The 144,179-nt window shown below is 41.0% G+C and overlaps 2 protein-coding genes across 2 annotated transcripts in view; both read left to right on the top strand.

Annotated features, from left to right (window-relative positions):
- Positions 1-18,170: 18,170 nt before the first annotated feature.
- Positions 18,171-91,970, top strand: LOC134623877 (uncharacterized). Its single transcript, XM_063468885.1, has 4 exons — positions 18,171-18,186; positions 18,268-18,627; positions 89,747-90,106; positions 90,345-91,970. Exons 1-4 carry the CDS (start codon positions 18,171-18,173, stop codon positions 90,512-90,514), a joined length of 906 nt encoding a protein of 301 aa, XP_063324955.1. The 3' UTR covers positions 90,515-91,970.
- Positions 91,971-106,440: 14,470 nt separating this feature from the next.
- Positions 106,441-144,179, top strand: part of LOC134624733 (cell surface A33 antigen-like) — a 48,822-nt gene continuing 11,083 nt past the window's right edge. The window contains exons 1-2 of the mRNA XM_063469752.1: positions 106,441-106,694; positions 107,627-107,986. Of these exons, the coding sequence (XP_063325822.1) occupies positions 106,625-106,694; positions 107,627-107,986 (430 nt within the window). The 5' untranslated portion in view covers positions 106,441-106,624. The remainder of the gene's footprint in view (positions 106,695-107,626; positions 107,987-144,179) is intronic.

Consider the following 144,179-nt stretch of genomic DNA (forward strand, 5'->3'; position numbering starts at 1 on the left):
AGACAACTGCTGGCAGCAATCTTCTCATCAGTGTTTGTTGTTAGAACTTTAGCTGCAGGAGTATGGTTTTGTTGTGGCTTGGCCCTTTCTCCATCGCACTGTTTCAAGGCATGGAGTGAAGTCACAGGATTGCATGCGATCCTGGCTTCCCTTATGAGAAACTGCACAAACTGGCTGAAGCTTGGAAATCTGCCAGTCTCCTCTTCTATCGTCAGGACTTTCCTATTCCACCTTGATGTCAACCAGTCGGGGAGCTTGGAGAGGATTTTTTGATTCTCATTGCAATCATTAAGAACCTCTAGACCTTTAATCTGGCTTTCCGCAGCTTCACAGCTCCGTAGAAAGTCCACAAATTCCTGAAGTTCCAAACTGTCCTTGGAGCCAATTCTGGGCCATACACTGAGTTTGTCTCTGAAGGCTTTGGCAATAAGAAAGGAGTTTCCAAATCTCTCGTCTAAGACTTCCCATGCTGCCTTATAAGCAGCCTCGGTGCGTAACAGAAAATAGTTTTCAACAGCCTTCTTAGCTGGTCCACTAACATACTTGCACAAATAGTAGATTTTCTCAGAGGCTGGTATGTTTTTTCTTTCGATTAAAGTTTGAAAGGCAGCCTTCCAGTTCTTATACTTTAGCGGGTCACCACTAAATGTTGTCGGCTCTGGCGAAGACGACTGGCACTAATAGAATCTGCTAATACCATGGCAAGTGCTGCGATGCCACCATCATGCTGTGGATGTATAACAGCTTGTTGTGGTAAGTGTAACTCTGGTGAGTTACGTATGTGACTTGTGTGCTGAAATCGGTCACCTTCCCTTTGGCTTTCAGTTTTACATTCATGCAGTAACTGCTTTCATTTCATTTCATTTATTCATTTATAAAGCACATTTAATAACAACAGGGCGTTGACCAAAGTGCTGTACAACATGACAATTAAACAGTGACATTAACAACAACAACAGATATAATTTAAAAGCAGATTAGGATAAAAGAATTGGTAACTCTCCTACAGTTTCGAAAGCCAGAGTAAAAAAATATGTTTTAAGATGCGATTTAAAAAGCGTAACAGTTGGGGCCTTTCTAATGTGGAGAGGTAGATCGTTCCACATTTTCGGTGCCACAACCGCAAATGCCCGATCTCCTCTATGAACCATCCTAGACTTATGTAAAGTAAGGAGTAAGTGATCACTTGATCGAAGGGCTCTAGAGGGCGTATACAGCTGCACAAGGTCAGACAAATAGTCCGGTGCCTGGCCATTTAGCACTTTATAAGTTAAAAGTAAGATTTTGAATTTAATTCTAAAACGCACTGGAAGCCAATGAAGGGAAGCAAGCACCGGAGTAATATGTTGGTGTTTCTTCACACGAGTCAAAAGGCGAGCTGCAGCATTCTGTACAAGTTGGAGCCGGGCTAAGCTGGACTGACTAACACCCACATAAAGTGAATTGCAGTAGTCCAGTTGAGATAAAACAAACGCATGAATTGCTCGTTCCAAGTTTCTAAAGGATAGAAAAGATCTCACTTTGGATAGGAGCCTTAATTTAAAAAAGGACCGCTGGACAACTGAATTAATTTGTTTCTCAAATGTAAGTTTGCTATCCAAGAAAACCCCCAGGTTTTTTACATGCGTTTTAACAGCACATGTTAGGTTACATAAGTCCAAATCTGGGGCATTGAAATTACAGCTTGGTCCAAAAATAATTACCTCTGTTTTATCCTCGTTGAAGGTAAGAAAATTTGAGGCCATCCAGGTTTTAACTTCGTCGAGACATTTGACTAGCGATTCCAAGGGCGTAGAGGTGTTTCTATTAAGCCGAAGATAAATCTGGGTGTCATCGGCGTATGAGTGAAAGCAGATGTTATGCTTCCTAAAAATTAGGCCTAGGGGCAACATATAGATTGAAAAGAGAATTGGGCCTAGTACGGAGCCCTGCGGGACACCACAAGTAAAAGGGGCTGGGGAGGAAATACAATCATCAAGGCTCACAGAGAAAGTCCTCTTGGAGAGGTATGACCTAAACCATTCCAAGGGGATGCCTTTGATGCCACATTGCTCCAATCGGGAGATCAAAATGCTGTGGTCGACAGTATCAAAGGCTGCAGTTAAGTCTAGGAGCAGGAGCACAGCTGGGTCTCCTGAGTCAGTGATTAATAAAATATCATTAAGTATTTTTAAAAGGGCAGTTTCTGTGCTGTGGTGGGTTTTGAAGCCTGACTGGAACTTCTCAAAAATATTATGACTGTTTAGAAAGGATTGTAGCTGCTCAAATACAATCCTTTCTAGGATTTTTGACAGAAACGGCAGCTTGGAGACAGGTCTAAAATTAGCAAGAACAGAAGAATCAAGATTCGGTTTTTTAAGTACTGGCTGCACTACAGCGTGCTTGTATCCAGTTGGTACTACTCCAGAGCTGAGACTGCTATTAAAAATAGTTAAGATGTCAGAACCGACTACCTTAATAATCTTTTTTAGAAAATGCTTAATGCTTAATTTCTTCTTCTGAATCTTCATCTTGCTCTTGCTCATACACTTGCATGGTTGCCTTAGCCACCCTTAACTGTTTGAGTGCTTCCAATCGTTCCAGTTCCTTGCGTTTGTCTTCCAAAACCTTTCGCCTGGCAGCGTTTTCAATCTCAAGTTTTGCTTGTAACTGTGCTTCTTCTTCCTCCATTCTTAAACGTCGTCTACAGGCTTCAGCTGTTTGTTCTGCAATCAGTCTTTTATCTTCTGCTTCCAGCTGCAGAAGCTCTACTTGCTGACACTGTTGTTCATGTAGAATTTCCAGTGTTGCTTGGGCTGCAGCAATTTTAGCAGCAGCTTCTTGTCTGCTCACGGATGACGCACTGGAGGACTTAGAAGCGACTCTTGATGCCGTGCGTGACTGTTTGTATTGACTGGAAACCTGTGAGTGCTTACTGACGCCATATGATTTCTCAGACATTAAAACAGATTCATTTACATTAAACTGTGGTTTGACTGGTGCCTTTCCTCTCAAACGTCTTTGTGCAGTAATAACAGTTCTTGTTACCTCCTCGCAAGTATCAATTCTGCGGCGTGCATTGTTATCAGGAATGTCCACCTGAGGCCAGTTTTCATATGCTGTGTGCTGTGTGTTCGCTGAAAGCAGTGTTAATGTTGTTCATTATTGCTTGCAGCTCTTCATCTGAACAATTGTCAGAAATTGAATGGTTTGCATCCTTTGCTAGAACCTTCCACTTTTCATACTTGATCTTAAAACTTTGCTCCAACTCCTTAATCCTTTGGTTTAACATTCCTCTTCCCTTTTCAGTTAAGGTTCTTGACCTCTGGCTTTTACGAGGTGGGGTTTGAATTTTTTGTTGTGGACACTTACTTGTTGATGGATGAACATCTGATGTTACTTGAACTTCTTGTGGACCATCTGTATTTTGCAGAGGAGAACTGCACAGTGGAGGGTTTTGCTGAGGCCTGGTGACAGTCTCTGCCTCAGGATTGTCACTCAGTTTAGAGAGATTTGTGACTGACATGTTAGGCTAAGTAAGGGAACAGTGCCAACAGGTATCTGATAACATAAAATAACACTGCCTTATAGCTTGTAACAAACTTGGTTACTTCTTTCAAATATAACCTTGCGTAAAATCCAGGACTGCTTTAGTAGCTTATTCTTATAACCCTTAAACACATGTGTGCAATCACTAACAACCCTTAAAGACACAAATATTTTAAATTATTTGATCAATTGTAAACTTGAACCTTCTTGCTTGCGGCTACAATGAAGCCACTGTAGGACACCCTTATTAACACTTTAAAGCATCCAAACTTGCAAATGGTCTTCAGGTTAATTTTCTGCAGCACACTTGAGAAGATCAATATGTCCTTTCTTTGAATTGTTAGGATGAGCAAACCCGTTCGTGGCTTGTGGCAGGGGCCTGGGGACCCTTGTAGAGACGCTGGAGATGACTTATGTTCTCTTCTTTCTCGCCCACTCACAAGGAGCAGATGAGTTCTCACTGTAGCTCCCGTCAGCCACCACGCGGACAAGTTCTTGTTTACAGATGATTTATTCAATGTTCGGCGACAAGATCACTCAGCGTCGTCATCATCATCATCGTGAGAACTACCCAAACAAAACAATTACAATAAGCAACATGTTTACAATAACTCTCTTATCACAGTAAAAACAAACAAACAAAGGTATAGACACATAAATGCCTTTTTATGGCACTTTCACTGCACTTTCATTGAAACTCAAATTAACAAAGGCACCCTGAACACACCTCATTGCCTGCTGTAGCCAAACGGGAGAAAGTCCGTTCTTCGCTCGAGCCGCTACTCCTCTCCACGGTAAGTCCACAGTTGGGTTTAATTTAACTCAACTTATGTGTTCTTTAAAACTTAGTCCAGTTTAAAGAAGTAGGACGATGTAGCAGAACTCACAGAGCGCCATGCTTCTCTGCTCTTGTGTCACCACAAACTCAGTTCGTGCTGCACGTTACTTCCGCTACCGGCAATTACATAACAAAGTTCCACGATTAAAGGAAACTTACAAATATAAATGCAAGGAAAAACATTGGCATTCTTCACTGTTAGTTACAGTAAAGGCTGATAAGCACTCCTATTTTTCTCATCTTATTGCTGCCAGCTCACATAACCCTCGTGTTCTATATAACACTATAAATTCTGTACTTAATCCAGAAGGCTATATTCTTTTGCACTCTTCTGCGGTTATGTGCAATAAGTTTCTTAATTATTTTGTGGACAAGGTTGCTAGTTTGAGACCTCCGACTCTACCTATTGCTGACCCAGCCATGCATGGTTCTTCCTCAAGTTTGTTCTCTGCCTTTCTACCAATTGTTTTATCTGATTTAGAGAAACTTGTGTTGAATGCTAAACCGTGTGGCTTTCCAAATGACGTTGTTCCTCCCCGTTTTCTTAAAAAAGTATTTCCTATCATCGGACCACACATTCTGAACATTATTAATACTAGTCTTTTGTCTGGTCAAGTACCTAGGGAATTTAAGCATGCTGTCATACATCCTTTACTTAAGAAACCGGGCTTAGACAGTTCAGTCATATCAAATTTTAGACCCATCTCTAAGCTTCCGTTTCTTAGTAAGATTCTGGAAAGGATTGTTTATACTCAGTTGATGGACTACTTGAGTGACGCTAATTTGTCAGAAATCTTTCAGTCCGGCTTTAAGCCATTTCACAGTACGGAGACAGCCCTCGTAAAAGTTATGAATGACATCCTGATAGCAACAGACCGTGGTAAATATGCAGTGCTGGTCTTGTTAGACATGACCGCTGCATTTGACACAGTGGATCACGATTTGTTGATCACTCGCTTACAGCACTGTGTGGGAATTTCTGGTTCGGCACTTTTGTGGTTAAAGTCCTATCTCTTAAATAGGACCTTTTGTGTTAAGTTGGGGTCGGCTTCATCCTCTGCTTTGGGGTGTGCCACAGGGATCTATTCTTGGGCCGTTATTGTTTTCACTGTACATTTTGCCTCTTGGCGCGATTTTCCGAAAACATAAAGTGCCATTCCATCTATATGCAGATGACTGCCAGCTCTATTTACATTTTAGTCATTCTGATAGTCTCCCAAGTTGACCTCTGCTTGACTGCCTTACTGATGTCAAAGCATAGATGGTAAAAAATCTTTTAAAGTTTAATGATCGGAAGATGGAAGCGATTTTATTTTGGCCTGTTTTTCTCATACTCCAGATGTTGATCTTTCAGCTTTGACTTCCCAACGAAAGAGTTCGATCACAAATCTCAGAGTTAAAATTGATTCTGCACTTACCTTTGATGACCATGTAAACGAGGTGGTAAAATCAGCATTCTATCACCTCAGACAATTATCAAAGGTTAAGCCCTTTCTTTCCAAGCATGACTTGGAAAGTGTTATTCATGCCTTTATTACCTCATGTTTAAATTATTGTAATTCTCTTTTAATAGGGGTTGGACAGGGCACTTTGTCATGCTTGCAATTAGTGCAAAATGCTGCGGCACGATTTTTAACTGGCAGAAGGAAATTTGATCAATTCACTCCAACTTTGGCCTGTCTACACTGGCTTCCAATTGAATTTAGGACACGTTTTAAAGTCCTTTTATTGGTTTTAAAATCTCTAAATGGTCTGGCACCTGTTTATTTGTCTGACTTGTTGAAGCCCAACGTCCCCACTCGTTCCCTTCGGTCAGCTGTGCAGTTGCTGCTTTCGGTCCCAAAGTCACGGCTGAAACTTAGAGGAGACCGAGCGCTCTTTGTTGCAGCGCCGATGCTTTGGAATAACCTTCCTCTTCATATTAGACAGGCTACATCAGTGCCAGTTTTTAAGTCGTTATTAAAAACCTGTTTTTATTCCCTGGCTTTTAACTCTTTGGGTAACTGATTTTTTTTCTTTCTTCTTTTTCTTTTATTGCTATGTCTGGTTTTATTACTATGTGCATATTAGTATTGTACAGCACTTTGGTCTGGTGTATTTTTAAAGTGCTATATAAATAAATGTTGATGCTGATGATGATGATGAAGGACCTCCAGCCAGCAGGCCACCTGACCTTCTGGGTGTTTGAAGTTCAGGAGCCAACTTAGAGATGCATAGTCAGTGCGCAGGAGGAACCGGCAGCTGTGCAGGTTGTTAGGATGCCTGGGTCCTTGACCCAGAGGTTTGAGTTTATTATATTATTTATCTTTTCTAATCTTTGGTTTCTTTGTTAGAGTTCTTTCTTATGGGTTATGTCTCTGTGTTATCCTTAGTTGTTATATCCCCCGCGATCTACCGTTTATTATGCTGTGTGTTTTGTCTGCTTGCCTGAGTTTATGTTTAAAGTCTCAGTTCTGGTACCTTTTTTGGCATGACCCTGAACTGCCACAGCCCCTGTCTAATGGTGAATGCAGTCTTAGGCCTTGCTTTGGGGGCTAGCTCCACCTGCCAGTAACCGCTGCGTAGGTCAAGGGAGCTGAACCAGCTGGAGCCAGTACTGTAATCCAGGGCCATGTCGATCCGTGGAAGCGGATATGAGTCCTTCTCGGCGACTGCATTGAGACGTCGAAAATCCACGCAGAACCTCGGGTTACCATCTTTCTTTCCCACCGGGACCACGAGCGCCACCGATGGGCTGTTAGATGGCTCAATCACCCCAGCCACAGCCATCTCACGGATCTTTTCCTCCACAACCTGCCGTTTCGAGAGGGGCAGACGGATGGGTTGAGCAGAGCCAGTGTCGATGGTGTGCTGGACCAGCCCCCAGTCTTTGTCACTGGTGGCAAAGATGTCCACGTTCTCGTCCAGGAGGGACCTCAACCGCTGGCGCTGGTCTTGGTTGAGGGAGGTTTGTCGGGCTTAGAGGCTGGGGCTGAGGTGAGTAGAGATGACCCAGAGCCACCGTTGCCTGAGTGGCAGCTGCCTGAAGCCTGGCTTATCTGTCTCTGGGCTGCTGCTGGGAACCCCGGGTAGCCACGATGTGCATATAGCAACACATTAGCTGCAATGTGCCCAGGCTCTCCCCTGGCTGAGGGCTCCAGTTGGTCAGCTGCTCCCTGCTCTAATCAGTGGAGTGCTGCTGCCCAAATCGCCTCTCAAGTGCCATGGTGAGGTCCTGAAGCTCATGCTGCTCTGCCGGGGCTAGGTCAAAGAGTACCTGTAGTGCATCTCCTTCCAATGCTAGCGCTAGTTGCGTAGCAGGCTCTTCGTCACTTCAGCCACTATGCCTCGCGGCTAGCTGGACTTGTGAGAGGTAGGGCTCTAGTGGGGTTAGCCCGTTGTATTTCGGTATCTTAGCTGGCGTTGTAGGCATCACTGCTCGCTGGGACGGGCTCGGTGTGTCGTTCAACAGAGGCAGCCCACGAAGCATTGTCCTAGCGTCTGTTGCGACGGCCCACTGCCGCGTGCGCTCGCATCTTCGGGACCCATCGGGGGACTTGCATGGCCGCTTGCTTCCTCTGTCTTCAATCGCCAGCTTCCCAAGCAGCGAATGCTCTCCTTGATGGCTTGCTCCAGCCTCTGAATGTCTCTCTCCATTCCGGCGAGGGTGAGCTATCCCACTTCTGACACCAATGTGGCGAGCTCAGACAAGGAGGAGACAAAGGTGACATTTGATCTTGCTTCCCGCAGAGTTAGCCAGGGAGCAGGGGCGGATCTAGAGAAATTTTCTTAGGGTGGCATGAGGGTGGCAAAGAAATCAAATGGGGTGGCAAAATCTAAGCCCCCCCCCCCCCCAAACACATATGCAGGTGGTTACATATGGTTAAAATGATTCAAATGCAGTGAGTATACACGTTTTTCATATAAATATAGTCTATAACTTAATTATTGTCTGTAGTCCACATAATTACACACTTTAGCTACATAAAACATGTGAGTTCTGATGTTATGTACTGTATAACCTGTATAATAAATAAATATGTAGCCCAATAAGTATAAAATCCAAAAAGCTACACAACATTGGGCGGTTCATTTACAAACACAAGTCTAACTTAAGTTTCACACTGTTTTTTGTTAGAAAACAATCACATTGTTACATGCTTAAATTACACAAAATGTCAGAAATCTGCACTGTCATGAACAAAATTTTAAACCAAATTTTTCATGATTTTTTTGGATTAACCCACTGAGGTCTGAAATACAACCGGCCATTTTTGACTCCTTTTGAGTTTACGTTTGTATTTCATCCTCAAATTGTTTCATTTTATTTTTCCCCTTGCCTTGTTTGGTATCTTTCTTTTCAGCTCAACTGAATTTAGTTGTTTTTTTCACTGACATACTGCATTAGTACTACTATTACTATTAATAGTACTATTGCTGATCTGAAATCACACAAAGAACTTAAAATCCTAGTAGTATTTTTTACTGTAAAAAAAACCACAGACACGTTGAGTAAATTTTTATAACTTGAAATGCAAATATAAATTGTACATTTTGTAAACATATACAACTATTTATCTAAAAATGCAGCCAATACACCTGCTGTTTTTTTCATTCTCTACAACCATTTAAAAATATTACTAAAACTAAAGTGAGAGAACAATCAGGTGTCGCAATAAGATGCCCCACAAATGATGTGTGCCAATAAAAGAAAAAAGTTTGTCCACCAAAACACAGAGGAGAACAGCACAGGGATAAACCTGCAGGCCTGACAACAGCAGGTGTATCACTCCGCTGGTTTTCTACTTAGTGACAGCGTTTACGTTGCAAATGTGCCTTAGTGACATTCATTAGTGCCCTCACTGACACACAAAACGACTACACAACAGAACAGCTACACAAGACAACACAATACACTAAGTATAAACTCCACACTAAACGTCACAAATCTCCCACATCTAAAAACGCTCTCTCTCTCTCTCTCTATCTCTATCTCACTCGCTCGCTCTGTCTCGCTGCCGTTACCCTCACTCCCAAAACTTTTCCCTCTTCCTAAACAACCAAATCCCACATGTTGACTTTTATTTTTAATTGGTCGACATGGTGCATTTTTCCACCGATAGGAAAGATGAGGCTTTTTTTCCTTTCTTTACTGTTTTCGCGCTGTCCTTAGAAAACGCTTAAAACACACACACACACACACAAACGTGACGACAGTATTTAGAAAAAAGCATGGCTTATATATATTATCATAACTCTGGATTTACTGGCCTGTAATTTTTTTTTTTTTTTTTTTTTTTATAAACCTGTCCCGTTTGGTTCTTTTGCCATCAGAATTGTTGTCTAAAGGCGAAGAAAGATGCCCAACGGATTTACTTTACCAAATGGACCATCCCAGCCTTGCCGTAATGGTCCATTTGATTTACCTTTTATTGTTTATTTTATTTTATTTTATTATTTTTTTTTTTTACTTGCTAGATACGGGACAGGGGAAAAGAAAAGGGAGAAAGAAAGAGGGGGGAAAAAAGCAAAACAAAACAAAACAAAAAAAAAAAAACAGCGGAGAAGAGGGACGGGGATAAAGGGCAAAAAACAAAAACCAACAAAATAAGCAGACAAAAAATACATATATCGATCACCTGGATCACCTGTTGAGAAAGAAAAAAGAAAACAAGCAGAAGAAAACGAGAGTAATAGAATAAACAACATCACAATGATATATGGGAATATAACACTAAATGCTTAATATTAAACATTATTGTGCAGCACGTAAGATCGACAGCGCACAGTGTGCTTTGAGGTAGGAGCCAAAAAGGGTGTAGTTTGTGTGTGTGATCACCTGTGTGTACACCTGTGAGCATGAGCGCGCTTGTATTTAAAAGGTTCCTTAATGTAATGATCTGCTAGAGGGTGTGGGGGGCCACAGTCCCATCCTCCAGGGCATGAAGCAGGTATGGAGGAGATCAAAACTCCAGACATCCAGAGGCCCCCAGAACACAAGAGACCAAGGAAGACCAACAGAGGGGCAGCCGCGCCACTGTCCCAGAAAGAGCTGAGGAGAGTCCCAGATGAGGGGTCACCCAGCAGCCGCGGAGCAGAAGCCAGGGGGGGTTGCAGTGACGTGCCCGTGAGCTCCGCCGGCAGCCAGCTGTGCCTGAGTGACCGAGCCCCAGGCCGAGAGGCCGAGGGCACCCCACCTCCGAAGTGGCCCGAGCGAGCCCCAGGTTCCAGGCCCGGATAAGCAGCCACCAAGGAGTGAGCCGGTGTGTACCCGGACGCCCACCCCCGGACACAAAGAACCACCAACGCATCGATGTCTGAGGGCGTCTGCCACCGGCAGGGGAAGTGGTGGGGGGAGATAGGCCTCCAAACCTTGGAGGGCCTGAGATGTCCCCAGAGAGGTGGCGTCTGATACCCAACCTGACATATAGACACAGACATACAGGCACACTCAAATACAAACATCCATTCCCACCCTCATGTTCTCATAGGCAATTACTCCACACTCAACCAACGTGGAGACAGACATAAAGAGACGCTGTACACACAATCACACTCCCCAAGCGTACTCTAAGAACCGGGTCTAGGTACCCTTGCCCCTGGAGGGGGAAACTGCACCCAGACCCAGGTGGTGTTACCCTTTTCCCTGCAGTGGGGAGAAGCAGACTGCCCCGACTCCGCAGCAGCAGGGAGGCCCCACACACCAGACCCCAGTCGGACGGCCAACTCCTCCTCCTAGCCCCCCCGCTCCAGCAGGCCGCAGAGACCGGGGGTGTGAGAAGACTCCAAACCTCCCTCTACCCGCTCATATGTAGTGTTGATGTATATGTGTTCTAAGGTGCAATTAAAACCCAGGAGGGCATGGAGCTACCTGCCAGAGAGCAGCAGGTAAGGGCATAGCCCCTCCTGATAGCCCTCAATGTCTACGTGTATTTAAAATTGAGAGGTGGGCAACTACGCCAGGGGTGCGGTGTACACCCTGATGGTAATTTGGAGTCCGTGTTGTGAGCCCACCCCCAAGATCCTATATGTACAGTGGCTTGCAAAAGTATTCGGCCCCCTTGAACTTTTCCACATTTTGTCACATTACAGCCACAAACATGAATCAATTTTATTGGAATTCCACGTGAAAGACCAATACAAAGTGGTGTACACGTGAGAAGTGGAACGAAAATCATACATGATTCCAAACATTTTTTACAAATAAATAACTGAAAAGTGGGGTGTGCGTAATTATTCAGCCCCCTGAGTCAATACTTTGTAGAACCACCTTTTGCTGCATTTACAGCTGCCAGTCTTTTAGGGTATGTCTCTACCAGCTTTGCACATCTACAGACTGAAATCCTTGCCCATTCTTCTTTGCAAAACAGCTCCACAGCTGCCCTGTGACGGCCTTTGAGGTTGTCTAAGAGAATATTGGGAGCAACAACACCATGAAGTCCAAAGAACACACCAGACAGGTCAGGGATAAAGTTATTGAGAAATTTAAAGCAGGCTTAGGCTACAAAAAGATTTCCCAAGCCTTGAACATCCCACGGATCACTGTTCAAGCGATCATTCAGAAATGGAAGGAGTATGGCACAACTGTAAACCTACCAAGACAAGGCCGTCCACCTAAACTCACAGGCCGAACAAGGAGAGCGCTGATCAGAAATGCAGCCAAGAGGCCCATGGTGACTCTGGACGAGCTGCAGAGATCTACAGCTCAGGTGGGGGAATCTGTCCATAGGACAACTATTAGTCGTGCACTGCACAAAGTTGGCCTTTATGGAAGAGCGGCAAGAAGAAAGCCATTGTTAACAGAAAACCATAAGAAGTCCCGTTTGCAGTTTGCCACAAGCCATGTGGGGGACACAGCAAACATGTGGAAGAAGGTGCTCTGGTCAGATGAGACCAAAATGGAACTTTTTGGCCAAAATGCAAAACGCTATGTGTGGCGGAAAAGTAACACTGCACATCACTCTGAACACACCATCCCTACTGTCAAATATGCTGGTGGCAGCATCATGCTCTGGGGGTGCTTCTCTTCACCAGGGACAGGGAAGCTGGTCAGAGTTGATGGGAAGATGGATGGAGCCAAATACAGGGCAATCTTGGAAGAAAACGTCTTGGAGTCTGCAAAAGACTTGAGACTGGGGCGGAGGTTCACCTTCCAGCAGGACAACGACCCTAAACATAAAGCCAGGGCAACAATGGAATGGTTTAAATCAAAACATATCCATGTGTTAGAATGGCCCAGTCAAAGTCCAGATCTAAATCCAATCGAGAATCTGTGGCAAGATCTGAAAACTGCTGTTCACAAACGCTGTCCATCTAATCTGACTGAGCTGGAGCTGTTTTGCAAAGAAGAATGGGCAAGGATTTCAGTCTGTAGATGTGCAAAGCTGGTAGAGACATACCCTAAAAGACTGGCAGCTGTAATTGCAGCAAAAGGTGGTTCTACAAAGTTTTGACTCAGGGGGCTGAATAATTACGCACACCCCACTTTTCAGTTATTTATTTGTGAAAAATGTTTGGAATCATGTATGATTTTCGTTCCACTTCTCATGTGTACACCACTTTGTATTGGTCTTTCACGTGGAATTCCAATAAAATTGATTCATGTTTGTGGCTGTAATGTGACAAAATGTGGAAAAGTTCAAGGGGGCCGAATACTTTTGCAAGCCACTGTATGTGTTATGAGAGTGTGAGTAATGTGAATGTCTAAGTTGTGAGATAAAATTGAGGCAGAGGCAGCCAGAAGGGGACAGAGGGGGGGGGATGCCTCCTCTGCACCCTGGTGACACACCCCTACCCCAAGGCCTTGCATGTGTGGGTGATTGTGGTGGAGCGGGAAGAGGGAGGCAGCTGGAGATGGGGAGGGAAGAAAGGGAGGGGCAAGTGACCCCTCCCTGGGGCCAGCTCCCCCGCTGACCCCAGTAGGCACCCCCATGCTCTGCAACCCGTACTGGCCTGTAATTAAAATTTAAAAACTTTGAAGTCCGAACTTTCAATGTGGGCTGAAATAAAGACTCAGCGTGGCTGCAGCTTGTTGCTATATCAGCTTAAAATAGTCATGTGATTTGGAGGTGCAGCGTGTCCGTGGACCACAGAGGGTTAATAACACTCACCTTCCTTCCATTTCCAGAGTGTAACGTCCAACCACCTGTGTAAAATCCGAAATTCCCATGGTGTTGTTCAAAATGTGCTCTGGCACAATCATAAGCATCGCTTGCTACTGAAAACAAGAAGAAAGCCGCTCTTGCTATGGACTGAACCATTTGTTAATGGTGGTGGGGGGGCACTATCCAATATATTCAGTTTTAGCATTTATATTCACTGTTGACTGTAACTATGCTCAAACTGTTAATGCTATCTTATTTTAATAAACAACACTGTCATATGCAAAACTGGGGTGGCACTTGGGGTGGCAAGGGATCATTTTAGGGTGGCGCTTGCCACCCCATGCCACCCTTCTAGATCCGCCCCTGCCAGGGAGCACAGCCATTTATTAGCATTCAACAGGAAAACACCGCTGCTAACCCAACCGCATAACAACAACAACAACAAAAAAAGGTGCTCTCTCTCATCAGAAAAACACACAGTCACAGAGAGAGTGCGTCACCTCTACGTTACCAAGGCTATATGGCTCAGTAAAAAGTCAACCATATTTGTAATGCCATAAACCCAGGATCTACTCTGCAGTTACTCAGATAAGTACAAATCCAGTTTCAGGCTTCATCAACTGTTAATTGTTAGCTTCTCTTTATCACTCCATGAGTGTTTCAACTATGTGTCATACCCAAATGCAAAATGTTTGATGGAACTGATTTAAAATGTAGACTCTCTGTGGGCCCTATTGTTAATGTTTTTTTTATTACTATTTATTTACTTTACTTTATTATTCGTATCATTGTCTAGTGTATGTTATGCTGGATAAAAGAGTGTTACCCCCTGTCTGTTCCAGGGGATTGGTGAAAGATAAGAAAGCAGAGAAATGCAAGAAAAAAGGGGGTATGTGTAAAATTTAAGTAAACAAGCATTCTATGTCTCCAACTGCTGCTTCTCTAACAAAGCAAACTCAAATGATACACAGCACAAGAAAGACTAAATAGAGGTGCATACACAAGCCAATATACAATTTTGGTGTGTGTGTGAGACAAAGAAAGCCAAACCTGGCAGAGCCCCTAACACATAAGAGGCTTGAGCTATGCCGCACCACAACCTTCAAGGGAGTAGGTCAGCAAACCGTAATACTCAGTATAACCACTAGACGGGAGACTTGAAATGTGAGACTATTTCCTGCTTTGCTCAGTGCTGGTTTATGAGATTGAGATTGAAGTCTGCATCATATGTTCATGAGGTTGTGGTTCAAGAAACTAAAAATCTTTAACCCCCTGTTCACATGGTAAAATGCTTATTGCGATGCTATAAATTTTTTGCAAAATTTTATGGTTTGTACAAGTACATTAAAAGAAAGATCACCTGAAAAAATCTACTGACAGCACCACATTTACTTTCCTCTGCATCTCAACATTTAAAAAAAAAAAAAAATAAATAAATCTGGAAAATATCTGTGATTATTTTCTGGTGATCAAGCTAACATACTGAAATGGCTTTTTATTATTCTGACCAACAGACAAACCTGAAATATTAATTTTGAAAAGATATACTAATATGTTTACTCATATCAGCGTCTTTAAACACTGGCAGCACTTTAGATGTGTGTGTGTGTGTGTGTGTGTGTGTGTGTGTGTGTGTGTGTGTGTGTGTGTGTGTGTGTGTGTGTGTGTGTGGGGTGGGGGTGGGGGGGTTAAGCCATGATTTTTCTTAGTAAGTTTAACTAATTTTATTTTACACTGTGTCTGATGAATGAAACATGCAACTTACTTTTGTGCTATCTACTGTACAATATAAAGCGCCTTGAGGCGACTTTTGTTGTGATTTGGCGCTATATAAATAAAATTGAATTGAATTGAACTTTCACAGGAGCAACTGTAATAGTAGTGTACACTTTAGGGTTATTTTTTTTCACTGCTTACCACCTCTGTTGTGAACAAACAGTTGACCAGAATGAACCCGTGGGTGTTTGATAAAAAACCTGGACGACCACAGCGCTTTTATCTTGTATTAATGCAAACTGAAGCACTTCACCACAAAGCACAAAGCAAACATGTTCTCATAGCATGAAATCTATTATTAACCAAAATAGAACACACTGTAGTGAAGTTGCTGCTTTGGTTTTACATTCATGACTCTAGAAAAGACAAAATTAAACATCAAAACATAACATTTGATATGTTCAGTCTCCTTTTTATCCACCTTATTTTAACTCATCTTGCTAATAAAAGGGAACACCAAAAGAAAATGGGCCTAATCTGAATCAGTTTGAAACTTGTTTCTCATTTATGACACAGGTTTGACCACACATTACAGAATTTTGCATTACAGAACATTGCATTACATTACAAAATGAGAAAAAATGTCAAACATTAATGTTGAAACTACAGGACATTTCTCACATTGTAACTACATTAAACGTCTTGATGCATTCTCAATCATCCATCATTAAACACTTCATTAAATGATAATTTACACAATGTCACCTGCTGCTGGTCGGGTTCTGAGTGTCCAAGGACATAAAGTGTTTCAGTCTCAAACAGACACATCCTGCACTGAAGCTCTGCTGTGCAGTTCACAGTATTAAATGAGAGCTTTGTTTCCTGTATCGTGCTTGTTTCCTGCAGTGAAGAGAGATGTGCATCAGTTAGCCACAAGTAAACAAGTTAGTTTTCATGTGACATCTCAGTGAAACCCACAAAACCAGGCAACAAACGAGTCACAACAAAAAAAATGTTTTATTTGGGTATTTTTTCTTTTTTAATAATGCAAAGATATCAAATAATATTAAAGATATTGGTGTCATAAAATATACTAACATTTGTGTATAACCTATTACATTTTAATATAAAAAATGTGATGTGTGTTTTTTTTTTTATTGTTTGAGTATAATTTGATTAGAAAACGATATGAAATATATATAAAAATAGTTTCAACATGTGGACGTCTTTATTTTTTGTTTTCTTCAGTTAAGAGTGGGGGGAAACTCCCACTAGGTTTAAATCTGGGACTCTCCACCACTGATCCTTAGAACTGAAGAAGCTTCTCGGATGAGAGGTGAAGCATCTTTAAGCAACTCATAGAAGTCCAGATGCTTTTCTTTCCAAGCTCTTTAGACCAGTCTGTGTTATGTTTCCTGTTTTACTTTGAAAGTCCAGTGTCTGGTTTTGCTTCCTTTGTCTCGTTAGGCTTGATTTGCCCGAGCTGTGCTTCCCTCCTGTTGCCCATTCCCTGATTGCTCCCTCTGTGTATTTAAGCCCTGTGTTTCAGTTCATTGGTGTTGTGATCTACCCTTATAAGTTTACCTTGGAGTCTTAGTTTTGTTACTTTTTGGAGTTCAGCATTAAAGCTGTATTTAAGTTCACCTTTTGTCTCCAACTGTCTGCACTTTGGGTCCTATTCCTGCCTGCACACAGCTGTCACATAAAACATTGGCTGTCTCTGACCCTTTACCCATCCCTTGCTTGTCATGTGTTTCTTTGGTGTATTAAGAGTTTTTTCATGTGCTATGTGCAGAGGTGTTTTTTTTTTCTGTTCTCAAACTGATCTCCCTGTTGGAGCTCAGTCTGGGGGGAGTTATTTTTTTTCTCCTTATCTTTCCTCATGTTATGCTTTTTCCATGTGTTTTCTTCCCTATCAGCCTACCTCTCTGACATGTCTTCCCAATGTGTTGCTTGTGTAAGTTTGGTTCTTCACTCTTTCTTTGTGAATGTAGGTGAAATTTAACTGTTAGAAAGCAAACAGTGTTTATCTCTAAAAAAGAAAATTAGCCTTGATTACACGTTGATATCACCCAAAGTAATCATGACTACCTTTACTGCCTTACTTATGACGTACCTATTTGTCATTGTCCTACAGTCTATTTACGTCACTCTGATGCGACTTCCTTAAGAGACAATTGAAAGCGTGGAGTTTTAACCAGTGGCTGAAAAACAAATGTTTCAGCTTCATTTAAACCTCAGATATAACCTCATGTAGTCAGTTTTAAGTCAGGTTCAACTATTTACTGAAAATACCAACAAACTCAGACCTTTAAAACAATCTAAGAGTCAGATCAGCAGAAATAAAAACAAGGAAATGTCCGCTGTAACTGCGTCACTCTGCTCGACTTTGCTGTTTGTCGGTGTCTTCGTGGTTGTCTCTGCAGGTGAGGTTTATAAAGAGGATGAGATAAAGAGGAATAAACATCAGTCTGGTTTACATGTTACTTCCCAAACATGTAGTTTCATATTGAATCAGACAATCATATTGTCTGTTTGTTTGTGATGGCATCACGAGGTTTGGTGGTGTCTGTGGATTTACCCGCTTGTTCAGCAGTGCAGTTTCCAGCACAGAGACAAAGAAGTGTAATGTGTGTGTCAGTGTGATGTGTTGTAGTGTCAGGAGTCAGTATACAGCTACAAAGCTTTTTGTTCAGTGTATACAAACAGCTGTAGCTCCATAAAGGCAGCATGCAGAGACTCACAGTGTCTTATAATGAGAGGCTGCTTTCTCTCACACATTATGTTCACTTATTATCAGCACATGTTTCTGTTCCGTGAAGCTGCAGGAAATGTGGAGTCTTTCCAGAAAGATTTAATGCTTAAAGCATTTCTGAGAACTCCAGTGCACCAAACACTTATTACAACAGTCTCTTGTTAAAATTAGCTCCTTATTTATTGTAGGTAAGTAACAAAGAGAAAAACTCTTCCATTAGAACATACTTGTAAAGCACTTTCATTGAAAAATGAGGTTTGACACAAGTGAACTTCACTCCGATTGGCTGCTTTAGAGCTGAGTTGTTGTATTTTTATCTTTAACCTCTCTGTTCTTTATTCTTTCAGATCAGAAAATCATCACAGCTGAGTCTGGACAGGACGTCACTTTGCCATGTCGAGCTCCAAACAGCAACATCATTATTGTTCTAGAGTGGAGCAGAGCTGACCTGGGAGAGAAATATGTTCTTCTGTTCCAGGATGAGCGTTTCTATCCAGATCAACAGCATCCATCTTTTAGGAACCGGGTGGATCTGCAGGACAGACAGATGAAGGATGGAGACGTGTCTTTGATTCTGAAGAAAGTGACGATTAATGATACTGGAACATATGAGTGTCGTGTCTTTATGAGAGAAAGACACCACAGGAAGAGAGGTCATCTGAAGACCGACCCCATCAGCATCATTGACCTGAGTGTTGTTCCTCCAGGTGAGTGAGTAGAGTTGAGTGTGTGTGTGATCAGAGGTGAAGCTGCTTCCTGGTTGTTGATGTTTGTTTCTAAAGATGTTGTTGATGAGACTTTGTAGAAAGCAGCTGGTCTGAGTGATGTGATCAGAGTGCAGTAGATAATGTCTGACAGCAGTTTGAAGAGGAAATGGATTCTGTTCTGTTCTTCACTCTTTCTTTGTGAATGTAGGTGAAATTTAACTGTTAGAAAGCAAACAGTGTTTATCTCTAAAAAAGAAAATTAGCCTTGATTACACGTTGATATCGCCCAAAGTAATCATTACTACCTTTACCACCCTAATAATGACATATTTATTTGTCATAGTCCTACAGTTTATTTACATCACTCTTATGCGACTTCCTTAAGAGACATCAAAAGTGTGGAGTTTTAACCAGTGGCTGAAAAACAAATGTTTCAGCTTTATTTGAACCTTAAACATAACTTCATGTAGTCAAGTTTTAAGTCAGGTTCAACTGTTTACTGAAAATATCAACAGACTCAGACATTTAGAACAATCACTCATCACCTACCTGACAGCTGACACCTCACACCTGTTTCTCACCTGCAGGTCGACCAGAGGATGGATCTGTTGGACTGATTGTTCGTCTGTCAGTTTCTGCTGTGCTTCTTGTTGCTGCTGTTGTTGGTTTTTTGATCTACAGAAAACATAAACAGCAGACTCAGGGTTCATACTAGCCTCCTGAGTAACTGCAGCATATTTGAAATGTCTTTAGTGTTTTTGATGATGATGATGTTTGGTAAGAGAAGCCTGCATCACTATGGTAAAATGCAAAATGGAGTTCAATTGCCCAATATCCAAATAAAAAAGTAGCAGGTTCAGAACCAGGACCTGCTGATCTGTCAGCCTGAGACTAAACTGTAAGTGATGACTTCTAACTTTTTTTGTTTTTTTAATTCAGTAGGTCAATAACATAAGATGATATATATCATATGTTTAAAGTGTTAAAGCCTACACTCTTTTACTAAGTTTGTGAATATATTTGGCCTTCGGTATTTTGTAAATAATAATACTTGAGAGTCTATATTTGGTGTCATCAAAGCAAATCCATGACTAATACTTGTCAACTGCATGTTTTCATGTCCTGGTATGATTTTACTGTCCCGGCAGTGTTATTGGGATCACTGTCATGCTGAAAAATGTATCTGCTGCCCATCAGACTCTTTCTAGATGGTATTACACAGGGGATCAAAATCCATTGATACTTTTCTGTGTTCATATCTACATCAGCTCTAACAAGTTCTCCAACACCATTGAAATGCAACTTCAAACCATGACAAAGCCTCGACTGCAGCCCTTAATGAGATACGTTTTTAGCTGATACCTTATTTACAATCACATTGTTGTTGCAAAAATATGTATGTTAAAGTATGTTATGCACTGGCAAAGTGTGTCAGTTGTCTAAGTTGTCTGTAGGCACAGAACTGGTTCATCCCTTGAGTAAGAATTGGGGTTTTTTTATATTATTTTTTTATGGTTAAATATTTCATCAGTCAATGTTAAGTGTCCTAAAGATCACAAACAAGATTCCCTGTGTAAACTGGACTGGACTGAAAGTTATTAGAAACCTTTCATAACAAACAAACCAATGCAGAGATCCACAGTTACAGATAATTACAGACACTCAACCAAGTACAGAAACACTGTGTCATAATCTGGCTGTTAATAATCTGCCTGATAATGTTCAGGATCCGTTTAGCAGCTATTTCTGAGTAAACTTTGTGGTAGATATTATGAAACCAAAGAGAAATCTTTTCCAAGTAGCTACAGAGGGAGATCTGTCCTCTCTCTGATCTGTGAAGCTTTGACGTTTCCTTCCATTTACGAAACTCTTACGTCTGTTACTTCAGTTTAAACATTGCAAGACTTGTTCATATATTGCTGTTTATGTATTTTTTAAATTTCTGTTTATTTGTTTATTGTTAATAAAACTTTGCAAACATTGGTAATAGTTTTGTTTATTAAATGCTTATGTTGCTGTGAAATATGTTCTGACTTGTTGAACTCATGTTTGCACATTTTATGAGCCGGAATTAGTCCTGGGAAACACACACACACAATCTGCTTCGAAGCTGTGAATAAACTGAAGTGATGAACCTCCTCTTGTAAAATTTCACTCTGAACTAGAGGTGAGTTCAAACTTCTTTAACATGGTGGAACCAAAAGAAAGTCAATATTAATAAATAATAATATAAATAATTATTACTCATGTTTGTGTTCAGACTTTAAACCAGAGCCAGACATGGTCTACTCTTCACTGAAGTAGTCCACCAGTCCAACCACTGACGTCGCTGCTTGTCTCTAACTGGTCCTCCCAGCACCTCAGACAAGAGGACATCCCCATGTTCAAAATATTTTTTATATATTTTATTTCTTGTTCTCACCCATTTAGAGTCATATTATTAAAAACATAATCATTTGATTCTTACTGACTTGTGCTGACATGGTTATGCCAGATTAATAAAGTTTTGTTCTCATTTCTTCTCCTCGTGTGGTTCTGTGGGTTTCACAGAGGTGCAGATGGAAAATTGGACTTCTTTTGGTTTGGTGGTGGATAACTGAAACATGCCTCACTTTACTCAGAAAACAAAGAATAAGCATCAAACACAACAAAAGCAAAATTCAGTGAATATAAAGTGCACGGAAAAGTTTTAGTGCTGAGAGTGAATTCTGAGCTCACCTATAAAAAGACCAGCAACATTCATGGAAAAGTGGTATATTTTATTTATTATTCTTTCAGTTACTGCTTTAAATCCAGTAGTTCGATATGAGAACAGAGAGCTGAAGAGTTTCAGTGTCTGATAAACTAAAAACTCATTAACATATGACTGGTTCATATCTTGTGAACCAGTACAGAGTCCCACCTTTTGAGTTAAATTGCTTTCAAGCTTGAAACAACAATGTAACATAAGTCAAATCTGATGCCACCTACTGGTAAAACTGAGTGTTGCAGCCGAGCAGCTGTTCATAAATGACACTTGCTTAACCTCTAAAGCTACACTAGCTGACGATCAAACCGACATGGGGTAGAAGTTGATATTACTGATAAAAAATGTACAAATGAAAACCAAGTAATATTTTGAATATAATAATGAATAATCTGTTTTGCGCAGGAATAAATAACTAGTTAATGTTCCAACTCAGTGGAGGGTATCTTCCTCTCTCTTGTGCTCACATTTCACAAAAAAATATTAACATAAATTTATTACCTACATAGAGGGGACCACTGGCATTTCTTTCTCTCTTTTCTTTCTCCTCGCTGTGTTTTTCGCTTACAGTTTCACAGTTTTTAGCCAAAAAGTGAAATTCTGTAGAGCTGATACCTGAGCTGAAACCTGTCTGATTACTAATAACAGATGGTTTGAAAAGTGATGCACATAATTAAGACAATGTTTGTGATTCCAGTGAGTTTGCAACTCCCTCGCATTTACAAAGGAAGGCCAGTTTTCATGCTCTCCCCATGTTTCCGTGAGTTCTCTATGGGTACTCTGGTTTCCCCCTTCACCCAAATACATGTGGTTAGTAGGGTTAGGTTAACTGGTGGTTCTAAATTAAATGTGAATGGTTGTCTGTCTCTGTGTTAGCTCTTTGACAGACTGGTTAGCTATCCAGGGTGTAACTACCCCTCTCCAGGTAACTGTGATAAGGATAAGTGGAAGAGAATGGAGGAATGGCTTGAAAACTGAACATGATGAATCTAATCCTAGGATTTCCTTACTGGGATAATTGTGCATACATCAAGACATTCAGTTCCTGGTTTTGCTGCTCACGTTAAAACTCAATTGTTTTAATGTCCACTTCCAAATCTATCTTCTTGCTCCCCCACACAAACAATAGCTGTGTCTCCTTTAAGGATATCTGAACCCTGCACATAGTTTCTCAAGGCCTCCCTTCAATTATCACATGCAATGACTAGATTTATCTAAATCTTCCCTTCTTCACACAATTGTTCTGGACAGGCCTTCCAGGCTGAAATGTGGTTCTGGCAACATATCCTTGCCATTTCAAATGTCATCATGATGATCAACCGTTGATGGCATTTAGCTCCAGACCCATCTGCTAGTCTGCTAGTTAATCATGGTGGAAGGTGGTTCTCCTCTAATCAGTCTTCCAAATTAACCCAGTTCCTCAAAACTGCTTAACTTCACCTAAGTTAATTTCTCAGATTTACACACTAGTTATTGCTACCTTACTCAAGTGAAATAAACTAACCAGCCAGAAAATTCCCATTTCTATCTTCTACTTCAAGATAAACATACCCTTGAGACCTTTTAATTTAACCATTAGACCCCGGGTCGCAGGGGCAGCAGCCTAAGTAGAGAAGCCCAGTCCTCCCTCTCCCCAGCCACCTCCTCTAGCTTGTCCAGGGTAACACCAAGGCATTCCCAGGCCAGCCGAGAGATTAATAACAAGTATGATTCAATGCAGAGAGGTCTATTAACACATAGTGAGTGAGAAAGGTGACTGAAGAAGAAACACAGGAAATCCCCCAGCAGCCTACACCTATTGCAGCATAATTAAGGGAGGATTCAGGGTCACCTGGTCCAGCCCTAATTATATGCTTTAGCAAAAAGCAAAGTTTGAAGCCTAATCTTAAAAGTAGAGAGAATTGCAACTGCAAGCTGGTTCCACAGAAGACGGGGCTGTTCTTTTTTTCCAGTGTACTGTCATGCCTCTGGGTTTGGGGGGTGGGGGGTTGTCTGTGTGTCGCATTGATTTACCCTTCCATTTGTTTTGTATCTTTCCACCAGCCATAGTAAACTGGTCCACTATTCTCTACTCCGTACGGTTGCCAGCACAGACTGTGATGTGTATGGTTCAATGCAGAGATGTCTATCAACACATAGTGAGTGAGAAAGGAGACTGAACTCCACAGTCACAGAGTCCACAGACTATTTCATGATGACGCTGACCACATATTTGATTAAAGATCATCTGTATCTTTTCTTTTTTATTGTTTTTTTTTTATATTTTATTTTTGCTTTTACAAATGAACACAACATGCTTATACAAATTCAATTGTATATATATTGGAAGGTATAAGATTAAGATCAATTAATTTTCAAGAATTTTAGATATGGCTGCCAAATCATGCAAAAACGTGCCATTTTTCCTTTCCTGTCAAATCTTATCCGTTAAGCCACCTCTTAAAACATGGGGCCGAAGGGGATGCCACTCCAAAGGAATGAGTTTCTTTACAGCAAGTATACCCAGTGTAATTATCTGTTTTTGTGAACAGCAGAAGGATTCGATTGAGGCAGTATAGCCAGTGTACAATCAAGTGGTACTTTTTTTTCCTAAATTAGTTTGAAAACCATGCAAAAATCTGGCGCCATAAAAGCATTTAAGACTGGGCAGTGCCAAAATAGACGAGCAAGGGAACCTTCATCAGCGTTACATCTATCATATAGGGGTACAGAGTTATAAATCCGGTTAAGTTTGAGTTTAAAAAAATGTAGTCTGTGAATGACTTTAAACTGGATTTGTTTGTATCTGGCATTTATTGAGCCCTCCTGAATGCTGGACAAGCAGTTTAACCATTGTTATTGGCATTCTTACTGAGAGAATGAGAGGGATTTCCTGATTTGACTTAATAACTTTAGAGAGTGTTTAACAAAAAATTACAACTGATCCATTTGTTAGAAGAGTTGGTGTTAGAAAACAATAATGAGGTTTTAGATACTGTTGCTGACTCTACCTGAAGCCACAGTGGGAGATTATCTTATCGGTGGTCGGTAGACCCCAATGCCAGTGTAATAGAGCTCTTGAGTTTGCAGTCCAGTAATAATGTCTAAACACAGGGAGACCCAACCCCCCAATGGAAGAACTTTTTTGAAGATGAGCTTTGGATATCTGAGGGGATTTTCTTGCCCAGATAAATGAATTAATGAGTCAAGCTGCTTAAAAAATTTAAGTGGCAAGTAAATAGGGAGGTTTTGAAAAAGGTATAGAAATCGTGGCAGAGACACCATTCTAACTGCATTTATTTCTGGTGTATAATTTTTGAAATGTGTTTGTTTAATCTTGTAGCTAAGACTCTGGTTATAATTTTATGATCACATTTTAATAGAGCTATAATTTGCTGGGTCACCTTCCTTCTTTATAGTTTTATGAAGCAATTAGATATTTGCATCATAAAGTGAAGTTGGTAACCTTTTATTTTTAACGGAGTCATTTACCATCCTAAGCATGAGAGGACTAATTTTGTTTTCAAAGGTTTTATAGAATTCATTACCTTTTTTTTTTACCTTTTATTGTTTATTTTATTTTTTCTTTTCACTTGCTAGATACGGGAAAGACTTGACTGGGGAAAAGAAAGAGGGAAAAAAACAGCGGAGAATAGGGACGGGGATAAAGGGCAAAAACCAAAAAACAACAAAATAAGCAGAAAAAAAAATACATATATCAATCACCTGGATCACCTGTTGAGAAAGAAAGAAGAAAAAAGAGCAATAGAATAAACAACATCATTACGATGATCTATGGGAATATAACAGTAAATGCTAAATGTTAAACATTATTGTGCAGCACGTAAGATCGACAGCGCACAGTGTGCTTTAAGGTAGGAGCCAAAAAGGGTGTAGTTTGTGTGTGTGAGCACCCGTGTGTACACCTGTGAGCATGAGCACGCTTGTTTTTAAAAGGTTCCTTCATGTAATGATCTGCTAGAGGGTGTGGGGAGCCACAGCCCCGTCCACCAGGGCATGAAGCAGGTATGGAGGAGATCAAAACTCCAGACATGCCTCAAGACCTGTGGTGAACAGCTGGCTCCCATCTTTACGCGCATCTTCAACAGATCCCTGGAGCTGTGTGAAGTTCCATTCTGCTTCAAACACTCCACCATCATCCCTGTTCCCAGGAAACCCACCAGCACAGGACTGAATGACTACAGACCTGTCGCCTTGACGTCTGTGGTCATGAAATCCTTCGAACGACTGGTGTTAGCCCATCTGAAGGACATTACAGGCCACCAGCTGGACCCTCTGCAGTTTGCCTACCGGGCAAACAGGTCTGTGGATGATGCAGTGAATATGGGGCTGCATTACATCCTGCAACACCTCGACCGCCCGGGAACTTATGCCAGGATCCTGTTTGTGGACTTTAGTTCAGCTTTTAATACCATTGTGCCTGAACTTCTCTCTTCCAAACTCTCCCAGCTCAGCATGTCACCAGCTACCTGTCAGTGGATCACCAGCTTCCTGACAGACAGAAAGCAACAAGTGAGGCTGGGGGAGATCACCTCTGAAACTCGGTCCCTCAGTATTGGTGCCCCTCAAGGATGTGTCCTCTCACCACTACTGTTCTCCCTCTACACTAATGACTGCACCTCCAAGAACTCGGCTGTTAAACTCCTAAAGTTTGCAGATGACACCACTGTCATTGGCCTCATTCAGGATGGTGATGAGTCTGTATACCGGCAGGAAGTTGAGCGGCTGGTACTCTGGTGCAGTCAGCACAATCTGGAGCTGAACACTCTTAAAACCGTAGAGATGACAGTGGACTTCAGGAGACATCCCTCAACACTGCTCCCCCTTACCATATCAGACAGCCCTGTATCCACTGTGAAGATCTTCAAGTTCCTGGGTACCACCATCTCCCAGGTCCTCAAAAAGACCCAGCAGAGGATGTACTTCCTGAGACAACTGGGGACGTTCAGTCTTCCACAGGAGCTGCTAATCCAGTTCTACACTGCGGTCATTGAGTCTGTCCTGTGCTCCTCCATCACAGTCTGGTATGGTGCAGCCATTAAAAAGGACAGGAGCAGACTGCTGCGGACTGTACGGGCAGCAGAAAGGATCATCGGCACCCTCTGCCCTCCATCCAGGATCTGTACCTCTCAAGAACCAGGAGACGGGCAGGGAAAATCATTATAGACCCCTCACACCCTGGACACAGACTTTTTGATCTGCTGCCCTCTGGCAGACGGTACAGAAGCCTGCAGTCCAGGACCACCCGACACAGGAACAGTTTCTTTCCCCTCGCCATCTCCCTTCTAAACAGTTGAACTGTCATACTGCTCCCACTGCCAGACTGCAACTGCACCTTATGTACATTCTGTAGTATTCATTCCACCTCATTTCATTTCTGTATTTTTATGCATATAAGTTTAGATTAGTTATTTATAGTTGGTTTACACAGCTTTGTGTATGTATGTGTATGCATGTGTAATGTATATATAGACACGTGTGTGTGTGTGTGTGTGTGTGTGTGTGTGTGATTTACATTGCTGTGCTTGAGAGCCACCATCTTTTTTTTTTTTTTTTTTTTTTTTTTTAAACCTGTCCTGTTTGGTTCTTTTGCCATCAGAATTATTGTCTAAAGGCGAAGAAAGATGCCCAACGGATTTACTTTACCAAATGGACCATCCCAGCCTTGCCGTAATGGTCCATTTGATTTACCTTTTATTGTTTATTTTATTTTATTTTATTATTTTTTTTTTTTACTTGCTAGATACGGGACAGGGGAAAAGAAAAGGGAGAAAGAAAGAGGGGGGAAAAAACAAAACAAACAAAAAAAAAAACAGCGGAGAAGAGGGACGGGGATAAAGGGCAAAAAACAAAAACCAACAAAATAAGCAGACAAAAAATACATATATCGATCACCTGGATCACCTGTTGAGAAAGAAAAAAGAAAACAAGCAGAAGAAAACGAGAGTAATAGAATAAACAGGCCCCAGGCCGAGAGGCCGAGGGCACCCCACCCCCGAAGTGGCCCGAGCGAGCCCCAGGTTCCAGGCCCCGATAAGCAGCCACCAAGGAGTGAGCCGGTGTGTACCCGGACGCCCACCCCCGGACACAAAGAACCACCAACGCATCGATGTCTGAGGGCGTCTGCCACCGGCAGGGGAAGTGGTGGGGGGAGATAGGCCTCCAAACCTTGGAGGGCCTGAGATGTCCCCAGAGAGGTGGCGTCTGATACCCAACCTGACATATAGACACAGACATACAGGCACACTCAAATACAAACATCCATTCCCACCCTCATGTTCTCATAGGCAATTACTCCACACTCAACCAACGTGGAGACAGACATAAAGAGACGCTGTACACACAATCACACTCCCCAAGCGTACTCTAAGAACCGGGTCTAGGTACCCTTGCCCCTGGAGGGGGAAACTGTACCCAGACCCAGGTGGTGTTACCCTTTTCCCTGCAGTGGGGAGAAGCAGACTGCCCCGACTCCGCAGCAGCAGGGAGGCCCCACACCCCAGACCCCAGTCGGACGGCCAACTCCTCCTCCTAGCCCCCCCGCTCCAGCAGGCCGCAGAGACCGGGGGTGTGAGAAGACTCCAAACCTCCCTCTACCCGCTCATATGTAGTGTTGATGTATATGTGTTCTAAGGTGCAATTAAAACCCAGGAGGGCATGGAGCTACCTGCCAGGGAGCAGCAGGTAAGCGCATAGCCCCTCCTGATAGCCCTCAATGTCTACGTGTATTTAAAATTGAGAGGTGGGCAACGACGCCAGGGGTGAGGTGTACACCCTGATGGTAATTTGGAGTCCGTGTTGTGAGCCCACCCCCAAGATCCTATATGTATGTGTTATGAGAGTGTGAGTAATGTGAATGTCTAAGTTGTGAGATAAAATTGAGGCAGAGGCAACCAGAAGGGGACAGAGGGGGGGGATGCCTCCTCTGCACCCTGGTGACACACCCCTACCCCAAGGCCCTGTATGTGTGGGTGATTGTGGTGGAGCGGGAAGAGGGAGGCAGCTGGAGATGGGGAGGGAAGAAAGGGAGGGGCAAGTGACCCCTCCCTGGGGCCAGCTCCCCCGCTGACCCCAGTAGGCACCCCCATGCTCTGCAACCCGCCAGGGAAAGGGGGCCCAGGCCCATCCGGACCAGGGCCCAGTGCAGCAGCGCCGCCCGGCCCCACAGAGCCCGGGACAGCCCACCCGACCCCACTGCAGAGAAAACTGCACCCACCCCATCATCCACTCATCTTCCAGACTACACAAGACAATAGACGCCCAGGCTGAGATCTTCCTCCACCTCTCCTATATCTCCCCCTCCTGCAGAGAGAATTCCTGAGGAGAGGAAAGCTCCTGCAAGATGTGACAACCTCCCCCACCAGTTGAAGAGTCCCCCAGGTGGCTCGATGCACTGGCGGCGCCCTGCGCCAGGACTGGGCCCCCATATACCCACCCGCCCACAACCCCAGCAACACACCAACCAGGACCCGAGCCCCCGAGGCCCGGCCAGGGCCCCAGCCCAGAGACGGAGCGCCCCCAGAACCTCACGCCCGTCCCGGACCCACCCAGGGGCAGCCAGGCTACCAGGTCAGTAACCCACGTCCGTCAGCACAGACCCTCCCCTAGCCCCGCTGCACGCAGCCACGAGGAAACCGTCACCTAAGAGCCAACAGAGCCCTTAATTGGCCATGACCGCTACCCCGGGTTGAGCCCCCCAAGGAAGATGCTCCTGGGGAACCCCCCGACGCCCTAAGCCTGTCCCTACCCCCACACCAATCACAACAGTAAAGGCGGACCAAACTATGACCCCCCACCCCCACTAGGTGATGGAGCTGATCAAAGGAGCCCAGAGCAATTGATCTGATGTGGTGGCAGAGGCTGTATCAAGACTAATGTAATCTAATAGATAATTTCTATACTGGTTAGAATTAAGATTATTTTTATTTTTCCAGTTCATGAGGACTGTTTTCTTGGCTATGCATAGGGCAGTGAAAACCATGTGGGCTATATTCTTTTCTGAAGTGACATTATCTAAGCTGCCCAACAAACACACTAAAGGAGAAGTTGGAATGTTACATTTCAGACACTTCGATAAGTCTTCACATATCTCACGCCAAAACTTCTGAACTGGTGGACAGAACCAAAGAGCGTGGATATAATTGTCCAGTGAATTGGTTTGGCAGTGTGAGCAGTTGTTGGTAGACGTAAAGCCCATCTTGAACATCCGATGACCTGTATAGTGCACTCTATGTAGTATTTTGTATTGAATTAATTGAAGACTGGGATTTCTAATTAGATGAAAGGTTTTTAAGCAAATCTGAGACCAGAAGTTTTGGTCTAAGTTAACTGATAAATCCGCTTCCCATTTTGCAATAGGAAGTGATATTGATTCATCTATTTTAGAAAGCATTCTGTATATTTTGGATAGTAATTTGGGGGTTTTAAGAGTAAGAAATTGAACCACACTTGGTGGTGTTTGTAGTTCAACTTGACCCGGTTTAAATTTCTTTTTTACTATGGATTTAATTTGTTGATATTCTAAAAATCTTTTCTTGTTGATCCCATATTGTGTAACTAGTCTGTCAAATGAAATAAATTCTGTTCCTTCTAGTATATGTTCTAAATATTTGATTCCTTTACCACTCCAATCTGAAAAGTTTATCATATTATTGTTTTGTAATATGTCAGGGTTGTTCCAGATAGGTGTACGTTTGCATGGGATTAATGAAGACTCTGTCAACTTCAGAAACTCCCACCATGCTGTCAGAGAGGAGCTAATGTTGACGCTTTTGAAGCATTCATGTCGTTGAATGTTTGAGCTGATAAATGGTAGATCTGAAATCTCTAGATTATTGCAAAGTGCTTGTTCTACATCTAGCCAAGGTTCATCTAAGAGGGTATGTTTTAGCCATCCTGAGATAAATTGGAGCCTGTTGGCTAAGAAGTAGTGCTGAAAGTTAGGTAGTTCTAATCCTCCTTTATCCTTGGTCTTTTGTAGTGTTTTTAAGCTTATACGTGGGGGCTTATTTTTCCAAAGGAATTTGGACATATATGAATCTAGAGATCTGAACCAATCTTGTGGCGGTTTAGTTGGGATCATTGAGAATAAATAATTTATTTTTGGTAAGACCATCATTTTTATGGCGGCAACCCTTCCCATGAGTGATATGGGTAGACATTTCCACCTAGCCAGATCGCCTTCTACTTTCTTTAAAAGTGGGATATAGTTTAATTTAGTTAGATCTGCAAGCTTGGGAGAAACATTAATACCTAAATATTTTATATTTCCCGATTGCAGTGGAGTAGAAGAGGAATTATGGAAGGAGCAATTAATCGGAAGGACTGTAGATTTTGACCAGTTAATTGAGTAATCTGATATTCTTGCAAAAGAGTTTATCAATTCAATCACCCCAGAGATATTGGTTTGTGAATTTTGGAGAAAGAGTAGCACATCATCCGCATAAAGGCTGATTTTATGTTCCACGTTCTTGCATTTTATGCCCTTAATTACTGAATTCTGTCTAATTGCTGCTGCTAGTGGTTCAATAAAAATTGCAAACAGTGAAGGGGAGAGTGGGCATCCCTGCCTGGTGCCCCTCAGGAGACAGAAGCTGGAGGATGTCTGGTCATTTGTTCTGACACAAGCTGTTGGGGAATTATATAATATTTTTAACCAGCTGATGAAAGAAGATCCAAAACCAAATTTGTGTAAAGTTGCAAATAGAAATTTCCAGTTAACTCTGTCAAACGCTTTTTCTGCATCTAAAGAAAATATTGTAGTTTCGATGTTTTTACTGTATGAGTAGTCTATCAAATTAATTAATATAATTAATTAATTATATCTATGTGTATTTGTTGATGAGTGCCTACCTTTTATGAAACCAGTTTGGTCAGGATGAATTAAGAGGGGGGTTATTTTCTCTAGTCTCTTTGAGAGAGCTTTGCAGATTATTTTAAGGTCTACTTTTATAAGGGACATAGCTGGAATGGCCATCGGGCATACCGGGCATTTGCCCGGTGGGCCGCTGGCGATTTTTTGTTTTTATGGGCCGATGGATGTTTTTTTTTTATTTTTAGGAAGGGTATATATAATGAAAGGTGTTGGATTGGCCAATTGGTCATGATCGACTCTGGGCTGGACCAATTACAGCCGAGGAGGCCGGATGCACCCTCCCCCTTGTTTAGCAATCTTATAGACGAACTAAAGAAAATGGAGAACAAAAAAAGGAAAGGTGTTTATGAAAATATCACTAAATCTGTCATTTATTAATTTTAATATTAATTAATGATCATGTCTCACCTCTAGTGTTCTTGGTCTTAATTTAAGGTTTTTCCTATAGTGATTGACAGATCACGTGACTCTCGCGCATTGCATGCCGGGAACTCGAGGCAAAACAATCCAAGTACCGCATCAAATGCAAGCATTTGCAGCACCGCAAAACGTTCATTCTCCGGTTCCAATACCTTCTTGGTTTTTCTTTGCCGCACAAAAAAGGAATGTACAAAACGAAGGAGAACAATGCCGGTCCGTACAAAGACAGACTCGACGAAAAGGCAAAGAAAAGATACGAGGAAAAAATCAAAGGAGTGAAAGGGTCAGACCCTTACGAGCACACAGAGTGGACAAAAGACGTTAGCGTGCTGCCCAACTGTCACCATGCTCAGATTTATAATTATACAGTTCTTGGAGTGAGTGCATACACTCATGAAGTTTTTAGTAACTTCAGGTCACTGCAACAAGCCCAGGTACAGTTTACCGACGGATGGGTACAGGACCTTGAAATGCACCGTGTAGAACGAAAGACCATCGTAAAAACAAAGGTAAGTTTACCAGTCTCACAATTCGTCGTCATAAATACACATTCGTTAACCGTTTATTAATATAACCTTTAAACTCAACGGTAATTAATTAGTAGTGGAAATAATTTCTGGTACGCATTACAGAAATGTAGCAGTGACAATAATATTGTATGTTGTAATCGTACTGGGCAATTAGTGATACAAAACAACTGTTTTATCCTGTGAATAAAAGTATATGTTTTTGTCAATGTACCATGGTAATAACAGAAGCAAAACGCAATATTGTGTCAGGACAATTCACTATTTATGCACAATAAATAAAGGAGCATAGCACGACAATTTCTGTTCAGCGCCAGACTTGCTTGTAACCTATATCACCAATTATGTTAAGAAAACTGACGTATTAACTACTACAAAACACTGACCTTTGTGGGAATGCTTGGAGCAGACTAACATGTCAGCTGGAGTGTTCTGGGACGTTATATTTGGTATATCCAGACCATCCGTCGGCTCTTACTTCGGAAACATGGCTTAAAAAATTTCTCTTCAACGACATAATCCGATAAAAAAAAAAAAAAACGATCTCTTTGCCCGTCGGCTTCCCGTGGCTGTCATGCGACCGGCTATTGCAGTTAATAATACAACAGCTTCTTGCCATTTTTTGTGTTTCTTTTTATCGCTGTGTAACTGAGTTCAATTGAAAGCCTGCGTGCGCTAGTACCTCTTGCCTCAAGTTCCCATAATCCTTTGCGGTTTTACCCCTGAATGACGTCACATTTTCAATCTCTATCCTGGTGGGCCGGTCTCTAGTCAAAATGCCCGGGCCGATTTTTTGTCCCAGTCCAGCCCTGATAAGGGATATTGGACGATAGCTTGAGGGATATACAGGGTCTTTGCCTGGTTTTAGCAGGAGATTAATGTTTGCAGAATTCATATTTGATGGAAGTCTGCCCTTTTCTTTGATTACCGTTCTGTAAAAAACTGGTGCTAGAATCGTCCAGAATTCTTTGTAGAATTCTGCAGGAAAGCCGTCTGGAGTGGGAGCTTTATTATTGGGCGTACTTATCAGCGCTTCCTGGAGTTCACCTGATGTCAGTGGCGAATCCAGTGCCATTGCTTGAGTGTCTAATAATTTTGGAAGAGTTAGTCTAAAACTGATCAATTTCCTTTTTAGATGGGTTTATTTGTGGTGAATACAACATTTTATAGAAATCCCTGAAAATGTTGTTTATTTGTTTCGGTTCACATACTGTGTTCCCAGATGAATCTTGAACAGCACATAGAGTTGTTTTTTCTTTATTTATTTTTAGCAGGTTTGCTAGAAATTGACCGGATTTATTACCATGTTCATAATTTTGTAAGCGTAGTCTTTGTACTAAGAATTTTGTTTTTTTACCAATGATCTCATTTAATTCCAGTTGTGTTTTGCGTATTTTGTTCAATGTTTCTTGATCTTGGTGGGACGCGTAGGCTTCTTCTAGTGATTTGGTGGTTTTTTCTAATTCCTGAATATTTTTGTTTTCTTTTTTCTTTTTATGTGATGAGAAAGAGATTATTTTACCTCTCATCACAGCTTTCCCTGCTTCCCATAAAACAGAAGCTGATGTTCCGGGAGTGTCATCATAGTCTAAATATGAAGTCCACTCTTTTTTAAAATATTTTATAAAGTCTTCATCTTTAAGCAGCGATGTATTAAATCTCCAGTTTTTACTTGGCGTAGTATTATTCTTGTGCATTAGTGTTAAAGATACAGGAGCATGATCGCTGAAAGCTGCAGGGTGAATCTCAGTGTCTGAAGTGTCCCACAGCAGTGAGCTACTGACCAAAAAATAATCCAGGAGGAATGATAAACATGTGAAAAAAAAGTATATTCCTTACTGCTGGGGTGAAGGGAGCGCCATGCATCGCAAAGGCCAAAGTCGCTCATATACTGTTTGATTATATTTATGGATTGCCAATTACGCTGAGTTCCTGCTGTATTGAGCCTATCTATAAAAGACACATCTCCTGGATGCACTGGCACGCATCTTCAGTGATGTATCCTGGGGTCATCAGGTGTTTCGGGTCTCACAACATCATACACCCTCACCCAGGCGACCCAGCCGGGGGTGATCAGGCCCCGACTTGCGTACCAGTAGCTACCTACGGATCAGCCCTCTTGATCCACAGCCACCTTGTGGCTTTCTCTGTCGCTTCACTCACAGCCTGGATGGCCCTCTTCTTGGCTGCCCCAGCTACGCCCAGCCGGCCTAGGACTTTGCAGAGTGATCGTCCTGCAAACCCCTTCAACCCACTTCTATGGGCTCATAGAAAGTCTTCCAGACCCTTCCCCTGCACTCCTGCACTAGTTCCTGCACTAGATTGCCTTCCTCGAAGCATGATGATGCTTGCTGGTACTGATTGCTGAGTCAATCTTTTCAGCAACTACTCTGAGCACCTGGTCGTGCCGCCAACGATACCGACCAACTGCCAGGGCCCTTGGGCAGTCGCTTAGGAGGTGTTCTAGGGTCCCTCTTCCAGAGCACAGGGGACAGACAGGTGTCTCGCTCTTCCCCCACGGATGGAGGTTTGCTGGGCTTGGCAGAGTGTTGTATACTGCCTGCACTAGGAATCGGATTCGGTGGAAGCCTGCCTGCATGACGTTTGCCCAGGTGACCTTGCGCTGCAAGGTGCTCTCCCACCTTGTCCATGCTCCCTGCTGCTTAAGGCCTACAGCTCTACTTACTCGCTCCTCCTCCACACCTGCTCGGAACTTTTCCAGGAGTAGCTGGTGTCTCTCCTTTCCCTGTACCCTGCTGACCTGCAGGGCACAAGCCTGCTCCCCCTGTTGCTAAGACCCCCACCAGTGTTTTCTGCCTTAGGCGTGACTCCGCCACCTCAACTGCCTTCTCAGCCTTCCACTTTCTTCCTGTCCTTACCTCAATACCTGCTGATGCCACCTTGCAGTCTTTAGAATCTCTGTACTGTAGGGCTTCCCGTGTGCGAGCCACCTTGAACTCTTCCATTTCTTCATTTAGTCCAAGGTTTAGGTCGTCTCCAAGAACAAGTGTGCCATCTAAGTGTTCAGAGAGTGCACTGTAAAAATCGTGAAAGAATGAGGGATCATCAACATTTGGACCATATACACTTACAATACATAGCTTTTTATCAAGTATAGATAGTTTAACGATTAAGAATCTGCCCTCTGGATCTATAACTGTATCGAGTACTGTGAAATTAATATTTATATATATTAAAATTGCTACTCCCCTTTGTCTAGAATCATAAGAAGCTGAAAACACATAAGGAAACTCAGGTGTTTTAAGTTCATTCGAACCTCTAAAAGGTCTGTGGGTCTCTTGTAAAAGCACAACATCTGCCTGTAGTTTTTTGAGTTGGTTAAATATTTTTAACCTCTTTTCTCTGGAGCCAGCTCCATTTATATTCCATGTAACGAACCGTAGTGCACCCATAGATGTCTTTGTATAACTAGGGGTGTACGCTGTGTGTGTCGCTTAGACAGGTGAAGAGAATACATCACTTGTTCATAAATAAAGAGAAGGAGAGAGAGAAAAAATGTGTGACGAGATGCTCCCTGAGTCTGAGTATGTGTGTGCATATTTACTAATATGAGTACGCTTGGCTTAAGTGTGTGTATCCCATAGGTCTGTGTGCACTGTCTGACTGATGTAAATGTGCTGCCGTTGAGCGCATGATTGTGCGTGATCGTGCTGTGCGTATGTGTCGAAATAAAGGATGTTGTTTGTGGATGATTCTGGAAGCAGGTGATTGAAGCACTGAAAGAAGTAAAGAAAGAAACCAAGGACAAGGGTGAGCAGCATAAAAACAAGAGGGGGAAAAAGAGAGAAAAAAAAGAGAAGGAAAAAAAAACAAAAAACAGAAACATTCCAATCAAACCGTTGACGGAGAGTGACGGTGTTAATTCTGCTATGATATCACACTTAAGATGTGATTTGATACTGGTAAGTTAAACAGATGTTAATGCAAGTTAGTGTGAGTGGATAGGGAAAGGGTGTAGCGGATTCTTATCTGGTGTGAAGTTAATACACCCATGGAGTGATGTTGGGGTTGTGTCCGTCCACGTACAGCCGGTCCACAGCAATGACAGCGCGGGAGCCCTTGTGGATAAGGCCGCGTCGGATCGGGAAGAGGACCCTGGTCGTTCACCCTGAAGTCCGTTCCTTTTAATTCCCTGCCGTGGCTTTTCACCTGTTCCTTTTGTTTGAAGTCGCCGAATTTGGCCACAATAGGACGTGGTCTCCCGGCCGGCGACCTCACGGCACCCAAGCCGCCAAGCGGCATCTGACGTCAGTTACAACATGAGTTGCTTACCTTGTCCGTCACTTCTGTCACTTACCTCTCCGTTCACATGCAGATATTTTGCAAATATTAATTTTTCATTTTTTAGTAGCATAGTGCTTTTTAAAAAAGCATTTTTTTAAATTCAGATCGGGTGCGGGTGTAGTCATGAACCACCTGCAGCCCCTCCCTCAGCCTCCTGTAGTAGTCTATCTGTGGCCCACTATCAATCTCTGGCTTGGGGTGGGTACCTGAACACCAAATCCACACCGTGCAGGTGTCACAGCAGTGCACATGAAGTTCTATATCCCATCGACAACCAGGCCAATAGAACTGTCCCCTGAGATGGCAGAGAGTTTTGGCATTCCCATAGTGAACCCCCACCTGAACCAACATTGTGTCAGCTTCCTGCTCCCGCTTCAGCTGCTGCATGGTCAATGGGAGCCTCCGCTGGCTGTGGCCTGAGCAGTAGCCACGCCCAATGCCTCCTGGGCCCGCTCCACCTGCCGCCGACAGTAGCGGCACTCAACAGCCATGCAGGGCCGTCTGGAGAGGGCATCAGCATTGCCATGCTGTCGACCTGCCCGATGCTGGATCTCGAAGTCGAAGCCCTGAGTACTCAAGATGGCGCCTGTGTGTTTGGCAAGACGTCTATCGCTCTCTTTTATTTGTTTTATTTTATTGCTTTTAGTCAATTTTGTGCAACATGTCAGCCCTACATTGTTTTATGATCGCCAGACATTAATGGAAATAGGCTTATCTACCCAAGCTTTAGCTCAGTTTGGAAATGACAACCAAGGCTTTCTGCCTCCCGATTTGGAAGTAACACCACCACACTGGTGTTCCTTACCATTGCCACTGGATGTGCAGAAGTGTTGGACCCGGTGGACTCCTGCTTGGTTCCTGTTGTAGGGTCTCTCGAGAAGGTTTCTGCAAAATCGTCTCCTCTCCGACATCTGCATTGGCGTGGAGTGGAACGAACAAACGTCCGACCTGTGGATCTGGTTGTTACCGCCTCGGAAGCTCCCGAGCCAATTCCTCTCAGGTTGGGTTTAATTAACACCAGATCGGTGGCAAATAAGACATTCATTTTGAAGGAAATTTTTTTCTCTTCCCATGCGCTGGATTTTCTTTGCTTGACTGAAACTTGGATTCCACCCGGTGAGTTAAGTTGCTTTTCTGAATTATTGCCAGCTGGCTGTGCCTTCTTTAGTGTTCTGTGTTTTTAAGGCACATCTTGACTTTAAGCAGCTATCCCCATCGACACGCCACACCAGTTTTGAACTCTGTTTGAGCGAATTTGGCCACTCGTGTTCGCTGTTGTGTGCGATTATTTATCGGCCCCCAAAGTATAATAAGAAGTTTTTATCCGAGTTCTCAGAGTTTCATACACGTCTGCTGCCTTGACGCTGTCGCTCCTTTAAGATTCAGACAAGGGAAGCCAAAGGCTAGTCCTTGGCTAACTGATTTTACCAGAGCCGCTAGAAAAGAATGTAGAAGATGTGAAAGGCGGTGGAAAAAAGATAGGCTGTATGTCTCTATGGAAGCTCTTAAGACTAGCTGGAAAGTCTATCAGAGAGCAGTAAAGGCTGCCAAGCACTCTTATTTTTCTCAACTCATTGCTGCCAGCTCGCACAACCCTCGTGTTCTATATAACACTATAAATTATGTACTTTATCCAGAAGGCTATATTCTTTTGCACTCTTCTGCGGTTATGTGCAATAAGTTTCTTAATTATTTTGTGGACAAGGTTGCTAGTTTGAGACCTCCGACTCTACCTATTGCTGACCCAGCCATGCATGGTTCTTCCTCAAGTTTGTTCTCTGCCTTTCTACCAATTGTTTTATCTGATTTAGAGAAACTTGTGTTGAATGCTAAACCGTGTGGCTTTCCAAATGACGTTGTTCCTCCCCGTTTTCTTAAAAACGTATTTCCTATCATCGGACCACACATTCTGAACATTATTAATACTAGTCTTTTGTCTGGTCAGGTACGCAGTCATACATCCTTTACTTAAGAAACCGGGCTTAGACAGTTCAGTCATATCAAATGTTAGACCCATCTCTAAGCTTCCGTTTCTTAGTAAGATTCTGGAAAGGATTGTTTATACTCAGTTGATGGACTACTTAAATGACTCTAATTTGTCAGAAATCTTTCAGTCTGGCTTTAAGCCATTTCACAGTACGGAGACAGCCCTCATAAAAGTTATGAATGACATCCTGATAGCAACAGACCATGGTAAATATGCAGTGCTGATCTTGTTGGACATGACTGCTGCATTTGAAACAGTGGATCACGATTTGCTGATCTCCTGCTTACAGCATTGTGTGGGAATTTCTGGTTCGGCACTTTTGTGGTTAAAGTCCTATCTCTTAAATAGGACCTTTTGTGTTAAGTTGGGGTCGGCTTCATCCTCTGCTTTGGGGTGTGCCACAGGGATCTATTCTTGGGCCGTTATTGTTTTCACTGTACATTTTGCCTCTTGGCGCAATTTTCCGAAAACATAAAGTGCTATTCCATCTATATGCAGATGACTGCCAGCTCTATTTACGTTTTAGTCATTCTGATAGTCTCCCAAGTCGACCTCTGCTTGACTGCCTTACTGATGTCAAAGCATGGATGGTAAAAAACTTTTTACATTTTAATGATTGGAAGACAGAAGCGATTTTATTTTGGCCCAAATCGTTTCTCTCATACTCCAGATGTTGATCTTGCAGCTTTGACTTCCCAACTAAAGAGTTCGATCACAAATCTCAGAGTTAAAATTGATTCTGCACTTACCTTTGATGACCATGTAAACGGGGTGGTAAAATCAGCATTCTATCACCTCAGACGTTTATCGAAGGTTAAGCCCTTTCTTTCCAAGCGTGACTTGGAAAGTGTTATTCATGCCTTTATTACCTCATGTTTAGATTATTGCAATTCTCTTTCAATAGGTGTTGGGAAGGGCACTTTGTCACGCTTGCAATTAGTGCAAAATGCTGCAGCACGATTTTTAACTGGCAGAAGGAAATTTGATCACATCACTCCGATTTTGGCCTCTCTACACTGGCTTCCAATTGAATTTAGGACCCATTTAAAAGTCCTTTTATTGGTTTTTAAATCTCTAAATGGTGTGGCACCTGTTTATTTGTCTGACTTGTTGAAACGTCCCCACTCGTTCCCTTCGGTCAGCTGAGCAGTTGCTGTTTTCGGTCCCAAAGTCACGACTGAAACTTAGAGGAGACCGAGCGTTCTCTGTTGCAGCGCCGATGCTTTGGAATAACCCTAATCTTCATATTAGACAGGCTACATCAGTGCCAGTTTTTAAGTCATTATTAAAAACCTGTTTTATTCCCTGGCTTTTAACCACCACTCATTCTCCAGCCTCATCCTGCTGTGAAAAGACCGCCCCGACTCCTAGCATCAGTGTCCATAATTAAAGGTTGCGGAGCGTCAGGGTAGGCCAGGACTGGAGCTCTGGTGAGGGCCTTCTTCAGCTGTGCAAAAGCCGCAGCGCAGGCATCACCCCAGCCGAATGGCCCTCCCTTATCAGTCAGGCGGTAGAGAGGGCTGGCTATCGTCGCGGACCCCTTATTGAACCGGTGGTAGTAGGAGGCTAGGCCCAGGAAGATCCGCTGTTCTTTGACGTTCGAGGGAGTCGGCCAGTCCCAGACCACAGCCACCTTTGCGGGGTTGGTGGCGATACCTTAAGTGCTGATCACAGGCCCAAGAACGTGGTCTCTCTCGCCAACAGCTGGCACTTCGCAGGGTTGAGCCGCAGCCCATCTTGTCCGATGGCACTGAAGACCTGGCTCAGGTGGGGCAGTGCACTATCGAAGTCGCCACAGTGCACCAACAGGTCATCCAGTTACACAACGCAGAGACTACGAGGGATGTTCACTAGCCCCCTCTCCATCAGCCTCTCGAACGTCGCTGGTGGATTGTAGAGCCTGAATGGCATGACCCTGAACTGCCATAGCCCCTGTCTAATGGTGAATGCAGTCTTAGGCCTTGCTTTGGGGGCTAGCTCCACCTGCCAGTAACCGCTGTGTAGGTCAAGGGAGCTGAACCAGCTGGAGCCAGTACTGTAATCCAGGGCCTCGTCGTTCCGCGGAAGCGGATATGAGTCCTTCTTGGTGACTGCACTGAGACGTCGAAAATCCACGCATAACCTTGGGTTACCATCTTTCTTTCCCACCAGGACCACGGGCGCCACCGATGGGCTGTTATACGGCTCAATCACCCCAGCCACAGCCATCTCACGGATCTTTTCCTCCACGACCTGCCGTTTCGAGAGGGGCAGCCGGTGTCGGCGCAGACGGATGGGTTGAGGAGAGCCAGTGTCGATGGTGTGCTGGACCAGCCCCCAGACTTTGCCACTGGTGGCAAAGATGTTCACGTTCTCGTCCAGGAGGCACCTCAACCGCTGGCGCTGGTCAATGTTGAGATCCACGCTGCTGTGCTGCCACAAGTCATCAAAAGCCTCGGTTGTCTCGGTTGAGGGAGGTTTGTCAGGCTTAGAGGCTGGGGCTGAGGTGAGTAGAGATGATCCAGAGCCACCATTGCCTGAGCGGCAGCTGCCTGAAGCCGGGCTTATCTGTCTCTGGGCTGCTGCTGGGAACCCCGGGTAGCCACTATGAGCATATAGCAACACATCAGCTGCAAAGGTGCCCAGGCTCTCCCCCGGCTGAGGGCTCCGGTTGGTCAGCTGCTCCCTGCTCTAATCAGTGGAGTGCTGCTGCCCAAATTGCCTCTCGAGTGCCATGGTGAGGTCCTGAAGCTCACCATGGCACTTGGAAGGAGATGCACTGCATCTCCTTCCAATGCTAGCGCTAGTTGCGTAGCAGGCTCTTCATCACTTCAGCCACTATGCCTCGCGGCTAGCTGGACTTGTGAGAGATAGGGCTATAGCGGGGTTAGCCTGTTGTATTTCGGTACCTTAACTGGCATTGTAGGCATCACTGCTTGCTGTGAGGGGCTCGGTGTATCGGTCAACTGAGGCAGCCCACGAAGCATTGTCCAAGCGTCTGTTGCGACGGCCCACTGCCGCGGTGCGGGCCTGAATTTCTCTCTCCATTCCGGCGAGGGTAAGCTATCCCACTTCTGACTTCAATGTGGCTAACTCTGCTTCCCGCAGAGTTAGCAAGGGATCACAGCCATTTATTAGCATTCAACAGGTAAACACCGCCGCTAACCCAACAGCATAACAACAACAAAAAAAAAGGTGCTCTCTCACCAGAAAAACACACAGTCACAGAGAGAGAGCGTCACATGGTAACCATGGCAACATAACACTGCCGCCCAAAACAACAGAACACAGCTGTCAAGCAAAACCCCAAACAGCCCTGGCCCGCTACACTATATTTCATAATACTTATTGTATTAATACAATAATCAGTTTTACAGTATTAAACAACTACCCCAAAAGATAGTGGAGTGGCTTCATTGAACAATCTTAAGAGACTAAAAATAAAGAACTTAAATTTTTAAAAATTTACATATATAATATATGTCACCCCTGGGCCATCTACTTAATGGTTTTAATACATGGCCCAGTGTCATTCAGTGCAACGGACAGCCTGCAGAGCAGATCCCTGAAGAACTGACATGCTTGTGTTTCTGAACTGAAAGCACATTATAAATTGACCTACTGGGTATATCGTTATGTTTACCTCTACGTTACCAAGGCTATATGCCTTGGTAAAAAGTCAACCATATTTGTAATGCCATAAACCCAGGATCTACTCTGCAGTTACTCAGATAAGTAAAAATCCTGTTTCAGGCTTCATCAGCTGTTAATTGTTAGCTTCTCTTTATCACTCCATGAGTGTTTCAACTATGTGTCATACCCAAATGCAAAATTTTTGACGGAACTGATTTAAAACGTAGACTCTCTGTGGGCCCTATTGTTAATGTTTTTTTTTTTATTACTATTTATTGACTACTTTATTATTCATATTATTGTCTAGTGTATGTTATGCTGGATAAAAGAGTGTTACCCCCTGTCTGTTCCAGGGGATTGGTGAAAGATAAGAAAGCAGAGAAATGCAAGAAAAAAGGGGGTATGTGTAAAATTTAAGTAAACAAGCATTCTATGTCTCCAACTGCTGCTTCTCTAACAAAGCAAACTCAAATGATACACAGCACAAGAAAGACTAAATAGAGGTGCATACACAAGCCAATATACAATTTTGGTGTGTGTGTGAGACAAAGAAAGCCAAACCTGGCAGAGCCCCTAACACATAAGAGGCTTGAGCTATGCCGCACCACAACCTTCAAGGGAGTAGGTCAGCAAACCGTAATACTCAGTATAACCACTAGACGGGAGACTTGAAATGTGAGTCATGACTATTTCCTGCTTTGCTCAGTGCTGGTTCATGAGATTGAGAAGGAAGTCTGCATCATATGTTCATGAGGTTGTGGTTCAAGACACTAAAAATCTTTAACCCCCTGTTCACATGGTAAAGTGCTTATTGTGATGCTATGAATGTTTTGCAAAATGTTATGCTTTGTACAAGTACATTAAAAGAAAGATCACCTGACAAAGGATAATAACCTACTGACAGCACCACATTTACTTTCCTCTGCGTCTCAACATTTTAAAAAAAATAATAAAATAAATCTGGAAAATATCTGTGATTATTTTCTGGTGATCAAGCTAACATACTGAAATGGCTTTTTATTATTCTGACCAATAGACAAACCTGAAATATTAATTTTGAAACCATTAGAAAATGAAAAACGCAAAAAATAGACTACTAGAGAAATTCAACAATTAAAAAAATATATTAACAATTCACCATGTCTCACTTGTTTGTCTTTGAGAGTTTCTCTTTGAGACACACATCTGGTACTAAAGCTTTTCTGTCACATTTAGTTAGTGAATGATGTTACTGTTGTCCTTAGCCTGCAGTTGAAGTTTAGTGTTTGTTTTTGCACTGATGAGAGATGTGTATCAGTTAGCCACAACCAAACAAGTCAAATTTTCTATCCAACACCTCAGTGAAACCCACAGAACCATGTGACAACTAAGTACGAACTAAAGTTTATCAATACTGCAAAGACACCAGATCACAGTCATTGATAAGCACATTTTTTCATCATTAAAGTTACTACTTTCATAAGATATACTAATATGTTTACTCCATGAGTTTTCTTAGTAAGTTTAACTAATTTTATTTTACATTGTGAGCTTGAGTGAGGAAGTGTTTAGCTAATAATGAAGACTGTAAACTGCTAGGTTGAGCAGCTGTACCTCTGCTCTGATGGCTAATTGTCCATGACTGACTTCTTCTGTTCTCACAGCTGAATACACTGCAGCTTGATCAATGTGTGATGAATGAAGCATGCAACTTACTTTCACAGGAGCAAGTGTAATAGTACTGTACACTTTAGGGTTATTTTTTTCCACTGCTTACCACCTCTGTTGTGAACAAACAGTTGACCAGAATGAACCCGTGGGTGTTTGTGCAAAAAAGGTGGACGACCACAGAGCTTTTATCTTGTATTAATGCAAACTGATGCACTTCACCACGAAGCACAAAGCAAACATGTTCTCATAGCATGAAACCCATTATTAACCAAAATAGAACACACTATAGTGAAGTTGCTGCTTTGTTTTACATTCAAGACTCTAGAGAAGACAAAATTAAACATCAAAACATAACATTTGATATGTTCAGTCTGCTTTTTCATCCACTTTGTTTTAACTACACTGTTCCAAAAAAATAGTAATGTCAAAGTATATTACTGTAATTTTTTACAGTTTTGTACTGTCTTTCTAGGATATCATTCAATTTACATAAGTAGACTGTGATCTTACATGTCAAAGGTAAAATAACATAACATCCCTGTAAATATAGTAAAACACAAGTTACTTGTTTTTTAAATATATTTTTTTGTACATATGCATATTTAGATCGTAAAAATACCATCTAAATATGCAACAGCTAGTTTTCTCCCATAATGCCTTGGGACATGTGTTGCTGTTTAGATGTTCTTGTTTTATTGTTTATGGTTAGTTACTTTTAACTGTTATCTTGAATGTTGTGTTTACGCCGTGGTGCAGATTCACTGATAGTTGTTGTTTTGTAGAGGGAGTCTGTACCATGAGTGACTTCTGTTCTGCTGTTGTTGAACCTTGAGGCACATGGAAGCACCAGAAAGTGTTTAAATAAAGAGCTTCCCCTACCAGCTTGGGGTTGAATAACAAGCTCAATCTCTCTCTCTCTTTGAGCTTCTTAGCTAAGATTCCTTTGCATGCCATAATGTAAATCAGTTCACGGCCACGCTGTGCTAATTATATTTTTTTCAAAATAAATGTAGAGGTAGTAATTGCAATTAATATAAATCTCAAAGTATTTACAACATTCCTGAACAGAAATAGGCCTCTGCACCTGGGGTGAGGGTGTGGCCATGAAAACAATGTGATATGCCATTGTATGTTGGGACACATAATAACATGACGCTAGGCATCGGCCAATGAATGTGAACTAACAACAAGGTCGCGGGTATGGCTGCGACCGTAGGAAAGAATCGTGCATTTTACAGTTTTGTTCTGTTCTTCTAGAATATCATTAAAGTTACGTAAATAGACTGTGACTTCACATTTCAAATGTAAATTAACGTCAAATCACTGTAATGTAATAAAACATAATTTTCATGATTATTAAATGTATCTGTCTGTACATATGCATATTTAGATTGTTACAATACATTCACAAATGTATCATGATTCCATAAATATCTGTCCGTTATTTGAAAGATTGAACTGTTGAATTCAAATGTAATGCTATGGTAAAGTATATAACATGATTCCTATAAGCTTGCGTTACATCACATAAGTATTACTATCATTGCTAGTTAGGGCGATCGTGGCTCAAGAGTTGGCAGTTTGCCTTGTGATCAGAAGATTGCCGGTTCTGGCTCGAACCCTCTCGGTCGTTGTGTCCGTGGTCAACACACTTCACCTACCGCCTGCTGGCGATGGCCAGAGGGGCCGATGGTGCGATACAGCAGCCTCGCCTCTGTCAGTCTGTCCCAGGGCATGCAATCCATTATTAGTTAAACCAACTGTTAACTGTATATTTCTGGACATTTACGTATTATGAGTCATATTGCCACATTCATTGACCTTGTTTATAGGTAATTTCATTGTTTGATCACGTTACAATGTTCCTAATTTAATGTCTAAAAGCACTTGGAAAAGGCAGAATCCCATGTAACATTAGCGCAACAAAACTCTGTTTTTACTACTGAAAATGACCGTATTTTTATGGGACAGTTATCTTCTGTTATTTTACGGTCGTATTTTGGCGCCCCAGCTGCCGGAATATTACTGTTTTTTTGAGATGTTTTCTTTTCCTATTTATAGATGATTTCACTGTTTAATGACATTAACATGTTCCTAATTTAATGTTTAGCGGCACTTGAAAAAGGCGAGATCCCATGTCAAATTAGCGCAACTAATTGTATTTTCATTACTGGAAATAACCGTATTTTTATGCGGGAGTTATTTTCTGTAATTATACGGTCGTATTTTGGCGCCCCAGCTGCCGGAATATCACCGTTTTTTCAAGACGCTTTTTCTAACAGTGTAGGAATTCATCTTGCTAATAAAAGGGAACACCACAACAAAATGGGCCTAATTTGAATCAGTTTGAAACTTGTTTCTCACTTATGACACAGGTTTGACCACAACTGATATGTGGCTATTGCAAGGTGATCTGTGGTTGAATCTATGCCATTACCAAACATTGCATTACATTACAAAATGAGAAAAAAAGTGGCAAAAATTAATGTTGAAACTACAGGACATTTCTCAAATTTTAACTACGTTAAACACGTCATTAAATGACAATTTGCACCATGTCACCTGCTGCTGGTCGGTTTCTGAGTGTCCAAGGACATAAAGTGTTTCAGTCTCAAACAGACACATCCTGCACTGAAGCTCTGCTGTGCAGTTCACAGTATTAAATGAGAGCTTTGTTTCCTGTATCGTGCTTGTTTCCTGCAGCGAAGAGAGATGTGCATCAGTTAGCCACAAGTAAACAAGTTAGTTTCCATGTGACATCTCAGTGAAACTCACAAAACCAGGCAACAAAAGAGTCACAAAAAAAATGTTTTATTTGATTATTTTTTATTTTTTAATAATGCAAAGATATCAAATAATATTAAAGATATTGGTGTCGTAAAATATACTAACAATTGTGTATAACCTATTACATTTTAATATAAAAAATGTGATGTGTGTTTCTTTTTTTATTGTTTGAGTATAATTTGATTAGAAAACGATATGAAGTATATGAAAATAGTTTCAACATGTGGACGTCTTTATTTTTTGTTTTCTTCAGTTAAGAGTGGGGGGAAACTCCCACTAGGTTTAAATCTGGGACTCTCCACCACTGATCCTTAGAACTGAAGAAGCTTCTCGGATGAGAGGTGAAGCATCTTCAAGCAACTCATAGAAGTCCAGATGCTTTTCTTTCCAAGCTCTTTAGACCAGTCTGTGTTATGTTTCCTGTTTTACTTTGAAAGTCCGTGTCTCATGTAAATGCGTCTGGTTTTGCTTCCTTTGTGTCGTTAGGCTTGATTTGCCCCAGCTGTGCTTCCCTCCTGTTGCCCATTCCCTGATTGCTCCCTCTATGTATTTAAGCCCTGTGTGTTTCAGTTCGTTGGTGTTGTGATCTACCCTTATAACTTTACCTTGGCGTCTTAGTTTTGTTACTTTTTGGAGTTCAGCATTAAAGCTGTATTGAAGTTCACCTTTTGTCTCCGACTGTCTGCACTTTGGGTCCTATTCCTGCCTGCACACAGCCGTCACATAAAACATTGGCTGTCTCTCACCCTTTACCCATCCCTTGCTTGTCATGTGTTTCTTTGGTGTATTAAGAGTTTTTTATGTGCTATGTGCAGAGGTGTTTTTTTTCTGTTCTCAAACCCTATTGGAGCTCAGTCTGGGGGAAGTTATTTTTTTTCTCTGATGTTATCAGAGTGCAGTAGATAATGTCTGACAGCAGTTTGAAGAGGAAATGGATTCTGTTCTGTTCTTCACTCTTTCTTTGTGAATGTAGGTGAAATTTAACTGTTAGAAAGCAAACAGTGTTTATCTCTAAAAAAGAGAATTAGCCTCGATTACACGTTGATGTCGCCCAAAGACATCATTACTACCTTCACTGCCTTAGTTATGACGTATTTATTTGTCATTGTCCTACAGTCTATTTACATCACTCTTATGCGACTTCCTTAAGAGACAATTGAAAGCGTGGAGTTTGAACCAGTGGCTGAAAAACAAATGTTTCAGCTTCATTTAAACCTCAGATATAACCTCATATAGGCAGTTTTAAGTCAGGTTCAACTATTTACTGAAAATACCTACAAACTCAGACCTTTACAATAATCTAAGAGTCAGAAACCGAGAACACGGAAATGTCTGCTGTAACTGCGTCGCTCTGCTCGACTTTGCTGTTTGTCGGTGTCTTCGTGGTTGTCTCTGCAGGTGAGGTTTATAAACAAAAGGGTGTTTCCCTCTGAGATAAAGAGTAATAAACATCAGTCTAGTTTACATGGTACTTCCTAAACATTTACTTTCATATTGAATCAGTTTGTTTGTTTGTGACGGCATCATTAGGTCTGGTTGTGTCCGTGGATTTACCCACTTGGTCAGCAGTGTCATTTCCAGCACAGAGACAAAGAAGTGTCAGTGGGATGTGCTGTAGTTTCAGGAGTCAGTATACAGCTACAAAGCTTTTTGTTCAGTGTAGACAAACAGCTGTAGCTACATAAAGGCAGTATTCTGTCCCTCGGGTTTTTTCTAAGGTATGTTTTTTATAAGTTTGTTATATGGCGGGTCATAAACATTCGTTCTGCACTTAATTGTTGCAACATGTCAGAAAATATGTTTATTCCTGATCTTGTCTGGGCAAAGCCTGCCATCTAGTTGGTTGACAGGGTAGCGCCATGTAAGAGCTCAAGCAGTGTTTTCTCCCAGCGCTCGACAGGGAAGGTCCAGTTCGCTGTGTCTCTGTAAATTCCTGCATCTGGCGCTCTTGAAAAGGCATAATCTGTAAGTGTGGCAAAACGATTGATTGTTCTCACTTATTAGTACCTTGTTCAGCAAAGTAATGAGTTTCTTGTGTGTTTAGCGAGTTTGTTACATTACTAGCATAAGCTAGCTGTTAGCCCTTTGTTTAGCCTGCTAGCATGAAGCATACCAGCATTAGGTGTTAGCTCTATCTCTTGACATGTGTTGATACTGAGATTGTGTAGTGACTGTTTACTTAAGTCAACAATATTTAATGTAATCTTTGTGTATTTGTATGGAGAGTGAATACACTATATTCTGTTTCTGTTATTACAGTTTTACAAATGAAAAATAAGGATCAGTAAAGCTATGAAGAATGCCACAAGGTCTCCTGAGTGTTTAGTGAAGCCATTTATTGTTTAGCTCTCTGCATAAGCTGGATAGGGACATTCAGCTGAGGGCAGAAGAGGCAGCATGCAGAGACTCACAGTGTCTTATAATGAGAGGCTGCTTTCTCTCACACATTATGTTCACTTATCAGCACGTGTTTTTGTTCTGTGAAGCTGCAGGAAATGTGGAGTCTTTCCAGAAAGATTTCATGCTTAAAGCATTTCTGAGAACTCCAGTGCACCAAACACTTATTACAACAGTCTCTTGTTAAAATTAGCTCCTTATTTATTGTATGTAAGTAACAAAGAGAAAAACTCTTCCATTAGAACATACTTTTAAAGCACTTTCAGTGAAAAATGAAGTTTGACACAAGTGAATTTCACTCGGATTGGCTGCTTTGGAGCTGAGTCGTTGTATTTTTATCTTTAACCTCTCTGTTCTTCTTTCAGATCAGAAAAACATCACAGCTGCAACTGGACAGAACGTCACTCTGACATGTCGAGCTCCAAATAACAACATCATCGTTGTAGATTGGAGCAGAGCTGACCTGGGAGATGAATATGTGCTTTTGTACGTTGATGATCAGTTTCTTCCAGATGACCAGCATCCATCTTTTAAGAATCGGGTGGATCTGCAGGACAGACAGATGAAGGATGGAGACGTGTCTTTGATTCTGAAGAATGTGACGACTGCTGATAGTGGAACATACGAGTGTCGTGTTGCGACAGGAACAAAACGCAGGAAGAGAGCCAGTTTATATACTAATCCCATCAGCATCATCTACCTTCATGTTGATCCTCCAGGTGAGTGAGTAGAGTTGAGTGTGTGTGTGATCAGAGGTGAAGCTGCTTCCTGGTTGTTGATGTTTGTTTCTAAAGATGTTGTTGATGAGACTTTGTAGAAAGCAGCTGGTCTGAGTGATGTGATCAGAGTGCAGTAGATAATGTCTGACAGCAGTTTGAAGAGGAAATGGATTCTGTTCTGTTCTTCACTCATCACCTACCTGACAGCTGACACCTCACACCTGTTTCTCACCTGCAGGTCAGCCAGGAGGAGACACAGAGGATGGATCTGTTGGACTGGTAGTTGGCCTGAGTGGAGTGACTGTGCGTCTGTCAGTTCCTGCTGTGCTTCTTGTTGCAGCTGTTGTTGGTTTTTTGATCTACAGAAAACATAAACAGCAGAGTCAGGATCCATACTAGCCTTAATTAGTAATTGCAGCATATTTGAAATGTCTTTAGTGTTTTTGATGATGATGATGTTTGGCAAGAGAAGCCTGCATCGCTATGGTAAAATGCAAAATGGAGTTTAATTGCCCAACATCCAACTTAAGTTGCTGTGAAATGTGTTCTGACTTGTTGAATTCATGTTTGTACATTTTATGAGCCAGAATTAGTCCTGGAAAACACACAAACGCACACACACACACACATAAACACACACTGACGCTCCTCTTGTAAAATTTCACTCTGAACTAGAGGTGAGTTCACACTTCTTTAACATGGTTGATCCAAAAGAAAGTCAACAATTAATAAATAATAATATAAATAATTATTACTCGTGTTTGTGTTGACTTTAAACCAGAGCCAGACATGGTCTACTCTTCACTGAAGTAGTCCACCAGTCCAACCATCGATGTCGCTGCTTGTCTCTAACTAGTCTCCCAGCACCTCAGACCAGAGGACTTCCCCATGTTCAAAATATTTTTTTTTATATTTTATTTGTTTTTCTCACTTATTTGGAGTCATATTATTAAAAACATAATCATTTGATTCTTACTGACTTGTGCTGACATGGTTATGCCAGATTAATAAAGTTTTGTTCTCATTTCTTCTCCTCGTGTGGTTCTGTGGGTTTCACAGAGGTGCAGATGGAAAATTGGACTTCTTTTGGTTTGGTGGTGGATAACTGAAACATGCCTCACTTTACTCAGAAAACAAAGAATAAGCATCAAGCACAACAAAAGCAAAATTCAGTGAATATAAAGTGCACGGAAAAGTTTTAGTGCTGAGTGTGAATTTTGAGCTCACCTATAAAAAGACCAGCAACATTCATGGAAAAGTGGTATATTTTATTTATTATTCTTTCAGTTACTGCTTCAAATCCAGTAGTTCGATATGAGAACAGAGAGCTGAGGAGTTTCAGTGTCTGATAAACTAAAAACTCATTAACATATGACTGGTTCATATCTTGTGAACCAGCACAGAGTCCCACCTTTTGAGTTAAATTGCTTTCAAGCTTGAAACAACAATGTAACATGATGAGCGACCATCTTTGATGTTGTAAGTCGCTATGGCGCCGAGTATGGCAGCCTCGTTGCGAGCTCCCCCAAGCAACAGCTGTTTTTTGTGTTTAATTTTACTTTTCCTTTATTTTTTCACGAGTAGCACATGTCTCCTTGTGTACGACCGACAAACCTTACTGGACATAAAAGACGGACTTTCTCATCACTTTCCGGAGTTCAAGTTTTGCAACACGGACCCTCCGTTTGCAGACCCCCCATTCATCTCACCTGAGACACCTTTGTTCTGGGCCTGTGGAGGCCGCAAACGCCGACGCAGAGGGAGAAGATCTGGCGTTCTGGTTCGATTGAGACGGCGCACTAACAGACCACCGTTACCCAGTTTATTACTGGCTAATGTGCAGTCTCTGGAGAACAAGCTGTGCGAGCTTCGGGCACGGATCTCATTCCAGCGAGAGATGCGGGACTGCTGCGTGATCTGCCTCACAGAAACCTGGCTATCGGACAAGATACCGGACTCCGCAATACAACTACCGGGGTTCTCTGTGCACCGCGCGGACAGGTCACAGGAGCTTACTGGGAAAAGCAGAGGCGGTGGTTTATGTTTCATGATCAACAACAGCTGGTGTGATTATGCGAACGTGCACCCGGTCAAATCTTTCTGCTCACCGGACCTGGAGTACCTGATGGTTAAGTGCCGGCCATTCTGGCTACCGAGGGAATTCACAGCAGTGATTATTACGGCTGTTTACATTCCCCCACAAGCCGACACTGACCGAGCACTCAGGGAACTGTACAGCGCGATCAGCAGTGAGGAAACCGCACACCCAGAGGCGGCGTTTATCACGACCGGGGACTTTAATAAGGGTAACCTGAAGAAAGTCTCACCAAAACTCCACCAACACATCCATTTCAACACTCGTGGAGACCGGCTTCTTGACCACTGCTACACCTCTTTCCGGGATGCGTACAAAGCCCTCCCCCGCGCACCATTTGGCCAATCAGATCACCGCTCCATCCTGCTCCTGCCCGCCTACAGGCAGAAGCTGAAACAGGAAGCTCCAACCCTGAGGGCGGTGCATCGTTGGTCGGACCAATCGGAGTCTATGCTGCGGGACTGTTTTGATCACGCGGACTGGGAAATGTTTCACGTGGCTGCTAATGACATTGATGAGTACACAGACTCAGTCTGCGGATTTATCAGAAAATGCGTGGAAGATGTCGTCCCATCCAGAACAGTTAAATCCTTCCCAAATCAAAAACCCTGGATTAACGGAGATGTTCGCACGGCGCTGGCGGCACGGAGCACCGCTTTTGCCTCCGCGAACACATCGGACTACAAACACGCACATTACCAACTCCGGAAGACGATCAAAGCAGCCAAACGTGAGTACAGGGACAGGGTGGAGCAACAGTTTGACAACCCTCGGAGTATGTGGCAGGGACTAAACACGATCACAGACTTTAGAGGGAAAACCAGCACACCGCAGACCATGGCCTCTCTGTGTGAGGATCTAAACGTATTCTACGCTAGATTCGACACAGCGAACACCATGAGACCGGACAGTGCGCACACTGTGTCTGAGGAGGATGTGCGGAAGTGCTTCAGGAGGGTGAACGCACGCAAAGCTACTGGTCCGGACGGGATTCCCGGCCGCGTCCTCAAGTCATGCGCGGCTCAGCTGGCTGGAGTGTTTACACACATCTTCAACCTTTCCCTCTCTCTGTCTGTAGTCCCAGCCTGCTTCAAAATGGCCACCATCGTCCCTGTACCCAAATCCTCCACCATCTCCTCATTAAACGACTGGCGACCTGTAGCCCTGACCCCCATCGTGAGCAAATGCTTCGAGAAGCTGGTCAGGGACTTCATCTGCTCTGCACTACCCGACTCACTGGACCCTCTACAGTTCGCATACCGCCACAACAGGTCCACTGATGATGCCATAGCCCTGACACTCCATGCTGCCCTGTCACACCTGGAGAAGAGAGACACGTATGTGAGAATGATGTTTGTAGATTACAGCTCAGCATTCAATACCATCGTTCCCTCGAAGCTGGACAGGAAACTGCAGGATCTAGGACAGAGCAGCTCCCTCTGCAGCTGGATCCTTAACTTCCTGTCTGACAGACGCCAAGTGGTCAGACTGGGCAGCACCACCTCATCCCCCATCACACTGAACACTGGTGCTCCACAGGGGTGTGTACTGAGCCCTCTCCTGTACTCACTCTACACCTACGACTGCATGGCCACTAGAAACTCCAACATCATTGTGAAGTTTGCGGACGACACTACAGTGGTGGGTCTTATCACCAACGGTGATGAGACGGCTTACAGGGAGGAGGTCAGCGCCCTGACCCACTGGTGTCAAGACAACCATCTCACCCTCAACGTCGCAAAGACAAAGGAGTTGATAGTGGACTTCCGGAGGTGCAGAGAAGTACACACCCCCATCACCATCAACGGCGCTGCTGTGGAGAGAGTGAGCAGCTTCCGCTTCCTTGGTGTACATCTGGCTGAGGATCTTACGTGGTCAGTACACATAAAAAAAACAGTGAAGAAGGCGCGGCAGCGCCTCTTCTTTCTCAGGAGACTGAAAAGATTCGGCATGAGCCCCCGCATCCTCAGGACCTTCTATCACTGTGCCATTGAGAGCATCCTCACTGGATGCATCACCACCTGGTACGGCAACAGCACCGCTCACAACCGCAAAGCTCTCCAGAGAGTAGTGCGGTGTGCTGAACGGATAATTGGAGGTGAGCTTCCCTCCCTCCAAGACATCTACAGGAAGCGGTGCCTGAGGAAAGCGGGGAGGATCATCAAGGACTCCAGTCACCCCAGCCATAAACTGTTCAGACTACTTCCATCAGGAAGGAGGTTCTGCAGCATCCGGTCCCGTACCAGCAGACTGAGAGACAGCTTTTTCCACCAGGCCATCAGACTGCTGAACACGTCATAGACACCTCACCTTCACTACTGGAACTTCAACATTATGCACTCCATACTGTACATTAATGCCACTGTTTTGCACATGTCAACTACCGACCTCTGTATATTTTATATATCTTATTTTATTGTTTACTCTATTCCATTTGTAAAATATGTATATACACACTCACATACACACACACACACACACACACACACACACACACACGTAGAGAAACATATTTAGTATACACATCCAGTAATGCATATACTCTTATATATTGTACATATATTTATTACTTTCAGATTTAGGCATTCTTATATTTTGCTTTTTTTACGTTATTGTATTTTTGCACAACTCTGTTGCTTGTGAAGCTCGCACACAAGAATTTCACTCTCATGTACTGTACCAGTGTACCTGCACATGTGACGTGACAATAAAAGTGATTTGATTTGATTTGATTTAACATACGTCAAATCTGATGCCACCTACTGGTAAAACTGAGTGTTTTACCAGCAGCTGTTCATAAATGACACTAGCTTAACCTCTAAAGCTACACTAGCTGACAATCAAACCAACATGGGGTAGACTTTGGGTGCGTTTTACTCACATGTTAATTTCAGAAACTAGAGGTTTTTGACAAATGGACATCTTGGCTTGGAGTTTCTTTATCAAACAAGAAGACCTTGGAAAGATGCAGGAACCAGGGTGTCTGAAAAATTGAAAATTACTCAGAGGGTCCTGAATGTGTTGAAGCAACACCTGGAGGGCACTTACAAAAAGTAAGGAGAGAATAATACCTCTATCTTTTTTTAAACAAGGAGTCATTTGTATACCACAGCATCAAGTAAACATTTCAAACAATCAGTTTTTACTTTTGAGGTTTTATTTCTGTTCCTTCCACTTATCTTTCCTCTTTTCCGTCTTTCAGTGTCTGACATTACCTGGATGCAGTGGTGCCTCCAGAATTCTTTCACAGTAGTGGCTATATGGGGGATACTAAAAGTATTGGGGGTAGCAGACCAAAAACAGAATTTCCAGTTTTATTAGTCAGTTGTCAAATATATGTTACTTGAAAAATATGTCCAAAAGGGGGAAAAGGAAAGAATTATATGCCAAGTTAATTGCCTGCTATTGAAGTTGATATTACTGATAAAAAATGTACAAATGAAAACCAAGTAATATTTTGAAAACTATAATGAAAAATCTGTTTTGCGTGGGAATAAATAACTAGTTAATGTTCCAACTCAGTGAAGGTTATCTTCCTCTCTCTTGTGGTCATATTTCACCAAAAAATATTAACATAAAATTATTACCTACATAGAGGGGACCACTGGCATTTCTTTCTCTCTTTTTTTTCCCGCTGTGTTTTTCGCTTGCAGTTTCACAGTTTTTAGCCAGAAAGTGAAATTCTGTAGAGCTGATACAAAACCAGATGGTTTGAAAAACGATATACATAATTAGGACAATGTTTGTGATTCCAGTGAGTTTGCAACTCCCTCGCATTTACAAAGGAAGGCCAGTTTTCATGCTCTCCCCATGTTTCCGTGAGTTCTCTATGGGTACTCTGGTTTCCCCCTTCACCCAAATACATGTGGTTAGTAGGGTTAGGTTAACTGGTGGTTCTAAATCGCCTATAGGTGAATGTGAATGGTTGTCTGTCTCTGTGTTAGCCCTGAGACAGACAGGTTAGCTATCCAGGGTGTAACTACCCCTCTCCAGGTAACTGTGATAAGGATAAGTGGAAGAGAATGGATGGATGGCTTGAAAACTGAACGTGATGAATCTAATCTTAGGATTTCCTTACCGGGATAATTGTACATGCATCAAGACATTCAGTTCCTGGTTTTGCTGCTCACGTTAAAACTCAATTGTTTTAATGTCCACTTCCAAATCTATCTTCTTGCTCCCCCACACAAATAATAGCTGTGCCTCCTTTAAGGACATCTGAACCCTGCACATAGTTTCTCAAGGCCTCCCTTCACTTATCACATGCAATGACTGGAATTATCTAAATCTTCCCTTCTTCACACAATTGTTCTGGACAGGCCTTCCAAGGTGAAATGTGGTTCTGGCAACATATGCTTGGCATTTCAAATGGCATCATGATGATCAACTGTTGATGGCATTTAGCTCCAGACCCATCTGCTAGTCTGCTAGTTAATCATGGTGGAAGGTGGTTCTCCTCTAATCAGTCTTCCAAATTAACCCAGTTCCTCAAAACTGCTTAACTTCACCTAAGTTAATTTCTCAGTTTTACACAGTAGTTATTGCTACCTTACTCAAGTAAAATAAACTAACCAGCCAGAAAATTCCCATTTCTATCTTCTACTTCAAGATAAACATACCCTTGAGACCTTTTAATTTAACCATTAGACCCCGGGTCGCGGGGCAGCAGCCTAAGTAGAGAAGCCCAGTCCTCCCTCTCCCCAGCCACCTCCTCTAGCTTGTCCAGGGTAACACCAAGGCATTACCAGGATAGCCGAGAGATTAATAACAAGTATGATTCAATGCAGAGAGGTCTATTAACACATAGTGAGTGAGAAAGGTGACTGAAGAAGAAACACAGGAAATCCCCCAGCTCCCTACACCTATTGCAGCATAATTAAGGAAGGATTCGGTAGTGATGTGTCCTGTGTGTCGGGTAATCTCGGGGGGCGTTTTTGTGAAGCGCGTATCGAGGCTTGCTTTGATTACATATGCAGTGACGTTCGAGGCCTCGCGGGCAGTCCGTACCACGTGGCTGATTCAGGGGCTGGTTCACCGGTTCGCGCCAGATTCGAAATAAAATGGGCAGCAAAACACAGCTGATTTCCCATCACATTGTGTCGTGGAATTGGATTACGTACGTGTTACATAGCTACTTAAACATTTCTTCTTCGATGGAACCAGCAAGGAAAAAATTTGTTTTTTTAATTTCATCTCTCCTAATAAAGTATGCACACAGTAATAAATATCACAAATGATAAGCACCATAATATAAATAAACAACACTACAGATCCTATAATCTGTCTTTCTGTCATTATTTGTGTCATTATCCAGATGTAGATACGCATGATTACACAGTTATAGGGGCGGGTTTTGATTATCAATTAAAATCGATTCTAGCTTGGATAACGTGATATCGATTCATTAAAATCCTGAATCGATTTTTAATATAAATATTACTACATTTCAACAACCACCAAACAGTAAATGAGAGCAGTTACACCGATTCTGCACAAAGGCGTAAACTCAAAGCGCGGAGCTGCCGACGGATCAGAAGCAGTGAGATGTGGCCTTTCTCTCCCAACGGCACGGACACAGTCGGGGCTGAAAGCCGACAGCTCACTGACTCTGATCCGTCGGCGGGTCCGTGCTTCGTGTTTACGCCTTTTTTGCGCTGATTCTGAAGCTGCAGGTTTTATTTCTCTACTCTTTCTTTTGCTGTTTTGCTTTAACCATGGACAGCTCTCTCTCTCTCTCTCTCTCGCTCTCACACACACACACACATACACACACACACACACACACACACACACACACACACACACAGTATACTTCAAGAACAGTTTCCCGTCTAAAAATCTGTTTTCTGCATTATTCGCTTGTTTGTTACGCATACGTCTACCGTTGTTGACAGCGCGTTTTTTCCCTTTTAAATACTTCCGAAAAGAAAACCTAATTTCTGCTGTTCAATAGGCTACTAAACATATTTAAACTTTTTAACATTATGCAAAATTGCAAAACACTAAGGTGTGTCTCTAATAAAACCTCTGTAATTTGCTCTGCTTCAATTCAGCAGCATCAGGTAATGTTCATTTGTTGATTAATGGTTTTCTTTCGGTTTTGATCTACTGCTGAATATTTTTATAAAATCGTTTTTCTGTTTTTAGCCTTAGCTTTCTTTTTATAGTTATAAAAATATGCAAATGTACTGATCTATGATCTGAATTAAACTATTGACTGACTGTCTGAGGCTAACAGTTACACAATCATACCAAAACTCTGTCCTGATAGTTTCCACCTTCTCTTTTTGTATCACACATACTGAGACAATACTCGGATAAATAACCATGGAAACAATTTATTTATTCAGTTTAGAGGTTTACACATCATTATGATCACAGAGCTTCACTTGAATTGTCCACTTGATGGCGCAGTACAGCAAATGAATCATCACAATGCTTCGAACCATGAGTCGACCAATTGGATGGAAAGCTTCAGTTCATCACGAGGCTTCATCTCACCATCACTAGGATTCGGGGTCACCTGGTCCAGCCCTAACTATATGCTTTAGCAAAAAGGAAAGTTTGAAGCCTAATCTTAAAAGTAGAGATAGTGTCTGTCTCCCAAATCCAAACTGCAAGCTGGTTCCACAGAAGAGGGGGCTGTTCTTCAATGCAGAGATGTCTATCAACACATAGTGAGTGAGAAAGGAGACTGAACTCCACAGTCACAGAGTCCACAGACTATTTCATGATGACTCTGACCACATATTTGATTAAAGATCATCTGTATCTTTTCCTTGTTATTGTTTTTTTATATATATTTTATTTTTGCTTTTACAAATGAACACAACATGCTTATACAAATTCAATTGTAAACAATTACTAAAGTTAGCATAGGTGGACTTTTAAGCATGGAGACAAAAAAAAAGAAAGAAATGAGAAGTAAAGTAACTGAGGAGGTAAAAAAATGAAATAGAAAAAAAGTAATAGTAAATATATATGTATATAACAATAATGAATAAATAAATAATTAAATAAATAAAATGGTGAGGTGCACACAAAGGGGAAGGTATAAGATTAAGATCAATTAATTTTTAAGATTTTTAGATATGGCTGCCAAATCATGCAAAAACGTGCCATTTTTCCTTTCCTTTCAAATCTTATCTGTTCCACCCTGGCCACAGACACCATCTCATTAAGCCACCTCTTAAAACATGGGGCCGAAGGGGACGCCACTCCAAAGGAATGAGTTTCTTTACAGCAAGCATACCCAGTGTAATTATCTGTTTTTGTGAACAGCAGAACGATTCGATTGAGGCAGTATAGCCAGTGTACAATCAAGTGGTACTTTTTTTTCCTAAATTAGTTTGAAAACCATGCAAAAATCTGGCGCCATAAAAGCATTTAAGACTGGGCAGTGCCAAAATAGACGAGCAAGGGAACCTTCATCAGCGTTACATCTATCACATAGGGGTACAGAGTTATAAATCCGGTTAAGTTTGAGTTTAAAAAAATGTAGTCTGTGAATGACTTTAAACTGGATTTGTTTGTATCTGGCATTTATTGAGTCCTCCTGAATGCTGGACAAGCAGTTTAACCATTGTTATTGGCATTCTTACTGAGAGAATGAGAGGGATTTCCTGATTTGACTTAATAACTTTAGAGAGTGTTTAACAAAAAATTACAACTGATTCATTTGTTAGAAGAGTTGGTGTTAGAAAACAATAATGAGGTTTTAGATACTGTTGCTGACTCTACCTGAAGCCACAGCGGGAGATTATCTTATCGGTGGTCGATAGGCCGACCCCAATGCCAGTGTAATAGAGCTCTTGAGTTTGCAGCCCAGTAATAATGTCTAAACACAGGGAGACCCAACCCCCAAGGGAAGTACTTTTTGAAGATGAGCTTTGGATATCCGAGGGGATTTTCTTGCCCAGATAAATGAATTAATGAGTCAAGCTGCTTAAAAAATTTAAGTGGCAAGTAAATAGGGAGGTTTTGAAAAAGGTATAGAAATCGTGGCAGAGACACCATTCTAACTGCATTTACTCGACCAATCAAAGACAAAGGGAGCAGTTCCAATTTTCTAATATCCTCTTTGAGCTTGTCCAGCATTTCCAAAAGATTCAATTTATAAAGAATTGTTGGATTTTTAGGAATCTTAAGGCCAAGATAGGTAAAACATGTTGTCACTAATTTAATTGGGAGTGAGCTGAGAAACTTTGGGCATAGATTATTTGTTATCGGCATGAATTCAGATTTGTCCCAATTGATCATATATCCTAAGACTCTGGTTATAATTTTATGATCACAATTTAATAGAGCAATAGGTCTGTAATTTGCTGGGTCACCTTCCTTCTTTCCAGTTTTATCAAGCAATTATATATTAGCATCATAAAGTGAAGTTGGTAACCTTTTATTTTTAACGTCATTTACCATCCTAAGCATGAGAGGAGTAATTTTGTTTTGAAAGGCTTTATAGAATTCATTACCAAATCCATCTGGGCTAGCTGTGCCATCAGAAACTGAATTTAAATAAGTTACATTTTAAATTGAATTTATGGTTTGAAAATGAATTGATTTGCTTTGAAACTGCATTTTATCCTTTAAAAATTCAGCTCTCGAATAATTTCAGTTTCACTTCTCACCATTTAGTTTCAGTTCCAAAATTCAGTTTTTTGGAACTTACATCCGGTTCCGGTTCAAGCACAGATTAACAGATAGCGTTACTGAAGGGAATCTACAGCGTCTTGAGCTGAATTAAGACTTCAAAAGTCATTCGTCATGTCGAATGACCTGCGGATAAACTCTCATGTTGGTAATAAATGAACAAGCGTCATGTTAACAAATGATAGCCGTAAGGTAACTTTTATGCTTATTGTAGGTGCTAGCTAAAAACGCTAATTTAGCGTAGTTTGCCCTTAATTCAGCTTTGACAAACAAATATGATCGACTGTTTCTAGTAGAATTCCAAAGTTGTCATCTTGTACCCTCTCAGAGCCCTGTATGCTTGCAGAGACCCTACAGTAGGGAAACATGCAAAACGGTGTCCAAACCTTTGTATTTTAGCTTTATTTATGTCTTACATAGCATCCCAACTCTTTAGCTAACTTAATAACTTTAGCTAAAGTGAATAGTTAGTCTACTTCATTAGTGCAGCATTACTGTATCACCACTGTTTGAAGTGATATAATATGTAGGATTTCATTATGGCCGTGTTTTCATGTATGATTACGAACAGTCATGCACCTCTAGCATCCAGGAGGGGGTACTGCAACATCTCACTTAGTCACTTCTTTCTACAGTCTTCACTACAAGTGTGTGAAAATCCACTGAATCCCAAATTCTGCTTTATTGTTTACTGACTGTTTGATGACCACAAACATGATATGATAGCTTAATTCCAGCCCAAAGAAGGGAAGTGAACATGTAATAGTTCCTCTTATTCAATCCAACAGGAACATCTCTGTCTGCTGCTGATTCATCATGTGTGTCTTTCACATCATGTCTCTTTTCCTGATAGGATCTTAGTGGACGAATACAAAGGGAGAGAAGTAAACGTTCACATTCAAAGACGCTCGATGTATGAAATCTATTTCTTTGTTTTTTCTAAAAAAATAATGGACTTAAATATGAAGGTAGCTGCTAATTGATTTTATGTCCATTAGTTAATCATTTATTTTCCATATTTAGTTTGTACACAGTTTGTTCAGTTTTACTTTTTTACTTGAGTAAATATTTTCATTACTGGTGAGATTGTGTTTCATTTAAAAACAAAGAAAAGTCAAACTGGTAAATAGTGTCTGCTGCATCTCAGAGCTGCATTACATAATGATAATACATAAACCATGTTTAAGACCAAATAATTGAATAATGTTGTATAATAAGATGTTTCAAACTGTTTGGATTGATGAGGCAGGCTGAGCTGACCACAGCTATGTTAGCTCTAATAAGAAGCTTTGATATGAAATCACTTCACAGTCACACTTTCATGAACACAAAACAACAAGGAGACAAAAGTCAGGTTTGTTTCTAGTGTTAATAAATGTACTTTACTGTACACACCACAGGTCATGTCATTGATTCACAGGGTCAATCTGTAACAACTATAAACACACACTACTCAACCAGTTTGACCAGGATGCTGACACACACACACACACACACACACACACACACACACGCACGCACGCACGCACGCACGCACGCACGCACGCACACACACACACACACACACACACACACACACACACACACACACACACACACACACACAACTCTGTTCCACAAACACAGATCTGCTGATGATCCAGTGATTGATAAAATCATTAAATTAATGATTTTTAAATAATTTCAAAGAGAGAGGTTCACGAGGGAAGATGCGCTTCTGTGGTTTCCTTCTTTTACTTTTCAACAAATTTATAGCTTTATTAAGATTTTTACACCTAAATCAAGTGATTCTGAAGAGATCAGGAGGGACTTTGTTCAGATAAATTGTAAAAACACCATCAAATGTGTTTTTACAAAGCAGCAATAAAACCATCAGGTGTGATGGTTTTATTGCTGTTTTGAGTATGTGATCAACTTTACTTGTGATGTTTGCTGTTCACCTTTTACTTAAAAGCAGATTTCAGATTAATATCTCACATCAGGTTTATTTATATATAGTTTGTGTAGTTTTACCTGCAAATTCAAGTTCTTGTTTTATTTGTGTCCAAACGTGTTTCTTTCCAAGCTCCTTAGTCAACGTGTTACAGAGAAAATCAAAACATTTTTACTTTGGTTAGACTGAGCTGATCTAAATTCATAAACAGAGTGTTGGGAGTTTGTCTCTGCACATCTACCTGTTTAATTGAAACATGTTCTCTTCCTGTTACTTTGTATATGTGGCAACATTTTCTCACATATGTGTACTTAGAGGTGGAGATGTTGGTGTCACACAGGTGATCGGTGTGTTGTGTAAAACAGGATGACACACAAGGATGTACGGGTTAGTTTGATCTGTGGCTGTTTGCTAACCACAGACTTTGAGCTTTCAACTTGCTGTATTTTATGTTTTGATTTTTGAATGATAGTAATTGTTATTATTGTTTATTTTGCTATTTTCCTTTAACTTTACCTTTTGAAAAAAATAAATCTTTCCATGGATAATTCTAATTTCTCCATCCTGATGATCAGAAGAGTGTTTGAGGGTTTCAGAGATCCTTCAGAACAACAGTAAGTGTTTAAAATTACGTCTTTCTGTCTTTTAGCTAATATGACAGTTTGACTGAAGTCTGAGAGCTTCAGTGGATTAACAGATCCATCTGAACCAGGATTAAAGCCTCACTTTACTTCTACCTGACTCGGGAGCTGCAGCCAGTCTCCTCTGAGGCCTTCCCTAAACTCCAGCCTCAGTTCATGTTCAGTCCATACGCCATTATCTACTAGAAATGCTGTCAAACCTTAAATGAGGACGTGGTCCCAGCTAATAAATAAGTGATTATACAAATAAATCAGCTGATTTTGAAGGGTTCAGGTGGGAGGAGCTCAGAGACTTTCTGTAGAGCAGCTCTGTGTGAGTGTGTTTTAAGATGCTTTTGTTTAGAGATTCATTTCGATTCATTACTATTTTAGTTTTTGTGTCATGAGTACCAGGTCAGCCTGATTTATCCTTTAGTTTGAGGTATAAATTGGAATAATATCTTAGATCAGGTTTATAATAATGGATTGCATTTATATAGCGCTTTACAATTCCACTATTCATTCACACACTGGTGGAGGCTACAGTTGTAGCCAGAGCTGCCCTGGGGCAGACTGACAGAAGTGAGGCTGCCATATCGCACCATCAGCCCCTCTGGACATCACCAGTAGGTGGTAGTTGAAGTGTCTGGCCCAAGGACACAACGACCAATACTGAGCTGATCTAATTTCATAAACTGAGTGGAGTGGGAAGTTGTCTTTGCACATCTATCTGTTTAATTGAAACAAGTTTACTACCTGTTACTGTCACTTCTTCATTACTTTGTATGTGTGGTAACTGTCAAGTGTGTGTACTTAGAGGTGGAGATGTGACACACAGGTGAAGGTTGTGTTGTATCACATGGATGTGTGAGTTGATCTGTGGCTGACGTCACTTTATGTGCAGACTGTTAAATTGTTACATTTTAAATTTTGATTAGATTTTTTGTTTGAGGATTTCAGAGATTCTTCAGAACAACAGTAAGTGTTTAAAATGACGTCTTTCAGTCTTTTAGATAATAATAATAATCTGATGGGTTGACTGAAGTATGTGAGCTTCAGTGGATTAACATTAACAGACTGTTCATGTTAATTCATCTAAACCAGGATTAAAACTTCACTTTACTGGTTACAGATGAATGTCCTGTGGAGTTAGTGTGAAGCATCATATTTACTGTTGGCTGGTTTCATCTGTGAAAACACATCATATTCAATGTGTTTTATCATCTGAAGAACCAAAAGATGTCAGACTTTATCTGACACAATATAAAGAAGAAAATTGCCACAATCATGAAGAGCAAATGTACTCAGTTACTTTCCTCTACTCTGATTACATTAATGTGATTTACAGGAAGTGCTGCATCAGCTGCAGGTGGTGGACAAAGTTCTCTGTGGTTTTATGGAGGCTACAGCTAAATGCTGCCTCCTCCATAGTACAATATACATTTTATACAGTGACGTCATTTTGAAGTCCTTTGGCTGATGATGGTCTTTAGTATGTAGCTCATGATTGATGATGAGGTTATGTCTGTGTTGTTCTGTGGAGATCATTCAAGAACTGAACCTGTTAAACACTCAGACCTGCTTTAGATTTCACCGCTTTAGTTATGACGCACTTATTCATGGTCATCCTACAGCGCAGCGTAAAAGACGTCACTCTAACACGACTTCCTTAAGAGATATCGAAAGTGTGGCGTCTGAACGAGTGGCTGAAAAACTAATGTTTCAGCTTTATTTGAACCTCAAAGTTAACCTCATGTGGTCAGTTTTAAAACTTTAGTTTTGTATTAACTGAAAATATCAACAGACTCAGACTTTTACAACAATCTAAGAGTCAGATCAGCAGAAACAAAAACACGGAAATGTCTGCTGTAACTGCGTCGCTCTGCTCGACTTTGCTGATTGTCGGTGTCTTCGTGTTTGTCTCTGCAGGTGAGGTTTATAAACCAAACGGTGTTTCCCTCTGAGATAAAGAGGAATAAACATCAGTCTGGTTTACAAGTTACTTCCCAAACAATTAGTTTCATATTGAATCAGTTTGTTTGTTTGTGACGGCATCACGAGGTCTGGTGGTGCCTGTGTGGATTTACCCGCTTGGTCAGCGGTGCTGTTTCCAGCACAGAGACAAAGAAGTGTAATGTGTGTGTCAGTGTGATGTGTTGTAGTGTCAGGACACAGTATACAGCCAGGGGCAGATGTACAGAGGTGGCATGTGCCACAGTAAAATGATCTCTTGCCACCCCGAGTGCCACCGTAGTTTTGTATGTGACAATGTTGTCAATTAAGGGGGAGCAAGAGACCACTCCATGCCACCACTGTAGATCAGCCCCTGAGTTTTAAATAGTTGTATAAAAAATCAGAACCCTACATTTTAAGGCATTTACACGTTGTAAAAGCTGCATGTGCAAAGAAATGGTTTTGATTTTGCCACCCTAAGAACATTTTATTACATCCAGCCCTGTATACAGCTACAAAGCTTTTTGTTCAGTGTATACAAACAGCTGTAGCTCCATAAAGGCAGCATGCAGAGACTCACAGTGTCTTATAATGAGAGGCTGCTTTCACTCACACATTATGTTCACTTATTATCAGCACGTTTCACTGTATAAATGTTTTAAGAAGACAGATCATTCTATTCATAACAAGCTCATTAGTTACTGTAGATAATGTTACAGACAGCATTGCTTTAACCGTCTGAAGTCTTTTAAAATATTTTCCACAAACTCATATTTTCTCCTGTTTTTTTCACTGAGCTCATGTGTCTCCTGTTTATCCTCCCAGTGGTAACAAGTCACACTCACTGATCCAGTTACTGCCATCAGATGTAGCGTATAAACAATGCAGTTTAGTAAAAACAAGCATTATTAAAAATGTTAATTAATTAAGTAAATGATTAGTGAGACAACAAGAATAAATAAAACTGCACATTTGCTGCTGTAACAGGCCACACTGACAACACAGTAATAAGGTACATGAGAGCTTAGTGCTTTCAGTCTTGTTTACATCATCACTCTGATTAGCTGCTGTAGAAGTGAACAGTTGTACTTTGACCTTTAACCTCTCTGCTCTGTGTTGTTTCCACTTTCAGATTAGAAAAACATCACAGCTGCAACTAGACAGGACGTCACTCTAACATGTCGAGCTCCAAACAGCAACAACATCATAGTTGTAGAGTGGAGCAGAGCTGACCTGAGAGGTGAATATGTGCTTTTGTACCGAGATGAGGGGCCTGTACTTGAAGGCCAGCATCCATCTTTTAAGAACCGGGTGGATCTGCAGGACAGACAGATGAAGGATGGAGACGTGTCTTTGATTCTGAAGAATGTGACGACTAATGATACTGGAACATATGAGTGTCGTGTCTTTATGAGAGAAAGACAACGCAGGAAGAGAGCTCATCTGAAGACCGACCCCATCAGCAGCATCTACCTGAGTGTTGTTGTTCCTCCAGGTGAGTGAGTAGAGTTGAGTGTGTGTGTGATCAGAGGTGAAGCTGCTTCCTGGTTGTTGATGTTTGTTTCTAAAGATGTTGTTGATGAGACTTTGTAGAAAGCAGCTGGTCTGAGTGATGTGATCAGAGTGCAGTAGATAATGTCTGACAGCAGTTTGAAGAGGAAATGGATTCTGTTCTGTTCTTCACTCATCACCTACCTGACAGCTGACACCTCACACCTGTTTCTCACCTGCAGGTCAGACAGGAGGAGACACAGAGGATGGAGTGAAGAAGGATGGATCTGTTGGACTGATAGTTTCTGCTGTGCTTCTTGTTGCTGCTGTTGTTGGATTTTTGATCTACAGAAAACATAAACAGCAGAATCAGGATCCATACTAGCCTCCTGAGTAATTGCAGCATATTTGAAATGTCTTTGAGTGTTTTTGATGATGATGTAAGAGAAGTATCACTACAGTAAAATGCAAAATGGAGTTCAACTGCCTAATATCCAATTTAAAAACCAAAGAGGTTGAGAACCAGGAGCTGCTGATCCTTCAGCCTGAGACTTGCAACATTTAAAAAAATAACACACTTTAAAATCTGTGGGTTTAGACTCTGATGACATCCTGCAAGGATAAACATTCATTGTATTCTCTAGTTTAATGAGATAAAATGATGATAAATGATAAAATGCCTATTAGAGTAAGTTCAACATTTTACAACATTTTTACATGTAAGTTTTTTTTCTTTGAGCAGGTTTTTGTAAAACTATACATGATAATAATAATAATTGTTAGTAGTAAGATTACACTCTTACATCTTAAACCAAGTTTTATTTCTTTAGATTTTGCTATGGAAATTACAAGTTGCAGCAATATATTGAAACAAGCATACATGGAAATACAGCAGATAAGGTGAAACCAGAGTTTGTACAGTTCTAATAAGCTGAAAGTCTGTATTTAGTATGACTACCTTTATTCTTCAGCACAGCCTGAACTCACTCAGACAGCTTTCCTGTAATTAAGGCTACGTTCACACTGCAGGTCTTAATGTTCAATTCCGATTTTTTTGATCAAATCTGATTTTTTTGTCTGCTTGTTCACACTACAAATAAAATGTGACAGCAAACGCGCTCTAGTGTGGACGCTCAAAGCAGCCCGCATGCGCAAAAGAAGATGTCACAAACAACGTGCTCTGTTTGTTTGACTGATGGCCCTTAATATAAACACTTCGGACTTTACGTTTCCCAATTTTTGCTTTATGTTATTTTGTTATTTACATAATAATTATCCGTATTGCTGTTTTAGAGGAGCGGTGCTTCAAAGGATAGTTGCAGATTTCTGTCAGAATCTGCAGATTATGCAGTACAAATAAAATGTTCCCGTTTCTCCAACGTTGTCTTCCCAACAGTTTCACTAACATCTACATTGGATGGCCAGGAAGCGTTTGCGATGTCTTGTGTCAGTGACGTAAAAGACGGATTTAATGCGACATGACCGTTCACACAGCAGTTGCTTTCTAAAACATCGGATACGTATCGGATTCAGGACCACATACGAAAGTGACCCAGATCGGATTTGAAAATATCGGATTTGTGCCGTTCACACTGTCATACCGTGATCGGATATGGGTCGCATAGGGTAAAAAAAATCAGGTTTGATGCGCTTTCGCCTGCAGTGTGAACGTAGCCTTAGTCTACAGGAATAGTTCTCCAGGATATTCATAAGCTCTTCTTTCGATTTTTCTGCCTTTTGTTCTGTTCTCTGTTAAGATAATCCCACACTCCTTAATTAATGTTGCGCTCTGGGCTCTGGGGAGGCCGATGGATATGGTTTAGATTTACTGCAAATGCAGTTTGTTTTGCATCATTGTTATCCTGAGTAATGAATTTAACATCAGTCAAATTCTTTCTAAATGGTATATTGCATCGTGGATCAAATTATAGCATACTGTAAACTCAGAGATTAAGCGGGTGTTACAGACAGGGTGATTAGTTTATGTAAAAATGTAGTTTGTTGTGTGAGATTATTATATTATCTTATGCCACGTTATACCTCTAATTAAAGATTGTGAAATCATTATGTAGTTTTAGTTTGCATTATTCTCCTGACTTAGAAGAAGGTGATAACTATTACATTTATTAAACTGATTTGTATTACATTAGACTGCTGATTATTGTGAATGTATGACATTATTGATGATGCATTATACTGCTGAGGTATAAGAAATACTGTTTTCAGAGAATCGTGGCCTTATTTCTCTGATTAGAAAAGAACAGAACATACTGCACAGGAAGCCAAGGTCGTAACTTAGGCTCACTGAGAGAGAAAGAATGTAGATGTTTAGGCTTTATGACTTTGGAGGGGGCTGAAGCTATAAGAATGTGAGAAACGCTCAGACACTTCGAGATCAGGCGGACACCCTCCCGCGCTCATCTCCCCTCCGGATGGTTTATGCTCAAAAGTGTTGTATGGAATAATGAGAATTGTATGGAATAAAGAGATATACACCGAGTGTTGTTCTTCCTTCAGCCCAAAGATGAAAGAATTGAGAATTTAACAGTTGTTGTTCTGGTTTATGTGCTGAAAATGGTTTTATTTGTGTATGTTTCTATTTCTTAAGGACATGACTTTCAGAAACAGGCCTGCTATATGCAACTGTGCTATTTCTGGAAAAACTGTTTTTTGTGACTGGTACTAGCAACAAAGTTTTCAAGTTGTCTCTTGTGTTTAGACACACTCTGGTTTAGCCATGGAGCTGCTTGAGTGATTCATTGGTCGCTGTTAAGTGTCTTAGCAAACACAGAAAAAAATATCTTTGAAATTGTTCAGGTAAGAAGAACTGGACTGAAAATGAGTGAAGATTTACAATTAAGTAAATTAAGTAATTACAGGCACAGAACACAAACACTGTGAAGCTCTGTGGATTATAGACGATGGACCATTTGTTGTATAATGTTCAGGATCAATTTGCTACCTGTAATTAAGTCATTATGAAATAGAGTTATAAAACCAAAGAAAGAAATATTTTCCAAGTAGCTGCAGAGTCAGATATTGCCTCTCTTATCTCTGAAGCTTTAACTTTTGAGTCTGTTAGTTACTTTAAATATGTCAAAAGTCATTTACATATTGTTTATTTTATTTTTATGTGAGTTTGCTTGTTTATTGTTAATAAAGCTTTGCAAACATCGTTACTAAATATTTTAGTCTCCATTAATTGTTTATGTTGCTTTTTCCGAGCTGTTGAACCTGTGGATGCAGATTTTATCTGAGCTGGAATCAGACAATAAAGAAAAAAAAAGATTTCCTAGGAAGTACAAACCAAGAATAACACTCAAATAATCCTGATTAATGCAGTAGACTAGTAAAGTTTGAATATTTGGACGTTGACATGAATTTAGTTTTTTTGACATGCAGTCAAATAAGCTCTCAATGATGCTGAAACAAGTCATCCTTAAGATTCGAACACAGAAAAAAACCATCTGAGAAATTGCTACAAAATTAGGAATGGCAAAATCTACAGTTTGGTACATCCTGAGAAGGAAACAAAGTACTGGTAAACTTGGCAACACAAAAACAGCTGCACGTACATCCTAAGAAGGAAAGAAAGCTCTGGTGAGGAGGAAGGTTTGTTGATATCCAAATCTACCATAAAGAGAAGACTGCATGCAAGTAAATAAAAAGGGTTCACTGAAAGGTGCAAGCCACTCACAAGCCTCAAGAACAGAATGGCTAAATTGGACATTGCTAAAAAAAAAAACCCAAAAACCAAACAAACATGAAAAAAAAGTTCTGGAAAAGCATTCTTTGAACAGATGAAACCAAGATCAACCTCTTGAATGGCAAGAAAAAAGTATGGGGAAGGTCTGAAACAGCTAATGATCCAAAGCACACCACATCATCTGTAAGACACGGCTGAGGCAGTGTGATGGCTTGGGCCTACATAGCGTTTATTGATGATGTGACACAGGACAGAAGGAGCTAAATGAATTCTGAGGTGTTCAGGCACATCCTGTCTGCTCAAATCTATCTAAATGCAGTCACATCTGTGGGCGGTGTTTAATTAAACAGATGGGTAATGATCCAAAACATACAGTCAAAGCTACCCAATAGTTTATTAAAGCGAAGTAGTGGGATATTCTTGAATGGTCAAGTCAGTCACCTTAACCCAACTGAGCGTTTCACTTGTTGAAGACTAAATTTCAGACAAAGTCACACAAACAAACAGCAACTGAAATTGTACACTAAAGGTTTGGGAGAGCATTAAAAAGGAGGAAACAAAGCATCTGGTGTCATCCAGGAATTCAAAACTTCATTGTCAGCAAAAGATTTTCAACTAGCTATTAGAAATTAACATTTTATTTTCAGTTATTTAATTCATAAAATTACTTTTGAGATCCTAAAATCAAAGATTGTGTTCAAAGGTGCTTGATTTCCTCACATTTTTATGCAATCTTTCTGCTAAGCCCAGTGAATTAAAGCTGAAAGTCTGCATTTCAACTTCACCTAAGTTGTACTGTATTAAGAAAACAAGCTGGCTGAGTCAAAATCTGCTTTGAAGTTAAGTGATGTTCCTCCCCTAATGGTTTACTCTATGATTGACTCTGTGATATAAAAAAAAGAAACAACATAAATCTTTTAACTGGGGAAACAAAAACCACCCAAACAGTGAAAGAGGATTTTCAGTGTTAGGTTTGACCTTTGACCTTGTGAAAAGACAACATTGAAAGTCCATCCCACTGCTTTAGGTTCATCAGACCATCCCTGCCCTTATGAGTGTTAGTTGGCTGGAAGTTGACACTTTTAGCTGCTTAAAAATAATTTTACAAATTAAAAAGAGATAAAAGAAACTTTATGGAAAACACAAACCCCTCACTCACAGGTACATACCTGTGCCCATTCCCCGGACACCAAGAACCACCAATGCACCAGCCACCGGCAGGGAGTGTGGTCGGGAGACATAGGCCCTCACATACGGAGGGCCCTGAGATGTTCCCAGACAGGTGGAGTCTAAGACCCGACCTGACACACAGACAAACAGGCACACACAGACACAAACATGCATTCCCACCCTCATGCACACATATACAAATACTCGTCACTCACGCAACATGGAGACAAACAGAAATGGACACTGTGCACACACTCATACACTCCCCAAATATCCTCTATAGCCCAGGTCCAGGTACCTTCGTCCCCAGAGGAGCAATCCGCCTCTATGTACGTGCAGCTGTTTTTGACCCATGAGATGTTACAGTTTTTTCCATGGGGTGGAGTCAAGCAGACCGCCCCTTGTCCTGCAGTAGCAGAGAGGCCAAGCATCCCAGACTACAACCAGACAGCCAACTTTTCCTCCCAGCCCCCCGGCCCGATCATCTACTAGAGCAGGTCATCTACTAATCACAAGGTTGGTGGTTTGATCCCTGCCTGCTCCAGGCTGTGGGCCTGTATCCTCGGGTAAGATACAACCCCAAGTTCAGTTCCCCCCAAGTTCTCCAGTGTGTCAATCAGACTTAAATAGAAACCACTGCCGAAAAAAAGCACCTAAATGTATGTTGATGACACAAGGGTCGTGTCATCAACATACATTTCATTTTACATACAAGTAAACGGCTGTGAAATTGGACGGTCTAGCCTTCTGATTAACATCACCGCTGTCTCGGTGGACTTTAATAAACTCGTCCGTCTGCTCCTTGCTATGTAAAATATAACAGGACACTGGCGTGAATTCTCGACCGTCTCACACTTCTGTTTAATCAGTTTTCTGTTTGACATTTAGTCAGCTGTGTAAAAACCAAGGAGGAACCCACCCGGGGGATTAATAAAGTTTTATTTTAACTAATCTAATAACTTTAATCTCAGCCAAACAGAGTTACTCACAAACAAACAAAATACTGAAAAAAGACCAACAATATCATTGTTAGGTTGTCTAAGTGGCTTATATAATACATTTAACCCGAGTAGCGAAAGTCCGCGGTCATCTGAAAATTATGTGCCGGGAGTTGCGCCATTCTCGGGGGCTTCAGTGACCCTCGAGCTCCCGGCTCGCTATCAAGCTGGTGGGTAGCAGACGTCTCCGAAAACATCAAAGCACCTTTCCAAATATGCGATATCTTGATAAACCAAGCAGATATTTGATGTTTACACAGCTACTTTCTTGCCTGAAAATATGTTGAAAGTTTATTTTGTGACCCAGAAACATTAGTATGAGTAATTTTAAAACTTAGTAGCGGCCGCCATTGTTGGAAACTGGAGTTTGGCCGCGCTATGAATTCTGGGATATGGTGGGCCACAAAGGACACACCCGACCCATCCTTCAAATTCGGGGAAAAGGTGGACGCATTTGTCGGCTGCATTCGGAGGAGTCTACGAATTTGGACAGCTTTCGACGCGTCGCTGTGACGTAATCGGTCTACAAATGCGGCCTCCGGAGGATGCAGCCCATGAATTTGGACACGACAAAGTTGTATAAAGCAGTCTGAATGCTAAGTAGAAAACACTATATAAGAACCATTTACTAGAGTTGGTCATTACTCAGAAGTTCAACATTAATACAGTACTTGAAGCAGAAACATACAAACTGGTAGAAGTCAGGTTACAGCCGGACTGCTCATCACTGCTTCTGTTACCTGCTGAAGTTCAGGGTCTGGCTGCTGGGCTGGGGTCATCATTCACTCAGCTTTAATGTCACTCTGGGTTCTTGGCTAGCTTAGCGTTAGCATGTTGTCTGTGCAGGTTCTTGCAAAGAGCTGAAGTTGCGTTTGCAGCACAATGCAGTTGTTTCAGTCCTGGAAGCATTTTTTACCTCACCATCTGATACTTTTATGGAATAAAAATAAAAGTGACGTCCAGACTGCTCCACTATGTTGCTTATTCAGCGCAGCAACTGAAATCAGCTGATTGAAAGCACATAAAGACACAAGCGTGCTTGTTTGTTTGGTGTTTCTGACTGGCTTAGAGAAACCTAAGGAACCTTTGTAAGACAAATTATGACAGAATTGTAACTGCAATGTGATTATTAGATTTAGTAATATGTTATTGACAAATATATTGTGATCACAGGTTACTTCGCAGGTGTTGTGTTGATCAGCAGAGTACAGACTGTAAGCTGAAAGAACTTTTTTCTGCTGAATGTGATTATTAAATATATTCACAGTACTCTGGAATAACTGAGTATGTCAACACACTCTTTGTCACTCTACACAAATTTATCATCGTCTTAAGAACATATGTAAGTGAAGAGAATTTTTTATCCACAGTTAAATTAAATGCAAATGCCCAACATATTAATTCTCTAAAAAGCTGTGGAAGCATCACTGATGATCGGCTTGTATCTATGTTAGTGTTTAAAGTCCAACATCTCCCTCTAGTGGTCATATATAAACCATGTGTGAGGATGGTGTTAATGTAAAATGTGAATCATAGTGTTCCAGTCAGTCATCAGTGTGTCTCTGCACAGCTGTAATTAAAATGTGTTCAGAGGGCCTCAGTGTCTGAATGGTTCCAGTTCAGCTCCATAACAGCAGCGTCCCTGGTTTGATTCCTGTGTTTCAGCTCATATCTGCCTCTCTCACAGAGGGGGACGTAACTACATGGAAAGGAAGCAGTTCTCACCTCTGTCATTATACTGATTTAAAAGCCGGTGCTCAGAGGAAGAGGGCGGGCTTTACTTGGTGTCAGTGAGAGAAATGAAAAAAAAGCTCAAATGAGTGAGAAGGACGATGAAGGAAACATCTGTGCTGTGTCTGCTCTGTAAGTAGAATCTCTGTGTTTGTTTGAATTCTTGTACTTCACTTAAATTCACTTGTAATTCACTCCTTATATGAACACAGCTCGACAGCAGACACATGACTTTACTAAGTGTTTGTACATAGTCACAGTATAAGCAGTGCACTTAAAATATTATAAACCACCATTATGTTCATATGTCAGGTACAACAATGATGTTCATTGGTCTGTTCGAAACGGGACATGTTTAGTTAACCAAAAGATTTCAATAAACATTGTTGTCAGCTGTTTGTGTGGAGTTGTTCTTTCTGTTCACCTCAAATCAACCTGAGTGTCATTTCTCTTTAGTTCTGATCTCACTGCTGAGCTGCACAACAAACCAAGGTCAGTAACCTTCTTCTGTCACAGTTTAAACCTGAGAAATGCTCACTGATATGACCTGATTGGGTTCATGTTTCACAATGGATCTCACATATTTTCACTCACATGTTTTCTTCTTTGGCTCTCGGAGGAGGTGGTCACACTTTTTCTCCTCTCTTCTCCCTTATCTTCCCTGCTTAGCTCTTATGTCCTTGTCTAGTCTTGTGTTTTTTGTATTAGTTTTCCCTCGAACACTCTCTCACAGTCTGTTTTCTAAAACCTAAAAGAGAATTGTGGATTTGATCAACTGGTCTCTGAATGCTATTGACACCCTTTTCTCAACGAGAAGTCTGGGCCCGGGAGAGCCCGAGTGCCCTGGAGGGACTTTCTCTGCCGGATACACGATGGATGGGTGGCAAAAGTGACATGTCGTATGTCTAGCAGTCTATTGAGGACTATTGAAGACATCTATCTATTTGGAATCATGGTAACTGAAGGCTAAAGGCTATCACATCTCATCATCTCATCTGAACTGTTCAGAGGAGACTTTTGGAATCAAGCCTTTTATGGCAAAATAGCTGCTCAAACTACTGTGAAGGAAAAGCAACAAGGAGAAGAGATTTGCTTGGGACAAAGGATGGACGGGTGGCAGAACTGGAGGATTGTGTGCCTGGCGGGAATGTTGATCGAGGACGCTGAAGATATCTACCTATTCTGAACCATGATAACAGGGTTCTTGCTGATCGGAGCTGGCTTGTCCCTGGCTTATCGGAGAAATAAGAGAGCGGAACCAGCTGTTCAAACCTCCCCAAGGCTGCCCGCTGGGTTTGAAACAATGGGACGAGGCGTGAGTTTCTCAAAATGGGCTCATTGAGTGCAGCATGGTTAAGATCGTGGAGAAGCTTACGGCTGCTGTGAATACTCAGGCTAACACCTCTGAGCAAAAGTTGGATCACATCTTGGATAGAATAGAATAGAATAGAATAGAATAGAATAGTCTTTATTGTCATTGTACAGGGTACAACGAAATTGGAGTGCCACTCCCTTGGTGCAAAAATACAATAATAAATATAAAATATAAAAGGTGCAATAAAACAAACAATAGTAGGTACAATATATACAGGATAGCAGCATTAATATAATGACAGTATGAATAGCAGCATAATATAATGACAGTGACAGTATGGTGTAGCTAAGCATTTTCAATTGTTTTTGTGCTTATTTACTATGGTGATAGCTCTGGGAAATAAGCTATCCCTGAATCTGTTTGTCCTGGTTTTATGTGACCTGTACCGTCGGCCTGACGGTAACAGTTCAAACAGTTGATTGCTGGGGTGAGAATGGTCCTTGATGATATTGCCAGCTCTGCTGAGGTACCGAGAGTTTGCAATGACCTCCAGGCTGGGCAGAGAGCAGCCAGTGATCTTCTGGGCTGTGTTGATGACCCTCTGCAGTGCTTTCCTGTCTGCAGCTGAGCACCCTGCATACCATGTTGTTATGCCGTACGTTAGGATGCTCTCTATGGTGGCTCTGTAGAATGTCACCAGCAGCCTCTCCTCCAGGTTGTTCCTCCTGAGCACTCTCAGAAAGTGGAGACACTGCTGGGCCTTTTTTACCACCGCCGTGGTATTTGCAGACCAGGAGAGATCATCAGAGATCTGCACGCCCAGAAACCTCATGGAGTGCACCCTCTCCACACAGCTCCCGTGAATGTACAGTGGGGCCGGGTCTGCTCTGCCCTTCCTGAAGTCCAAGATGAGTTCTTTAGTTTTTGTGGTGTTCAGTTGGAGGTTGTTAACTGAACACCACTCAGTCAGTCTGTTGACCTCATCTCTGTAGTCCGACTCATCCCCCCTTGAGATGAGTCCAACCACTGTGGTGTCATCCACAAACTTTATGATATTGTTTGAGAGATGGGTAGGGGAGCAGTCGGATGTGTAGAGTGTAAACAGGAGGGGACTCAGAACACATCCTTGTGGAGACCCGGTGCTGAGTGTGATGGTGCTGGACAGGTGGGGGCCGAGTCTGACAGACTGTGGTCTATTTGTCAGGAAGTCCTTGATCTCCAGGATGATATGATTGAATGCTGAGCTGAAGTCCAGAAAGAGCATTTTCACATAGCTTCCTCTGTGCTCCAGGTGACTCAGCGCAGTGTGGAGCGCTATGGTGATAGCGTCCTCGGTGGATCGATTTGTCCTGTAGGCAAATTGGTGGGGGTCCAAAGTGGGAGGCAGACTGGCCCTGATGTGCTGACAGCCCAGTCTCTCAAAGCACTTCATCACTACAGGCGTAAGTGCAACAGGCCTGTAGTCATTTGGGCTGACCACAGCTGTCTTTTTAGCGATGGGGATGATGGTGGAGGTTTTGAGGCAGGGCGGGACGGTGTTTAATGACAAGGAAAGGTTGAAGATATTTGTGAAGACTCCGGTCAGTTCGTCAGCACATGCTCTGAGAACCTTTCCATGTATTCCATCAGGACCTGCCGCCTTCCTGGGATTCACTGACCTTGGAGCAGCTCACTGCGGTCGTGAGGTCTCAGAATCGGCTCTTTGAGCACAAGAATGAAAAACATCACGGAGCGCAAGTTTGATAACATCATGGAGAAGCTCGCAGCTCTCGAACGGGAGATTGAGAGACCAGTGTCGGTGTGTTAAAGAACAGCTTTGAAATTCTCATGAGTTTTTTGCAAAAGAAAAATCACCATCATAATGCGGATATCCCTTTGGTGCCAGGTGTGGGCTAAAGGCTGGAGCTGAACAACAGCACCCTGATAACGACTGTGTTTAAACTGTTCTTCCCATTCTATGCAAGGCCACCGGGGTTGGCTGGAAGACTTTTTACTAAGCTTGGCAGGGCGAAGGACACTGTCTCAGCTGAACTATGGACACGCACACACATACATATAAACTGTTAAGCATTCACTCATCCATCACCCTCCCTACCCCAGATCCAACGCCTCCTCCAATGCTTACCTCCCATCCGATGTAGACACCGGAGTTGGAGGCGCAATCGAAGATTGCAGCGGTCCCAGATCAGCTGTACACACTTGAATATTCTCCCATGTTGCTTGTCTGTATTTATTGTGCTATGGTGTGTTAATATCTGTGCATTCCTGTATTATCATTTTGTGTTACACATTTCAATGTTTTTTGCCCCTTGCTACCTGGCCTGACCTGTCTCCCCAATGTGATGTTTGTGTATTGTATGTACGGTCGGCAAGGTCTGTCATCTCGGTTGTGGGCAACTGCAACTGACAAATAAAGGCTATCTCATCTCATATAAAACTGAAAAAATGAGGTAATAATTATGCCATTGTTCTGACAAAAGTATAACTGGTCATCAGTTTTTCATTTTAACCCTCACAGCTCGTCTGACTGTGAGTCCCAGCAGCTCTCAGTTCTTTAAAGGAGACTTTGTGTCTCTGAGCTGTGAGGAGGACGACAGCTCTGCTGGATGGACTCTGAGGAGAAACACAAGCAAACAACAGAGGACTCGGTGTGGAACAGACGGTTGGGGAAGAATAGCTGGTTCTTCCTGTAACATCACTGTAATGGCAACTCATGACAGTGGGGTTTACTGGTGTGAGTCCAGAGAGGGTCCCATCAGTAACATGGTTAACCTGACAGTCACTGGTAAGCTGAGTGTGTGGAGTTAGTGTTGATGAAGCTGTGTGTAAATGGATGAAATGCTGTAGTTTGTCTCTGTGTTGAGGTGGATCAGTGATCCTGCAGAGTCCTGTCCTCCCTGTGATGGAGGGAGATGACGTCACTCTGCTCTGTAAAACAAAGACCACTCCCTCCAACCTCCCAGCTGCTTTCTATAAAGATGGCTCCCTCATCAGGAAGCAGTCTACAGGTCACATGACCATCCAGCATGTTTCCAGGTCTGATGAAGGCCTCTACAAGTGTGACATCAGCGGTCATGGAGAGTCTCCATCCAGCTGGATCACTGTCACAGGTGACACACTCACCTGTCTGTGTTTCTGCAGCTTTCAACATTCACAATGTGACGACAACTTAATGACTGTGTTTGCTTTATTTTAGGGGAACACACCACCACACCTCCACCTACATCCACCTCTCCTCCTGCTCTCTCTGTGTTGTCGTCTGTTGGATCAGTCTGTGTTGTGGTTCTACTGGTGTTACTGGTCCTGCTGGTGAGACGATGTGTTCACAGGAAACCTGAAGGTGAGACTCAGACTTCCTGATCTTTTATGTCTGAGTTTGTTTAGTAGAATAAAGTTTACATTCATCATGATCACAGTAACAACGTTCTTAAACATCTGTTTAGATATTTAATATATGTTATTCTCCATTTTCTATCTTTTGCAAGAAGAAGATGGAGAAGATGAGATCATACACAGTACCATCAAAATATCAAATCATCCACAACAGCCAATCAAACCAAGAAGAGGTAATGTTGTTTTCTCTTTTTTGGTGGCCTGGCGTCATCACCACTGAATGTGAGGTCAAAGGTCTGTTAGTAAAATGCACCTAGTAAGCAAATAAACTCTGCTCCTAAACAGTCAGTCAACAGCTGAAACAGGAAACATGTGACACTGGCTCTTCATAAGCGTCATCTCACTGTTGTCATAGTGTCATAGTGAATCTAGAGGTCAGTGCTGTTCATGTTGCATTACTGTGTTCATCATATAAACCAATGGGAGAGTTGGTTGGTTTAATCTTCTAATGAACATGTGACATATTTCACCTCTATGTCGCAGAAGTATCACTTACATATGCAACAGTTATGATTGCTTCATATATGAAATGTATATTTGGTTCAAATGTGACACAACTGCAGTTTTCCTTTAGGCCCAGTTTGACTTTAACTGATGGTGTCGGCTCAGACCCGTGTGTGTTCTGACTTTCTGGCCTACAAAACATTATCAGTGTTGTAGCTGAGCTTTAGGTGTTCAAAGCAACTCTGACTGGACACACATGTGTTTGCTGTCTGAGTTTTAATACACGTTAGTTTATAGTTTATTGTCTCTGTGAATGTTCTCACCGAGGCGTTACTGGTTAGTCTTACAACAGTGTTCACGTTGTGAGAACATCTTTGCTTTGTGCTCTGTGGTGAAGAGTGTCAGTCTGCAGTGGAAAAAGTGTCAGCTTTGTGGTCGTCCACCTGCATCAGAACAAGGAGGCCCAGGTACAGCTGCTCTTCAGCCCAGTATTACAGCAAAATATGTAACAGATATGCTGGTCCTCTGTCTCCATTTAAAAAAGACAACTACGCAACTAAATACCCTGAAATGTACTTTATACATTATTTATTCACTACTGATTTCTGGCCTTTAAATATTTTATCTCCCCCTCGCTGGTAATGCAACGTCTGCTTGCGTGCCAATTTTATGTTTTGGAGAGGCAAAGCGTGAAATGGACACAGTGGGTCGAATGTGTCTATTACACGCTTTGCCATGATATCTGGTTGGATCTTTAATGTTGGACATGAACAAGTTAGCTTCTCACCCTTTTTCCAACCATCATCATCAAGTTAAGCTAACCAAACCACATCAGTGTATTCCAGGTGAAGTCAGACTTCACAAGTTTCCAGTTTAAATTTTTATGTCAAATTTTGAACTCAAATACAGCACATGCAACAGCTTTTAAGCATAAAAACATGTATTGGTCATTTTTCTAGCTCTTCTTTGCTAATAAGTAAAACAAATCCCATTTTTCTTCAGTTCACTAACTTTACTGGTGTAACTCACTCACTCATTTGTGGTTTTCTTGAGTGTCCTCAAACCTCTGACAGTTTATCAGTCTGAACTGGGACTGTGTGTAATGCAGAGACGTGGAGATTGGAGGTCTTGATTGAACTGCAAAGCTTGTAATCATGTTTCCTGTTGTTTGAACTGTTCGTGTTCAGACTTTAAACCAGAGACAGACGCCATCTACTCTTCACTGAAGTAGTCCACCAGTCCAACCACTGACATCCAGCTGCTGGTCTCTAACTGGTCCCCCCAGTACCTCAGACGAGAGGACATCCACAAAAGGATAAAAATATATATATATTTGTATCTTTTGTTTTTTCTTAACCTCTTAGAATTTTTTATTGTTTTGCATTTTGCAGCCAAATCATTAATGAAATGCATCCAACTCTTACCAAAAAAAAAAAAAAAAAAGAAGCAGTTTTTGGTAAGAGTTGGGTGCAGTTTATTGGTATCAGCAGAAACTAGATGATTTCTGATTTCTAAGTTCAGTATAACGCAACAAAATGAAATTATTATTACTTCTTCAAGCAAGATAAAGAAGTCCAGACGCTTTTCTTTGCAAGCTCCTTTGACTACGATGACCTGGATGACTGAGAACCTTCACAGACTTATAACTTTTTTTTTTAAATACACTATGGAAGCGCTGATTATTTGCTTGCATGCATGTTAATATATAAAGTAAACCATCTCCCTCTAGTGGTCATATATAAACCATGCGAGAGGATGGATTTAATCTAATATGTGAATCATAGTGTTCCAGTTGGTCATCAGTGTGTCTGCACAGCTTCAGTTGTAATGTTGCAGTCTGAGACAACACTGGCATCTCATGGTAGCAGTGTTGTCTGATAGTTACATTTTAGACACTGAATCAAATAAATGAAAAAGCAACAACAACATGCATAAAAACATCTTTTAGAATGAGGTTAATAGGATATAAAATTTGAATAATAATGATCCAGTCAGTCATCAGTGTGTCTCTGCACAGTTCTAATTGTAATTTTCCAGTTTGAACTCATGGTGGTAGTGTTGTTACCCTGGATCAACACGATTGAAAGTAAAATTCTTTAGAGCTGATTTAAAACCAGTCTGCTGGTACAGAGATGTGTATCAGTGTAATGGAATTTTTCTGTAATAAAGTCTGTAACACAGAAAAAGTTGTGGTCAAGTTATTTATTGCTGCATGCAGGAGAACGGACAAACACATCAAAACACCCCAGGTTTGCAGTAATGAGCGTTCTAACCTTGGGGCGTCACAGCGCCCCTTTTATAACATCGTACAAACTCGACAGTTCTTTGTCCAACCTGGGCTGTTGCCGAACAAAGAAAACTCCCACTATCTTTTCCCAGGTCAGCACCGACCCTTAATAAATGTTGGGTCTGTGTTTCCACATACCCCGCTAGTTTAGAGACTTATTCATCATGAAAAACACGAGACATAACAGAACAACCAACTTGCTAACGAGGGAGGTTTTGGGTCAGAACCAGCTCTTGGAGCTCACGCTCCTCACCTGACTCCAAACTCAAATCCTTCAAAGAGCAGCAGTCCTCTTAGGCTTTTCATTGACAAACTGTTACAATACACATCACAGCAAAAGCACCTCCTCTCGTAAGACCCCTCTTGGTTACAAAGACAAGGCACTATTGGTGTGTGTGTGTGTGTAAGCACCTGTATGCATGTGTGTGTGTGTTTGTGTGTGTGTGTGTGTGTGTGTGTGTGTGTGTGTGTGTGTGTACGGGTTCGTACTATCCTGGTGGGGACCAAAATCTGACTTTTACTATCCTGGTGGGGACTTTCTGCACCGTGGGGACCAAAATCCAGGTCCCCTCGGGGTTGAAAGCAATTTTCACACTCAAAATGCGGTTTTACTGTCAGGGTTACAATTAGGTTATGGTTAGGTTTAGGGTAAGGGTTAGGGTTAGGCATTCATTTTTAATGGTTAGGGTTAGGGTAAGGGGCTAGGGAAAGCATTATGTCAATGGGATGTCCCCACGAGGATAGCAAACCAGACTGTGTGTGTGTGTGTGTGTGTGTGTGTGTGTGTGTGTGTGTGTGTGTGTGTGTGTGTGTGTGTGTGAGAACTCCTGATCACCAAAAGGGTCATAAGGAAGTAACATCAAACAGAATCTTCACAAGGGATGTGTCTGTGATAACTGATGTTCAGTTATGCAACATGGAGCTGAACTCTGAGGGTCCACTGTGCCTATCACGTCTGATTAATTCTGAGACTGTTGCCCTTTTCTCTGCGGCCTTTTCTAACTCGAGTTCTGTTTAAAATCTTTAACTCAGTGGTTAATCCTTGCTCTGATGTTTCGATGGATGCCTCCTCGGCCCTCTGCAAAAAAATTCTAAATCATTTATAAATTCTCAGTGTTAAGGGCCCCACATTCTCTTGTAAATCAAGCCCCAGTTTCCGAATGTTCAACTGTTTTTCAACAGTTTGAACCTGTGTCGTTCTCGACTTTAAAGGAAATAATTAATAACCTGAAAAGCTCAAATTCTTTGCATGACATTATTCCTTCTCGTATCATTCAGGATGCACTGAATACAATGCTCAGTAGGGCTCGGTATGGGTCCTGTGTGTCCTGTGTTTCTCTGTACATGCTGCCCTTGAACTCCATTTTTGAAAAAATCATAATGTCTATTTTCACTGCTATGCTGATGATATTCAAATCTACCTCTACTTAAATGGGGGTGTTTCAGCTTCCCTACATCCTCTGTTTGATTGTCTGAGGGATGTCAAAGACTGGTTAATTCTCTTACTTTAAATGAAAAGAAGACAGAAATTATTGTTTTTGATAGAAATATGCCTCTGACACAACTGACTGGTACACTCCGGCCTGTTGCTAATCACCTCACTCATGCTGCTAGGATAGTTTTCATGGATAATTCCTTCAAACTAGATAAACAGGTTTCTTCTGTGGTAAAAACCAGCTTTCACCAACACCATAACCTTGCCGCACCCAGGTTATGAAATATTCTTCCTCTTCATATTCGCGCATCAGATTCTATTCAATCTTTTAAATCACCTCTAAAAACGTACTTGTTTAACCTGGCATTCAAGGCTAATTAGGGTCATTTATATCTGGCTTTGCATTTAGATGATGTAAATATTCTATATTTTATATCTGTAAGTTATATTTGATTTTATTTGTATCATGGTTTTACTGGAAAGCACTTTGGTGTACTTCGGTCTTTAAATGTGCTTTACAAATAGATTTTGATTGATTGATTGATTGATTGATTGATTGATTGATTGATTGATTGATTGAAAACCACCCCCAGCACACAGTGGATGGAGAGGTGGTCAGAGACAAAGCAATGTCTTGATCCTATAGATTGAACTAAGACATTACAAATTTAAGAAACACAATGACAACATTCAACAATTAGACTAAACACTATGTTTCATCTTTCTGAGCAAAACAGCAGATAACAGTGAAACATCGTTAGGCCTAGCTAAGGAGTTTTTCACAAGGTCATTCTGACATATACACATATTTCATCTAAGCATGCAAAGGTTATACAAAAAAAATCATATAGTAAGGTTCTAACCACCTACATCCAAAATCGATCGATCTTTCAGCCCAATTCTACTGTTTCTGCATAATATTTTATTTTATTTTTAGTTTACACTCTCTCTTTCAAATAGATGCAAATAAAACACAGCAGAAAATAAATACAATCAAAGACTCGGTGGTCCTGTTGCTCTATTTTCAGGTGTGGGGCAGGCGGAGGTTTGCCCTGGTGTGTCAGGTGTGTCAATGCAGCAGGTGTGCCGCAGAGGTCATTTCAGTGGAAGAATCCGCAAGTTTCTCTGTGAATTTCACTTTACAGTGGCTGCGTGCTGCCCATCTCTCCTGATGAATAACAGCTGATTTAAAAATATATGTGGAAGACTTTGGAATACTTTGCAATTCGAGGTCAGAGATCAGATATTCCTTGGGGGGGGGGGGGATATGTGGCATTAGGGGCAGAGATGTAGGTTAGTTCACAGTTTTACAACTGTGTGGTTGTTGGTTCTGATGGTCATCTCATGTGTTTTTTCACTCTGTTTTTGTTGCTGCTTTTAAGATATAGATAATAAATAAAGTGTTAAAAGTTCTGGCCATGGCAGACCAGAGTTGGAAATGACTTCAAATTCCCTCAATTGGCTTTTTGGTGGTTGGATTGCCACTGATGGTTTAATTATTGAGAGCAATGTTCCAGTTTAGTCTCATGATGACAGTGTTGTCTTATTGTTAGGTCTATCGTTGCTTAGATAGAGTTAGATATAAAGTTGTTATGGATGTTTTTATCTGTGGTAAATTAAACTGAAAACTCTAATATCTATCCAATCATAACAATGATACAAAAACAGTAATTTAAATAATCTAAATAACCCTAAAAAAGCAACAGAAATAGGCTGATTGACTGATGACAGAAACACAATGAGTGCACAAAAATTACACTGTAGATTTGCACTGACTGAACAGAAATATTTAATATGGTGATGATAGACATAAGTTATATTCACAAGAAAAGGAAAGATGTCTGTGAAGGTTCTCAGTCATCCAGGTCATCATAGTCAAACGAGAAAAGCGTCTGGACTTCTTTGAGTTGCTTGAAGACGTTTCACCTCTCATCCGAGAAGCTTCTTCAGTTTTAAGGTCAAATGGTGGAGAGTCCCAGATTTAAACCCAGTGGTTTGAAAAGGAAAGCTATCACTCAGCACAGTAGCGACTGTGATAACCATAGAGAATGGATGGATGGAAAACAACAATTACACTTGCAACAATGGTGTCACCACAGATTGGTCAGGAAAAAAAGCAAGAAATATAAGATTATTTCTAAAGTCACTGGAATTATGAAAACTGCTGGACAAATGTTCATGTATTCATTATTTAATTTGTCTCTATGGTCACACACAGCGTCGATCGTCCACCAGAGGGTGCTGCTGAACCTGCAGCGTCACAGCTTCTCACAGCCGTCAGCACAAGTGTTAAAATCCAACACTGTTCCTGCTTCCCTGTTTACTGATTGTTTGATGACCACAAACAGTTTATTTTCTTTTATTCATTCACCACCAGGCCAGACAAAGGAAGTGAATATTTAATTGTTCCGCTCAGTCAGACTTTGTTCCTCCCCATTTATCTTTTGGTTTTTCATCATGTGTCCTGTTGTCGTGTTTCTGTCTCTGTAAGCGACTTAGTGGAAACAGGGAAAGAAGCGACCGCTACACTCTGAGGGGTTGGAGGTATGAAATCTGTTTTTTCTCTATAAATCTGACATAAAGTTGACTGTAGCTGCTGATGTTATTTAGGGTTCAAGATTTAATCATTTAGTTTTATGCGATAAAGCATAAGATCCCCATATTTCAGGTCTTTGTGTTTTTAGTTTCCACAGTTTGAAGTTTTTATAGTTAGCAAAATATTGCAGCATGGAGAAAAATCTTAACAAAGAAGCTCTACAGAAAGATTAAGCTTGCTGATTCAACACAAACAGGAAGAGAATTTTTTTATTACATACCTGCTGATGCTGCACTGTGCTTCAAGCGTCAATAACAGCACAACAGAACTCACTTATGGTTCTGCATTCATTCTATAAAACAATAACTGTCAGTGACTTTGAACTGCAATATAAACACAACATTCAAGATAACAGTTAAAAGTAATGCAACCATAAACAATCAAACTAGAACATTTAAACAGCAGCACATGATGGGAGAGAAAGCTGCTCCCCCAACATGCCACAATATAAATTAACGTGAAACAAAAACAGTAAAAAAAAAAACAGTTGAACTTTACTGAATTTCACTAGAGTAAATGTAGTTAGTTACTGATGAGTGTTACTTTTGCTTTTAATGACACGCATACTGGTAAATGATTGATGCTGGATCTCAGTCCTAAATCACATGACAATAATACATGTACCGTGATCATGCAATTGTTTTATAATGTTTCAAACTGTTTGGATTAGTTAAACAGGCTGAGCTGACCACAGCTATGTTCGCTCTAATAAGGAGCTTTGACATGAAATCACTTCACAGTCACACATTTCATGAACACCAAACAACAAGGTGACAAAAGTCAGGTTTGTTTTTAGTGTTAATAAATGTACTTTACTGTACACACCACAGGTCATGTCATTGATTCACAGGGTCAGTCTGTGCCAATGACAAACACACTACTGAACCAGTTTGACCAGGATGCTGACACACACACACACACACACACACACACACACACACACACACACACACACACACACACACACACACACACCGCTTTCTTTCTCTAATGTAGATAAAATCAGAGCATTGATTAAATAATTAAATTAATCATCCCAGCCACAAAATCTTCTCTTTTCTTTTTTAAAGAAATGCATGGATTGGTTACATTTTTGTAAAAACACTAAGATGATTCTGAGTTAGTCAGGCGGGAGAATGTCAGTGATTAATGACTCAGACAGAAACGTTGTACAGATGAAGGTAAAAACAGTATCAGATATAAACATTGTGTGTTTTAAGAAGCTTTTGTTAGAGATTCATCTATAAAGTATTTCTAGTTTTGTAGTTTGAGTAAACAATCAGCTTGATTTTTGTCTTCTGCTTTCTATTTTTTCATTTAAGGAATCATCTGAAATGATATGTCGTAACATTTGTTTATATTTAGTTTGAGTAATATCATTTGTTTTGCACCTAAACACCTTTTAGAGGAAATCACGACCTTTTACTTTTATTGATTAGACTGAGCTGATCTAATATCATAAACTGAGTGGAGTGGGAAGTTGTCTCTGCACATCTACCTGATTTATTGCAACACTTCACTTCTTTATTACTTCTCTGTTTCTTTGTATATGTGGTAGCTGTTTGTCACATGTGTGTACTCAGATTTTGAGAAGATAGGAATGTGGTTGCTAAGGTGTTGCTATGTGCACTGATGTCACACAGGTGAAGGGTGTGTTGTACCAAACAGGATGACACACGGATGTGTGGGTTAGTTTGATCTGTGACTCTGTGGTAGAGAGGCCACTTTATACACAGACTTTAAACTTGTTACATTTTATTGTTTGATTTCTTAACTTTTTTTTTTTTTTTTTTTTTACTTTTTTTTATTAAGTGGAATAAATCTTCAGTGTGTCCCTTTTTACATACTGAAAAAGCTGATACTGAACCCGGACTTTTTGGGGGTTTTTTTATCTTTCAGTGGATAATTTCAATTTTTCCATCCTGATGATCAGAAGAATGTTTGAGGGTTTCAGAGATCCTTCAGAACAACAGTAAGTGTTTAAAATGACGTCTTTCAGTCTTTTAGATAATATGACAGTTTGACTGAAGTCTGTGAGCTTCAGTGGATTCACAGATTGTTCATGTTAATCCATCTGAACCAGGATTAAAGCTTCACTTTACTGGTTACAGATGAATGTCATGTGGAGTTAGTGTGAACTATTTGATTTACATCTGGTTTCATCTGTGGAAACACATCATATTAAATTAATTTCAATGTGTTTTATCATCTGAGGAACCAAAAGCTTTCAGACTTTATCTGACACAATATAAAAAAGAAAAAAGAGGAAGTGTACTCAGTTACTCCACTGTACTCTGATTACAGTCATGTGATTTACATGAAGTGCTGCATCAGCTGCAGGTGGTGGACAAAGTTCTCCAGATCAGCTGTGGTTTTATGGAGGCTACAGTTAAATGCTGCCTCCTCCATAGTACAATATACATTTTTATCCAGTGACGTCATTTTGAAGTCCTTTGGCTGATGATGGTCTTTAGTATGTAGCTGATGATTGATGATGAGAGAGGTTATGTTTGTGTTGTTCTGTGGAGATCATTCAAGAACTGAACCTGCTTTAGATTTCACTGCTTTAGTAATGACGCACTTATTCATGGTCGTCCTACAGCGCGTCCAACAGACGTCACTCTAACGCGACTTCCTTACGAGAGATCGAAAGTGTGGCGTTTGAACGAGTGGCTGAAAAACTAATGTTTCAGCTTTATTTGAACCTCAAAGTTAACCTCATGTAGGCAGTTTTAAAACTCTAGTTTTGTTATTAACTGAAAACATCAACAGACTCAGACTTTTAGAACAAACTAAAAGTCAGATCAGCAGAAACAGAAACACGGAAATGTTTCCTGTACCTGCGTCGCTCTGCTCGACTTTGCTGTTTGTCGGTGTCTTCGTGTTTGTCTCTGCAGGTGAGGTTTATAAACCAAACGGTGTTTCCCTCTGAGATAAAGAGGAATAAACATCAGTCTGGTTTACATGTTACTTCCCAAACAATTAGTTTCATATTGAATCAGACAATGATATTGTCTGTTTGTTTATGACGGCATCACGAGGTCTGGTGGTGTCTGTGGATTTAGCCGCTTGGTCAGCAGTGCAGTTTCCAGCACAGAGACAAAGAAGTGTAATGTGTGTGTCAGTGTGATGTGTTGTAGTGTCAGGAGTCAGTATACAGCTACAAAGCTTTTTGTTCAGTGTATACAAACAGCTGTAGCTCCATAAAGGCAGCATGCAGAGACTCACAGTGTCTTATAATGAGAGGCTGCTTTCTCTCACACATTATGTTCACTTATTATCAGCACATGTTTCACTGTATAAGTGTTTATATAAAATAGTTGTTTAATAGTGTTTAATGAAATTAAACTAACTTTGACCCTGTATTGTGAAAATATGAGATTTGGGAGCTTCAGCAAAAAAAAAAAAAAAAAGCACAACTCAAATTCTAGGCAGTGAAAAATAAAATCACAGAACAATTAATTGTATGATGAAATCTTGTTAATATAGAGTAATTAATGTAATTTTAATTTCTCCATCCTGATGATCAGAAAAATGTTTGAGGCTTTCAGAGATCCTTCAGAACAACCGTAAGTGTTTAAAATGACGTCTTTCAGTCTTTTAGATAATCTGACAGGTTAACTGAAGTCTGTGAGCTTCAGTGGATTCACAGATTGTTCATGTTAATCCATCTGAACCAGGATTAAAGCTTCACTTTACTGGTTACAGATGAATGTCCTGTGGAGTTAGTGTGAAGCATTTGATTTACTGTTGGCTGGTTTCATCTGTGGAAACACATCATGTTAAATGAATTCAATGTTTTTTATCATCTGAAGAACCAAAAGGTGTCAGACTTTATCTGACACAATATAAAAAAGAAAAAAGAGGAAGTGTACTCTGTTACTCCACTGTACTCTGATGCTGCATCAGCTGCAGGTGGTGTAAATATTTTATTTATTCTGTAAATAAAATAACAGAACAATTAATTGTATGACGAAATCTTGTTAATATAGAGTGATGAAGGTTGTAACTGACTTTTGTGTCAGTAGGAATACATTAAGGTCAGATCTCTTTAGGGGTGCAGTGGTTCTGTGTGATATTAACAGCATTTACTGTCATAATGATCATGTGTGTACTTTAGCATCAACAAAAGATTTTTTTTTTAATGTATATCATGCATGGATGTACTATAATTTAATATATGTGCATACACTCATCACTCCACCTGGCTGCTGAAGAAGTGATCAGTTGCACTTCGAACTTTAACCTCTCTGCTCTGTTTTTTTTCCTCTTTCAGAACAAAAAAACATCACAGCTGAGTCTGGACAGGACGTCACTCTGCCATGTCGAGCTCCAAGTAACAACATCATTTTAGGTGTAGAGTGGAACAGAGCTGACCTGGAAGATGAATATGTGCTTTTTTACAGAGATGAACAATTTGATCCAGTCAACCAGCATCCATTCTTTAAGAACCGGGTGGATCTGCAGGACAAACAGATGAAGGATGGAGACGTGTCTTTGATTCTGAAAAATGTGACAATTATTGATAATGGAACATATCAGTGTCGTGTCTTCATGAGAGGAACAAACGTAAGGAAAAGAGCAAATCAGGATGGTGACCCCATCAGCATCATCTACCTGAGTGTTGTTCCTCCAGGTGAGTGAGTAGAGTTGAGTGTGTGTGTGATCAGAGGTGAAGCTGCTTCCTGGTTGTTGATGTTTGTTTCTAAAGATGTTGTTGATGAGACTTTGTAGAAAGCAGCTGGTCTGAGTGATGTGATCAGAGTGCAGTAGATAATGTCTGACAGCAGTTTGAAGAGGAAATGGATTCTGTTCTGTTCTTCACTCATCACCTACCTGACAGCTGACACCTCACACCTGTTTCTCACCTGCAGGTCACACAGGAGGAGACACAGAGGATGGAGGGAAGGAGGATGGAGGGAAGGAGGCTGGATCTGTTGGACTGATCATTGGTCTGTCAGTTTCTGCTGTTCTTCTTGTTGCTGCTGTTAGTCTTTTGATCTACAGAAAACATAAACAACAGCAGACTCAGGATTCATACTAGCCTCCTGAGTAATTGCAACATATTTGAAATGTCTTTAGTTTTTATGATGATGTTTGGTAAGAGAAGCATCACTATGGTAAAATGGAGTTAAACTGCCCGATATCCATTTATTTTATTTTTTTTAAAATAGCAGGTTGAGAACCAGGATCTGCTGATCTGTCAGCGTGAGAGGTAGGGTCCCTGGTAGGGATTATAAAAACAAACATATTCTTTAATATCACTTAGACTGAACTGTAAGTGATGACTTTGTTTGTTTTGTTTTTTTATTCAGTAGGTCAATAACATAAGATGATATATATCATATGTTTAAAGTGTTAAAGCCTACACTGTTTAACTAAGTGTGTGAATATATTTGGCCTTCGGTATTTTGTAAATAATAATACTTAGCAGTAATAGTAGTAGAAAAGTACTGCACAGCATCTCCACCACTGTTTTTATATTTTGCTTGGAAATTTGGAGTTAGTTGCAGATGTTTATTAAAACGTACAAACATATAGATATAATAGAGGGTTTAGGCCAAAACGTTCTAACAAGCTGAGAGTCTATATTTGGTGTCATCAAAGCAAATCCTTGACTAATACTTTTCAACTGCATGTTTCATATCCTGGTATGATTTTACTGCACTGGCAATGTTTTGGGATCACTGTCATGCTGAAAAATGTAACTGCTGCCCATCAGACTCTTTCTAGATGGTATTACATGGTGGATCAAAATCTATTCATACTTTTCTGTGTTCATATCTACATCAGCTCTAACAAGTTCTCCAACACCACAGAAATGCAACTTCAAACCATGACAAAGCCTCGACTGCAGCCCTTAACGAGATGAGTTTTTAGCTGACACCTTATTCACAATCACTTTGTTGTTGCATAAATAGTATTTTATGCGTTGACAAAGTGTGTCATTATTGAGAATTATTATATATTTAATTAAAGAAATCAATTAAATATACAATTTTGTGACTGGCTGCTGGTAACAAAGTGCCTAAGTTGTGTGTTATCTGTAGGCACAGAACTGGTTCATCCCTTGAGTAAGGATTGTTTTTTTTATATTATTTTTTATGGTTGAATAATTCATCAGTCAATGTTAAGTGTCCTAAAGAACACAAACAAGATTCCCTGTGTAAACTGGACTGGACTGAAAGTTATTGGAAACCTTTCATAACAAACAAACAATATTTTTGCAGAGATCCACAGTTACAGATAATTACAGACACTCAACCAAGTACAGAAACACTGTGTCATAATCATGCTGTTAATAATCTGCCTAATAATGTTCAGGATCCATTTAGCAGCTATTACTGAGTAAGCTTTGTGGTAGATATTATTATGAAACCAAAGAGAAATGTTTTTCCAAGTAGCTACAGAGGGAGATCTTTCCTCTCTCTGATCTGTGAAGCTTTGACTTTTCCTTCCATTTAGGAGACTTTGAAGTCTGTAACTTCTGTTTAAATATTGCGAGACTTGTTCATATATTGCTGCTTATTTATTTTTATTTCTGTTTATTTGTTTATTTTTAATAAAACGTTGCAAACATTGGTACTAGTTTTAATGTTTATTGATTGTTTATGCTGCTGTGAAATATGTTCTGACCTGTTGAACTCATGTTTGCACATTTTATGAGATGGAATTAGTCGAGGAACACACACACACACACACAGCTATCTTAGTGAGGACCTTCCCTACCCTTACCCTAACCCTAACCATTCAAAACGAATGCCTAACCATAACCATTAGGAATTTTTTTATTATATTTTTTATATATACACACATGCTCCCGTTAACTCATAAGCTGAATATCTACACAGTAACTTCATACAAGGACCAGTCAATTAGAAGGGACGTCTACAGTATATACCAAAGAGGACCGTTGAGGGAAGGAGAAGAGGAGCAGAAAAAAGTTGATCTGGAGCTTTAAAGGAGAGTGTGGATGATCCAGGACGGTGCACCAAAATCTTTAACAAAAGAGAACTAAATCAAACTCTGTTTATACATAACCATAACCTAATTGAAACCCTGACTAAAAAAAACTCAATTTTGAGCCTCAAAAAGGCCTTCAAATTTGCGAGGATCGTGAGTGTGTCCTCACAAGTGATTGTTGGTTCTCACAAGTATAGTAGAATGCAGATTTCGGTCTTTACAAAGATACAGGAACACGCACGATCTGACAGGAATACGAGATGATGAAAACTGATGACAGAGTGCTTAGAAGCTGTGAAAAAATTGAAGTGATGACACTGCTCTTGTAAAATTTCACTCTGAACTAGATTTGAGTTCTCACTTCAACATGGTGGAAACAAAACAAGACAATTGTTTGTTGAACGGATGGTTTTCTTTCTTAGGTGTGACCTTTGATCTTATAGAGTGGTGTGTGTGTTTGCCCCCGCCCCGATTACCTATTTTTTTGTACCAGTTTTCACACTTAAATGTTTCAGATCATCAAATTAAATATTTGACAAAATAACACAATTACGGTGCCGAATGTCTGAGGCACCTCATCGCATTAAAATTAACATGTTTGTAGTTTATAACTTGATTTTTTAAAGAATTTAGTCCCCCACCTCTGTGTTTGAACCAATAGAAAGCTGGTGCTCAGAGGAAGAGGGCGGGCTTTACTTGGTGTCAGTGAGAGAAATGAACAAAAGCTCAAATGAGTGAGAAGGACGATGAAGGAAACATCTGTGCTGTGTCTGCTCTGTAAGTAGAATCTCTGTGTTTGTTTGAATTCTTGTACTTTGACTGTCTGCTCTCCTGATAACTGATGATGGAGGAGAAGACATGAAAAACAAATCAGGCTGAATTCAAGTTCAAAACACCACGAGGACCAACTGCAGGTCTGAACTGACTCTTTATCTTTGCTCAGGAGTCGAGGAAACACAGCAGGCAGTGAAAAGATCAAATCATTCACTCATTATATCAACACAGCTGCACAGTGGACACATGAATTTACTGTGTTATTTGAATGCAGTGGATATTTTCCATAAAATCACAGTATAGTCAGTGCAAATTAAAGCAAAATAATATAACACGACAAACACAAAACTCAAAATACCTTGTCAATGACACAGGAACCACAATACTGTGTAGTTCCTCGACATTCAAAAGACATGTTTGGTTAAATGGTGATTCTAAAATGGCTAAAATGGGTGTGAATAATAGTCTTCACTAGACTGACAAGCTGTACACACCCTGGAATTGATAAATTGCAGCTTTTAAGGTTTACACATTGTTCAAGCTTTTATTCAAACTTTATTGAAACACGTTGCTGGCATCTAACTGAAAATGTGCAGAAGTATAAAAGAGTGCTGTTCATGTGGAGTTGTTTTTTATGTTCACCTCAAATCAACCTGAGTGTCATTTCTCTTTAGTTCTGATCTCACTGCTGAGCTGCACAACAAACCAAGGTCAGTAACCTTCTTCTGTCACAGTTTAAACCTGAGAAATGCTCACTGATATGACCTGATTGGGTTCATGTTTTAACAGATCATCAGTTTTTTCATTGTAACCCTCACAGCTCGTCTGACTGTGAGTCCCAGCAGCTCTCAGTTCTTTAAAGGAGACTTTGTGTCTCTGAGCTGTGAGGAGGACGACAGCTCTGCTGGATGGACTCTGAGGAGAAACACAAGCAAACAACAGAGGACTCAGTGTGGAACAGATGGTTGGGGAAGAATAGCTAATTCTTCCTGTAACATCACTGTAATGGCAACTCATGACAGTGGAGTTTACTGGTGTGAGTCCAGAGAGGGTCCCATCAGTAACATGGTTAACCTGACAGTCACTGGTAAGCTGAGTGTGTGGAGTTAGTGTTGATGAAGCTGTGTGTAAATGGATGAAATGCTGTAGTTTGTCTCTGTGTTGAGGTGGATCAGTGATCCTGCAGAGTCCTGTCCTCCCTGTGATGGAGGGAGATGACGTCACTCTGCTCTGTAAAACAAAGACCACTCCCTCCAACCTCCCAGCTGCTTTCTATAAAGATGGCTCCCTCATCAGGAAGCAGCCTACAGGTCACATGACCATCCAGCATGTTTCCAGGTCTGATGAAGGCCTCTACAAGTGTGACATCAGCGGTCATGGAGAGTCTCCATCCAGCTGGATCACTGTCACAGGTGACACACTCACCTGTCTGTGTTTCTGCAGCTTTCAACATTCACAATGTGACGACAACTTAATGACTGTGTTTGCTTTATTTTAGACAAACACACCACCACACCTCCACCTACATCCACACCTCCACCTACATCCACACCTCCACCTGGTTCCTATCTTCTTCCTGCGTTGTCATCTGTTGGATCAGTCTGTATTGTGGTTCTACTGGTGTTACTGGTTCTGCTGGTGAGACGATGTGTTCACAGGAAACCTGAAGGTGAGACTTTGTCATCTGGATTTGTGTGGTTTGGTTGTAGGGAATGATCTAGGCAGTTATTAAATTTGTTTTGTATTTACACTTCAAGTCTCTGCAAGTAACTTTGTTTCACATTACAAATTTAGAATTTCTTTCACCGTTTATTTTGATTAAAGGTTCAAATAGAGAATTTGTATTGAGTTGTTTTGCTGTTAAATTTGGATCATTTGAAAGAGATAAAGCTGCAGGAGATAGCATCATAGAAAACATCATATACAGCGATGTTAAGATGTCACAACAACAGATAAACAGCAACAGATAAACAAAGCAGAGGCAATATTGTGTTTGTTTTTTTTTGTTTAGATGAACTGATTAAACTGTGTCTTTATAAAATTAAATACTAGCATGCAAACAAAATTTAAAAAAGGTAGAATTCCATTTTAAACTGGAACACAAACTCCTGATATCAACAGCAGCCATATTAAAGGTCAGATAACTGCATTAAAAAGCTCCAACTGTATGAATATGGTTCAGATTTCCTGTTGAATGACTAATAAGCTGAGGTGAAGCACAGGAGACATCTAACAGCTATAGTTCTAATAATGCAGATGAAATAATAATATTATACCTTGTATAGATGTCTTGAAAGGGTAAATCAAAAGAAACAAAAAGTTAAAATATTTTTTGTCACAGGCTGTGAATATGTTTATTTCTATTGTAAAGCTGCACATTTTAACACTGGACTCTGCAGAGACTGACTTACTTTTGCAGCCAGTCTCAAGCGGACATTTGATGGATTTAAGTCTTGGTATTTCAGCTTTTTATTCTTCTGGAATTGAGGGTGTGATATCATGTAATTTGACTCCACTTTAGTATAGTATATATACAAAATAGACCTATTTTGAAGTCCTGAAATGGAGATTTTATACATGTAGTAAAGTTATGTCTCCCTGTATTCATATAGAAAGGAACTTCAAAATAACTTAATGTAACACATTTCTGCTGAGTGGTTCAACCTGCTTGTGTTAGAGTGTGGTGAACAAGGACCGAAAATGCAAACACAGAAAGTCAAGGGGAGTTGAGCAAAAGGCGAGCCTTTTATTGAACTATTGAATGACCATAACAGTGTGATATGGCAACAACAAGCAGGAAGAGAGCAAAATAAATAGAAGGCAGGAAAATCAGGACACAGAGGAAACACCTGGGAACAAATTGAGACACAGGTGAACAGAATCTAACGGCACACATGAGACAAAAGATTTGCAAATAAAACTGGAAACTGATACTAAAACCTATGAACTGGACACAAACCTACACACTAGACACAAACCAATGTTAAACAAACATGGACTTGGAGAGAGTGGACAGAAAAGGGAACTACAGTCAACTACCTCTGAACAGCTGAAATCCACGAATACTTGAGACCCTAAATTCTCTTATAACTGCCTATTTAAATACTTTAAAAACCTTCTTATCATGCTTAAGCTCTTTGGCAGAAGCCTTTAGGAGGCATCTGACAGCATGATAAAAAAAAAAAAAGACACACAAAAATTAAGAACGAGACAGGTACACATGCAGTGAAACACTCAAACAGCAGGGGTCTATGAGGTGAACTGCAGAGATGCAGGATCCCACAAAACATCTAGGGGGTTAGCTAAATCAAGGGCAATAAATAACATGAAAATAATTAATAAATTATATAAGGGATGAGAACGTTATGAAGCATGTGAGAGGTGGTCAGAAGTGTAAAAATGTGTGCTATTGTGAACAAGAAACATATATTTTATTTTATTTTTACTTTTTTATTTTTATCTCATTTTTTTATTGGGCAAAGAAAAGTTTGTTGTTGTGTATTGACTGTCTTTCTGTGTGGTGGATTGTGTACTTGTGGTCTGTGGTTAACTGAAGCTAACAGCTCTGCAGTCCAGCATCCTGTATGAGATAAAAAAAAGTTGAACAAAAAGGTGTCACGTCACCTTAGATGGTGTAATATTTAGGTGTTGAATTTAAAAAACAGAACAAGAAATTATTAATAACTGGATGAAGTTAAATTACTTAAATTGTTAATATTTTTAGTTTTTATGGCCTCACATGATGACCACATACAGCCATTCTATCGATGAGCAGTGAGGTTGTAAACGTAATTTTGACTTTTAATTTGTGTTGCTTGAAAGCTTTTTTCTGCCTGCACTGATGTCCTGTGTGTGTTTTACTGTGTAGAGACTGATCCAACTAATGTGTCTACTCAGCAGTGAGAACTGAAGACGTCAGTTATGAACAAATCATCATCAAAGAGAAGAAAAACAGATCAAAGCCGAGAGGTAAGCTGCTCTTCTTTGTCTCCATCATGATTCTCTTCTTGGACAGAAGTTGAGGCTTTAAGTTAAGCTGTAGGCTAACATGAAAAGGCTAATGCAGTAATGGCCAGTAGCTCTAATAAACAAACAAACAAAACAAAAACCAAGGTCGAGTGTTGTTACCATCAAAGTATGAGGAAGCTTTAAATAAATCAGTGATATTGCGAAAATATGTGTCTGGGCAACTGATGTGACTCATCATTGTACAAGTTAACATTTCCAGTTAATTCCAGTTACTTCATAGAATTTAAAGCACCCTGTGATGACAAACTAAAATGTAAACAATGTATTTTGGGTATTCACACCCTGATGAATGAATGGGGAATAAGAATATATATATATATATATATATATACATTCGTGAACAGGAAAGCTAGTTTTCACATGTAAACAAGTCATTCAGTATTTGTGTCTTGTGCACCTCTTATGTTATTCTTGTCAGAAACACTTTAAAACGTTGTGTTTTTATTGCTGTGCTGGTCTGACCAAAGTAAAGAAACAGAGTTTATACAATACAGCTAATAAAAAACTTGACTAAAGCACCCAACCTATCTCTATCCAAAGTCAAGACCAGGAAGAAGCTCTGACATGGCTCTCTGCAGCTTTCACTTGATATATGCTATATGATGATATAAGACTGTTTTCTTAGTGCCGCATTTGGTTTTAACTTAATGGCATTCACGCAGGTCCACCTTAACTGGATCAGATGTGAGGTTGGTTGTAACTTTTGGCCGTGCCATAACTCAACATGTGAGCAAAATGCCCAGATGTGTCTGCTGTCTTGTTTAGGCACAAACATAAGTTGTTAGCAGGGTGAAAATGTTGTTGGGATTAAATTAATTAAATGTCTGAAGAAAGAGACTGAAGACACCAAATGTCCTTTAATGCAATGAAACAAGTTCTGCATGTTTAACCACAGCAGTTATTTCCTGTTGTTGATTGTAGCGTAATGCTGAAGGGTCTTCTCACCACTGTGAGTTCTGGTTTGTCCATGTGAGTGTTCATGCTGTGAGAACTTGTTTGTTTGGTGCTCTGTGGTGAAGAGTGTCAGACTGCACTGATACGAAGGTGTAATCTCTGTGGTTGTTCACCTTCGTCTTTACTCAAACAGCTACAAGTTCAATGCAATTAATTCTTGTTTCTCAGCAGAGGTGTAAAGAAGAAAAAAACTGTGAAAACCTGCTGCTAGTTGCAGAAGATCTAACTTAATCTCTTCATAATTAAAATAAAAAAATAATGTTGGAATTAAACTATAATTTGTGTGTGTTTTTCCTTCAGAGTGTGATCCAGCTGTAATCTACTCAGCAGTGAGAACTGAAGAAATCAGTTATGGGCAAATAGCTGTTACACCAAAGAGGAAAAGAGGTACAGCTGCTCTTCATGTTCAACTTTGGACAGAGACAAGTGTTACTGGTCCTCATGCTAAGCTAAGCTAACCACATCATTTCTCAAGCTCAGGACATCAAACATTTTTATCATCATCAAAATGTAATATTGATTTAAAGTATAAAAAAGAACGTACATAAAGTCAAACTTTATTGTCATCTCTGCTATACACAGTACAGTATATAGAGAGACGAAACAACGAGGTTCCAGTTACATTCAGTGCAAAAGAACAACAACAAAAAAAACAGCTAGAGCAAGAACAAGAATAAATATAAAGACTGGGGTAAGGGGAGTATATACACTTAGAGGTGAAGGGTCAATAACATTCTAAATATTTATTTGATTCTCTGTTAAATTTGTAATTTTGCTTATTTACAAAGGAATTTTTTTATGTTTTCATTTTAATGGAGAAAGACAGAATATTAACCAAATAAATAAATAAAAAAGACACATTAATTAAAGTTATAAATTGATATCACTGAGGGAATAAGTATTAGACCCCAATTAAAACTTGATTTAGTACTAAAGGGGTGGCCAACTCCAGGCCTCTAGGGCCAGTGTCCTGCAGGTTTTAGATATCATTACCAGGCCTCTGGGGAACTTCAAGAAATGTTGAGGAGGTAATCCAGCCGGGCAGCACGATGGCACGGTGGTTAGCACTGTTGCCGCACAGCAAGAGTTCAATTCCACCATCAGGCCGGGGTCTTTCTGTGTGGAGTTTGCATGTTCTCCCCGTGTTTGCGTGGGTTCTCCCGGGGTACTCCGGCTTCCTCCCACTGTCCAAAGACATGCAGTTGTGGGGATAGGTTAATTGGTCTATCTCAATTGCCCATAGGTGTGAATCTGATCCACCATCTTTTCTCATGATCATATTTACCCCATGAAGCAAGATTGTGCATGGACCTCCAAACAGAGGGCGATTGATGTTCCTTATATTTAACTTTGAGTTTTGCAAAGCTTCTCTGGAAATAAGCAGAAGTGTTTTATGTTAAATATGGAGATTGTGTATCTATTATCCTGTCCTGTAGAGTGGAAGCAGACAGCTTCTTATTCAGTTGTGGCATAAATTATAGCCAAACAAACCAATAGCAATGGTTCTCAATCCATATGCTTCCTTCAGAGCATTAGCTGTAGCAAGCCCCATGCACTATGCAATACTAACTACTGCATTTCCACATTATGACAATTTAACACACACTAACTGGCTGCAATAAATCTGCTGATGCTGCTGTGTCTGCATGTTCTTTTAAATCTATCTGCAGCTTTTGTCTCAGTAGAAGCTTTTTTTGGTCACCATAGATACAGTCTGATCATATGCAGCTCACAGTACCTGTGGTGTACCACAAAGTTCAATTTTAAAAGAGTTTTTTTTTTCTGTTTACAATTTACTGGGTCAAAATTTACACACCCACGCCTTAGTTCAATGCTACACAACCACTGTGCACTACTGCTCACCTTTACTCTCTGAAACCTCACTGCTCTCTCACCCAGTGACCGTGTCACATAGACAGAGAGAGAGAGAGAGAGAGTACTGCTTATTTGCCAGCAGAGGAAAACATTCTTACTAATTAGTAAAATGTTTTCCGTAAATGTTTTGCTAGACTCATGAACATGTCCATTTTCTTAGCTTTTCTTTGTTTAGTTTTGTCACGTGGGGATCTTCTCTCAGTTGTCAGTTGAAGAGGTGAGGTACACCTTTGAAAGATATCCAGTCTATCACAGGCTGTTTTTTCTGAGTATGAAATGTGGCTAAATCTTGCAGCAAAATCACACGACAGCAAGTAAATATGTATCCAGCAAAAAAATCCTAGTTTATGAAATCTCCACCCAATAATGAACAGAATCAATATTATACAGTTCCTGGTTTTATGATTTTTCTGTGAGAACCTAGAAAACAGCAAAATATTTGACTTTTAGTGTCGCTGAATATAGTTGATGCAAATGTTTCAGCTCTGTGGGTTCCAGGTTTGACATTTTGCATATTTTAAGATGCAGCTACAGTGTGGGCGATACAGAAGCTCTGTAAGTTGTGTCTGAGCTGGTTCCCAGTAAAGTCTGAACTGTGTGACACAGAGAGGTGGAGATTAAAGCCTTGATTGAACTACAAAGCTTGTAATGATGTCTCCTGTTGTTTGAACTGTGTGTGTTTGTGTTCAGACTTTAAACCAGAGCCAGACGGCATCTACTCTTTACTGAAGTAGTCCACCAGTCCAACCACTGACGTCCAGCTGCTGGTCTCTAACTGGTCCTCCCAGCACCCCAGACCAGAGGACATCCACATGTTCAAAATATCTTTTAACATATTTTATTTGTTTTTCTCACTTATTTAGACTCATATTATTTTAAAAAAAAAAATGCTATGGCAAGGCTTCTGACTGACACACGCAAACGAGCGCACATATCCCCTATACTCGCCTCGCTACACTGGCTGCCAGTAAGTTTTTGAATTGATTTTAAGATCTTGACGCTGGTTTTTAAAACATTGCATGCACTAGCCCCTATTTATCTTTTTGATCTTCTAAATTGGTACACTCCAGTGAGATCTTTGAGGTTTGCGGACCAAATGCTTCTAGCTGTCCCCAGGTCCAGGTTAAAACACAGAGGAGATCGGGCTTCTGCTGTGACTGCTCTGAAACTGTGGAATAAACTGCCTTTACATATCAGGACCTCTCCAACACTGGATACTTTTAAAACTCATCTAAAGACCCATTTTTACTCCTTGGCTTTTAAGTCGTTATGAGTCTGTCATTATTTTATTCTTATTATTTTCTTATCCTTGATTTTACTTTCCATTTAAATTTTATCTGATTATTTTTTTGTACAGTTGTTGTTTTTAAAAGTGCTATATAAATAAAATTGATTTGAAAAATAAATTAATTAAAAACACATATCTTACTGACTTTTGCTGCCATGGTTATGCCAGATTAATAAAGTTTTGTTTTCATTTCTTTTCCTCGTGTGGTTCTGTTGGTTTCACTGAGGTGCAGATGGAAAACCTGACTTCTTCCGGTTTGGTGGTGGCTAACTGAAGCATGCGTCATTTTACTGCAGAAAACAAAGAATAAGCATCAAACCACAACAAAAGCAAAATTCAGTGAATATAAATGGCACAGAAATGTTTTTGTGCTAAGTGTGTGTAGCTCACCTAGAAACAGACCAGCAACATTCATGTAAAATTGTTATATTTTATTTATTATCCTTTCATTCAATGCGTCAAATCCAGTAGTTTGAAATGAAAACAGAGAGCTGAAGAGTGTCAGTGTCTGATAAACTACAAACGCATGAACATATGACAGGTTCATATCTTGTGAACCAGCACAGAGTCCCACCTTTTGAGTTAAACTGCTTTCAAGCTTGAAGCAGCAATGTAACACATGTCAAATCTGCTGCCACCTACTGGTAAAACTGGGTGTTGCAACCCAGCAGCTGCTTTATAAATGACACCAGTTTAACTTCTAAAAATACTCTAGTTAAACATCAAACCAACACGGGGTAGAATTTAGGGGGCATTTTACTCACATGTTGTCTTCAGAAAATAGAAGTTAGAAGACGTTCATTTGAGTGTCACAAATGGACATCTTAGCTTGGAGGGTTTTTTTCCACTGTTCTTAGAAACAGCCAGTTTCCCCCATTAGCTTCCACACTAAACATGATCTATATTTTTTAACAACTCTGGTTTTACGTGGCCTATCAATGCAATTTACAATCTAAGCAGTATATTCAGTTTTGGAATTTATATTCAATGTTAACTGTAGCTAGACTCAAAGTGTTAACTCATTTTAATAATCAATATTGTGATATGAAAAAGGTGCTCTTGGAGAGGTAAAAATGGATTATTTAAGGTGGCCCATATTTAAAGTCAAACATCTGTTTTTCTCTCCACACCACACAGTTAAAAAAATAAATTAATAAATGCAATGATTTTTTTCAACATATTACAGTTTCACCGTTTTTAGCCAAAAAGTGTAATTCTGTGGAGCTCATACAAAACCAGTCTGCTGACTAATGGTACACAAAGTATATCAGCTGAGTATCAAACATTTTGGAGATGTGTGTGCTTTTCGCCAGCAGGTTTGAAAAGTCATTTAAGATGAGCTGTAGCATGTTTTTAAAAGCTGCTCAACATCACTAAAACAAATGAGATTGAATAATTTGTCATAATATCAGTCAGCTGTGTGGTGTTACAGAAATAATTTTTAATTTTTCTCTCAGCTTTCAATTGTTATTTAAATTGTATTTTGTGTTTCAGTGTCAAGATTTGTCCCCTACTTAGTTGAGAATCCACTGAAATTCCCCAGTTTCACCTCATAGTGGCAGTAGCATTTCACTATGCCTGCGTCCTTCAATGATCGCATCTTAGAAACAACATGTGTTTGAGAAGTTTCAATCTCAACACCAACGTGAATAAAAGATCTGTGTGAATGATATTTGCTGTTAAATGGTTATCGATGTTTGCATGTATGATTACGAACAGTCATGCACAACCTCTAGCATCCAGGAGGGGGTGCTGCAACATCCTCATATTCACTACCTTCTACAGTCTTCACTACAAGTGTGTGAAAATCCACTGAATCCCACAAACATTCTGCTTTATTGTTTACTGACTGTTTGATGACCACAAACATGAGATGATAGCTCACTTCCAGCCAAAGAAGGGAAGTGAACATGTAATGGTTCCTCTTAGTCAAACCAAGAGGAACATCTCTGTCTGCTGCTGATTCATCATGTGTGTCTTTCACATCACGTCTCTGTCTCTGATACGATCTTAGTGGACGAATACAAAGGGAGAGAAGCAAGAATATACATTCAAAGAAGCTTGAGGTATGAAATCTATTTCTTTGTTTTTTTCTAAAAAATAATGGACTTAAAGACAAATGTAGTTTCTAATGAATTTTCTGTCTGTTAGTTAATAATTTATTTTCCACATGATAAATTATTAACTAACTGATGATATTAATATAAATTAATGAAAGCATAAATGTACTTTTCAGTTTTACTTATAAACTATACTTGAGTAAATGTACTTTTCTGTTATCTTATTTGTTATTCAACAAAAACTGCTAAATAGTGTCTGCTGCATCTCAGAGCTACATTAATTAATGATAATACATAAACAGTGTTTAGGACCAAATAATTGAATAAAGTTTTATAATAAGATGTTTCAAACTGTTTGGATTGATAAGACAGGCTGAGCTGACCACAGCTATGTTCGCTCTAATAAGAAGCTTTGACATGAAATCACTTCACAGTCACACATTTCATGAACACCAAACAACAAGGTGACAAAAGTCAGGTTTGTTTTTAGTGTTAATAAATGTACTTTACTGTACACACCACAGGTCATGACATTGATTCACAGGGTCAATCTGTAACAACTACAAACACACACTACTCAACCAGTTTGACCAGGATGTTGACACAAACACACACACACACACGGATCTGCTGATGATCCAGTGATTGATAAAATCATTAAATCAATGATTTTTAAACAATTTCAAAGAGAGAGTTTGATTAACGAGGTGTGACACTCTTCATGTGAGTCACGTTTCCACAACCACAAAGCTGATTTTATAGATCCTTTAAAATGTTTCTGAGCAAACGGATCATATTTTCAGTATTTGGAAACAGGAAAATGTGCTTCTGTGGTTTCCTTCTTTTACTTTTCAACAAATTTGCAGCTTTATAAAGTCTTTGTACAAGACTTTATAGTTCGTGTTGGGCTGGTAGCCGAAAACTAGCTTTACTTTGTTGTCTGGGTCAACTTTGAGACAGAGAGAGGCGTTGAAAGGCTGCTCCATCGGAACGTATTTTTATGGAGGAAAGACTGAGCTGATCTAAATTCATAAACAGTGTTGGGAAGTCGTCTCTGCACATCTACCTGTTTAACTGAAATAAGTTCTCTTCCTGTTTCTTTGTATATGTGGCAACATTTCCTCACATGTTTACTTAGAGGTGGAGATGTTGGTGTCAAACAGGTGATGGGTGTGTTGTGTTAAACAGGATGACACACGGATGTACGGGTTAGTTTGATCTGTGGCTGTTTGCTAAGGAGGTCACTTTAACCACAGACTTTGAGCTTTCAACTTGCTGCATTTTATATTTTAATTTTGATTTCTTTTGGTTAGTTTTTATTAACTTTCCCTTTTTTAAAAAATCTCTCTATGGATAATTTAAATTTTTTCATCCTGATGATCAGAAGGGTGTTTGAGGGTTTCAGGGATCCTTCAGAACAACAGTAAGTGTTTAAAATGATGTCCCTCAGTGTTTCCAATATTCTGACAGGTTGACTAAATTCTGAGAGCTTCAGTGGATTCACAGATTGTTAATGTTAATCCATCTGAACCATGATTAAAGCTTCACTTTACTTCTGCCTGACTCGGGAACTGCAGCCAGTCTCCTCTGAGGCCTTCCCTAAACTCCAGCCTCAGATCATGTTCAGTCCATCTGTCATTATCTACTAGAAATGATGTCAAACCTTAAATGAGGACGTGGTCCCAGCTAGTAAGTAAGTGATTACACACAAATTGGCTGATTTTGAAGGGTTCAGGTGGGAGGAGCTCAGAGATTTTCTTTTTTGTGTCTTGAGTACAAGATCAGCCTGATTTATCCTTAAATTTGAGGTATAGTTTGAAATAATACCTTAGATCAGGTTTATTTATATAAAGTATTTGAAGTATTGACTGCAAATTGTTCTAACTGTATTTGTTTTCAAATTTGTTGTAGAAAAAGTCATGACCTTTTACTTTTATTCATTAGACTGAGCTTATCTAAATTCATAAACAGAGTGAAGTGGGAAGTTGCCTCTGCACATCTACCTGTTTAATTGAAACAAGTTTACTACCTGTTACAGTCACTTCTTTATTACTTTGTATGTGTGGTAACTGTTTGTCAAGTGTGTGTTCTTAGAGGTGGAGATGTGACACACAGGTGATGGATGTGTTTTGTCACACGGATGTGTGAGTTGATCTGTGGCTGAGGTCACTTTATGTGCAGACTAATAAATTGTTACATTTTAAATTTTGATTTTTAAAAACACATCTTTTTCTTTTTTGACTTATTGCTTGTGTGGAATAAAGAAGGATCCACTAACATTAATCGAACCTGGTTAGAAGCAGAAAGTATAAGTTTATACCAATTGCACTTTTTTTTTTATATTTGAGTGGATAACTTTATTTTTTCCATCCTGATGATCAGACGTTTGAGGGTTTCAGAGATCCTTCAGAACAAGAATAAGTGTTTAAAATGACATATTTCAGTCTTTTAGATAATAATAATAATCTGATGGGTTGACTGAAGTCTGTGAGCTTCACTGGATTAACATTAGCAGATTGTTAATGAAGCATCTGAAGCAGATCATGAAACACAAAGCAAACACATTGAAATGAATTCAATGTTTTATCATCTGAAGAACCAAAAGCTTTCAGACTTTATCTGACACAATATAAAGAAGAAAAAAGAGGAAGTGTACTCAGTTACTCCTCTGTACTCTGATTACAGTCATGTGATTTACAGGAAGTGCTGCATCAGCTGCAGGTGGTGGACAAAGTTCTCTGTGGTTTTATGGAGGCTACAGCTAAATGCTGCCTCCTCCATAGTACAATATACATTTTTATACAGTGACGTCATGTTGAAGTCCTGTGGCTGATGATGGTCTTTAGTATGTAGCTGATGATTGATGATGAGGTTATGTTTGTGTTGTTCTGGAGAGATCGTTCAAGAACTGAACCTGTTAAACACTCAGACCTGCTTTAGATTTCACCGCTTTAGTTATGACGCACTTATTCATGGTCATCCTACAGCGCAGCGTAACAGACGTCACTTTAATGCGACTTCCTGAAGAGAGATCGAAAGTGTGGCGTTTGAACGAGGAGCTGAAAATCAAATGTTTCAGCTTTATTTAAACATCAAAGTTAACCTCATGTAGGCAGTTTTACAACTTTAGTTTTATCATTAACTGAAAATATCAACAGAATCAGACTTTTAGAACAATCTAAGTCAGATCAGCAGAAACAAAAACACGGAAATGTTTCCTGTACCTGCGTCGCTCTGCTCGACTTTGCTGATTGTCGGTGTCTTCGTGTTTGTCTCTGCAGGTGAGGTTTATAAACCAAACGGTGTTTCCCTCTGAGATAAAGAGGAATAAACATCAGTCTGGTTTACATGTTACTTCCCAAACAATTACTTTCATATCGAATCAGTTTGTCTGCTTGTGTGAAGGGATCACGAGGTCTGGTGGTGTCTGTGGGTTTACCCGCTTGGTCAGCAGTGCAGTTTCCAGCACAGAGACAAAGAAGTGTAATGTGTGTGTCAGTGTGATGTGTTGTAGTGTCAGGAGTCAGTATACAGCTACAAAGCTTTTTGTTCAGTGTATACAAACAGCTGTAGCTCCATAAAGGCAGCATGCAGAGACTCACAGTGTCTTATAATGAGAGGCTGCTTTCTCTCACACATTATGGTCACTTATTATCAGCACATGTTTCACTGTATAAGTGTTTTAACAAGACAGATCATTGTATTCATAACAAGCTCATTATTTACTGTAGATAATGTTACAGACAGCATTGCTTTAACCATCTGAAGTCTTTTAAAATATTTTCCACAAACTCTTATTTTCTCCTGTTTTCACTGAGCTCATGTGCTGCAGACTCAGTGTCTCCTGTTTATCCTCCCAGTGGTAACAAGTCACACTCACGGATCCAGTTACTGCCATCAGATGTAGCGTATAAACAATGCAGTTTAGTAAAAACAAGCATCATGCATATTAATTTATTAAATTAAGTTAATTGTTAATAAGACAGCAAGAGTAAATAAAACTGCACATTTGCTGCTGCAACAAGCCACACTCACTTCACAGCACCAAAATAAGGAATGGTACCTGAATAAATTCTGATTGTCAAACCTGTGTGTACGTGAGAGCTTGGTACTTTCAGTCTTGTTTGCATCATCACTCTGCTTGGCTGCTGTAAAAGTGAGCAGTTGTACTTTGACCTTTAACCTCTCTGCTCTGTGTTGTTTCCACTTTCAGATCAGAAAATCATCACAGCTGCATCTGGACAGAACGTCACTCTCACATGTCGAGCTCCAAACAGCAACAACATTATAGTTGTAGAGTGGAGCAGAGCTGACCTGGAGACAGAATATGTGCTTTTGTACAGAAATGAGCAGTTGGATCCAGAAAACCAGCATCCATCTTTTAAGAACCGGGTGGATCTGCAGGACAGACAGATGAAGGATGGAGACGTGTCTTTGATTCTGAAGAATGTGACGACTGCTGATAATGGAACATATGAGTGTCGCATCTTTATGAGAGAAAGACAACGCAGGAAGAGAGCTCATCTGAAGACCGACCCCATCAGCAGCATTTACCTGCGTGTTGATCCTCCAGGTGAGTGAGTAGAGTTGAGTGTGTGTGTGATCAGAGGTGAAGCTGCTTCCTGGTTGTTGATGTTTGTTTCTAAAGATGTTGTTGATGAGACTTTGTAGAAAGCAGCTGGTCTGAGTGATGTGATCAGAGTGCAGTAGATAATGTCTGACAGCAGTTTGAAGAGGAAATGGATTCTGTTCTGTTCTTCACTCATCACCTACCTGACAGCTGACACCTCACACCTGTTTCTCACCTGCAGGTCACACAGGAGGAGACACAGAGGATGGACCTGTTGGACTGAAAGTTGGTCTAATTGTTCCTGCTGTGGTGGCTGTTGTTATTGGTGTTGCTGCTCTTGTTGTTGCTGTTGTTGGTTTTGTGATCTACAAAAACCGTAAAAAACAACAGAGTCAGGGTTCGTACATATGAACTGCAGCATGTGTGAAATGTCTCAGAGCTTTTTAAATGACAGTGAAGCCAAAATATTAGGAAGAAAGTCCAAAATCCAAAGAAATAAACAACTCAAGAAGAAGACATAGCTGAACTGTCAGCCTGAGACTATCAACGATTTTAAAAACTCCTATATTTTTAAAGATCTCTGAGATTAGACTCCAAGTGATGACACCTAGCAAGGATAAACTCATTTGTATTCAGTAAGTTAATAAGACAAGATGCTGCCTATTAGAATGTGTTTATTTGTTACATGTTGTGGGCATTTTTACATTTTAATGTGTTATCACATGTTTAATTCTACCTACGAGCATGTTTTGTAAAATTGTAGATAATTATTATTTTTAGCAGTAGTAGCAGAACAGTACTGCACAACATCCTAAACCCACTCTCGTGTCTTTAAGTGCAGTAGCAGTAGTACTCGCAACTGTTTATTACAACAAGCATATATGCATTGTAGTACAATAGATAAGGTAAAACCAGAGTTTGTACAGTTCTAATAAGCTGATAGTCAATATTTAGCATAACTGCCTTTATTCTTCCGTACACACTGAACTCGCTTAGTCAGCTAATTTCTTTAAGCAGTCTTCAGAAATAGTTCTCCAGGATATCCAAAGCTCTTCTTTGGATGTTTCTTCCTTTTGTTCCGTTCTCTGTCAAGATGATCCCACACTACATCAATAATGTAGAGGTCTGGTTACTGGGGAGGCCGATCCATGACTCATAGTTTTCCACTGTGTGTTTTTCTCTCCCGTTATGCTTTTACTACATGGTCAGTGAGTTTGGAATCATTGTCATGCTGAAAAAAGAAACAGTTGCCAATCTGATTCTGTCTGGTACTGCATGGTGGACCAAAATCTGGTACTTTTCATCGATCATAATTCCATCATTTTTGAAAAGGCTGAAGTGCAGCCTGAACCATGACAGAGCCTCCATCATGTCTTACAGATAGAGGCTCATACTCAGACTTTTCTGCCTGTTTCCTTTAAATTGGTCTCTTAAAAGCCTTCAGCCTTCCCCTGAGACCATTTCTGATGAAGCTTCAGTAAACAGTAGATGAATCAAGTGAAGGACCAGATGTATTTCTTACATTCTGTGTCAGGTCTTTGTTAGATTTCTTCCTGTTTCTTAAGGACATGACTCTTCTTTTGTCCAGTTTCCTCCGTTTTATAAGGACACACTCCACACCAGCTTATAGCTTTTGGGAGTTGTCTTGTTAGTGCACAAACCCAAGTTTATTCCTGTAAGATTGGCATAAATATGGCATCAGTAGATGGTGGTATGAAACCAAAGAGAGAAATATTTTCCAAGTAGCTGCAGAATTAGGCGTTTCCTCTCTGATCTACTTTACTTTGCCTTCCATGAAGGAGACACTTCAGCCTGTCACAGCAGTTTAAACATGTCATGCATTGGGCACATGTTGTTATTTATTTTACGTTTTATGTTTTTTGTTTGTTTGTTTGTTTCCTGTTAATAAAGCTTTGCAAACATTAATACTGAGTGTTTTAGTCTTTACTGTTTATGTTGCTGTGAAATATTTTCTGACCTGTTGAACTGCACGTTTTATCTGAGCTGGAATCAAACCACATAAATTAAATAAATACTGATTTGGCAGGAAGAAGGGATGTTACCAAGAATAACACTGAAACAATCCTGAGTCTGATTAAATGAAGCAGAGTGAGAGATGAGATTAGACCAGGGGTGGGCAATCTCAGTCCACGAGGGCCGGTGTCCCTGCAGGTTTTAGATGTGTCCTCGAACCAACACAGCTGATTTAAATGGCTAAATTAGTTCCTCAACATGTCCTGAAGTTCTCCAGAGGCCTGGTAAGGAATTACTCATTTGATTCAGGTGTGTTGACCCAGGGTGAGATCTAAAAACTGCAGGAAACAGGCCCTTGAGGCCTGGAGTTCCCCACCCCTGTTACAAAAGAAATAACATAGAGGATCGTTCACTAAATCTGCTTGGAAGCTACCGTGGATAAATTTAAGCGATGTCACCATTCATCCAACACTTTAATGTAAACTAGATGTGATTTTACCACAACATACATTTTTTTAGGTTTGACCTTTGACCTTATAAAAGTATAACAGTAAGAGATTATCACACTGTCCACACTGCTCTGCCTCAGTGTGTACTGTCACCTTCTCTGCTCTGAATTTTTACTGTACTTTTACAGAAAGTGGTGAGTTTGATATGCAAAGTCTTATGACACAATTGTTACTAATGAGATTATCGTGATTGAAAAAAAGCAACAATAGTAGTTAGTTAGTTATGATATTTAATTAGTTAGCTCACAGCAACTGGTCTCTCAAGTTTAATTATTACATTTTTAATATATTAAAAATGTAATGACTTGACACTGAAAGACAACAAACACCAGAAACTGTTGAGGCGAAACGTTGAGTTAATATTAACGTTACTGGTGTTGTGTTGATCATAAGAGGACGGACTGCAAATAGAAAGTACATTTTACTCCTGAATGTGATTATTAAATATGTTCAATGTACTCTGGAAATGTGCCTTCTTTATTTCATATTAAAAGTGTAAGGCAGTGACTGGAATAAGTCACAAGGTGTCGCTGTTGAGCTGCATATGTATGGTAGATTTTAGCAATTTTGGCCATTTGTCCTCTGCAGGACACCGTAGTTCAGATTTCTCGTTCGCGCGGGCGCCATCTTGGTTCAGTGTTTACTGTGATTTGCAAAGGTAAGCACTGTCCGTGGTGTACTGCAATGGTTTTGTTTAAAAATAAGTGTTCCACTGCGTAAAATGGCGATTTGCTAAGCATATATTGTGTTTATTGAGATGTTCATGTACTGTCTGATGAGAGTACGAGGAGTTTGTGTGCATGTTCCATTCTGTAATATCTGCCGCGATTTCGGGTTACATTTCCGCTAGTTAGCAGAGCACTCATTCGGGCAAAGTAATGCAAGATGAAGCATTAGCTTTTCAGCAACAGTCCCCTGGTAATCCTGTTATGTTAGTTTTGTGTTATACTCATTCCTGAGGCCGAGGAGTTTTGTAAAGAGATGATTATTTTTGTGTAATGTGTTTTTTTTTACATATTTGTTGTTGGCTTTCACTATGTGTTGATAATCACGTTCAGTGTTTACTGTGATTTGCAAAGGGCCAGCAGCAGAGTTGGAGTGGTGTTTGCCCCAGCATTTGAATAAACGGCACGGTCCGAGCCACAAATTGAACGCCTGTGTCCGACTGGTCTCTCTACTGTGCACCCCAATCCAACACAAAATTACACAACGCAGAGTCCGGGGTGCGGGGAGGCCCCTGCACTGGTTGGGTTACATCTTTGGTGCCGTGACCCGGATTTGTGGAACTTCGAGACCAAAGAGAAAGCAATGCCGACACCCCCCAGCTACGCTGCCGCAGCAAGAGGTGTTGCCATCTGATGGGGTACTGAACTAAGTTATAACTGCCTGTGCAGCTGTATTTCTGGGACTTTCACCTCCCCAGGCATATCCTTTGAAAGTGAAATCTTGGGGTGGTTTCATTTGAGGGTTTTCTGTCATTGGAAAAAAAAAAAAAAGAAAGACTCAGAGACTTGAATTGTAGTGAGAATGTTAAATGATGTTCCCTGTCTATAATGATAATCATTGAATACGGTGAAGCAATCGCTGCTCATTTGTGTCATTCACAACCTCTGTGCTGAAGATAGAATTGTTTAACCGCACTGTTTAATGTTGTTGTTTTTTTTGTGAAATCTCTTTTGCGTTATGAGATGATAGTTGTCTCACACCTGTGTTGTGTTCTATTTTACTAGAAAAACATTGTACTTGCTCACAGTTAAGCATACTACGAGTAACCCACACACATTTTCTGGTGCTGCTAAATTAGAGATACAGGACAGTGAAAATGATGAGAGACTATGCAGACACTCCAAAGAGGGCACAGCCTCATCTTTTGAATGAAGGGGCAACAGCTAGCGCCAGTACAGTGGACCAACAGTCATCAGTGAAGTCGAAGCTAGTCACCCAGTTCCCCAGCTTCACTGGCCAGCGATTACAGTACCACACCCCAATCAGGGACCTCACCGACTCTGGGCTGAGCACACAACAGACCTCACCACCAACCATGCTTTCACCCCAGACTGATCTTGGTGTGGCTCCAGCTCATGCCCCACCACTGCCAGCTTATGGAGGCCAAATGCAGGTGCCCTCACACCTATCTGAAATTCGCCCAAGTTCAGTGCCAACCAATCAGACAAGCCAGTCCAACCACAGCCCTCTAACTACAGCCCCTCCAGTGTTTCAGCCAGATGTACAGATAACTATGCCCCCTGCTTTTTCCCCTCAGGCCAGTGTCCATGGGCCCACTGCTACACCGGCACCCCATGTTGCCTCATATCCCAACTACCCAGCGGTGCAGAGTACCCAGCAGCCCACCCTGAACCAATCACTTAACGCTCCTTACCCAACGATGACTCCACTCAGCCCCCAAGCATACACCGGCTATCTGTATTCCACACCTGCCCCCCAAGCCGCCATGCCAAGCCCCCTAACACTGCAGGGAGTGGGCATAATGAATAATCCCTCTGCAGCTGAGCAGACCCTTGAAAGTTCAAAGCATGGGCTGACCCCCCGTCCGCCCCATATGCCACTAGCTGCTGTTCATGACTCTCGAGCTCCCCTCCACTCATCTGCTATAAGCTCCAACACTGTCATGCCCCCTATCGTGAATATGACCCATGGAGGTTTTACAGCCCCACCCGGCACCCATGCCTCAATGCACCTACCAACCTCTGCTTCAGACCCCCAAGTTAGTGGACACCCTGGTATACCCCCCCAGCAGGTGCATACCTCTTTAAGTGCTCCTGGCGGGGCTGCAGCCAACGCTGACCCCCCACTAGCTGCCTACGGTGGTTTTATACAGACTCATCAAGTAAAAAATGTCCAAGCCTTTACTGGCAGTGTTGACAGCAAGGTGCTTGTAGAGGACTGGATTCGTGACATGCAGTATCTTCTTGAGGCAATAGAGCTCCCCATTCACCTCCGCTTTTCCACAGTGGTGCGTCACCTAACTGGTGAAGCCCGAAAGCTGGTTCTGAATCTACCTCTCCATGACCAAACACCTGAAAGGGCATTTGAAGAACTGAGAGCAGAGTACGGCGACACACAGAGCTCCTCAGATCTACTAGCTGACTTCTATGAGCGTGTTCAGAGGTCTGGGGAGTCTGCCTGTTCATATGCTATAGCACTGGAGGCAACGCTGCGAGCCGTGGAGGAAAACCAAAGAGGAGGCAAGCCTTTCCCTGACCGTGACAGTAAACTCACCCGGCAGTTCATACGGGGACTTAATGATGAGGATGTGTATGCGAGGATCTCGCCAATGAAGCCCCGGCTTTTGAGTTTCCGTGAGCTGCAGGCTGAGCTTCGAAATTTAGCGAAAGAAACTAAAAGATTCCAGCCTCAAAACAAGTCAAAGAAAACTTATGCCCAGGTACAAGTCGCATCAGAGTGTAGTGTGAATGTGAAGGCAGAAAAGGCTAAACATTCCTCAGTGTGGTCAGAGCTAGCAGAGATGGTCAAGAAATTAGCATTGAGCCAGGAGGAGCAGATGGCCAAGTTGACCCACCTTGAATCGAGAATTAATGCTCCATCCTCTGCCACTCCACTGAGAGTCCGACCACCTCCTGGGGCTACAACCCCAACCCCAGTGGTCACATGCTACCGGTGTGGGAAGCAAGGACATATAGCCCGGGTTTGCACAGCAGTGCTCCCAGGGCCTGATCAGACATGGGCACATGATCCTCAGCCTGTGACCCCCATGGAGGGAAACACTTACTCAGCTCAGCCTTTAAACAGATAAAGCCCATGGTCGCTGGGGCAACCATGGGCAAGCAGCAAGTCCCCACACTGCAGGTGAACAAAGGTGATGGAGGAGAGAGCACTCCCCTAGTTGGTCCCAGGAATGAGGGGGAGGTGGAAGTCAACGGAATGAAGTGCAGGGCACTCATCGACTCTGGCTCCCAGATAACCAGTATTACGCATCAGTACTGGTGCAGCCACCCCACCCTCCATAAACAAAAGCTACAGCCCTCTAAGATACCCATAGAAGGTGCAGGGGGCCAGAGTGTCACTTACCATGGTGTGCTACGCATCAACCTAAAATTGTTGGGGAGAGAGTTTAGGGGGGTGCCTGCTTTTGTTGTCACTAACACAGAGTACCGCTCCTCTGTTCCTCTGCTTGTGGGAACTAATGTCCTCCGTGCCTCCAGAAGCCACCTCCAGGCAACCTACGGCCAGCAGTTCCTTCTCCAGGTCAAGGAGACTCACCCGGAGTGGTACACCTCCCTGCTAGAGATTGGGAGCACTGAACAGTGTGATATGGATGACACAGTGGGCCCCGTTGTTTACACTGGCCGTAAGGTACACATTCAAGCAGGGAAAGAGATGGATTTAATGTGCAAAATAAAAGCTGGACCACAAAGAAAGACTTATACAGCCCTAATTGAAGGCCACCCCTCCCTGCGGCTCAGCCAAGAAATCCTGGTCGCCAGAGTTCTTGCCGATGTAAAGAAAGGATGTGCCCCGGTAAGAGTGATGAACCTCTCCCAGCATGCTATCACTATCAAGCCTCACACGCATCTGGCCAAGGCGTCTCTGGTGGAAAGTATTGTGGACTTTTCAGACAAGATGCAGGGCAGTCTTCATGCCAGCGGAGGCAGAGAAGCATGCCTGGGTATGGACCATGTGGTGGCAAGCCAGGAAGTGGATTTAAGTGGAGCAGACGTTGAAAACGAGCACCAGCGTTCCCTTCTTAAAGAGCTTGTGGAAAGGAATGTAGGTGTGTTCTCACAACACCCCATGGATTATGGCCATACAAAAACTGTGCAGCATGAAATCCCTCTAGTTGACTCTAAGCCTTTTCGACTGCCTTACCGTAAGATCCCCCCATCACAGTGGCAGGATGTGAGAAGGTTGCTGACAGAGATGGAGGCTGCAGGAGTTATCAGGCCCAGCAAAAGTCCATATGCTTCACCTGTCGTGCTCGTAACCAAGAAAGATGGATCACTAAGGCTGTGTATTGACTACAGGAAACTGAACTCCTGTAGCACGAGAGATGCTTTTCCTCTCCCCAGAATAGAGGAAGCCCTGGAGGCTCTAGGGCAGGCAAGATACTTCTCCACCCTTGACCTCACTTCTGGTTATTGGCAGGTAGAGGTGGCGGAGCATGGCAAACACAAGACGGCATTCAGCACCCCTATGGGGCTGTTTGAAGCAAATCGTATGCCCTTTGGACTGCAGAATGCTCCCTCCACCTTTCAGAGACTCATGACCTGCTGCTTTGGCGATCTGAACTTCACCCACCTCCTAATCTATCTTGATGACCTCATCATATTCTCCAAAACCTTTGATGAGCATCTGGAAAGACTGCAGCTGGTGTTCGATCGGCTTCGGGAGCATGGCTTGAAGTTAAAGCCTTCTAAATGCCAGCTAGTGAGAAAGGAGGTTCAGTATTTGGGTCACTTGGTGTCTGCTGAGGGGATCCGCACAGACCCAGAGAAGATCAGCAAGGTGAAAAACTGGGTGAGGCCCACAAACCGCAAAGAAGTGTTGCAATTCCTGGGATTTGCTGGATACTATAGGCGGTATGTAAGTGGGTACTCTACCCTAGCTGCTCCCCTGTACCGCCTAACTGCTGGTGACCCCAGAAAGAAAAAGAGAGGGGGAAAGAAAAGTCTGACCACCGATCCACCTTTTGTGTGGACAGATGAATGCGAGAAGGCATTTCAGACCCTAAAAGAAAGGCTGACAAGCGCTCCAGTGCTGGGATATCCTGATTATAGCTTGCCTTTTGTTCTGCAGACGGACGCCTCAGGGGAAGGTCTGGGCGCCGTTCTAGCTCAGGTCCAAGGGGGAGCTGAGAGGGTAATAGCCTTCGCCAGCAGAGGTTTGAGCCCAGCAGAGACAAGGTATCCTGCACACAAACTCGAGTTCCTTGCTCTCAAATGGGCAGTCACAGACAAATTCTACGACCACCTCTATGGGCGTAGGTTCTCTGTCCAGACAGACAATAACCCTCTCAAGTATGTTATGTCCTCAGCAAAGCTGGATGCCACAGGCCAGCGGTGGGTGTCTAGGCTGGCTGCTTTTGATTTCGATGTCCAGTATCGGAAAGGACAGAGCAACACAAACGCTGACGCCCTCTCTCGCATGTCTAACCAGGAGGTCATGCACATCCTACAGACATGCCCTCAGTTGGTGGGTGTCGACGAACAGGGGCATGGTGTGAGACAGGCTACCCAGGATACTCAAAGCCTCACTGGCCATGGCACGCCTGCAGGGGAGGAACTGGAACTCGGGCCCCCTACATCCACTGAGCTTTACAGGGATGTGGGGATGGAATCCCTGCCCACCATGACCAAACAGGAGATCCGTGCAGGGCAGAAAAAAGACCTTGTTATTGGCCCTGTCTTGCACTATAAGAGTATGAACCAGAAACCAAGCCGCAGTGAGCGAATAAGTGGTGAAGGGCACGTGCGCCTTCTCTTAAAGGAGTGGAGAAGGTTAGTGGTAAGGGATGGCATCCTGTACCGCTGCATCCAAGACAGCCAAAGGGGAGTAGTTGAACAATTGGTGCTACCAGAGGATTTGCGTATATCAGTGAAGACTGCTCTCCACGATGACTCAGGCCATCTTGGTTTTGAGAGGACATTGCACATGATAAGGGAGAGATTTTATTGGCCACGGATGTTTCAGGAAATCAAGGCTTGGTGCGAGCAATGTGAGAGGTGCTGCCTTAGAAAAACTCCAACCGCAGGGGTCAGGGCCCCCCTGGTCAGTATCCACAGCAATGCCCCCTTGGAGCTAGTTTGTGTGGATTTTTTGACTCTGGAGAAATCAAAAGGTGGTATTGAAAATGTCCTCGTTGTCACGGACCATTTCTCACGCTATGCGCAAGCATACCCCACTAAAGACCAAAGAGCCAGCACAGTGGCTAAGGTGCTGTATAGAAACTTTTTCTGTCGGTTTGGCTTCCCAGCAAAATTGCATGCAGACCAAGGGCGCAATTTTGAAAGTGCTGTGGTGAAGGAGCTTTGTAAATGCACCGGCATCACTAAGACCCACACCACGCCCTACCACCCACAGGGCAACGGGACAACGGAACGGTTTAACCACACCCTCATGAACATGCTGGGGACGCTAGAACCTCACCTGAAGCCCCGGTGGCACGAATATGTGGATGCAATGACACACGCCTATAACTGCACCCGCCATGATTCGACAGGGTACACACCATACTACTTGATGTTTGGCAGGCACCCCCGGCTCCCGGTCGACTTGGTCTTTGGGCTGTCCACCACTAATGGGTCAGGTGGATATAGCGAGTATGTCCAGACCCTGCATGACTGCCTGTCGCAGGCTTATGCACAGGCTAATCAGGCCTCCCGCCAGGCTAAGGGTCACCAGAAAAGATACTATGACCGGCAAGCAAAGAGCCAAAGCTTCAGCCCGGGTGACAGAGTCCTTGTTAAAGTGTGTCATGTGGAGGGGCGAAGCAAACTAGGAGACAAGTGGGAGTCACGTCCATACATCGTGGTGAAGAAACAGCCAGACATGCCGGTGTATGTGGTGCGATCGGAAAATGGTGATACGGAGAGAGTGGTCCACCGCAACTTACTCACACAGTGTATGTTTCTTCCCGTGGAGCAGGTGGGAGAGGAGACAAGGGAGGAAATGGAGGAGAGCTGGGAGATTGAGGACATAGAGGGCAGTGGAGAGCGGGCTGGTGAAGTAATCAGACAGGAGGAAGACTCGGACACGATCGAGGACGGGGAGGCTGATAGCCTGGAAGGAGGTGTGGAGGAAGTTTCACCTGAAACAGCAAATGGAGCACTGGCCACCACAGCACCAGAGGAAAGGGACACAGGGGCAGGACAAGATAGTGAAGAATGGAGGGGGAATGAAACTGCCAGTGTCACCCACTCACCTCCCAGACCCAGTGAACCAAGGAGGAACTTGCCGAGGAGTCGGCATCCCCCAAACAGACTGACTTATGGGTCAAGAGTTATTGAACCAGGGGAGGATCAGAAGAAGATAGAAAGGGGATGGAAGCTGTGGCAGAGGGCAAAAGCAAGAAGGGCTGCAGGACACACGTAGGATGACACCGCCAGTGTACCCATACTAATAGGATACACACATAGACATTTTTGCATTACACTGCACATCTTCCCACACTGTTATTCTTTTGTACATAGTGAGAGTATTCTGTTTTATTTTGTTTTGTTTGATGACTGGGACGCCATCACGTAAAGGAGGGGCGGATGTAAGGCAGTGACTGGAATAAGTCACAAGGTGTCGCTGTTGAGCTGCATATGTATGGTAGATTTTAGCAATTTTGGCCATTTGTCCTCTGCAGGACACCGTAGTTCAGATTTCTCGTTCGCGCGGGCGCCATCTTGGTTCAGTGTTTACTGTGATTTGCAAAGGTAAGCACTGTCCGTGGTGTACTGCAATGGTTTTGTTTAAAAATAAGTGTTCCACTGCGTAAAATGGCGATTTGCTAAGCATATATTGTGTTTATTGAGATGTTCATGTACTGTCTGATGAGAGTACGAGGAGTTTGTGTGCATGTTCCATTCTGTAATATCTGCCGCGATTTCGGGTTACATTTCCGCTAGTTAGCAGAGCACTCATTCGGGCAAAGTAATGCAAGATGAAGCATTAGCTTTTTAGCAACAGTCCCCTGGTAATCCTGTTATGTTAGTTTTGTGTTATACTCATTCCTGAGGCCGAGGAGTTTTGTAAAGAGATGATTATTTTTGTGTAATGTGTTTTTTTTACATATTTGTTGTTGGCTTTCACTATGTGTTGATAATCACGTTCAGTGTTTACTGTGATTTGCAAAGGGCCAGCAGCGGAGTTGGAGTGGTGTTTGCCCCAGCATTTGAATAAACGGCACGGTCCGAGCCACAAATTGAACGCCTGTGTCCGACTGGTCTCTCTACTGTGCACCCCAATCCAACACAAAATTACACAACGCAGAGTCCGGGGTGCGGGGAGGCCCCTGCACTGGTTGGGTTACAAAAGTAAAACAGGAAACATCCAGAAGGCCAGGCACACTCACAATCTCAAAAGTTGTCAGAGAACATTGTTGCTTTGATTTTTGTTTTTTTTAATGAAAACTGTTGAATCACTGATGATCTGCTTGTATCCATGTTAGTGTTTAAAGTCCAACATCTCCCTCTAGTGGTCATATATGAACCATGTGTGAGGATGGTGTTAATGTAAAATGTGAATCATAGTGTTCCAGTCAGTCATCAGTATGTCTCTGCACAGCTGTAATTAAAATGTGTTCAGAGGGCCTCAGTGTCTGAATGGTTCCAGTTCAGCTCCATAACAGCAGCGTCCCTGGTTTGATTCCTGTGTTTCAGCTCATATCTGCCTCTCTCACTGAGGGGGACGTAACTACATGGATGTAATCTTAACATATAATTTTTTTCATATTTTTGTTTTCATGTGGGTGAACTGATGAATTCGTTATTTCAAAGTCTTTTTTAGGGAGGAAAAGTCTGAAATGTGTCTACATATGAAGCTTATGTGTAACTTCATTAAGGATGAATGTGTTCAATAAGGATAATTTGTAGTCACTCATTCATAAGTGTTCGGCTGCATTTCTGTTCTTTACATAACTGCCACTTTCCCGCTGTCAATCCCAATACTGACATTATTACTGTAGTCCAATCAGCTTCTTGCCCGCCTTCTTTAAGCCAATCAGCCTCAGCTTTGTGTAGTTTAAATCTGTACCCTCTGTCATTCTCCGTGTCAGACTCTTTTTCGTGCAAACCACCTTCTCTCCACATCCACCTCAGACACCTCAGCGCGAGATCGATTCAAGCCTCAGTCATCTTCACCACCATGAGTGTTTAGACTCCAGGGCGTCCTGTCCTAAATCATGACACTGCTGTGATTCTCGTCTGCCATGATGGATCATCTGAGTCTAATCACACAATACTTTAATTTCTCTATCTCAATAAGTCATGTTCAGATCCAAGTGACCTCTCTTTATTGAAAATCTTTTTAAAACATTTGACTTGTATATTTAGACAATGAAGAATTTTAGTCTGTGTTTGAACCAATAGAAAGCTGGTGCTCAGAGGAAGAGGGCGGGCTTTACTTGGTGTCAGTGACAGAAATGAAAAAAGCTCAAATGAGTGAGAAGGACGATGAAGGAAACATCTGTGCTGTGTCTGCTCTGTAAGTAGAATCTCTGTGTTTGTTTGAATTCTTGTACTTTGACTGTCTGCTCTCCTGATAACTGATGATGGAGGAGAAGACATGAAAAACAAATCAGGCTGAATTCAAGTTCAAAACACCACGAGGACCAACTGCAGGTCTGAACTGACTCTTTATCTTTGCTCAGGAGTCGAGGAAACACAGCAGGCAGTGAAAAGCTCAAATCATTCACTCATTATATCAACACAGCTGCACAGTGGACACATCACATAAAATTTATGAACATTTTGTATACATTTACAGTATAATGAGTGCACATGATCACAATGATCAGTTTAAGTGCTGCTTTTGGGATTAAAACTTGAAACTGGGATAGAGTAGGATGAGAAGTTCAGATTGTTTGAATACTTGTTAATCTACCAGCATTTTTGGCCTTTCTTTTTTTCTTAATGGGCACATTAAGAAAAAAGGGGCGATCGTGGCTCAAGAGTTGGGAGTTCGCCTTGTAATCGGAAGGTTGCCGGTTCGAACCCCAGCTCGGACAGTCTCGGTCGTTGTGTCCTGGGGCAAGACACTTCACCTGTTGCCTACTGGTGGTGGTCAGAGGGCCCGGTGGCGTCAGTGTCCGGCAGCCTCGCCTCTGTCAGTGCGCCCCAGGGTGGCTGTGGCTACAATGTAGCTGCCATCACATAGAACTCTCTTATATCGAAGAGAGAGACTAGTTTGTGTGTTTGTCAGCTGTTTGTGTGGAGTTGTTCTTTATGTTCACCTCAAATCAACCTGAGTGTCATTTCTCTTTAGTTCTGATCTCACTGCTGAGCTGCACAACAAACCAAGGTCAGTAACCTTCTTCTGTCACAGTTTAAACCTGATAAATGCTCACCAGTGTTGGGCAAGTTACTTTGAAAAGGTAATTAGTTATACTTAGTATTTACTTCTTCAAAAAAGTAACTGAGTTAGTAACTGAGTTACAAGATTCTAAAAGTAATTAATTACTTGAAAAGTAACTATTGCGTTACTTTAAAAAAATTCTTTAACCCTCTGTGGTCCAGGGTATAATTGGCCATTTTTAACTACTCTTGATTTTCCCTCCACATTTTACCTTTCAAAACTATTCACTTTGCCTTGTTTGGTCTCATTGTTTTCAGCACAACCTCACGTGCCTGAATTTACAGTCATGTTTTCGTTTTGACATACTGTATTAACACAATTGATATAAAGTCAGACAAAAAACATAAAATCAGAGTAGAAAAAGTTATATTTTTTACTGTAACAACCACAAACATGTTTATTAAATCATATTTTATAACTTTAAATGCAAATATAAATTGTCAGTTTTAAACTTCTATGCACAAGTTTTGCGAACAACAAAGTTATTTGCATCCATTTACCTTTTACCCTTTTTTTAAATAACCATTTCAAACTATTTACAGAACAATCAGCTGTTCTTCAATAAGATGCCACACAAATTATTTGTGCCACTCCAAAAAAATACTTTCTGTCCACTATAAAGGAGAACATCACAGCCTGACTCATGCGATTGTTTTGCCCCCTTAGCTCCAGGTGTTGTGCTAGACTATAGGTGTCAAACTCTAGCCTAATTACATTTGGCCCGCGAAGCCATACCAAATTACTATTAGAGCTGGCCTACTGGTATTATACAGCTAATATATATATCGTTTAGTATTAAGCTTTGCTTGCTCCATATTCAGTTTTTTCAGCAAAACTCGTTTGAGTCCATAAGAAAAGATTCATTCTTTTTATCTGGAGGAAGAATTTTTTTTTTCAATAAATATTAATGTCAGCCTGCGACTTTGTTCCAGTTTTGAATTTTGGCCCACTGTGTATTTGAGTTTGACACGCTAGACAGTGATCGTGATTACCGTCCGCGGGAGCGCGCAGCTGCTTAAAGCTGTAGCTTTAAGATTACTTACAGCTACTTCCTGCAGCTGATATAAGATGCGGTAAGCTGAACACAGCTTCAACTGTCTGTTTGTTGAAAAAAAGTAACGCGACCGCATTTTCTTGTTAGTAACGGTAACAGAGTTGTAACGATAGGAATAGTAATTAGTTAGATTACTCGTTACTGAAAAAAAGTAACGCCATTAGTAACGCCGTTACTTGTAACGCCGTTATTCCCATCACTGATATGACCTGCTTGGGTTCATGTTTCAAAATGGAGCTCACGTAGAAAACTGAGGAAATGAAGGATTACGGATTAAGCAAAACATCTTTTTAGATCACTGTGTTGGTTTTGAAAAAAGTAAACAGATCATCAGTTTCTCATTTTAACCCTCACAGCTCGTCTGACTGTGAGTCCCAGCAGCTCTCAGTTCTTTGAAGGAGACTTTGTGTCTCTGAGCTGTGAGGAGGACGACAGCTCTGCTGGATGGACTCTGAGGAGAAACACAAGCAAAGGACAGAGGACTCAGTGCAGAGATGGGTGGGGAACACCAGCTGGTTCTTCCTGTAACATGACCTACATTTTCCATTCTGACAGTGGAGTTTACTGGTGTGAGTCCAGAGAGGGTCCCATCAGTAACATGGTTAACCTGACAGTCACTGGTAAGCTGAGTGTGTGGAGTTAGTGTTGATGAAGCTGTGTGTAAATGGATGAAATGCTGTAGTTTGTCTCTGTCTTCAGATAAATCAGTGATCCTGCAGAGTCCTGTCCTCCCTGTGATGGAGGGAGATGACGTCACTCTGCTCTGTAAAACAAAGACCACTCCCTCCAACCTCCCAGCTGCTTTATATAAAGATGGCGTCTTCATTAGAAATGAGTCTACAGGTCACATGACCATCCAGCATGTTTCCAGGTCTGATGAAGGCCTCTACAAGTGTTACATCAGCGGTCATGGAGAGTCTCCATCCGGCTGGATCACTGTCACAGGTGACACACTCACCTGTCTGTGTTTCTGCAGCTTTCAACATTCACAATGTGACGACAACTTAATGACTGTGTTTGCTTTATTTTAGAGAGAAACACCACCACACCTCCACCTACATCCACACCTCCTCCTGGTTCCACCGCTATCACTCTTCCTCCGTCACTCTCTCTCTCTCTGTTGTCATGTGTTGGATCAGTTTGTGTTGTGGTTCTACTGGTGTTACTGGTTCTCCTATTGAGACGATGTGTTCACAGGAAACCTGAAGGTGAGACTTGGACGTCTGGATTTTACATGTGTGTTTTAGTTTTAGGGAATGATCTAGGCAGTTATGATTTTTTTTTTTTTGTATTTAGACTAAAATTGAGTCCAATTTGTTACAAATTTTGAAATCCATTAATTTTTTTCTTAGATTTAAAATTCAATTACAGAATTCATACTAATTATACTATAAAGACACATCTCCTGGATGCACTGGTACGCATCTTCAGTGATGTATCCTGGGGTCCTCAGGTGTTTCGGGTCTCACAACATCATACACCCTCGCCCAGGTGACCCAGCCGGGGGTGATCAGGCCCCGACTTGCGTACCAGTAGCTACCCACGGATCAGCCCTCTTGATCCACAGCCACCTTGTGGCTTTCTCTGCCGCTTCACTCACAGCCTGGATGGCCCTCTTCTTGGCTACCCCAGCCATGCCCAGCCGGCCTAGGACTTTGCAGAGTGATCGTGCTGCAAAGCCCCTACAACCCACTTCTATGGGCTCATAGAAAGTCTTCCAGCCCCTTCCCCTACACTCCTGCACTAGTTCCTGGTACTTTCCTCGTTTCCTTTCATTGGCCTCCTCGATCCGCTCTTCCCAGGGCACTGTAAGTTCCAGCATGATCAGCTGTTTTGAGGCCTCAGAAATAATTATCATGTCTGGCCGGAGGGATGTTTTTGCAATGTTCTGAGGGAACTTTAGCTGCTTACCCAGGTCAGCCTGTAGCTGCCAATCAGAGGCTGTGTTGAGGAGGCCGGTTGTTAAATGTGGGCGCGCCTGGGGTTTCTCTCCAGCCTTAATGAAAGAAATTGCCTTCCTCGGAGCATGATGATGCTTGCTGGTGCTGATTCCTGAGGCAATCTTTTCAGCAACTACTCTGAGCACCTGGTCGTGCCGCCAACGATACCGACCATCGGCCAGGGCCCTTGGGCAGCTGCTAAGGAGGTGTTCTAGGGTCCCTCTTCCAGAGCACAGGGGACAGACAGGTGTCTCGCTCTTCCCCCACAGATGGAGGTTTGCTGGGCTTGGCAGAGTGTCGTATACTGCCTGCACTAGGAATCGGATCCAGTGGAAGTCTGCCTGCATGATGTTTGCCCAGGTGACCTTGCGCTGCAAGGTGCTCTCCCACCTTGTCCATGCTCCCTGCTGCTTAAGGCCTACAGCTCTACTTACTCGCTCCTCCTCCACACCTGCTCGGACCTCTTCCTGGAGTAGCTGGTGTCTCTCCTTTCCCTGTGCCCTGCTGACCTGGGCCTTTGAGAAGTACCCCAAGCCTGCTCCCCCTGTTGCTAAGACCCCCACCAGTGCTTTCTGCCTTAGGCGTGACTCTGCCACCTCAACTGCTTTCTCAGCCTTCCACTTTCTTCCTGTCCTTACCTCAATACCTGCCGATGCCACCTTGCAGTCTTTAGAATCTCTGTACTGTAGGGCTTCTCGTGTGCGAGCCACCTTGAACTCTTCTGTGAGGCCACTGAAGGGTAACTGCAAGCTGTTGCTTGCCCCATACAAGGCAGCACTGGTGAGACTGCGGGGAAGTCCCAGCCACTTACGAAGAAAGCCACTGATCTTCCTTTGCAGGGATTCCACAGTAGTTATTGGAACTGTATAGACAAGCAAGGGCCACAGGATTCGGGGCAGGATGGAATGCTGGTAGATCCAGGCTTTAAATCTTCCAGGCAGGCCGGACTTATCCACCTTAATGAGCCACGCTCCCAGCTCCTCATTTGCCTTCTGAATGGCAGTAGAGTCTTATTATTTTGCTGATAAATATGGATCATTTCAGCTGAACAAAAAGAAGATGCTATCACATACAGTGATGTTAAAATATCACATTGTAAACAATGTGATATAAATATCATTCAGATTTCTAGTTGAATGACTAATTAGCTGAGGTGATGCACAGCAGCCATCTTACAGCTATAGGTCTAATAATGCAGACTTTAGTGCAAAATAACATTTTAATAGCTGTAATTAAAATAAAAAAAAATCAAATAAGTAAAAATCACAAATAATTTCAGAAGTTCAAATACACACACATACTCTTTTCAATTGTTATAAAAAGATAAATCGAAAGAAACAAAAACCAAAACAGTATTTTGCTGTGGACATTAGAGGAACTGCAGTCCTGGCATTTCTTCTTTATTCTTCTGGAATTGAGGGTGTGATATCATCTAATTTGACTTTGCTGTAGTATACTGTAGAGTATAGACCTTTTTTGTAGCAAATTCCACAACTGGGGATTTTAGACATGCAGTTTATGTGTCATATTGAAAATAAAGTTCTGTCTGTATTCTCTTTGTATTTGCATAGACAGGAGCTTCAAAATAACTTCCCCGGAGATGTAATCCACAGAGCTGCTGAGTGGTTACACAGCCTTTATTAAATTTATGAAACATAAATGGAAAACTGCTTAAAGAAAAAAAAACTCACTAGGACATGGAGAAAGGGAAACAGTATGACAGTAATAGAATGATGGTAACAGTGTAATATGGCAATGACTAGAGGGAAGACAGTACTATAAATACACGGAAGAAAGATCAGGACACAGAGGAAACATCTGGGAGCAAAATGAGACACAGGTGAACTGAATCTAAGTAATTTGACAGGGAGAAACAAACTGAACACAACACACACAAGACAAAAGGTTTGCAAATAAAACAGGAAACTGACACTAAAACCACCAAACTAGATTCACACTAGACACAGATCAACAGTAAACAAACACAGATACGGGGCAAAGAGACAGTGGACATGCAATGGAACTAACACTATTTAATTAACAAAGAACTAGAAACATAGATATCAAAAAAATCAGATTAACTAGAAAATAATATTATACTCAAAAGTATAAATACTAAAAGACTTAAGAACATAATTTACTTTACAAAGCTACAATAAATATCAAACTCACAAAATTCAAAACCCCATGACATGTTCTCTGACCTTTACCTCTCCAAGAGTTTCACTTGGTGTTAGTTTGCTGATTGTTTCTGACTGTGATTAACACTGATTTATATATATGACTGAAAGCTTTATGAAGCATGTGAGAGATGGTCAGAAAAAATGTGTATAGCTGTGACAAGAAAACAAATATTTTACTGATTTGAAATTTGAAATTACTTTATTACAATTTCAATGAAATTATTGACAGTAATAAACATTCACATTTATTTGTCTAAATCTAAAAGACTCAGAGTCTGTTGTTGTGTGTGCTGGATTGTGTACTTGTGGTCTGTGGTTAACTGAAGCTAACAGCTCTGCAGTCATCCAGCATCCTGTATGAGATGAAAAAGAAGTTTAACAAAAAGTGTCATGTCACCTTAGATCGTGTTAGATTTAGGTGTTGAATTAAAAAACAGAACAAGATTTATTTATATTTTGTTGTTTTTGTGGCAACCTGACCATATACAGTCCTTCTATCAATGTGCAGTCAAGTTGTTAAAGTAAAGGTGACTTTTAACTTCTGTTGTTTTAATTGAAAATGAACAAGTTTTTGTGAAGATTTCTACAGTAGTATTTGTATTTAAATGATCAGCTCTGCTTTCAGCTGTTCTGCCTGCACTGATGTCCTCTGTGCGTATTTTATTATGTAGAGACTGATCCAGCTGCAGTTTACTCAGCAGTGAAAACTACAGACGTCAGTTATGGACAAATCATCATAAAAGAGAAGAAAAACAGAACAAAGCCGAGAGGTACAGCTGCTCTTCTTTGTCTCCATCATGGTTCTTTTTTGTGGACAGAAGTTAAGCTATAGGCTAACATGAGAATGAGAATGATAACGCAGTAACGGTTAGCAGGTCTGTTAATTATACTCACAATGTAAAGTAGCAAGCTAACAGTTACTAATTAGCAAACAGCCAATGGGAATATTGAGTCCTATAATCATTTTTGTGATTTGGTTAGTTACCTGGAGTTTAGAATTATAATTAGCCAGCTAATTATTTTTGCACACAGAAGATAAATTGTTCCCACAAGGTAACAAGTTGCCCTGGCACTCTGTCCAGGCTGTATCCTGTGTGGTCACCTTTGAAAACTGTCAGTGCTGCCCCGAAAAGAGCTCATCTGTGGATGAATGATGACATAAGAAAGTCAAAAGAATCTGTAGGAAAACAGAACGCCTGTGGAAATAAACTAAACTTGAAGTTCACATGCTCCACCTTAGGGAATGTTAGGTTTCCGTGCACGAAACCATAAATTCAGTCAAATCAGGAAATGTTTCTTGGTTGATCTCATCAAACAAGCGAAATTCCAAAGTACTGTTCAAAACCATAAACTCTATTGTTTTACCCGTGGTCCACCCAGTACCCATGTCCTCTATATCTGAGAGTGATTACTTTCTGAACTTCTTTGTAGATAAAGTTAATGGTATCTGTATGAGCATTGGTTCTTCAATACCATCTGTTTGTTTACTGTCAGTGTTTAACCCAATGACCATACATGACGTTTCACTCCTGCTGGATAAAATGAGAATTACCACTTGTCCAAATGACATTCTACCTGCTGGGCTGTTTAAAAATGCTCTCTCTGTGGCCCCTCTATTGTAGAGATATGCAATGTTACTCTTTTAACATGGGTGGTTCCTGGGATCTGTAAGCATGCTGTTGTTGAGCCCATATTAATAAAGAGCAGTTTGGATCCAATACAGTTTAAAAATAATAGGCCTCTCTCTAAGCTCCCATTACTGTCAAAAACTCTAGAAAAAGCAGTTGCAGATTAACTTACTACTTTTTTAGAAAAGCGTGAAATTTATGAAGAATTTCAGTCTGGTTTCTGTAAATGTCACTCAACAGAAACCACATTAATTACGGTCACTAGTGACATTATGCTGTCAGCTGACTCCGGAGCAGCCACGGTTATGGTTTTGCTAGACTTAACATTTGCCTTTGATACTGTTGACCATACCATCCTGATTAACAGGCTCCAGGACATAGTCGGTGTATCCGGTCTGGCTTTGAAGTGGTTTCAGTCATACCTTTCCAACAGATCTTTCAGTGTTTTTGCAAATCTGAGAACCTGACATGTGGGGGTCCCACAGAGTTCAGATCTGGGACTCTTACCCCTAGGACTTATAATTAGGCAGTTCCCTGAGGTGTCTTATCACTTCTATGCTGATGATATTCAGCTCTATTGCTCTTTTAAGCCGATGGAAGTCCATAAACTGTCATCTTTAATTAAATGTTTAGCTTCCACTGAACAGTGGCTTGGGGACAAATACTTGCAGTTGAACTCTGAGAAGTCAGAAACATTAATTATTGCCTCTGACAGCCAAATATCAATCAAACAGCATCTTGGTTCTCTTTGCTCATCTGTTCACCCGAGCCTCAGATATGTTGGTGTTGTTTTTGATTCTGCCATGTCTCTAGAGCAACACTCTCGACAGTTAATTAGCCTTTTTCAGCTAAGCAATATCTTTAAACTGCAAACACTCGCTCTTGCAGCCTGAGATCATGTAATCAAAGGCTTTGATAGTTCTATGAACACCTTTTAAGACCAGAGGTGATAGATCTTTTAGAGAGCTGGCTCCCAGGTTGTGGAATTCTCTCCCTCCATTTTTACGTTGCCTGGATTGTATTTATTCTTTTAAACATCATCTTAATACTCATTTATTTAGACTAGCTTTTAACTAGATTTGTGCTGCATGTTTGATTGTGCTGTTTTATGTTTATCTGTTTTATATTATTGTGAAGCACTTTGTGGTTTTTATCCTGTGTAGAGTGCTGTATAAATCAATAAAGAAAATAGGTCATCACAAAAAATCCATGTCAACAAAGACTGTCAGCTTTGAGACCACCAAAAATAAATTCATGAAAATGAGGAATAAACTATTTGAGCATTGTGGGTTCAGATATCAGACTATTTTCTTAGTGTCACAATTGGTGTTAAGTTAATTGCATATGCTCAGGTCCACCTTAAATGGATCAGATGTAAGGTCGGTTTTAACTTTTGTCTTGATGCATGCTTAATCATCCAGTTAAGTAAATCCCAAAAGGTTGATTCTGCTCATCTGCGTAGCGTTTTCAGTGGGAGAAACATTTCGTCACTCATCCAACTTCTTCAGTCATGATCAAGTGACTGACCTCACAGCCCATTGTTCATTCAGTGGGCTAGGTTAAGTCATTATGCATATGTACTGTTTATAAGGTTTGGGGAAACCTGCAGTCAGGTGAGACTGAAGAAGTCACTTGGATGAGTGGCAAAACGCTTCTCCCACTGAAAATGCTACGCCCTGATGAACAGAATCAACTTTTTGGGGCATAACTGAACATGTGAGCAAAATGTCCAGATGTGCTTGCTGGCTTGTTTAGGCACAAACAAGTTGTTAGCAGGGTGAACGTGTTGTTAGCATAACATGTCTGAAGAAACAAAATGAAGAGACCAAATGTCCTGTAATGCAATGAACAAGTTCTGCATGTTTAACCACAGCATCTACTTCCTGTTGTTGATTCTAGCCTGAAGCTGAAGGGACTTTTCACCACAGTGAGTTCTGGTTTGTCCAATGGCAGTGTTGATGCTGTGAGAACTTGTTTGTTTGGTGCTCTGTGGTGAAGTGTGTCAGACTGCATTGAGATGAAGGTGCAATCTCTGTGGTTGTGCACCTTGTTTTTCACACAAACACCTACAAGTTCAATGCAATCAATTCTTGTTTCTCAGCAGAAGTGTAAAGAAGAAAAAAACTGTGAAAACCCGAAGCTAGTTGCAGAAGATCTAACTTAATCTCTGCATGATCAAACTATATAAAAAATACTATTGTAACTTAAATATAATTTTTGTTTATCTGTGTGGGGTTTTTTTTCCTGCAGAGACTGACACAGCTGTAGTCTATTCGGCAGTGAGACCTGAAGACATCAATTATGGACAAATAGCTGTTACACCAAAAAGGAAAAGAGGTACTATTTATGTTCTGGTCTTCATGCTAACCTCAACCTCCTAAATCATTTCTCAAGCTCAGGATATCAAACAGTTTTATCATCATTTGAGAAATAAAAATGTTTGTTACTATTCATTTAAAGTATAAAACAGAATTTACAGTGGGGAAAATATTTATTTGATTCTCTGTTAAATTTGTAAGTTTGTGCACTTACAACTAAATAAAGTCTATGTTTTTTTATGTTTTCATTGTAACGGAGAGAGACATAATATTGTCCCGAATTCTAAATATTGAGGATAAGAACAAACCAACACTGGCCCAGAAGAGTTCAGTCAAACAATGATTTTATTGAACACACGCGTAGGAAGATGTACACTGCAACACATCAGCGTAGATCTTCACCCAAAAATACACTTCAGAATGCTTTTAATATATCAGGGTTCCGCCCCTTCATGCATCAAACAAGAATATGACATCAGTTACAGTAAATGATCAACTTAAAAGCTAAAAACACACAGAGAAGTTCCTCTTTCTATCACATTCTTCCATACATGGCAACCAAAAATAATAAAAGAATAGACAAATTAATATTATTAAAGTTATAAATGGATTTGCATGTCATTGAAGGAAATAAGTATTAGAACCCAATCAAAATGTGATTTAGCACTTGGTGGAGAAATCCTTGTTGGCAGGGGCAATTACTTGTTATAAGTCACCAGGTTTGCACACATCTTAGGAGGGATTTTGACCCACTCATCTTTACTGAAACCCTCTAAATCCTTTAGTTTTCTTGGCTTCACCTCAAAACATCAGCTCCCTCCTCAGATTTGTAATAGGACTGAGCTAGGCCTTTCCATGACCTTAACATGCATCTTCTTTAGCAATGCCTTTTTTGCCTTTCTTGTTTGTTTTGGGTAACTGAAACCCTGGAAAACCGATGCCTGACCGATCTTCATACATAAAGATTCTCTTCCTAGGTTCTCTTCGCTTCCAAGATGTTACTCTAGAGGCTAGCATCCATTGAAGTTGTTCTGTATCCTTAGCAGAAACATAGGCCCAAATCATAATACTACCACCTCCATGGTGTTCTTTGGATCATACTCAGCATTTCTCTTCATCCAAACACAGCAACATAAGTTAATGCCAGAAAGTTGATTTTGGTTTCGTCTTCTTTGAAAAATTCCAGCGTTTACTGGTAAACTTAAGACTGCCTAAACATTGGCCTTTTTAAGAAAGGGAACCATGTGGATTGTGAAAGAGTTAAATACATCCTGGTGTAGTATGTTGCCAGTGTTGTTCTTGGTGACTGTGGTCCTAACTGCCTTCAGATCATTAACAAGCTACTCCTGTGTGGTTTTGGGCTGATCCACTGTCTTTCTCATGATCATCTTCACCCTGGGAAGCAAGAAAAACATGGAACTCCAAACAGAACATGATTGATGGTCCTTACGTTTAAGGAGTCTTGCAAAGCTGCTCTGGAAATAAGCATAATAAGCAATAAGAAGAGTTTGGAGATTGTGTATCTATTATCCTGTCCTTTAGAGTGGAAGCAGACAGTTTCCCATTCAGTCATAGCATGAATTACAATGCAATTGGCTTTAAGTTTGGCTGTATCTCAGTCCATAGATTTCCTTTGGAGCATTAGCTGTAGCATGCCACATACACTATGTACTTACTAACTACGGCATTTCCATGTCATGACAATTTAACACACACTAACTGCCTACAATAAATGCATGTCCATGTTCTTTAAATCTATGCAGCTTTTGATTCAGGACAAGCGTTTTTTTGTCACCATAGATAACATCTCAAAATCTTTAGCTCACAGTAGCTGAGGTTAAATTTTAGGTCCTAGTTTTTTTTTTCAGTTTAAAATTTACTGGGTCAAAATTTACACACCCACGCCTCACTTCCCTGCTACACAACCACTGTGCACTACTGCTCACCTTTACTCTCTAAACCCTCACTGCTCTCTCACCCAGTGAACATCCCACATAGACAGAGAGTGAATGCTGTTTCTGTGCCGGCAGAGCAAAACAACTAATCGGTCCAAGGTTTTCCTGAAATATTTTGCTAGACCCATCAATCTACCCATTTTCTTAGCTGCTTATCTAAATTAGTCAGGAGCTGGAGCTTATCCAAAATGGGTTGTATGAGGTATACCCTGGAGAGGTATCCAGTCTATCGCAGGCTGTCTTTTCTAGGTATGAAGTGTGGCTATATTTTGCAGCAAAGCCACAATTCACAGATAGGACAACAACTAAATATGTACCCAAGTCTATCAAAACAACATCCAGTAGTGAACAGAAATAATATTTCATGGTTCCTGTTTTTATGGATTGCTATTTGTCTGAAAATATTCTGTGAGAAGCTGGAAGAAGCAAAAGATTTGACTTTTAACGTCACTGAATGTATTTGATGCAAACGTTTCAGCTGTGTGGGTTGCAGATTTGACTGGTGTGAATTTCAGAAAGCGGCTACAGTGTGGGCGGTACAGAAGCTCTGTGATTTGTGTCTGAGGTGGTTCTCAGTAAAATCTGAACTGTGTGACGCAGAGAGGTGGAGATTAAAGTTTTAGTTGAACTGCAAAGCTTGTAATCCTATTTCATGATATTTGAACTGTGTGTGTTTGTGTTCAGACTTTAAACCAGAGCCAGACGTCATCTACTCTTTACTGAAGTAGTCCACCAGTCAAACCACTCAAGTCCAGCTGCTGGTCTCTAAGTGGTCCCCAGCACCTCAGACCAGAGGACGTCCACATATTCAAAATATTTTTATATGTTTGACATCTTTTTCTTTTTAATTTAGACACACATGATTTAAAAAATCAATTCTTAAATTTCAACTTGAGTTTAAGCGTGTATTTTCATACAAAATCAACAGCAAAATTATAAATATATTCATATGTTTTATGTTCTCAGTAACTTTTCTGCTGTATATATTATTTATGTTTTTCTGGCCTTTGCTGACATGGTAATGTCAGATTAATAAACGTTTGTTCACATTTGTTTTCCTCGTGTGGTTCTGTGGGTTTCACCAAGTCGCAGATGGAAAATTTGACTTCTTCCGGTTTGGTTGTGGCTAACCAATCATCGCCCCATTTCACTGCAGAAAACAAAGAATAAGCATCAAACCACAACAGAAGCAACATTCAGTGTATATAAAGTGCACAGAAAAGTTCATGTGAAGTACTGAGTGTCTATAGAGAACTAACCCAGAAACTGAACAGCAGCTGTGATGAAATAAAAAATAGATTCACACTGATTAATTATTTAGTTGTAAGAGAAATAAGAAAATTAACCGCTATAATCTTTTTTAGATTTTGTAAATTTAAACATCTGTACATATTTTTTAAATTATTATAACCTAAAAATTTGGTATTTGTGTGCTTGTCAGACACAGCAATAGGTTAACCTGGTATGTGGCAGATATTTGTTTGAGGATTGTAAAGCTGTTTATGTCAGCGGTGCCATATTTTATTTATTCATAATTGAATACTAATACTACTATTCAATCCAATGTTTTAGAAATTACATCAGTTTAAACTCTGAAAAACACCCTGGTTCACCAACAAACCAACAGGGGTTAGAATTTGGTGCAGTTTACTCACATGTTGTCTTCAGAAACTAGAAGTTATAAGATGTCCATCTGGGTGTGACACATGGACATCTTAGCTGGGAGCATCTCATAGGAAGAACTTGGAACTTGGAAGAACTTTGCACGAACCAGAGTGTCTGAAATTAAAAAAAAGTAAAGCTAATAAAAGTTTAGACAGGAGGGATAAGGAGAGAATAATAGCTCTATTGTTTTATTTTTTTTAAAATAGGAGTAGAGTCAGTGAGGTCAGACATTCCAGTTATGAAAGAATAAAGTTACGTTGAAACCAAGCACACCATTGTTTTTCTTGTGACATTACCAATAAGTTTGATGTGTCACGTGACCCTCTTCCTATTGAAAAACAAAAATTGTATCCAAGATGGCCGACTTCTAAATGGCCACCATGGTCACCATCCATCTTGAGGAGTTTGCCCCCTCACATATACTAATGTGCCACAAACAGGACTTTAATATCACCAACCATTCCCATGTTATTACGCTGTAACCATAGAAATGGCCCACCATGTATATCATGTATATATACAACAGCAGCTCAGATCTGACTCTTTTATATGATAAGGGAAAAATACAGGAAAAAATAATATCAATAACAATAAAAATAATGACAAAAATCCTTCTTGCTGATGTAGATAGTGGAGGTCGCTGTAATCTGACCTCCTGTAGGTGCAGGTTTGAGCTCAGTTGTTGATTGTCAGAAAAAAAATTAACATAGGAAATCTAAGATTTAAAAAATTATCAGAAAAATACCTCACAAAGTTCTGCTTAAATTTACATTCATTTTTAAATTTGTCTCTGTAATCATGCACAGCCTCTATGATGCAGCAGGGGGCGTTGCAGCACCTTCAGTGTCACTGCTTCACTACAAGCACGCTAAAATCCCCCAAATCCAAAACTCCTCTAGTTTTCTGTCCCAATACTAATTTCAGATTGTTTACCAACTGTTTGATGACATCAGCTGTTCTGCTGTCTTAAAGGTCATAATTCTGTATTTGTCTCTGTTTATTACCTGTTTATGTTAAGTATTCATTAATTCAGTGTCCTCTGGGTTTGTAGAGATCAGCTGTTACATTATACTTACAGATACTGAATCAAACAAGTGGCAGCACAAACATAGAACTGGTATGACGTGAGTATAGATAATCACTGATTTGGCTATTAGTGTTCACTGAACACTAGTGGGTGTTCTAGGGGTGTCCAAATCCAGGCCTCAAGGGCCAGTGTCCTGCAGGTTTTGGATCTCACCCTGGGTCAGCACACCTGAATCAAATGAGTAGTTCATTACCAGCCTCTGAAGAACTTCAAGAAATGTTGAGGAGGTAATTTAGCCATTTAAATCAGCTGTGTTGGATCAAGGACACATCTAAAACCTGCAGGACACCGGCCCTCGAGGCCTGGATTTGGACACCCCTGATTTAAAGTAAAGTATCACCCTCTAGTGGCCATATATAAAGCATGTGTGAGGATGGCGTTAATGTCAAATGTGAATCATAGTGTTCCAGTCAGTCATCAGTGTGTCTCTGCACAGCTGTAATTAAAATATGTTCAGAGGGCCTCAGTGTCTGAATGGTTCCAGTTCAGCTCCATAACAGCAGCGTCCCTGGTTTGATTCCTGTGTTTCAGCTCATATCTGCCTCTCTCACTGAGGGGGACGTAACTACATGGACATGGATTTGTTCATCAACCAAAATACAGATCACTGAGAGCAAAGAACATTTGAATTTTTTTAATTATATATTTTTTTCTGTGTAAAATGATGAATGTCTTATTAGATAAGTTTGAACATTTATTTCTTTTACCTTTTCATTTACATTCACGGTGGACTAGACAGTTTTTTTCATTGTTATATTTTAAAGATATACTTTTACACATGATAGGCTATTACCCACCACATTAAAAACCAGTAGAACAGCTCCTACACAAAGGAAGAGGGTGGGCTTTACTTGGTGTCAGTGAGAGAAATGAAAAAAAGCTCAAATGAGTGAGAAGGACGATGAAGGAAACATCTGTGCTGTGTCTGCTCTGTAAGTAGAATCTCTGTGTTTGTTTGAATTCTTGTACTTTGACTGTCTGCTCTCCTGATAACTGATGATGGAGGAGAAGACATGAAAAACAAATCAGGCTGAATTCAAGTTCAAAACACCACGAGGACCAACTGCAGGTCTGAACTGACTCTTTATCTTTGCTCAGGAGTCGAGGAAACACAGCAGGCAGTTTTCATCACAGTAGATGTCTTTCTGAAAGTGTGCTGACTTAGTATAAGGACGTTTCATCCACTGTTATGTTTTTCAATGACTTGTGCCAAGACAGTGCAAGACAGTTACTATATACAACTCTCGATATTTTATCTTCTCTACATATTTTGTCCTCTTAAAAAAGCCTCAAATCAGAAGTACTTGACTGCTTGGTATGACTCTCAAATGCACTCTTTAAAGCAAATAAACTGTAAGGTAGACAGAAAATGGTCTCACTAATTAAAAGATCATCATCAGCCTGGAAAAGTTATATAAAACCCTAACCCTATTCATATTTTTAAACGCTTTGTAAAGTTAGAACATCTTATTATTCATAGTTTTATAGAAAGAGTAAATAATATAATAAATAATAAAAATAATAGAAAACAAGAACAACCCTAGGTAAACCCGTTTACTGTAACCAGGCTGACAAAAAGTCATAGGTCTCTAGAACCAAGCATTCCTTTAAAGTTAACTAGTAATGACTTAGTGAATTTCTTCACAACTAAAAGTTTAACCATTAGAGAAAACAATACCAGACACAACCATATTTACATGTTTGTAATTCCAAATATAAGTTTTTATAAGGATAACTTTTTCACTAAAGCTATTTCTCTACTGTGATGACCTATGTTGTATGAATAATCTAAAAGACACGTTGATGGTTAGAAGAAAGTAATTAAAGATACGAGTAGTTAAATCAAAAAGAAAGAGAAAAATATCAATTATAAATAGGGCTGAAAGTAGCTGTACATAGCATTTTGTCTGTGATAGTTTGCGATAGTTGTGAGTACATTTTTTTGAATGGTTAAACTTTTATTTGTGAAGAAAATAATGAGGTCATTAGTTATCGTTAAAGGAATGGTTTGCTCAACAGCGCTCTGACTTTTTGTCAGCCTGGCTACAGTGCTGAAGAGAAACCTAGGATTGTTCTTAGTTTCTTTAATCAGTGATGAATATTATGATCTTCTAACTTTCCGGAGCAACAAAGTATTTTTCGAGGCTAAATTATGATCTTCTAGATTACTGAGATGCAATTTCCTCTCCCTCATATGAATTGTCTGCTTTATGGTCTGTGTTTGAGAGTTGTACTAGGGAGAAAGTGTTTGTGATTTAAGGATTTCTTATTTGACAGGAGCTACAGTATCCATGGTCACACAGTAAAGAAATAATGGTATTGAAGTGGATGGCATTATTAACTTGGCCACCAGTAACAGTGTAAAGAATCCTGGAGTCATTTTTGGCCAGGCTACATCCTTCAATGTGCCTATTAAATAAATGTGTAGGACTGCTTTTCTTCCCTTTGTATAATTTCTCAAAAATTATAAATATTTGGTCTTGGAGCAACAATTAAAAACCACAGGAAAATCACTGGGATTACAACAGATAGACAACTCACCACTTTTATGCTATTGTTATTTATAATCGTTTAACCTGTAAAATAAATTTTTTTAATGCAAACTAAGAGTGTGAAACAGACTTCTCGAATGCAACCACTGTGACGCTCCTTATGATCAACTACGTTGCTGCCATCACATGTGCAATATCTCAGTCTTTCCATGTTCTGTGCAATATTTTTGGTCTTTGTGTAATATTTTGGTTTGCGTGAAATTACCATCCCCACCCTAAATGACCGTTGCCCCTCCACCGTTATTCATACCGTTATCATATATATATGTATATATATATATATATATATATATATATATATTATATAACAGCCTTTGTATATAGCCCCAGTGTTTCTTTTTCAATGTTTCAACGGATGCACCATGTATATAGTTTACTCACATATATGTATACCTATATATAATAGGGGTGCTACGATACTCGTATCAATATTGAACCGTTCGATACAGTGCTTTCGGTTCGGTACGCATATGTATCGAACAATACAAATTTTTTCAGCTTTTCTTCTGACTATGCTTTCTGTGTTGAGAGCTCAGTGGATCTGTGCTCGACAGTGCAGCCTAGGCGGAGTAGTCGAATCGCAAATTGAACCTCCCCCACCCTCATTCAGATCTGGCGTTTGGAACTATTTTGGTTTTCATATGACGTATGACCCTGAAGGTAAGCGCGTCATGGACTAAAGTAAAACAGTATGTCCGATGTGCCACGCAATGCTCAATTACGTGTTGGCCGTCCAGCCCCACGCACGGGGCGATCCGCGGTAGCTCGTTAACGGAGATTTGCCGTGTTGTGGCGTTAACGTCATTTCAACGAGATTAACGCTGACAGCACTAGTGGGAACACAATGAATATGACTGCACATTTACTCCGACATCATCCTAGTGCAAAGACAAGTGGAAGCAGACAAATACAACAAGGACGCATGCTACAAACTTTACCCGAGTCATTTAGACAGCCGTTAGCACATGATTCTCCTTATGGGGACCTGATATGTTTAATATGCTGCGGAGAATATACCCCAGAAGAAGCATATAGTATAGCTTTTATTTTGGAAAGAGCCATTTCTCTGTTATAAACTCTCTTTTCCAAAGATAAGTGATTCCTCAATCAGATACAGGGCTCGCAAAATCGCTAGCCCGATGTCCCGGGACTAGCGATTTTTCCAGTCGGGCTACCAAAATCTATCTCTGACCTGCCCGTCGTGCTATCGTAGGAAGGAAAAAAATATATGTCAGTGCTTTTGCATTCTTTCGGAAATGTAGCTAGGTAAATATGTCATTGGCATCGGTGAGCCACTGTCAATATGTGACATATTGAAATCACGTTTGAATTTGCGCTTGTTTTTTGCTTTCACTTTGCAATCACGCGAACTGTGTATAGAGAGCGACAGTACTGATTGGTGAGTGACGATAATTTGCGCACCAATTCCTCTGACATCGTGTTATCAATCGTTAGCTTACTATGCAAACATGACAAGTGAAATCTCCCGCAGCAAGCTTAAACATGTGAGAGGTTGATCGCGCAGAGAATCGCTGAGCGTTATGTGAGTGCGTGTGTAAAAGCAGCGGGATATATATTTTAGTTCTGCTGAGCCAAATAAGACCGGTCAGGGTGAAGAAGTGACAGCCAAAGAAAAGCTTACCACAAAGTTATGACAAATCAGACTATAAAGCAAAAAGAAAGTGCAGCTTTATTGTGTCATGGACAAAAGAATTTCTGTGGCTGTAATATGACAAGCTAAATAACCAGGGGTGCACATACAGTTAAGCCCATAATTATTCATACCCCTGGCAAATTTTGACTTAAAGTTACTTTTATTCAACTAGCAAGTTATTTTTTGACTGGAAATGACACAGGCATCTCACAAAAGACAATAAGATGATGTACAAGACGCATCATAGTGGAAAAAATATTTCTCAGCTTTTATTTACATTTGAGCAAAAAGTATCGTGTCCAGAATTATTCATACCCTTTACAAACTGTCACAGTCTCTGGGAAAATCCAAAGTTCCATACCATTCCAAATAGTCAAAGCTGTTCTAAAGCATCCTAATTACCCTGATTAATTGGAAATAGCTGTTTTACTCAACTCAACAGGTGAAAAACAGCAGCTCTCTGCAGGTGGTCTGTGGACATTCATGGCTAAGACAAAGGAACTCAGTGAGGACCTGCAGCTGTGCATTGTGGCTGCTCACAAGTGAGGAATGGGCTACAAGGCCATATCCAAATGTTTTCAAGTTCCAGTGGCTACAGTGCAAAGTATTATTAAAAAATACAAGATTTTCCGCACTGTGGAAAATCTCAGAGGACGTTGTCGGAAGCCAAAAGTGAAACCTGTGCTGGCCAGGAGAATAGTGAGAGAGGTGAAAAAGAATCCAAGGATCACCACCAAGGCCATTCTGGTGAATCTGGGCTCTGCTGGTGGCAATGGCTCAAGGCAGACAGTCCCAGACCCAGCATAACTGAATGGGAAGAATGTTGTTATGAAAGTGCTTGCAACCCTACCTGCCTCCCTGGCACTCCCCTCAAGCCCAATGAACCAGCCCTCTTCTGCAACAGAGCACACATTGTCACATTGACACAATACATTTGTCCAGAAAGATTTGGATGAGATGAAAATTGTCAATAAAAAGAGAATACAAAACCTTCTGATGTGACCCAGACATGTGGTGGTTGGAGCTGTTTGTGTGGAGTTGTTCTTTATGTTCACCCCAAATCAATTCATTTCTCCTTAGTTCTGATCTCACTGCTGAGCTGCACAACAAACCAAGGTCAGTAACCTTCTTCTGTCACAATTTAAAGTTGAGAAATGCTCACTGATATGACCTGATTGGGTTCATGGTGCAGAATTAATATCAGATGTAAAACTGATGAAATGATGGATTATTTACACAATTGTAACATTTTTGACAACAGTAAACAGACCAACAGTTTTTCATTTTAACCCTCACAGCTCGTCTGACTGTGAGTCCCAGCAGCTCTCAGTTCTTTGAATATGACTCTGTGACTCTGAGCTGTGAGGAGGACGACAGCTCTGCTGGATGGACTCTGAGGAGAAACACAACCACAAGACAGAGGACTCAGTGTGGAAGAGATGGGTGGGGAGAAGGAGCTGATTCTTCCTGTAATATTACTGCTTTCCAATCAGACAGTGGAGTTTACTGGTGTGAGTCCAGAGAGGGTCCCATCAGTAACATGGTTAACCTGACAGTCACTGGTAAGCTGAGTGTGTGGAGTTAGTGTTGATGAAGCTGTGTGTAAATGGATGAAATGCTGTAGTTTGTCTCTGTGTTGAGGTGGATCAGTGATCCTGCAGAGTCCTGTCCTCCCTGTGATGGAGGGAGATGACGTTACTCTGCTCTGTGAAACAAAGACCACTCCCTCCAACCTCCCAGCTGCTTTCTATAAAGATGGCTCCCTCATCAGGAAGCAGCCTACAGGTCACATGACCATCCAGCATGTTTCCAGGTCTGATGAAGGCCTCTACAAGTGTGACATCAGCGGTCATGGAGAGTCTCCATCCAGCTGGATCACTGTCACAGGTGACACACTCACCTGTCTGTGTTTCTGCAGCTTTCAACATTCACAATGTGACGACAACTTAATGACTGTGTTTGCTTTATTTTAGACAAACACACCACCACACCTCCACCTACATCCACACCTCCACCTACATCCTCCTCTATCTCTGCACCAACCTCACACCCTGGTCCTCCTCCTGTTCTCTCTGTGTTGCCATGTGTTGGATCAGTCTGTGTCATGGTTCTACTGGTGTTACTGGTTCTGCTGGTGAGACGATGTGTTCACAGGAAACCTGAAGGTGAGACCCAGACTTCTTGATCCTTCAGTACTGCTTTAGTTATTATCATTAGACGTTTTTGTATTTAGATTTTATCCAACTCTATTAGTCACAGAAATCATTTGCATAATTGCTATGTTACATACAAAACAATTATAAATCCTTTTTCATCTTAAAGTTAATTTGGACTTTTCACATTAGTTTCAATTATTTTTGTTGTTAAACTTGGATTGTTTCAGTTGATCAGGAACCTGCAGAAGATGACATCATGTATAGTGACATCAAAACATCAATTTGTCAGCAACAACCAGTGAAACTAAACCAAGGTAACTTGTGTTTTTGGTGGATTCAGGTTTGTTAGTTGTGTTTATTTTTTTTATAAAGACAGTGGTGTGAAAAAATGTTTGCCCTCTTCCTGATGTTTAGTTTTTTGTTTAAATCTTTAAACATTTACAATCTACAAAAAAAGAAAACATACAAAATTGAATCCAAACTTACATGCCCCTGCATAAAATTCATTCACCCTGTGAAACCCCTTGAATGTGTCAAATCTGCTGAGGCTAATTCTTTCACCAAAAGGCAGATAACACAAAGCCCTGTTCAATGACACATTTTGATGTGCTGACATATACTGGTTTTTCAGTGTACAGCAAGCTTATGGTGATATTACAACTAAGTATTAACTCAGTAATTGTTCTACAAAGGTGAATTTCATCATTGGAAGGTCAAGCTTGTGGTGATCTTCAGAATCATCTCAGATCCAGTTCACGCAATAAACTAATTCTTCGGGGGGGTTCCACAGCTCAAATCACAAAAATGAGGCAGTCATTTCATTTGACAGAAACAGGGCTTTGTTTATGTTTTGTCAGATGACTTCCTAAAGAATGATATGGGCTTCATTTCCACCTAACATCCAAAAAGCTGCTGTCCTCACTTGTCTCAGTTAAGGTCCATGTTCATGAATGTTCATGGCCTGGATGGCAGGGTGCAAAGATAAAAAAAAACACTGCTGAGCAAAAGGACAATAAAGGCTCATCTCAGTTTCGCCAGAAAACATCTTGATGATCTCCAAGACTTTTGGGAATATTTGGGAATATTCTGTAGACTGATGACACAAAGTTAAATTTTTTGGAAGGTGTGTGTCCCCTTATATCTGGCATAAAACTAAAACAGCATTTCAGAAAAGGATCCTCATACCAACAATTCACTAGCTGGGCACACGCCTCATTTTAGGTTTGACAGCATTTTAGTAGGGAAAGGTGAATGCTTGGACATGAATCGAGCTGCGATTTGGGGAAGGCCTCGCCAGTCCCCTTGGCGATGGCTCCGGAGCCTAGCAGATCCCCAAAGAAGGCATCCCCTAGAAGCAGTAATAACTGTGGGTTACGAAGATTGAAGACCTCAGTGGTAATAACTAGATTTTCAATTCAACTTATTTATACAGCACCAAACCACAGTAAGACCCTACAATGATGTCTAGAGGAAAAACCCAACAATCATATGACCCCCTATGAGCAAGCACTTTGGCAGAAAAACTTCCTTTTAACAGGAAGAAACCTCCGGAAGAACCAGGCTCAGGGAGGGGCAGCCATCTTCCACGACCAGTTGGGGTGAGAGAAGGCGAACAGGACAAAGATAAGGGCAGGGAGAACGAACGTTGCTCCATGGAGAGAAGTGGATCAGCTCGGAAAATGAGGAAGGAATGGCAGGAGAAGAGATCAAAGGAAATTGCGAAACACGGAAATCCTAATAGATGAATGAAGGTAACCTTCAATCAGGTAGCAACGTGGCTCGACTTTGAGCTAAAGGTCTGACAGAGGAGAATGCTGGATTTTGAGATTTGACGTAAAGCTTGCGTGAGCTTGTCTTTGAGTAAAAGATGGAAAGAGGGTGCTTAGCTGGTTAATTACTTCAGATAAGGTAGCGATAACTACTGTGCTGATTTCTGAAATGAACAGAAGTGACAGCAGCAGCTTGGGAAGGGTGGATGAATTGAAAGACTGATTAGAGGAAAATAATCTTCTATAATAAAAACTCCCAAAATCGTCAGAGAGAGAGTGCAAGACCACTGAACTTCATTGGAGATGATAAGCCCTTTAGACATAGTCAGAAACGTGAGTCGGCTTAGAGAGCGGTCTCGATTGACTGTATCGAGGGCGGACGCTAGATGATGCTAGTAAAAGAACATGAGAAGTTAAGGGATACCATGAAGAATTATGCACACGGCACAGTTTGGATGTCTTAAAAGTAGCAATAGAGGACAGAACCTGGCATCCCGGTGCCACAAAGATTCGCCTGTGCTTTGTGAAGGCAGGAAATAAGGCAGAGAAACTAGCATCTCAGTGTTGCAACAGTTTGCTGCTACATCTTGTGGAAGACTAGACAAAACGGACAAACTGGCATCCTGGGGAGAGGATTTGTCTTATTTTTTTGACGCAAGTGCTTGACAGCGGAAGCTGCCAATCCAGTACTGGAAGAGTGAGCTGCTTAGGAAAT

The sequence above is a fragment of the Pelmatolapia mariae genome, linkage group LG3_W (genome assembly GCF_036321145.2).
Source record: "Pelmatolapia mariae isolate MD_Pm_ZW linkage group LG3_W, Pm_UMD_F_2, whole genome shotgun sequence".
Taxonomy (NCBI): domain Eukaryota; kingdom Metazoa; phylum Chordata; class Actinopteri; order Cichliformes; family Cichlidae; genus Pelmatolapia; species Pelmatolapia mariae.

Coding starts and splice junctions, on each gene's coding strand:
- LOC134623877 (XM_063468885.1), top strand. Junction 18,628..89,746: donor CCTGAGTGTTGTTCCTCCAG/GTGAGTGAGTAG, acceptor TTCCTCTTTCAG/AACAAAAAAACATCACAGCT. Junction 90,107..90,344: donor CCTGAGTGTTGTTCCTCCAG/GTGAGTGAGTAG, acceptor TCTCACCTGCAG/GTCACACAGGAGGAGACACA.